The sequence below is a fragment of the Oryctolagus cuniculus genome, chromosome 17 (genome assembly GCF_964237555.1).
Source record: "Oryctolagus cuniculus chromosome 17, mOryCun1.1, whole genome shotgun sequence".
NCBI lineage: Eukaryota > Metazoa > Chordata > Mammalia > Lagomorpha > Leporidae > Oryctolagus > Oryctolagus cuniculus.
Window position 1 is genome coordinate 610,061 of NC_091448.1, and position 134,480 is coordinate 744,540.

At 62.0% G+C, this 134,480-nt stretch overlaps 7 protein-coding genes and 1 non-coding gene across 24 annotated transcripts; 4 read left to right on the forward strand and 4 right to left on the reverse strand.

Moving 5' to 3' along the window:
• Window positions 1-9,388: 9,388 nt before the first annotated feature.
• TRNAM-CAU (transfer RNA methionine (anticodon CAU)) lies at window positions 9,389-9,460 on the forward strand. Its single transcript has one exon. It is a non-coding gene; the product is annotated as a tRNA-Met (tRNA).
• Window positions 9,461-10,907: 1,447 nt separating this feature from the next.
• On the reverse strand, window positions 10,908-36,408 carry NARF (nuclear prelamin A recognition factor). Of its 4 annotated transcripts, XM_051838812.2 has the most exons (12): window positions 36,252-36,408; window positions 35,881-35,964; window positions 33,769-33,912; window positions 28,186-28,318; window positions 23,751-23,885; window positions 18,216-18,334; window positions 16,928-17,057; window positions 14,704-14,767; window positions 14,296-14,352; window positions 14,009-14,146; window positions 13,748-13,905; window positions 10,908-12,120 (listed from the first exon to the last, which is right to left on the reverse strand). In XM_051838812.2, exons 1-12 carry the CDS (start codon window positions 36,276-36,278, stop codon window positions 11,879-11,881), a joined length of 1,431 nt encoding a protein of 476 aa, XP_051694772.1. In that variant the 5' UTR covers window positions 36,279-36,408; the 3' UTR covers window positions 10,908-11,878. The 4 variants fall into 4 exon arrangements, with proteins under 4 accessions (XP_051694772.1, XP_069916186.1, XP_051694776.1 ...); XM_070060085.1 differs by lacking the exon at window positions 14,296-14,352 and having other exon boundaries at window positions 28,192-28,318; window positions 36,252-36,407; XM_051838816.2 differs by lacking the exon at window positions 14,296-14,352 and having other exon boundaries at window positions 36,252-36,407.
• A 5,260-nt stretch (window positions 36,409-41,668) lies between these two features.
• CYBC1 (cytochrome b-245 chaperone 1) lies at window positions 41,669-46,102 on the forward strand. The gene is made up of 7 exons (XM_051838820.2): window positions 41,669-41,823; window positions 42,096-42,182; window positions 42,687-42,728; window positions 42,926-42,999; window positions 43,375-43,471; window positions 44,236-44,380; window positions 44,755-46,102. Exons 2-7 carry the CDS (start codon window positions 42,098-42,100, stop codon window positions 44,873-44,875), a joined length of 564 nt encoding a protein of 187 aa, XP_051694780.1. The 5' UTR covers window positions 41,669-41,823; window positions 42,096-42,097; the 3' UTR covers window positions 44,876-46,102.
• HEXD (hexosaminidase D) lies at window positions 46,046-59,659 on the reverse strand. 5 transcript variants are annotated; one of them, XM_051838803.2, is made up of 14 exons: window positions 59,522-59,659; window positions 59,058-59,193; window positions 58,740-58,849; window positions 56,559-56,646; window positions 52,339-52,503; window positions 51,197-51,380; window positions 50,539-50,610; window positions 49,961-50,156; window positions 48,987-49,069; window positions 47,451-47,529; window positions 47,269-47,370; window positions 46,985-47,074; window positions 46,344-46,537; window positions 46,046-46,242 (listed from the first exon to the last, which is right to left on the reverse strand). In XM_051838803.2, the coding sequence occupies exons 2-14, from the start codon at window positions 59,139-59,141 to the stop codon at window positions 46,067-46,069; spliced, it is 1,623 nt and encodes a 540-aa protein (XP_051694763.1). In that variant the 5' UTR covers window positions 59,142-59,193; window positions 59,522-59,659; the 3' UTR covers window positions 46,046-46,066. The 5 variants fall into 5 exon arrangements, with proteins under 5 accessions (XP_051694763.1, XP_051694764.1, XP_069916183.1 ...); XM_051838804.2 differs by lacking the exon at window positions 59,522-59,659 and adding an exon at window positions 59,345-59,442; XM_070060082.1 differs by lacking the exon at window positions 50,539-50,610.
• OGFOD3 (2-oxoglutarate and iron dependent oxygenase domain containing 3) lies at window positions 59,585-93,028 on the forward strand. Of its 9 annotated transcripts, none has more exons than XR_011383306.1 (10): window positions 59,585-59,796; window positions 63,690-63,907; window positions 64,277-64,543; window positions 69,039-69,114; window positions 71,861-71,903; window positions 72,688-72,752; window positions 73,158-73,268; window positions 76,145-76,298; window positions 83,469-83,592; window positions 88,401-88,678. XR_011383306.1 is itself a non-coding variant. In XM_070060079.1 (10 exons), the coding sequence occupies exons 1-10, from the start codon at window positions 59,723-59,725 to the stop codon at window positions 92,947-92,949; spliced, it is 1,662 nt and encodes a 553-aa protein (XP_069916180.1). In that variant the 5' UTR covers window positions 59,585-59,722; the 3' UTR covers window positions 92,950-93,028. The 9 variants fall into 9 exon arrangements, 7 of the variants coding, with proteins under 7 accessions (XP_069916180.1, XP_051694756.1, XP_069916182.1 ...); XR_011383305.1 differs by having other exon boundaries at window positions 71,861-71,901; window positions 72,677-72,752; XM_070060079.1 differs by lacking the exon at window positions 88,401-88,678 and adding an exon at window positions 92,375-93,028 and having other exon boundaries at window positions 71,861-71,901; window positions 72,677-72,752; window positions 73,158-73,214.
• Window positions 93,029-98,514: 5,486 nt separating this feature from the next.
• UTS2R (urotensin 2 receptor) lies at window positions 98,515-101,191 on the reverse strand. The gene has a single exon (XM_051838865.2). It carries the CDS (start codon window positions 101,110-101,112, stop codon window positions 99,946-99,948), a length of 1,167 nt encoding a protein of 388 aa, XP_051694825.1. The 5' UTR covers window positions 101,113-101,191; the 3' UTR covers window positions 98,515-99,945.
• A 10,407-nt stretch (window positions 101,192-111,598) lies between these two features.
• LOC103347578 (testis-expressed protein 19.2) lies at window positions 111,599-115,547 on the reverse strand. Of its 2 annotated transcripts, none has more exons than XM_051838838.2 (2): window positions 115,461-115,547; window positions 111,599-114,011 (listed from the first exon to the last, which is right to left on the reverse strand). In XM_051838838.2, exon 2 carries the CDS (start codon window positions 113,995-113,997, stop codon window positions 112,933-112,935), a length of 1,065 nt encoding a protein of 354 aa, XP_051694798.1. In that variant the 5' UTR covers window positions 113,998-114,011; window positions 115,461-115,547; the 3' UTR covers window positions 111,599-112,932. The 2 variants fall into 2 exon arrangements, with proteins under 2 accessions (XP_051694798.1, XP_051694799.1); XM_051838839.2 differs by lacking the exon at window positions 115,461-115,547 and adding an exon at window positions 114,437-114,920.
• A 6,359-nt stretch (window positions 115,548-121,906) lies between these two features.
• On the forward strand, window positions 121,907-122,401 carry LOC127488668 (testis-expressed protein 19-like). Its single transcript, XM_051838864.2, has one exon. The coding sequence runs from the start codon at window positions 121,907-121,909 to the stop codon at window positions 122,399-122,401; it is 495 nt and encodes a 164-aa protein (XP_051694824.1).
• Window positions 122,402-134,480: the final 12,079 nt, after the last annotated feature.

The window sequence follows — 134,480 nt, forward strand, 5'->3', positions numbered from 1 at the left end:
GGTTCGAGTCCCAGCTTGGCGGGCTCCAGCTTCCTGGGAAGCAGCAGGTGAGGGCGCCGACACCTGGGTCCCTGCCACCCCAGCGAGAGACCCGCGTGGAGTCCTGGACTCCTGGCTTGGGCGCGCCCACCCTCAGCCATTGCCGATGGAAGTTCTCTGTCTCTTCCTCTGTGCCTCTCAAATAAGATACATTGAAAATCTGAAGACATCGGCTGGCGCCGCGGCTCACTAGGCTAATCCTCCCCTTGCGGCTCCGGCACCCCGGGTTCTAGTCCCGGTTGGGGCGCCGGATTCTGTCCCGGTTGCCCCTCTTCCAGGCCAGCCCTCTGCTGTGGCCAGGGAGTGCAGTGGAGGATGGCCCAGGTGCTTGGGCCCTGCACCCCATGGGAGCCATCAGATCAGCGCGGTGCGCTGGCTGCAGCGCTCCGGCCACGGTGGCCATTGGAGGGTGAACCAACGGCAAAGGAAGACCTTTCTCTCTGTCTCTCTCTCTCACTGTCCACTCTGCCTGTCAAAAAAAAAAATGTTTACAGTTACACCAAGATAAACCATCTCTTCCTCCGGTTCTCCCAGGGACACCTGGAGGAGCCTTCACAGCTATGTCCACGTCCACGCATGTTTCCGGGCTCCGTCCGCTGAGGTGGCCTGGAGAGTGACCCCAGCTGCACACAGGTGCCCACATCTGCATCCCCACCGGCTGTGGTGGAAGGCTCTGGCTGTGCCACATCTTGCCCACCTCCACGTGGCCGGTCTTTGGTGTCACAGCCACTCCAGCGGCACGGCCCTGTGGTGCTAATTTGCATTTCCCTAAAGACTGAGGATGCTGGACACGTTTCGGGGGCCAATCGGCCATGTTCAATGCCAGGGCTTCTTGTCCGGGTGCTTTTAGGGCTGAGGAGGCACGAGTGTGTGTCTGGGCTGGAGGGGGACTTAGCGGAGAGGGGAGGCCACTGCAGAGTGGGGACGAAGTAGACCCACGTCTCGGTGGCCAAGTCTGGCTGTGGCCACCAGCACCAGGGCTTTGAACCTCTTGCAGGAGGGGCGCGTACTTAAGTGCCCCTCAAAAACCAGCACATTAATCCCCACCTCTCTGTGGTCAGGGACCCTGACCCTCGCTTGGTGAAGGCCAGGAACCTCTGGAGCCAGAGGCCCCCCCGGGCTTGGTCTACCCTCCCTCCTGGGGGCCTGCTGGGCTCTGCAGTGCCTGGGCTGCCAGCACCCACCTGGCGGGAGTCGACCCACAGGCGTCCTGCCCTCTGGACACAGTGCGTGGGATGGGAGGGAGGGAACAAGCCGGAAAGTCTGGGGCACCCTCCCACGTGGGCTGTCCCACAGTGAGCAGACGACCTGTGCCCTTGAACCCCCGTGGGAACAGACCCTCGGAGCACCCACTCTGTTGCAGCAAACGCTCCCTTGTTCAGCAAACCCCCCAGAGCACCTGTGCTGTGGGGCCCACACCTGGGTGGGCGGGTCTTCCTGACATTTCAGACCCTGTCCTCAGAGCGTAGAAGAAATAATTCTTGTGGCCAGTGTAGTGGGTTAAGCTGCCACCTGTGCCACCAGCATCCCATATGGCTGCCGGTTCAAGTCTCAGCTGCTCCACTTCTGATCCAGCTCCCTGCTAATGCACTTGGGAAAGCAGTGGAAGATGGCCCAAGTCCCTGGGCCCCTGCACCTGCGTGGGAGACCTGGATGGAACTCCTGGCTCCTGGCTTCAGTCTGGTCCAGCCCTGGCTGTTGTGGCCATTTGGGGAGCGAAACAGCAGATGGAAGACCTCTCTCTCTCTCCCTCCCTCCCTCCTTCCCTTCCTCCCTCCCTCTCTGTCACTCTGCCTTTAAAATAAAATAAATAAATCTTAAAAAAAAAAAGGAAATAACTCAAACTGCCAACAACACAGCAGAGGGGCTGGCAAAGCACGTGCCATGCACAGAGCCTTCCCTCACCAGGGGTGAGTCCACATCCGGTGCACGGTGACGTCACCACACAACCTCAGAGCTGCTTTCTCCTCCCTCCCTCCTTCCCTCCCTGGCTTCCTTCCTTCCTCTCTCTCTCCCTAAAGATTTATTTATTTATTTGAACAGCAGAGCTACAGAGAGAGAGAGAGAGAGGTCTTCCACCTGTGGGTTCATTACACAGATGGCTACAATGGCCAGGGCTGGGCCAGACTGAAGCCAGGAGCCAAGAGCTTCTTCCCGGTCTCCCACGTGGGTGCAGAGACCCAAGCACTTGGGCCGTCTTCCGCTGCTTTCCCAGGCCACAGCAGAGAGCTGGATGAGAAGTGGAGCAGCCGGGACTTGTACCGGTGCCCACGGAGCTCCTTCACATGCTCGGGGTGTGCAGAACTCGGCACAGAGTATTGTGTCACCACGAAGCCGGAAACGCCACTGGACGACATCACGGGAAACGAGGAAGGCAGGGCTGCAGGAAGTGACAACACAGTGGAGACAGCCCGAGACTCAGAAGGCTCCCAAAGAGAGAAAAAAAAAAAAAAAAGGCAAAAAAAAAGCAGAAGGAAGATGAGGGTAGCAGAGGGGAAACCCGAGATGTGCCCAGCGGGCAGCCGCCCACCGATGACTGATGTAAACACGGCCAGCCCGCAGGAACTCCACCCAGCGCTGCTGAAAGATTAATTTTTAAAAAGATTTTAAGTTCTAGTCCCAGCTGCTCCTCCTCCAATCCAGCTCTCTGCTGTGGCCTGGGAGGGCAGTGGAGGATGGCCCAAGTCCTTGGACTCTGCACCCACGTGGGAGACTGGGAAGAAGCACCTGGCTCCTGGCTTCGGGTCAGCGCAGCTCCAGCTGTGTGGGCATTTGGGGAGTGAACCAACGGAAGGAAGACCTTTCTCTCTGTCTCTCCCTCTCACTGTCTGTAACTCTACCTCTACCTCTCAAATAAATAAATAAAATCTGAAAGAAAGAAAGAAAGAAAGAAAGAAAGAAAGAAAGAAAGAAAGAAAGAAAGAAAGAAAGAAAGAAAGAAAGAGCCGGCGCCGCGGCTCACTAGGCTAATCCTCCGCCTAGCGGCGCCGGCACACCGGGTTCTAGTCCCGGTCGGGGCGCCGGATTCTGTCCCGGTTGCCCCTCTTCCAGGCCAGCCCTCTGCTGTGGCCAGGGAGTGCAGTGGAGGATGGCCCAGGTGCTTGGGCCCTGCACCCCATGGGAGACCAGGAAAAGCACCTGGCTCCTGGCTCCTGCCATCGGATCAGCGCGGTGCGCCGGCCGCAGCGCGCAGGCCGCGGCGGCCATTGGAGGGTGAACCAACGGCAAAGGAAGACCTTTCTCTCTGTCTCTCTCTCTCTCACTGTCCACTCTGCCTGTCAAAAAAAAAAAAAAAAAAAAAAAAAGAAAAGAAAGAAAGACGGAGCCACAAAGATACACAGGGGGTGGAGGGGTCTTCCATGTGCTGGTTCCTCAAATGGCCGTAATGGCCAGGCCTTGGACAGGTCAAAGGCTGGAGCTTGGAACTCCATCCAGGTCTCCCACGTGGGTGACCAGAACCCGGGAACCCGAGTCATCGCTGCTGCCTCCCGGGCGCACTGGCAGAAGCCGGGTCAGAGGGGCAGCGGTCGGGCTGGATTGACCCCAGGCAGCCCGATGTGGGATGTGGTGCAGTGCACCGACCCCTGACCCAGTGAGCCGAATTTGTTCAAGACTGCAATCCTGAGCTACAGAAAATCAACCAAAACATACAACACACACGAGATGCTCTCAGAACATCTTGAAATAACAGCAAACCTGCTGTGACGTGGGCAGACTAAGCATCGCCTGAGTGGTTTTGCTCGTGTAGGTTTTCCAAGATGGATGCCGCTCATACCACACAGGCCTCCACATCAGTGAGCGAATCAGGAACCCTCAACGGTTCCGAAGGAGCTGGTGCGTGGCACAGTGGGCAAGCCGCCGCTGGGGACGCCGGCATCCTGTATCTGAGTGCCAGTGCTGCTCCGCTTCCAATCCAGCTCCCTGCTCGTGAGCCTGGGAAAGCAGTAGCAGATGGCCCAAGACCTTGGGCCCCTGCACCCGTGGGGGAGACCCGGAAGAAGCTCCCGGCTCCTGTCAGCCTGGCACAGCCCCAGCCATTGTGACCCCTTGGGGAGTGAACCAGCGGATGGAAGACCTCTCCCCGTCACTCTGCCTTTCAAGCAAATTCATAAGTCCTTGTTTAGAAAAAGTGAAAAGGATCCGCAGAACACGTGGAGACGGTGTCTACTGGGTCAGGAGAGGAAAGGACACCACCTCTCGCGGGAACAAACAGCTCAAGGTGTGAGGTCCAAGTGCAGAGAGGAAGGAGTTACAAACGCGACGGTTTCCGTTTCTGCCCGATGAGACAGGAAACGCTGAAACCCACCGCGTGGGGAGTGTGGCACCGCGCTGGGGGGCAGCCCCTGAACCCCACAGCTCACCGAGCGTGGCCAATGCGGATGGAAACTTTTGCCAGTAAGAACATAAAAACGACCGAAGCCTTTCTAAATAATCAATGGTAAAAGGCAAACTCGCATCAATCCCGCTAAAGAAAGAATTATCTTTCTTCTTAAAATTGTTTATTTGGGGGGCCAGCATTGTGGTTTAGAGGGTTATGCTGCTGCCTGCAGTGCTGGCATCCTGTATGGGCACCAGTTCGTGTCCCAGCTGCTCCACTTCTGATCCAGCTCCCTGCTAATGGCCTGGGAAAAGCAGCGGAGGACGGCCCAAGTGCTTGGAAGTAGCTCCTGGCTTCCACATGGCCCAGGCCTGGCTGTTGCGGCCATTTGAGAAGTGAACCAATGGATGGAAGATCTCTCCTCCCTCTCTCTCTCTGCTTTCCAAATAAATAAGGCTTTTAAAAATTATTTATTTGGGGCCGGCGCCGCGGCTCACTAGGCTAATCCTCCGCCTAGCGGCGCCGGCACACCGGGTTCTAGTCCCGGTCGGGGCGCCGGATTCTGTCCCGGTTGCCCCTCTTCCAGGCCAGCTCTCTGCTGTGGCCAGGGAGTGCAGTGGAGGATGGCCCAAGTGCTTGGGCCCTGCACCCCATGGGAGACCAGGAAAAGCACCTGGCTCCTGGCTCCTGCCATCGGATCAGCGCGGTGCGCCGGCCGCAGCGCGCCGGCCGCGGTGGCCATTGGAGGGTGAACCAACGGCAAAAGGAAGACCTTTCTCTCTGTCTCTCTCTCTCTCACTGTCCACTCTGCCTGTCAAAAAAAAATTATTTATTTGAAGTGCAGAGGGCAAACAGGGATCTCGGTTTTAACCGCTAGCTCATTCTGCAAATGGGCTGGGACCCTGCGCGGCTGAAGCCAGGAGCCTGGAACTCAGTCTGGGTGCGGGGACGCAGCTCGGTGAGGGGCTGCCTCCCAGGTGCGCATCAGCAGGAAGCTGGGCCCGGAGGAGGCGGAATGGAACCCAAGCCCCAGGCCAGTCGCCTGCCCCATCTCCCTACTGTCGCTATAAAAACAGCATTCCTGGGGCCAGCACTGTGGCAACGCGGGTTAAGTCACTGCTCTGGACGCCGGCACCCACACGAGTGCCGGTTTGAGGTCAGCTCCCCGGTTATGCACCCGGGAAAGCAGTGGGTGATGGTCCGAGTACTTGGGCCCCTGCTGCGGCCATTTGGCGAGTGAACCAGCACATGGAAGGACTGTCTCCCCCTTTCAGCCTGTCATTCCTTCTTACAAAGCCACACCCCTCAGGCCAAGTCCGCAGCCAGACTCGGCAGACACGTGAGGCTGTCGCTGGGCAGGTGCAGGTGTCAGCGCCCCACTTCCTATCCTTGCCCCCAAAGCAAGGGCTGCAAATCGCACCCGGGGGAAGGCCCCACTCCCCGGGCCGGCCGGCGGGCACCTGAGGGCTGGGGGCCAAACCCACCCCCGCCCGCCCCGACTCCGCTGCGGGGGCCACAAGTCCCGGCCACGCACGGGGACGACGGCTGGGCAGGGCCGGCGGGCACAGGCGGAGCGACAGGTGTGGACGTGCCACTCCCAGGCCCCGTGGCCTGCGCAGACGTGACCCTGCCCGCCCCAAGGGCCGGTGACCCCGCGCTGTCGCATCCCATGTGCACGCGTGAACCCCCGGTCCCCGTGACCGGTGCGGGCGCCGCGACCCCGCGCTCCGACGACCTCTCGGGTCGGGACTGAGCACTCGCGCCCAGAGGCTGCCGCCCTCGGGCTGAGAGGCCGGCGCAGCTCGGTCCCCCCGGCCCGGAACGCTCGGCGCGGACTCCCGGGGCAGCGCGGAGCGCGCAAGCGCAAAAGTGCGTGCCTCGCGAGGGGCGGGGCGGCGACGCGCGAGCACGTGACGGGCTGGCCACGTGACTGGCCGCCCCAGGTGACCCGCGCCGGTCTCGCTGCGGGACGTCGCAGGGTCCTGCTCCTCCGGAGCGCGAAGCCGACCCCCGGCTCGCCTGCCCCTCGCTCTCGCGCTCTCCCCCGGCGCTGGCGGCGACCCCGGCCACCGAGCGGCTCCCGCCCGCCAGGCGGACTCGCCTGGAAGCTGACAGGCGGCAGGGACGGCCCCGGTGCTCGCCACTGGGCAGTGTCGGTCGGAAGCGTGACCCCACGCCTCTCAGGGCCAGCTGCCCCGGAGCGTAAGGTACCGGAAGGGCAGCTTCCCGGCGTCCGTCAGGGACGGGGTCAGCGAGGTCGCCGCCCCCAGCCCGCGGTGCGGTTTCCGGTGGTCGCTGGGACTCGTCCGCAGGGTGTGAGCCCGGCAGGGTCTCCCTCCCTGTCCCCATGGCCGTCTTGGTCGGCGGCCACTCCACCGCGTCACCAGGGTGGCTGCAGAGGCTGCCCGGTCCGCCTGCCCCGCGCTGGGGGTCGGCTCTGAAGTTCTGGGCCTCTTGCAAGCCCTCGCATCCGGCTTCACTGAGCCGGGAGATGGCCACCTGTCCACCTGCAGCCGCGCCTGGACTGCCCGGACGCGGGGATGCCGGTCAGATCCTGGCGAAGGCTCGGGCTCCAGAGCAGTCCTGTGGCCTGGGAGCGGAAACTCGGCCTGCGGGTGGTCCCCTGGCCGTGCGGCCCCGTGCCCTGTTGTGGGTGTCGCAGCTGGAACCCGGGCTCCGGCAGGTGTGGTCCCGTACTGGGTCATAGCTGTTTCCGGTCGTGCTGCGAAATGTTCTGTTTGTCCCGCGCCCCTCCCCAGCTTCCTCTTACCTAAGACCACCTGGAAGTGCGAGGGCCAGTGAAGGGATGGGACATGCTGGCGCGAAGGTGGGAGGGAGGCCGGCCTGCCTCAGCTGTCAGGGTGGACGCCCCTCAGAGGACAGCCACAGCCCCGTGTGGTGGTCACGCCATCACCTTAAGCTCTCACAGAGCCCAGGACCTACTCCCGGCCTTTACCTGTTGTCTTTGGGATACTGACCCCCCACTCCCGCCGTTGGGCTTGTTTGGCAAAGTAACTCATGGGTGGCCAGTGCTGTGGCTTAGCAGGTAAAGCCGCCACCTGCGGTGCATCCCATGTGGGCGCCAGTTTGAATCCCGGCTGCTCCACTTCCAGTCCAGCTCTCTGCTAGGCCCTGGGAAAGCGGAGGAAGATGGCCCAAGTCCCACCCGTGTGGGAGACCTGGAAGAGGCTCCTGGCTCCTGCCATTGTGGTCACATGGGGAGTGAACTGACAGATGGGAGACTCTCTGCCTCTCAAGTAAATAAATAATTTAAAAAAGGTAATTCATGGGACTTGCAGTTTGGTGTAGTAGGCTAACCTTTGCCTGGCACGCTGCCTCCCACGTGGGCACCAGCTCAATTCCCGGATGCTCCACTGCCGATCCAGCTCCCTGCTAATGTGCCCGGGAGGGCAGTGGAGGACGGCCCAAGTGCTTGGGCCCCTGCAGCTGCATGAGACCAGGATGAAGCACCTGGCTCCTGGCTTCAGTGTGGTCCAGCCCTGGCTGCTGTGGCCATTTGGGGAGTGAACCAGTAGATGGAAGACCTCTCTCTCTCTTTCAAATAAAGCTTCCAAAAACAAATTTTTTTTCATTAGACTGCAGCCATTTCCTTTGAATACCCTGGCTGATACTAATAGCTTGATCCCTCCAATTTTTTTTTTTTTTTTTTGACAGGCAGAGTGGACAGTGAGAGAGAGAGAGACAGAGAGAAAGGTCTTCCTTTGCCGTTGGTTCACCCTCCAATGGCCGCCGCATCGCACCGATCCGATGGCAGGAGCCAGGTGCTTCTCCTCGTCTCCCATGCGGGTGCAGGGCCCAAGCACTTGGGCCATCCTCCACTGCACTCCCTGGCCACAGCAGAGAGCTGGCCTGGAAGAGGGGCAACCAGGACAGAATCCGGCGCCCCGACTGGGACTAGAACCCGGGGTGCCGGCACCGCAAGGCAGAGGATTAGCATATTGAGCCATGGCGCCAGCCCAATCCCTCCAAATTTTTCACTGGCTCAAGAGAACTGTATTTACTATTAAAGTCCCACTTTTACCATAAGTTTCACTGTGGATTCAAGGGGTTTGTCGCCCGAGGATTGATGTCCAGAATGTTCACGCCTCTTTGAAAACGCAGGCTTTTGGGAAGCAGATGGATGGCTTCAGTCCTCGGTTCCCCGCCACCCACTTGGGAGACCTACACTGAGATCTGCACTCCTGGCCTCGCCTGGCCCAGCCCGGCTGTTGCAGGCATTTGGGGAGTGAACCACTGGTGGGAAGCTCCCACTGCCTCTTTCAAACAAGATAAAAACTGAAGTGAGCACTGCAGTGCCGAGGGCCAGGCGTCCCATGTCGTGTCTGGGTTCAAGTCCTAGCTCTGCTTCCAATGCCAGCTTCCTGCTCGTGTGCACCCTGGCAGGCAGCAGGTGGTGGCAAGTACTTGGGCCCCACCACCCACATGGGACGCGCAGACCGAGTTCTGGGGTCTTGCCTTTGGCCTGCCCCAACCCTGCTTGCTGTGGGGATTTGGTGAATGGACCAGTGGATAGAAGATCTTTCTGCCTTTCAAATAAAAAAAACTTCTTTAAAGGTAAAGAAAATATAGGCTTTTATTTTCCTTCAAACCATGAACCTGAACAAGCAAGAATCTCTTGAGACTTCGGTTCTAGGCAGTTTGGAAAGAAGAAACTGCGCCCATGGCCACAGGGAGAAGTGCTGAGCAGAACTGGAGGGACAATCTGTGACCGTCCAGGTAACAGGAGACGGAGACATGCTCTTTGTTCCTCTCCAAACGTCAGTCACCACCAGCACCTCCAGCCATCACCCCGTCCAGGGGCACGGACACTCGGGGCTGCACAAGCTGTTTCATTGTTAACGGCAGAAAAGAACACAAATCCAGACTTCTCTGTGTGATGAGGGAAGGGCAGACTTCGTCTGCTGTGTGATTGGACACCTGCCTCGTCTCACCGGCCCTGGCTTGTCCTCTGGTCATCTGGGGACACTGTGACAGCAGTCAGAGGCAGAATCAGCCAAGGACCTGGCAGGCAGCAGAGTGGCGCAGCGGAAGCGTGCTGGGCCCATAACCCAGAGGTCGATGGATCGAAACCATCCTCTGCTATGTGCTCCCTTTTCCTTCCTGGCCCCAAGCTGCACACTGCTACTGCCAAGGCAGGGCGGGCGCTGGCTGCAGCCAGGACCACGGTGCAGCGGTCAGCACTCCGGACTCTGGGGGGCTTGTGCACCCCTTTCCCCCACTCTTCCCCTCCCACCACCTCTCCTCAAGGCGGGCCCTGGGGCTGTGGGTTCTATGGTGTAACAGTTAGCACTCTGGACTTTAAATCCAGCAATGTGAGTTCGAATCTCTGTAGAACCTACCCCACCCAGTAGCTATTTTATAGACCTGGGGGCCTCCAGTACCCCTCCAGGGTCCACCTGCATTGAGGCTGAGCCCTCACCTGCCACCCTCAGGCTGGGCGCCTGCAGCACCCCTCCCCCTTCCAGCCCAAGAATGCCTCAGGTGTACCCAGGACTGCAGCCCCCACCCCCCACATCAGAGGTCCACCTGTTGGTCCTGTTTCCCAAATGCCTGCATCAGCTGGGCTGGGCTGGGCTGAAGCCAGGAATCCCAGCCGGGTCTCCCACGTGGGCGCGGGGGCCCACACACTTGGGCCATCCGCTGCTGCTTTCCCAGGTGCCTCAGCAGGGAGCTGGACTCAGAGCGGCACCCAGGTGTGACGCGAGCATCCCAGCGGGGCTGCGCCCACAGTGCCTGGAGCTCAGCTGTCCCTCCCTCCACGCACTGCCTCCATCTCCCACATGGGCGACTGGCTGTTTTGCCGGCTGCCGCAGCTCGGTTATGCCATACACAGACCCAGCAACAGCATCGAGGTGCTCATCAGGCACCTGTCAGGCGGTTTCCCGGCTTCCGCTGGGGCCACCCCGCCAAACCGCACTCTCCAGCAGTCTGCAGGGGTGCGAGTCCCACCTGCCCGTGTCGGGCACAGACCACCCGCGCCTCCGTCCACAGAGGTGTTCAGCCCTGGCACCTGCTCTCCTTCACTCACAAAGTGGAGGCCAAGAGGCCAGGGGGCCAGCACTGTGGCGGAGGTTAAGCCGCCACTTATGCTGGCATCCCATACGGCACTGGTTCAGGTCCTGGCTGCCCCTCTTCCAATCCAGCTCCCTTGGAATGGCCTGAGAAAGCAGGAAGACGGCCCAAGTACTTGGGCCCCTGCACCCGCGCGGGAGACCTGGATGGAGCTCTGAGCTTCCTGCTTGGACCTGGACCAGCTATTTGGCGCAGTGACCAGAGCATGTAAGAGCTTGCCTTCTCTCGCTAATGCTGCCTTTCAAGTAAATAAATATTTTTTAAAAATTACTTTAACACACACACGGAGAATCAGCCACGGCAGGACCCTGACCTGCAGCAGGGGCTCGTGGCACGGTGGTCACTGGGAGGCAGCCCTCCCCATCTGACTGCTGGTGAGGCTGAGGGAGAGAGGACGCCCCCGACCGCACACCAGGGGAAGTGCAGGGTCTTGTGCGGGCTGGGGCAGCACCCACACTCACTCTTCCACTGTTTATTCCACCACCAGTTACTTCAGGCTATGTACATGGATTGAAAGCAAAAAAATATCCCATTTAACACAGCACGTCCAGTTGTCTACCTGGACGGCACACAGGCACACACGACATGGAACAGGATGAAGGCAAGCCAACGAGAAGCTTCACGACACACGGGGCTGGGGCCACCTCCCCTGTTCTTTCTGAAACCACGTGGGCCTCTTCAGGCGCCCTCCCAGGATGGCCCTTGTGCGGTGCTGCAGGTGCGCCGGCCCGCCCGCCGTTGGTGGACACGCGGGCGCCCAGCAGCAGGCCCTGGGCAGCTGAGGGGATGAGCTGGGTCCACTTGTGTGAGGTCCCGTCTGAGGCCGAGGACACTGGGAAGGATGAAGGGGTGCAGAGGGGCCCCACGGCCTGTGGGGCAGACTGTCCACCGGGGTGACGCTCCACCTGGGGGGCCTTCCCTGTCTCCAGTAGGGCTGAGCCCACATCAGCTGAGGGTGGCCACAGCAGGGTGGCGGCCACTGCTCTCTGGTGACGGTGACTGTGCAGAATTTAGGATGCCCCCCCCCGAGATGTAAATGGGTAAATGTAACAGCCACCCTGGGTAAGGCAGTGGGGACCAGGCACTGCCAGCCCCCACAGCCCCAGAGCCTTCTGCGTCCATTTCTACCTCAGTGACCTCTGGGGCCTGGGAATCAGAACTCTGGGGACCTCAGCTCTCCACAGGACACTTTTTGGATTTTTTTAAACCTAACAGTGTAGTCTGTTCTGTCAGTCTCCGGGACTCTCCCACCATCTTAGAATAAAAGGGCACTCAGTCGGGGACGCCTCTGCTCCTGTTGACACATCCCAACCCCACGCACAGTAAGATAGCACCACGTGACACGGGGCCACCGACACGGCGCGGCAGAGCCCGGGGGCCCGAGAGGCGGCCTCCTCCACGCTGAGACAGCCCAGCCTGCCGGGCTCTTCACCACTTGATGTCCAGGCTGTCCGTGCAGTGCTCCGGGCTCTGGAAGGTGGTGTGCAGCGCCTCCTGCACTTTGGGGGAGTCGCTGCCTTCCAGCCACTCCTGGTACAGCGCCTGCACATGCGCGCTGGTCTCCGGGGGGTGCACCGGGAGGGCCGAGTAGATGCCTTCCATCTGCCGCAGCAGGGCCTTGTCCGCCTGGCCGTCCTCAGTGCGGGCCTGGCCCCTGCCGTTTAAACACCCTGGAACACACAAGGGGAGCCCTCGGCAGCAGCGCTAAGGACGCTTTCGCTTTAGGGGAGACAGTGTGGGGCACGCGTGGCCTGAGCCTGCCTCCGACACCTGCGTCTCCAGCTTCCCTTGGACAGACCACACCAGGAGAGCGGGAACCGTGGGCGGGGAGCCGGGCGTCCCGCCAGCGGTGGGCCATCTGAGTGGCACCCAACACCGAGGCCTGAACAACCACACGCCTCCCTCCTCTCAAGCGTGCCGTAACTGACAGCAGAAAGTCACTTAGAAGAATTCGCAGACTCCCGCCATGGCTGAGCCCATGTCTAGCGGCCCCCCGTCCTCTGCAGCCTGGCCCCAGGGTCTGTCCACGGGGGCTTCCACGGCCCCATGTCGCTGAGAGACAGCGTCTGCTTCTCTGCCCGAGCCCACGCCCAGAGCAGACGGTCCTCTCCGCCCCTCGGGCCCTGCCCCTCCCCCTCCCCCTGCCTCACTGGGCGCTGGACGCACCTGGCGTTTCCACCGAGCCTCTGGCATCCCTCACGCAGAGAGATGTGAACACCCCGATTCCCTCCGAGCCAGGGGCTCCTTTGTCCGACCCCACCCCTGGTCACAAGACCCCTCCCCGTCTGGGCCCCCTTCTCACCCACAACCTGCGATGGTCCATGCTCCGTCCACGCAGCTCACACCACGCCCCTCCTGCACCCACCCCGCAGGGGGCCCCCCACCGACAACCAAGGACAGAACCCGGCCCAGCCTCAGTCCCCACATCTCAACACTGAGGTTCACGGTGTGTTCCCCACACCCGCAGCCACAGGGCAGTGGACTCTCCTGGTACCACATGTGGGCGAGGCCATTTCTAAGGCACGCCACGCAGGTGGGAGGGGACAGAGAGAACTGGCGGTGTCAAGGATATCACACCCAGCTCTGAGGGTGTCCACGCCCATCATGGGTTGGGGCTGAGAGCCCATGGGGGCCCATGCCTGACCTCGGGGACACGCCTGACCTCGGGGGCACACCTCACCTCGGGGACCCACGCCTCACCTCGGGGACACGCCTCACCTCGGGGACACGCCTGACCTCGGGGACACACGCCTCACCTCGGGGACACGCCTCACCTCGGGGACCCACGCCTGACCTCGGGGACCCACGCCTCACCTCGGGACACGCCTGACCTCGGGGACCCACGCCTGACCTCGGGGACACGCCTGACCTCGGGGACCCACGCCTGACCTTGGGGACACGCCTGACCTCGGGGGCCCATGCCTGACCACGGGGACACGCCTCACCTCGGGGACACGCCTGACCACGGGGACACGCCTGACCTCGGGGGGGGGGGCACGCCTCACCTCGGGGGCCCATGCCTCACCTCGGGACACGCCTCACCTCGGGGACACACCTCACCTCGGGGACACGCCTCACCTCGGGGACACACACGTCTCACCTCGGGGACACGCCTGACCTGGGGACACGCCTCACCTCGGGGGCCCATGCCTGACCACGGGGACACGCCTCACCTCGGGGACACGCCTGACCACGGGGACACGCCTCACCTCGGGGACACGCCTGACCTGGGGACACGCCTGACCTGGGGACACGCCTCACCTCGGGGACACGCCTCACCTCGGGGACACGCCTCACCTCGGGGACACGCCAGCACCTCCACGAAGTGGTAGGGGAGCCTGCCCCTCCTGAGCTTCAGGACCATGTTCTGGATGTTCCTGAAGCCGTAGGCGGCAGCGAAGCGCAGCAGAACCTCCCCGTTCTTCTCAAGGGTCACCTCCTGGAAGTCCCGGTTTCTGTCAGGTCAACAGAGCGGATGTGAGCGACCGAGCCTGTGCACGCAGACAGGCCTGACGCGGCTGCACTGGCCCCGGCCCCGGCCCCGCCCGCCCCGCACACCTCAGGGCGCGGTAGGTGACCTCCTCCACGTGCTCGTCGAACAGCTCCTTGGCCGCGTGCCTGAAGACGTGCGCCAGGTACCCGTCGGCGCCGGCTCCGTCACGGCGCCCCACTCTCTCCTCCCTGCAGTCCCCAAACCTCGGCAGGCACAGGAAACAAAGGGCTTTGCTACTGCTGCTAAAGGCGCCAGAGTTCACCAGACCACCCAGGGCGGGGCTCCCCGGCTGCCACTGCTGCCTGCCTGTGCCAGGCCAGCCTGAGGAGCCCCAGGCCCTGGGGAAGCTGACCTTCTGCAAACTCCAGTCTCGCCTTCCACCACCAAACACAGCACTGGGGCCCGAAGGCTGCAAGGGAACGCACAACACTGGCCTCACGGCAACTGCCACTCGCTGCAGGCACCCAGAAGCCCGGAGCTGCTCTCTCAGGGCCAAAGGGCTTGAGGGAGTCCCTGCTCTGTTCTCTGGGGCCAACGTGCCGTATTTGGGACAGGAGGGTGCAGACGTGACCCCCACAGGGTGGCTGCTGCACCACGGGAGCCCTGAGCCCCTTCATGGCCCTGCCTGCATCCGACTCCAAAGCTGACAGGGTGGCTGGGGCTGCAGTGTGGCCACACGCACACTTCACGTGGCCTTGTCACACAGAGTGGCGGCCCTGGGACAGGTGGGGGCCTCCTCCCACCTCGAGAAGCCACTTACAGAGTGTCCACAGCGGCATCTTTCACAGAGAGGTCGCTCTGCTCCATTATCTGAGCAATTTCACCTGCAGACAAACGAGAAGGGACCTCGTGGCTGCGAAATCTCCACACAGGCAGCAGGCGCCCACCTCAAGGACAGAGTAACGGTAACAGAATGAAGACACGACGGGGCCAGCGTCGTGGCAGCGGGTTAAGCCGCAGCCCGCGATGCCACCACCCACGTGGGCACCGGTTTGTGTTCCGGGTGCTCCACTTCCAATCTAGCTTCCGGTTAATGGCCTGGGAAAGCAGTGGAAGATGGCCAAAGTGTCTGCGCCCCTGCTACCCATGCGGGAGACCCAGATGAAGCTCCTGGCTCCTGGTTTGGCCTGGCCCAGCCCCCAGCTGTTGCAGCCATCTGGGGAGTGAACCAGCAGATGGAAGATCTCTCTGTAACTCTTTTAATTTTTTTTTTAATTTTTATTTGACAGAGGTAGACAGCGAGAGAGAGACAGAGAGAAAGGTCTTCCTTCCTTTGGTTCACCCCCCAAATGGCTGCCATGGCCGGTGCTGCACCGATCTGAAGCCAGGAGCCAGGTGCTTCCCCTGGTCTCCCATGGGGTGCAGGGCCCAAGCACTTGGGCATCCTCCACTGCCTTCCCGGGCCACAGCAGAGAGCTGGCCTGGAAGAGGGGCAGCCGGGACTAGAATTCAGCGCCCATATGGGATGCCAGTGCCGCAGGTGGAGGATTAACCAAGTGAGCCACGGCACTGACCCCTAAATAAATTAAAAAAGACATGGATAAAATGTAACAGTCTGATTTTTCTTTATGCCCTTGAACTGACGGATTTATGCAAACAGTGTCTCCAGCTCCGTGTTTTTGCTTCCCAGTGTAACTTCTGTGCCTAAACCCGCATGGACAGGATGACCACACACACCGGCTGCACTTGTATGGTCATGTCCACGGTGCAATGAGATCAACTGAAATCAGAAGCACTTTCTCTCATTTCACACAGGGGCTTTTAAAAATATCTACATGTATTTATTTGAAAAGTAGAGTAAGCGAGCGAGCGAGCGAGCGATCTTCCATCCTCTGGTTCTCTCCCTCAAGTGCCCACAATAGCCAGGGCTGGGCCAGGTCAAACCCGGGAGCCCAGAACTTAACCCTGGTCTCCCACGTGGCAGGAACCCACGTACTAGAGCCATCATCTGCTGCTCCCCCAGGGTGCACTCAGCAGGAAGCTGGATTGGAAGAGGAGCCAGGGTTCAGGCCCAGGCACCCTGACATGGCACATGGACGTCCCAGGCAGCAGCTTCACCACTGTACCACAACGCTTGCCCGACACAGGCATTCCCGGGAAGAAAAGCTGACAGACAAAGTGAGTCTTCTAAGACCACCACGGCACAGCCGGGTAAGCCGCCACTTGCAACATCAGCGTCTCACGCGTCCACTTCAGATCCAGCTTCATGCTAATGGGACTTGGGAGACCCGGGTGGAGCACCTGGCTCCTGGCTTCGGCCTGGCCCAGCCCCAGCTGTTGCAGTCGCTGGGGAGGGAACCAGTGTCTGTGGCCTCAGACACAGAACACAGGGCAGCTCTGCGAGGCTCCTACTGCCCTGCGAGCAGCCAGGGATGGACCCTCTGCCCTTCCTGCCCCTCCTGCCCCTCCTGCCCCTCTGCCCCTCCTGCCCCTCCTGCCCCTCCTGCCCCTCCTGCCCTGCAGGCTGGGGCCTTCCTGGGGGTGTCAGCCTGCTCCCAGGTCCTGCGGCTCCTGAGTGGACGCCTGCCCTCCATGTTTGTCTCTTGAAAGCCGAGCTCCCACTAGCCTAAACAAGACAGGGCCTGTTTTCAGAGTCCCTTTGAAGCAGAGCTGCCTGGGTTTCTACAAACTCTTGGCTTCCCAGGTGATCCCGGCACACAGAGCTGCCGCTGGCTCCGAGCATCCGACGGTGCCAGCAGCGCCGCGGGGCAGGTGCACCCTGCCCTCGAGCGCAGACTTGACTTGTGAGGAGGGGGCTGAGGGACACAGCCAAGCCGTGGCCCCAGCAGGCGCATGAGCTGCTCCACTGGGAGGAAGAGGCAGGGGACGCAGGACCCGACACGACCCTGCGCTTCTCTTTCAGGCAGAGCCCCAGGGCCCTTGGCTGTCAGCGCCCGTGAGGGCGGCCAGAGCTGCCGGACCCCGTGTGCCTGGCCAGCTGGGGACGCCCCCAGTGCCCAGGCACGGCCCTGCCCACCTCTCACCTGACGTGAGCACACAGTCAACACCGCGGGACCCGTGCAAGGCAGCAGGAAACCCTTCTCGAAGAGCCTCCAGCTTCTTGTCATAGCAAGGGGCCACGATCACGTGGAAAATCTTCTCTGGAGACAGGTTCTGGGGGAGAAGCACTCACGTTTAGGGCTGGTGGAGACAATGCAGCGGCTTCAGCACCCGGCCCAGAGTGCCACCCACGCTGTCTCAGCTGCTGCAGCTGTGGTGGGGCCCTGCCCTGCAGCCTGGGTTCCTACAGCCACATCTGGCTCCCACTGCCACCTCAACCACACCAGCACCGTGTCCACGAGCGTCCACTGCCTCACTCCACCGAGTTGGACTCAAAGGGTCTGCAAGCCAGCAGCCTAAGAGCCTCCCTGGGAGACAGGAGCTGAGCCTGCCCATGGCGGTGACACAGCAGGGGGCGTGGGCTCCCCAGGCCACCCCGCCTGGGGCCGGGCCACACAGCCTGGGCGCCAGCAGACACTGAGTGACCCTTTGGTCAGGTGAGAGGCTGCAGGCCAGGCCTCCAAGGCTCAGCTGTCCCTCACCAGCGCCTGCAGGACACTCAGAGCTTTACTGCAGCCGGGCAGGACAGGGCTGCAGTCCTGAGACGCCTCAGAAACAGCTGGACCCCACAGGTGGGGACAGGGCAAGGAGCAGGTAAAGATGTCCCTGACTCATTTTCCCCAACAGCACACAGCCCTGACATCAGTTAAAAATTCACCAGCTGTGGTGATCTGATGAGCAACAGGTCAAGAGAACATCCCATTGCTACAGTAACGGGGCCCGTGTGGCTGTCTCAGGATCTCAGGCCGCAAGACTGCTTCTCTAGACCCCATGGTGCCCGAACGTGGCTGTCCCCAGGAGGACAGAGGGGGCCCCAGCGGCTGGGGGCCTTGCATGGGTGCTGCAGAGACGGAGGGAGTCACGGAGGACTCGGGAGCTGCCAAGGGCCAGGGCGGGGGGCACGCAGTCCCATCACATGGAACCGCAGATCTCACAGAAGCAGCTAAGGGAGTCACGTGACAGGGGTCTCCCCGGAGAGGCCGTCCCAGAAGCCTTGGGCCTCATCCCAGACGTGTGCAGTTTCTCCTGAACCCAGCACCGGCGCAAGTGAGCACCAAGTGACACACGGGAGCTTACGGAGATGAAGCTGTTAACAAAGGGAGGGGCACGGGGTGGCGCCACAGGCCCGTGCTCACCTGGGGGCCGAGACCGCCTGACCACAGCCAGGGAACACGGTGGTGCCCACTCCATCCCTGAGTAGCCCCAGCTTACCTGCTGTCTGGCAAAGTAGTCCTTCACCAAGGAGCCCATGACCTGCTGGGGGGACTTGGCAGTGCAGAGGTGGGGCGTGACGGGGCGGCCCAGCACCCGCTCCGCGTATCGGACCCAACCTGGGGAGAGAGGAGGCCCACAGGAGAGTGAGTCCACCAGGTCCGCTCCTCGCTGCCCCCTCCCACCTTCCTGCTGCCCAGGGGAGGCTGGGACACCTCTGTTTCAGGTCTGGTCAGGAATCTGCAACGCCGTCTCCACCACACTCCAGGCTGTGGGTCCCAGGAACCCACACGGTGGGGGAGGTCCCGTCAGAACCCCAGCAGGAGCTCCAACAGGAGGAAGGCACAAGGCGCCAGCCCCCACAGAAGGGTACAAAGGCCTGAGCCTCAGACCCAGCACACGCGCCACCTGCTGACGCTCACGTGAACTACAAGGCATCTTCCAAAGCTCCTGGAAAACGCATCTTAGGAGAAAACCATGCAAGAGTTTCTTTTTTTTTTTTTTTTCTGACAGGCAGAGTAGACAGTGAGAGAGAGAGAGAGACAGAGAGAAAGGTCTTCCTTTGCCGTTGGTTCACCCTCCAATGGCCGCTGTGCCCGGCGCACCGCGCTGATCCAAAGGCGGGAGCCATGTGCTTCTCCTGGTCTCCCATGGGGTGCAGGGCCCAAGCACCTGGGCCATCCTCCACTGCACTCCCTGGCCACAGCAGAGAGCTGGCCTGGAAGAGGGGCAACCGGGACAGAATCCAGTGCCCCGACCGGGACTAGAACCTGGTGTGCTGGCGCCGCAAGCGCAAGGCGGAGGATTAGCCTAGTGAGCCGCAGCACCGGCCAAGAATTTCAAAAAAAACTTTCTTTTTGCAACAAACTTATCTTTTAATTCCATTTTTCCATGAGTTTCTGGAAGTACCTTCCTACAGACCCCAAATCATGAACCACCAGGGCAAGGCGGGTGTTGTGCTCACTGTCCCCAGCCCAGCTGAGCGTCTCCCATGCTGCTGCCACCGCCGCTCCCAGAGAGGTGGACACAGGTGGCGCGGTCAGCTGACCTCTGTACCTAACAGCTTCTCCCAGCACAGCTCCCGGCAGGAAGGGAGCACTCACTGGGCTGCAGGGCTCCTCAGAGCCCCCCACCAAGTCCAGGTCATTGTGCCAGCCACCAGACATGCAGCAGCGTCTCGTGTGGCTAGGATGAGTGGCAGCTGCTGCTCTGCCAAACCCAGCTCATCCTCCCTGGAGCCTGCCCCAAGGGCAAGGCAGGGGAGACCTGGCCACAGCTCCCCCATGGCTTCCTCACACACAACCCCCACCCCATCCCACCTGAAGCCGTCTGCGCTCAGGCTCCCTAACCAGACTGTGACACCTGCGTGTCTCACAGTTCCACGGAGCCACAGCTCTCTCCTGCCTCCCACTGGGTGCAGTGTGGTGGGCACGAATCAAGGATGTTCCAATAAAACCTTCAGGTGGGCAACACTAATCTTCAACCCTGGGCCCGTGGACACACACACACGTGCGCACAGAGCACCCTGGCACCCTGGCCAGGCAGAGGCCTGGGGATCAGTACGGGCGGCGAAGGTTGCCCAAAGGGTGCAGAGGGGCTCAGGCCCTCGTCAGACGCAACACTGCCGACTGAAATATCCAACCCTCAGGCCATGGGGACAGCTGTCCCAAGCCCCTATACATTTCATAGCTCTTGCCACACACACACACAATTGCTTCCACTGGGGGAAAAAAAAAATGGGGGCTGGCGCTGTGGCATAGCGGGTAAAGCCACAGCCTGCAGTGCTGGCATCTCATATGGGCACCAGTTCAAGCCCCGGCTGCTCCACTTCCGATTCAGCTCCCTACTGTGGCCTGGGAAAGCAGCAGATGGCCCAAGTCCCTGGGCCCCTGCACCCGTGTTGAAGACCCAGAAGAAGCTCCTGGCTTCAAGTTGGCACAGCTCTGGCCATTGCGGCCATCTAGGGAATGAACCAGTGGATAGAAGTCCTCTCTCTGCCTTTCACATGAATAAATAAATCTTAAAAAAAAAAAAAAAAAAAAAATTGCCTTAAAAAGCAAGAGCACCTGGCAGGCACAAGAGCTGTGTCCTGTGTGCCACCTGCTGGCCGCTCCGCCCCAGGACAGAAGGGCCATGAGCTTGGAGGATCGCGCCGCAGGCCGCGGGCAGGCACAGCGCAGCGGGGAGGCTCCAGGTAGGAAGACGAGGCCCCAGTCCTCGCATCTGAAGGACCTCGACGGCCAGAAAGCCCGGCGTGCCCCGGGGAATTCTGATCCAGGCCTCAACACCGAGCGCCAGCGCCACACACAGAATGCGGCGGCGGCAGCAGCGGCTGCGGCAGCACGGGCACGAGGAGAGCACTCACCCGCAACCAGGGGGTGGCGGCCCCGCGCCTGTCAGCGTCCCCAGCGAGGTGAGAAGACGAAGCGTGCAGGGGGCTGGCAGAGACCGCAACCACAGCTCTGCTCACTGGTGCTCTGGGCGGGGCAGGAGAGGACCCCTGGGTTCTCACGGACCTGAGCCAGAGTCCAGATGTCCAGCAGCTCAGTCACCCGCCCCTCCTCTGCTGGGTACTGGGCAGGGAAGCCTGGCAGGTGGCACCATGACTGCAGGAACGTGGAGCCCGGCTGAGACGGCTCTGCACTGTGTTCCAGGCCAGGCCTAGATGCCGCCCGAGGAAGCCGCTGTGGGCAGTGGTGGGGTCCCTGCGCCCCCAGGCCATGAGGACTCTGACCAACTGTGGCTGCCAGGGAAAATATTTTTAATTAATTTATTTGAGAGGCAAAGTCAGAGAGAGAAAGAGGGAGAGAGAAAGAGATCTTTAACCCGCTGGTTTGCTCCCCAAACAGCCGCTACGACCAGGGCTGGGCCAGGAGCTTCTTCCAGGTCTCCTGCGGGGTGCAGGGGCCCGAGGCTTGGGCCATCTTCCACTGTTTCCTCAGGTGCGTTTGCAGGGAGCGGGATTGGAAGTGGAGCACCTGGGACTCAAACTGCCACCCATATGGGATGCGGCGCTGCGGGCATCTTAAATCTGAAGGCCACTCAGGGACCCCGTACGTGACTACCCCACACCCAATTCCGGTCACCAAGTGAACTCAGCTCAGCAGGGTGCTGGCCCCTCTCCTTACATTGCCAACGTGAGTGTAAGGAAGGTCTGGTCTCCAGCCGGATCCCCCGAATCCTGCCCTGACCACCGGAGGCAGAATGCACCTGTGCAGCAGCTGCAGTTGTGACGAGGAGCCCCCAGAGGAAAGCACAGCATGACCAGGGGAGAACATTCTAGAAGCTCCAAACCTAGAGGGAAACCACCCTGCAGTGAACTGTCACACACAGCAGTCCGCAAGCCGAGACCTGCAGCGCTGCGGCACTGTTTCCACTGCACTCAGCCATATCCGCCCCACAGGGCCTCCCACAGACGATGCGTTTTGCTGGTCTGGTGTTGGGAGATACCGTCCACTTGGTGGCGGCACCGAGGACAGAAAGTCTGGAGACCACTCTCCCTAAAGCACACTCTCCTCTTGGCCATGGGGTTGAGCTGGGAACCACGCTGCCCATGGCACCACGCCAGACCCCAAGGACAGCCCTCAGAGGGAGGAGGGGCTGGCGGCAGGGTCGCCACACCCACGCCAGGACAAGCAGACAAACCCCTAGGTGTGTGATGACGGCAGCGCTGGGCCTGATGCGGCCCCTCGCCGAAGTCCAGAGTCCGGATGGTGCACGCTGGGACCTGGGGTAGAGACGTGAGTCACTGTTCTGCCCCAGAGCGCACTTGCCTACCCCCGCTCAAAGCTGAGCAGAGCGCAGCAGGCCTGGTCCTTGGTGAATGAGTCAGCCCACGTGGCTCTTGAACGAGGGGCAAATTTCCGTTTCCTGCTTCATAAACGGGTGGAAAGTATCACCAAGTTCTCAGTGACCCCACCATCGACATTCTGTTTTATTAACTCCCAGTCCTAACGCGCGAAGGCTGACATACGCCATGCTAGAAGAACGGCAAGCTGTGATGGGGGAGGGTGACAGAGGCCCAGGCTGCGAGCAGCTCAGCCAGGCGGCGGGGCTCTCAGGCCTCCCGAGTTCAGCTTCTGAATGGCAGGCGGCTGCCGGTGCAGATCCCTTCCTTCCTCCCTTATGGGTCACCTTCAAAACCTTCCAGAACGGAAAACTCCGAGACAGACCTCGCCAGGGCTTCAGTCACCGGCTCTTCACAGTGAAGAGGGCTCTGTGGGGCACTGCGGCCCAGAATAGGCAGCTGCTGGGATGCCCACATTCCACGTTAGAGCGCCGATTCAAGTCCCAGCTACTCTACTTCCTAGCTCCCTGCTAGGACACCTGGGAAGCAACAATGGGTCAAGGACCTGAGTCCCTGTCACCCCTGTGGGAGACCTGGACAGGGTTCCTGGCCAACCCTGGCTGGGGGAAGGAACCAGTGGATGGACGGTCTCACTCTGTCACTTTGCCTTTCAAATAAATAACTTTTTTTAAACAGCGCTTTACAAAGCGCTCCCTGGTAGAATCTGAGCATTAATGTGAAAATGTATTTTTATTTTTTAATACTTATTTAATTCGGAGTTACAGCAAGAGGGAAGGACAGAGACAGAGACAGAGATCTTCCACCTGCTGGTTCTCTCCCCACGTGGCTGGGGCTGAGTCAGGCCAAAGCCAGAAGCCAAGAGCTTCATGCATGTCTCCCACGTGGGTGCACAGGCCCCTGCACCTGGGCCGTCTTCTACTGCTTTTCCAGGCACGTGAGCAGGGAGCTGGATGGAACTGGAGCAGCTGGGACTTGAACTGGCGCCCACATGGAATTCCAGCATCACAGGCAGTGGCGTTACTTGCTACAATGCCAGCCCCAAAATGTATTTTTAAAATTATTTGAGAAGGAGAGAGCGAGCGAGCGGGCGAGCGAGCGAGCACGCAAGCGCGAGTGCACACACGGGTTCACTCCCCAAATGCCTGCAATGGCTGAGATGGGCCAGGCTGCGGCTGTGAGCCAGCAGCGATACCCAGGTCTCCCACAAGTGGGCGGCAAGAACCCAGTCACCTGAGCCGTCACCAGGGCCTCCCGCGGTCCACGTTAGAGGGAACTGAAGCCAGAACAGGAATCAAACCAGCACCCTGATGGGGGCATGGATGCATGCACCCCCGGGCTAAACAGCTGCCTGCAATGTGAGCAAGTTTTTATTCTATAATTTTAAGCAACAAAGGATACATGAGTGTTTGCCAAATTATTATCTGATTATGTGGCTATCTGAAATATATACTTTTAAGAGAAAGTAGGTTTTTCTTAATGAACAGTATATTTACCTTAGATATATGAGAAATACAAGTAAGTGAAAAAAAATCACCATTGGCCATCAGGTCCTCCCCACAACCCACCCTCAGTTCCTAATTAACAACGGCTGACAGCAAACCGTGCAGGGGGCTGCGCTCCACGGCCGGGCCTGCAGGTCGAGGGGGTGGGTGCCCCCACTTCCACCTGCCCCCAGACTCGGACTCTTGGGAAGCAGTGCGCCAGCCGACACACAGCGAGTGGCTCACCGGGACAGGCGGAGGTCAGCATGGGCAGCGCACACGCGTCCTGGCCGTGCTGCTGGTAGCGGCGCACAAACTCCCTCTGACTCTCCAGGATGCTGAAGTCCGCAGCTATCGTCGTATCAAACACGTAGTGCACCCCTGCGGGAAGACAAGCAGGCTCAGGGCTCACAGAGTCCCGCAGCTATCGTATCAAACACATAGTGCACCCCTCGGGAAGACAAGCAGGCTCAGGGCTCAGGGCCCCGCAGCTATCGTATCAAACACGTAGTGCGCCCCTGCAGGAAGACAAGCAGGCTCAGGGCTCAGGGTCCCGCAGCTATCGTCGTATCAAACACGTAGTGCGCCCCTGCAGGAAGACAAGCAGGCTCAGGGCTCACAGAGTCCCGCAGCTATCGTATCAAACACATAGTGCACCCCTCGGGAAGACAAGCAGGCTCAGGGCTCAGGGTCCCGCAGCTATCGTATCAAACACGTAGTGCGCCCCTGCAGGAAGACAAGCAGGCTCAGGGCTCACAGAGTCCCGCTGCTAGAAGCTAAGCACTTCCTCCCCCCTACTCATTTTTTCTTACGTTTAAAAGACAAATTTAAACAGCAAATTCATTGTGGTTCAGCGTGTTAAGATGCCACTTGCAATGCCAGCATCCCGTGAGTGCGCCAGTTCAGTCCTGACTGCCCCAGTTCCGATCCTTCTAACGCATCGGGGAAAGCAGCAGCAGATGGCCCAAGTACCTGGCCCTGGACCCACACGGAAGAACTTCGTGCAGTCCAGAATCTTGGCGTTGGCCTGGGCCAGCCCTGGCCATTGCAGCCGCTTAAGGAGTGAACCAACATCTGGAAGACCCCTCTCTCCGTGGCTCTTTCAAATGATACATAAATCTTGAAAGAAAAAAATCCATGGAAACTAGATTTAAATGTAAGTTTTGGTGCAAAGTATTTTAAACCCATGTTTGTAAGGGGCCTTCAAAAAGGAAAACATGTATTAAGAAAAATTCTGCTGGGGCCACTGCTGTGTGTAGCAGGTAAAGCCGCCGCCTGCAGTGCCAGCATCCCATATGGGCGCTGGTTCAGGTCCTGGCTGCTCCACTTCCGATCCAGCTCTCTGCTGTGGCCTGGGAAAGGAGCAGAAGATGGCCCAAGTGCTTGGGCCCCTGCACCCATGTGGGAGACCTGGAAGAAGCTCTTGGCTCCTGGTTTTGGCCTGGCCCTGCCCTGGTCATTGTGGCATTTGGGGAGTGAACCAGTGGATGGAAGATCCCTCTCTCCCTCTCTCTCAATCTGTAACCATACTTTTCAAAATAAATAAATAAATCTTTTTTTTTTAAAAGGCAGAGAGAGAGAGATCAATCAATCAATCTTCCATCCACTGGTTCACTCCCCAGATGGCAGCAACGGCCGGAGCTGTGCCGATCTAAAGCAGGAGTTTCTTCTGGGTCTCCCATGTGGGTGCAGGGCCCAAGTCCTTGTGCCATCTTCTACTGCTTTCTCAGGCCATAGAAAGAGCTTTTTTTTTTTTTTTTTTTTGGACAGGCAGAGTAGACAGTGAGAGAGAGAGAGAGACAGAGAGAAAGGTCTTCCTTTTGCCATTGGTTCACCCTCCAATGGCTGCCGCGCTGCAGCCGGCGCACCGCACTGATCTGAAGGCAGGAGCCAGGTGCTTCTCCTGGTCTCCCATGCGGGTGCAGGGCCCAAGCACTTGGGCCATCCTCCACTGCACTCCCTGGCCACAGCAGAGAGCTGGCCTGGAAGAGGAGCAACCCGGACAGAATCCGGCGCCCCGACCGGGACTAGAACCCGGTGTGCTGGCGCCGCAAGGCAGAGGATTAGCCTAGTGAGCCGCTGCGCCGGCCAAGAGCTGGGTTTTGAACTGGTGCCGATATGGGACGCGAGCACTGCAGGTGGCAGCTTTACCCACCACGCCATGGCACTGGCCCTATATTGTATTTTTTTTTTTTTCGACAGGCAGAGTGGACAGTGAGAGAGAGAGAGACAGAGAGAAAGGTCTTCCTTTGCCGTTGGTTCACCCTCCAATGGCCGCCATGGCCGGTGCACTGCGGCCGGCACACTGCACTGATCCGATGGCAGGAGCCAGGTACTTCTCCTGGTCTCCCATGGGGTGCAGGGCCCAAGCACTTGGGCCATCCTCCACTGCACTCCCTGGCCACAGCAGAGAGCTGGCCTGGAAGAGGGGCAACCGGGACAGAATCCAGCGCCCCGACCGGGACTAGAACCCGGTGTGCCGGCACTGCAAGGCGGAGGATTAGCCCAGTGAGCCGCGGCACCGGCCCTATATTGTATTCTTTAGGGAACATCTGGGTATTTTTATCTGCAATTGGTTGAATCCCTGGTTGCAGAAACCATGCATATAGAGGGCAGACAGTATAATACTCAATTATATGATTATTGATTATATAAACTTTTTTTTTTGACAGGCAGAGTTAGAAAGTGAGAGAGAGACAGAGAGAAAGGTCTTCCTTCCGTTGGTTCACCCCCCAAATGGCCGCTATGGCTGGCGCGCTGCGCCGATCTGAAGTCAGGAGCCAGGTGCTTCTTCCCAGTATCCCATGCAGGTGAAGGAGCCCAAGCACTTGGGCCATCCTCCACTGCCCTCCCTCCTGGGCCACAGCAGAGAGCTGGCCTGGAAGAGGAGCAACCAGGACAGAATCTGGCGCCCCAACTGGGACTAGAACTCAGGGTGCCACGCCACAGGTGGAGGATTAGCCAAGTGAGCCGTGGCACTGGTTGATTATATAAACTTTTAAATATAAATTTTAAAAAATCTCCCCAAATAGAGTCTTTGACCGTGAGACAATATGGATGCAACAACTCTCATCCCTGGTAAAACTAAGCTACCCTAGGCTTTAAAATTTATTTATTTTCCAGAGAGAGAGACCATCTATCTGATAGTTCTCTCCCTATGACTGTACCAGCCCCGCAGGAACAAAGCTGAGAGCTGGGAATTCAATCCAGGGCTCCTACTCGGGTGGCGGGAGCCCAGTGTCCTGAGCCATCACTCTGCTCCCAGGGTCTACGTTAACAGGAAGCTGGCGTCAAGTGCCAGTCAGGGCCGGGGACTGAACGCAGCTGTTCTATGTGGGATGCAGGTCTGCCACAGGACCCTGACCTCCAGGTCACAGCCTGCTCCCACCCTGGCTTTTTAAGGCCAAAAGCATGAACGGATGATTTAATGAACAGCGGCTCAGCTTTGGCTACAACACTTAGAGCACTGAAGAACAAGACCCCACCCGAGTGAGGCCCACAGGCTGCTTCTGAGGCTACAGACCCTCCACTACAGTCCATCCCATAAAACCAGGGGCACAGTAAAAACTCTTACTTGCGGATCACCCAGGTGTCCTGAATTCACATGTCAACTGCTAGGGCTCTAAAACACCAAGAGCAACAAGCCGGGCTGCTCGGCTTCGCAGGGCGCAGGCCAGTCCAGCCTGAAGACGCAGCTCACCCCAGTGCTGCCCTTGAGCGCCGAGTGTGCGCTGTGTGTGCATGTGCACGTGTGTGCGTGTGTGTATATATAAAAGTACTTTAGCTTCCCCACATACATCAGCAGGAAGCTGGCCACAAGCAGAGGAACCAGGACTCAAAACTGGCGGTCTGAGATGCAGGTGCCGCAAGAGGCACACAGCCCACTGCGCCCCCACACGGCCTCCACGGTGCTCCCCACAGAAGGAACACGGCCTGCTCCCTTCCTGCTCTGCTCTCCAGAGCCTCTTGGGAAACTGGACACCCACCACGGCAGACACCATTCTCCATCAGACAAACACTGTGAGCTGACGATGACTGGCAGATGTGCTGGGGGGGGGGGCTCCTACCTGTGCCTGTCCACACAACAGGCAGGCAGCCACTTCCTGCTGCCAAAGGGGTCAGCCCCCACTGTCACAAAGCACCCATGCGCCCATGGCAGGGAGTGAGCGACACCCGCCCGCCAAGGGTTTTAGGCTGGGTTTCGTGACCTACAGGACTGGGTCCATTTACAACCACCAGACTCTCCTGGAGGCTTCTTATCTAGCCTGCCCTTGAAAACTGAGCTGGAGATAAAAAGGGCCTTAGAAGCTCAAGTTATCAACACACAGAAGCTCAAGTAACCGACCCAGGGTGTATCAGAGATAACCCACCCAGGGTGTATCAGAGATAACCCACCCACCCAGGGTGTATCAGAGATGACCCACCCACCCAGGGTGTATCAGAGATGACCCACCCAGGGTGTATCAGAGATGACCCACCCACCCAGGGTGTATCAGAGGTAACCCACCCACCCAGGGTGTATCAGAGGTGACCCACCCACCCAGGGTGTATCAGAGATGACCCACCCACCCAGGGTGTATCAGAGGTGACCCACCCACCCAGGGTGTATCAGAGGTGACCCACCCACCCAGGGTGTATCAGAGATGACCCACCCACCCAGGGTGTATCAGAGGTAACTCACCCAGACCTTTGAGGAAGCCGCAGAGTCTCCTGGAGGCATCAGTTACACTGAGGCTGAACTTAGCAGCAAAGTAAGGCAAAGACTGCGGGCACACAGACACGACCAGCACTTTGTGCTCTGAGGTATCACATTTCTAGAAGAAACAGAGGAAAGTCACACATGTGCTCCTTGTACAGCGGGGAGCAGACCTCCTAATGCAAAGTTCACACAAGCGACATGATCACCGTCCTATGCAAATACTAATAAAACAAACACTGGCAAGCAGAATTAAGAAAAAGACAAAAACATCAGGATTCACACGACACATGGGCAGGTGTCACAGTGCCACAGCTTAAGCCACCATTTAGGACACTGGCACCAATGCCGGAACATCTGGAATCAGCAGATGATGGCCCAAGTTCTTGGGTCCCTGCCACCCACATGGGAGACCAGGACGGAGTTTGACTCCTGGTTTTGGTTTGATTTGCCTTTCAAATAAAATAAAAATAAAAAAAAGTCAGGGGCTCGTGCTACAGCGCAGCTGGTTGAACTGTGGCCTGCAGTGCTGGCATTCCATGTGGGCACTGGTTCGAGTCCTGGCTGTTCTACTTCCGCTCCAGCTCCTTGCTAATGTGCCTAAAAAGGAGAAGATGGCCCAAGGGCTTGGGCCCTGCACCCATGGGAGACCCAGAAGCAGCTCCTGCTCCTGGCTTCAGCCTGGCCCAGATCTGCCTGTTGGCAGCCATTTGGAGAATGAACCAGCAGGTGGGAGTTCTGTCTGTCCCTCTCTCTCTCTCTCTCCTCTTTCAAATAAATATAAAATGAATAATCCTTTAAAATTATAACTAGTTTATTTGACAGTTCTTCCATCCACTGGCTCATTTCCCTATATGCCTGCAACAGCCAGGGTTGAGCCAGAACAAAGCCAGGAGCCTGGAACTAATCCAGTCTCCCACTAGGTATCAGGGAGCCATCACCCACTGCCTCCTAGGGCGCTCACTAGCAGGAAGCTGGAATCAGAATCGGAGCTGGGACCGAAACCCGAGCCGACAGCCCAACGGGCGTCTTAACTGCTGTGCCAAATTCTGCCTCAGAAGTGGATAATCTGAAAGGAAAATGTAAATTACAACATTGGCCCATAAATCGCTGAAATGACCCAATAACACTAAACACAGACACAACGAAATGGTGTCTAGAGTCTTCTCCCAACAATCACTCAGCTAAGCGACTCAGTGACACGTTCCATCACGTTTCTAAGGAATACGCACTTCTCCTCTCATATAAACTGTTCTGAAACACACAAGCACCAGGGCCAGCTACCACCTGCAACATGGCATCCCACATCGAAACACCAGCTCAGGTCTCAGCTACGCTGCTTCCCATTCAGCTCCCGGTGAGGAGCCTGGGAAGGCAGCAGTGCTGGCCTTGGACACCACCCTCCCTCCAACGTGGGAGACCCCGATGGAGTTTCTGGCTCCTGGTTTTGGCCTAATGCAGCCCAGCTGTTTTTCTTTTAAGATTTATTTATTTGTTTGAAAGGCACAGTTACAGAGAGGCAGAGGCAGAGAGAGAGGTCTTGCCCCTGCTGGTTCACTCCCCAAACGACCATAACAGCCGGAGCTGGGCCTATCCGAAGCCAGGAGCTTCTTCTTGGTCTCCCACGTGGGTACAGGGGCCCAAGGACTTGGGCCGTCTTCCACTGCTTTTCCAGGCCACAGCAGAGAGCTGGATGGGAAGTGGAGCAGCCAGGACTTGAGCTTGCGCCCATATGGGATGCCAGCACTAAAGGAGGCGGCTTTACCTACACCACCAGGCCAGCCCCACCCCGCCCCGCCCCCCCACCGCTGCCCCGGCTATTTCAGCTAGCAGATGGAAGATCTCTCTCCCTCTCTCTCCCTTTCAAATAAATAAATACATACATACAGAATATGAATAAAATACATTAAATTAAGGTAATAAATAAAAACAGGTGAGCACAAAGTCCCAAGGCTATCAACACCCTGAAGGCAGAATCTGAAGCTGGAGGCTTGCCAGAAGAGATCCCCGGGAACCAGGAGCACGTGGACCACAAGTGCGCGGAGTGACGCCTCTCGGGCTGCCCAGGTGTGACCAGGGAGCAGCGAGAGCAAGGACGTCCGAAAAGACGAAACTTACTTGTAGCCAATAAGCTGAAAAGCCCTAAGACAGCCCAGTAAACGTGGGAACATTACCAAAGTCCAATAAAATGCCACACACAGGGAAGCATTTAGCCTGGTGGTAAGCTGCCCGTTGGGACACACACCCCCTTGTCAGAGGGCCTGGCTTCAAGTCCTGGCTCTGGCTTGATTCCAGAAGGTCCAATCAGATTCCACACTTCATCCCTACCCCAGACGTCAGCGAGAAACCAAAGGTGACTGCAGCCGGCGCTGCGGCTCACTAGGCTAATCCTCCGCCTTGCGGCGCCGGCACACCGGGTTCTAGTCCCGGTCGGGGCGCCGGATTCTGTCCGGGTTGCCCCTCCTCCAGGCCAGCTCTCTGCTGTGGCCCGGGAGTGCAGTGGAGGATGGCCCAAGTGCTTGGGCCCTGCACCCCATGGGAGACCAGGAGAAGCACCTGGCTCCTGCCATCAGATCAGCGTGGTGTGCCGGCCGTGGCGGCCATTGGAGGGTGAATCAACGGCAAAGGAAGACCTTTCTGTCTCTCTCTCACTGTCCACTCTGCCTGTCAAACACACACACACACACAGGTGACTGCAGCAGCGGCTCATGAGAAAGGAAAACAAAGCAGCACAAGAGCTGAGGTTCACGGGCGACTCCCCGCAGGTCTACCAAGGAACTGAGGGCACTGTGCCAGCAACCCCACCCACAGACAAGCAGGCCGAAGCTGCTGTGTGATACGGGACAGCAGGAAATACTGGCGGTCGGAGGCTGCCTGTCCCCTGCGGACCCCTTGAGAAGCCCACGTGACACCATCAGGGCCAGCCCTGGAGCACACCATCCTCGGGCGCACCCAGCATTCCCAGAAAGCCAATGGCGGAGCTGCCACTGTGGCACGGAGGGCAAAGCCAGTGCCTGCGATGCCGGCAGAACCCGAGAGCTGGTGCGAGTCCCAGCTAACGCACCTGGCAGGAGCAGTCAGCCCAGGTGTCTGGGTCCCTGCTACCCGTGTGGGAGACCTGGATGGAGTTCCAGGCTCCTGGCTTCAGCCTGGCCCAGCTCTGGCTGCTGCAGCTATTTCGGGAGGGAACCAGCAGATGGAAGACCTGTCTCTGCCTCTTGAGAACTCTGCCTTTTAAACACTTAGATACATCTTAGAAACAAACGAAAACGAGCAAGCCCAGAGCAGCTGGGTCTGCGGCTGACATCACAAACGCAACACCAGTGCACAGCCAGGAGTCCAGGGCTGTGCGAGCAGAGGCAGGCAGAGGCGCCCCAGGAAGCAGACTCCGCCTCCGCCCGACGCCTCCCTGGGCGCGTGCAGGGCGTGCAGGGCTCAGTCCTCAGTCTTCCTCAGGGAGCAGCCTGTGACCGTGAGCGCTCAGTGTGAGCGCAGGGCTCAGGAGGGAGAAGGGCTCCTCACGCCCGTCCCAAGCACGCCTCGAGCAGCGCGGCTCTCCTGCCTCCCGCCTTTCAGCTGTGGCTTACGCCAGCCTGATCCGGGTTCCTGCCGCGACAGCCGAGGTGCCGGTGGCCGGGGGCACGAGTCCCTGACAGGCCTTCCACTTAACAGTGAAGCCGGCCAGCACATCCACTACCGGTCAGGACAAGACAGCAGTGCCATCCGTCACCACCGTGAGACCTGGCCGATCGCGTCAGGAAAATGAAGATACGCAAGTCTCCTGAAAAGCCACATACAGGGCAGGCGTGGTGGGTGAGTGCCAGCAGGACACACACCCCGGCAGCAGTGTGCCTGCTTCCAGACCCGGCTCAGGCTTCCGACTCCAGCTTCCTGGAAGGCGGCCAGCCACGGATCCAGCAGTGGGACCCCTGCTCCCCAGACTGGGAAGCCTGGACTGAGTGCCAGCTTCCAGCTTCGGCCTGGCTGTCTCAGCTGCGAGAGCACTGGGAGTGAACCAGCAGATGAAAGCCCTCTCCGCCTCTCACGCGAAACACGGTGACCAGCCTGGCAAAACCCACGTGCAGCGTGTGCGGCCGAGGGCCTGAGGCTGGACACACAGAGGACGGCGGGAACCCGGGTCCTGAGGACGTCACGGAGTCCCACTGAGCCTGCAGCCGCTCACCTCCAGACTCCTCCACAGAGCGACTTCCGACTTGATAAATGCCACGGGGAGTTTTGTCACTAGCAGCTGAGTGTAATTCTGAAACGTCATACAGACAAACAGCACAGCAAAGAGAGCCGGTACTGTCCGGTTAAGTACCCACCAGCAGCACCAGCATCCCCTGTGGGCTCTGGTTCGAGTCCCGGCTGCTCTACTTCCGATCCAGTTCCCTGCTGATGACCTGGGAAAGCAGCAGAAGATGGCCAAGTCCTCGGGCCCCTGCAGAAGCAGCTCCTGGTTCCTGGCTTTGGATTGGCCCAGCTCCAGCCATTGCGGCCACTTGAGGAGTGAACCGGAGGATGAAAGACTTCTCTTTCTTTCTTTTTTTTTTTTTTTTTTTTGACAGGCAGAGTTAGACAGTGAGAGAGACAGAGAGAAAGGTTTTCCTTTTTGCCGTTGGTTCACCTCCCAAATGGTAGCTATGGCCGGCACACAGCGCCGATCCGAAGGCAGGTGCTTCCTCCTGGTCTCCCATACGGATGCAGATGCAGGGCCCAAGCACTTGGGCCATCCTCCACTGCCTTCCCCGGGCCACAGCAGAGAGCTGGACTGAAGAGGGACAACCGGGACAGAATCCGGCGCCGCAGGCAGAGGATTAGCCTAGTGAGCCGCAGCGCCGGCCACGTTCTCTTTCTTTCCCTCTCTTTGTAACTCTGCCTCAACTAAATAAATATTTTAAAAAATCGTCAATAAGCATATTAAAGATCTTCAGCCTCTATAATCAGAAAAATGCAAATTAGATAAAATTTTCTACTCAACACATTAGGAAAAGGTGTGAGTTTGCTGTCGCGTGTCAGGAGGACTGGACACAGCCATGTGTGAGCGCCACTGCTAGAAGGAGAAAGTGAAATACGCACTTTCGGGGCCAGCGTTGCGGCACAGCAGGTTAAGCCACAGCCTGTGACCAAGGCATCCCGCGAGCACAGGTTTGTCCCGGCTCGTGGCCTCACACGGACCAGCCCTGCTCCTCGTAGCCCTCTGGGGAGTGAACCAGAAGATGGAAGCTCTCTAACCCTGCCTTTCAAATAAATAAATGAGAAGACCACGACCTCCACCTCGGCAAACAGCTTCAGAGGCACTGACAGCCCATGACTGTGGGCACGACACCTGACCTCACCTGGCTGAGGCCTCCCCTTCAGCTAGGGGAGCCCGATGGGCGACAGCAGCCCCCCACCCACACCCCCACTGCCGAGTCAGGGAGGGAGTGTGACTGTGCGGGGACTGTGTCCGTGATGGAGAAGGGCGTAGGCTCAGGGACAGGGCGTAGCCACACAGGGACAGGGCTGGGACAAGCAAGTGATGTCCCCACCCCCCGCCGCAGCACCAGCGAGCCCTGGACACCGTACCTTGTTAAGGTTCAGGACCCGGAAGAAGTCCTTGGCATTCTGCTGGGAGAGCTGGACGCCCTCCTCTGCAGTCACACAGCTGTCACACGCCAGGCAGTCGCTCAAGAAAATCTTGGCATCAGCCAGCTTGTGGAACGCTCCCTTCTGGAAGAGAACATCGAGGTCTGGGAGGACGCCTCACCTCAGAACACGGCGCGAGGGAGGGCGGAGCACGAGCCCCCCCCCCCCCCCCCACACACGACAACAGCAGGCAGGAGGCAGCTTCCACCTCCGAGCAGCCTGAGGCCGTACAAGGACACAGGCCCCAGCCCGTGGTGACGCTGCCGGAGACCCTGCAGACAACCGCCAGGTGGAAGCCTGCCCCACGTCCTCGGGGAAGGCAGGGTCTGGGAGCAGCCCCGCCCGCCCGGCTTCTCCTCCCTGCAGTTCTGCTCAGCAGGGCCTGGGGCACAGCTCTGCTAGAACCTGAGCTGCCCCCACCCCGGCTCCCTGGGGTGCCTACAGTCCTGGCCTCTCCCTAGAGGCTCAGAGCTTGCACGGCTCCCTGCTGGCTCAGGGCCCCCACCTCGCTGAAGCTGAAGCCCGTCTGTCCACCCCTGGTCTCACCTGGACGCCGGCACCCTCTCCTTCCCTAGAATCTGCTAAGACGGAGCCGCATCTGCACTCTGCTCAGAGCCCTCCACAGCCGCCCCCCATGTAGAGGTTCAAGCTGGTGGGTGTGCTCCCCATCGCGCCCAGTCACAACGGCCCTGGCTGGGACTGCCACACTCTGGGACACACCCCCAGCCAGCTCTGGGCTCACTGAATGGCCCTGGCTGGGAGGTCCTGACACCTGCCAGCACCACCCTCATCCACCAACCGCCTTGCCCCCCGGGCTCCACGTGCTCAGCCCTCCTGGGTACAAACTTCGGTCTGAGAGTACACACCCCAGAACGTGCCGCATACAGACCGTGCTCGCTACTGGGCGGACGGACGTAGCCCACTGGAATCATTTCAACACATTATGAGAGCCTGAGCCACGGGTCCCGTTTGCTGTTGTTTTCCCCTTTAAACACGGACTGACAGGAGCCAGCTCGGGTGCCCTCTCCCCCACAGCCACTCTGAACGGAGCTCAGCCCACTGCCTCCTCCTGGAAATGACCCAATGGCCCCGAGACGCCTGCTCACTGGGGGTCTTGTTCCACTACCGGTGATTCAGGAGGTCTGTGTGGGGCCCAGAAGCCTGTACTTCTAAGGAGCTCCCGGAGCCTGGCGCGCGGTGCTGCACTAAGCCCGAGGCCCGGCCAGCTGCACCAACTCGCCATCCTCCCGCGTCTCCTGCTGCAGGGCCGGCTCTCCCGCACCTGTCACATTCCTCCCTTTCCCCTCCTGCCCTAAACGCACGCGCCGTTCCCTTCCACCACCTGGCCTATCGCCTCTGTCCAGAGCAACAGGGGCCTGTGCTGCCTCCAGCCCAAGCTCGGGGCCTGTGGAGCTAACGCCGCGCCCGGGTACAGCCTCTTAGCTCTGCCGCTCTGGCTGGCTCACGCAGGTCCCGTGCCCCGCCAAAGCTGCGCCCCAGCTGTTCCCCGGCTCCCTCCAACCTGCACTGACACACACCTGCGCTCCCCCGAGCCCGGGGGCCTTCGCGATCGCCCACTGCCCTCCACTGAGCGGGTCAGGGTGTGCGACACCCTCCGGGCTGGCTGCTACACCGGCTCGGAGCTCTCCCCGCCCTGCGCGCCCGCGCTGTCCGTGTGCCCACCACCGACCTGCCGAGACAACCACCTAGGCTGGGGGTGCCTTATCTCAGCCTCGCAGAACCCGGGAGGGGCGCGCCTCAACCCCCCGCATCACTGATAGCGAAGGGGCTGGAGCTCCGCGCAGGGGTGCGCCCAGAGGAAGGCCCGCCAGACGCAGGTCGCGGCAGAAGCGCTCAGCGCCGGCGCTCGCGGGGCCCTCCGTGGAAGGCGTGACGGCTGCGTCTCCGCGCGCCGCTGGGGCGGCACTTACACAGCACACGCAGCTCGGAGCGCGCATCAACTCCCGGCCAGGCAGCATCTCAAAGAGAAGCAACCGCGAACAGAGGCGACGGCGGCCGGGCCCCGGCCGGCCCCGGCCGGCGCACGCTCACCTCTCCGCCCGCCCGCGCCGGGCTCGCGCTCGCCTCGGCCGACACATCCTCCGCGTCCTCGGTCTTGCTCTTCTTGCTACATTCCTTAAAAAGGCAAGGGGGCGTCACTGACCGACGACTCTGCCGCTGCCCTCCCTCACGGCTCGGCCACCTGCCCGCAGGTGCGAGGGCGACCCCGCGGCGCTGCCCGCTCCGGACCGAGGAGCGCCGCCGCCTCGGCCGGCCGGGGCCGCCGCGAGGTTCGGTCTCGGTGTCCCGGGCTGAAGGCTCGGGACCGTTTTGCGGGACAGGGAAGGATGGACGGGCGCGCGAGAGCCTGCCGCCACCCGCACGCGGCCCGCCCCAGCCCCGGCCCCGCGGTCCGCGCCCACCTTGCGCGTGCAGTGCTCGCACTTCATCTGGAGCGCGCGGGCGGAGGCCGGCGCCTCGGCCTGAGGGGAGCAGCGCGGACGCAGACGCGGCGCCCGCCGCCCGCAGCCCTTTGTCGTCCTCGCTGCGGCGGGCCCCGCCCCGGCGGCTGCGCCCGGCCAATGAGAGCGCCGGGACAGGGCGAGCCGCACCCTGAGCCAGTAGGAGCGCGCGGAAGGCGCTTCGGCCCCGCCCCACACGGCTGGGTCTCGGCCAATGAGGATGCCGGAAAGAGGCGGGCCCGCCCCTGGAGCCAATGCGACGGGCGACGCCGCGGGGTCCCGGGCCGGTTCCCGCGAGGGTTTCCGCTTCGGGCGGGCCGGCGGGGGCTGCTTAGCCACGGGCGCGGGGGAGGGGCCGAGGGAGAGCCGCCTGCGGCGGGGGCGCGCGTCGTCCGCTCGGCCCCACACCCGCCTCTGGCCGCCGCCATGGCCGCCCTGCCGCGCGGCACGTAGGCCGGCCGGGCGGAAGTGCGCGTGCGCGGCGAGCGCCGCTGGCCCGCGTGGACGCAGCCGGGCGGCACGAGGGCGGCGTTTTCCGTTCGTGTCGTTGAGCGCGGGAGCGCCGCGCTCCGCCGGCCCGCCCCGGGGTCCCCGCCAGGGCCCGCTTCCGTCGGCCGCTGCGGTCCGAGAACCCTGACCGGGTGCCCGGTCAGTGTTTGGCCTGAGTCCCGCGGGTACTGGTCAGGGCCGCACTTTACAAAGCTCGAGGAGACTGTCGTCCCCCACGGAGCTGACTGGAACCGCGCAAAACCGGCGGCACGCGAGGGCGCTCGGGAGTCCTGGGACCCGGCCGGTGCACTCCGCGGACGCGCGTGGGGACGCGGAGGTCACTTTCCAAAATGCAGTCGGGGACTCGGACTTGGCACTTGGCAGGCTGCTGCCCGGTGTGAGCTCTGGGACGAGGCCGGCTCCCCCACCGCTCTGACCACCCGCTAGCGAAGACTGCAGGGCCACACGTGACCGCCACCCACGGGCAGCGCTGCCACGCGGTGACTCGCTGTTAGCGTCCCCGGAGTCCACATCTCCCCTAAACCCCGCGCCCGGGTCGGGTGCAGAGCGCGCGTGGAGCAGTCAGCGTGACAGGAAGCGCTCCCGCGTGTACAGCCCAGAGTCCCGATCCTGCGCCCCTCCTGAAGGCAAACCCTCCCCTCGGAGCGTCAGATCAGACACTTACGCCTCAAAACCCCAGTAGGATCTTTTCATGTTAGATCATTAAAAATGTTCTTATTTATAGTTTTCCATTTCTTAAAAAAGTTTATTTATTTGAAAGAGTTACAGAGAAATGTAGAGACAGAGAGAGGTCTTCTATCCACTGGTTCACTCCCCAAATGACCGCAACGGCTGGAGCTGTGCCGATCCCAAGCCAGGAGCCTCTTCCAGGTCTCCCACGTGGGTGCAGGGCCCCAAGGACTTGGGCATCTTCTGCTGCTTTCCCAGGCCACAGCAGGGAGCTGGACCAGAAGTGGAGCAGTCAGGACTCGAACCAGCACCCAAATGTGATGCCAGCGCTGCAGACTGAAGCTTTAACCCACGGTGCCAGAGCCGGCCCCGCGTTTTCCATTTATATACCATATTACAAATACATCAATCAACCTTGGGAAGTCTTAACCTTTCAGTCATTCAATCCATGTCAGCACTGCACAGAAAACATCTCCCTTCAGTTTTCAGGAATGAAAGAGTAGTTTTAGATTTGTATATTTATTGTTATTTTAAAGATGTATTTATTTGTTTGAGAATCAGAATTACAGAGATGGAAAGAGAGAGATCTTCCATCCACTGGTTTACTCCACAGATGGCCTCATGGCCAGGGCTAGGCCAGGCCAAAGCCAGGAGCAGCATCTCCCACAGGGGTGGCAGGGGCCCGACTCCTGGGGCCATCTTCTCTTCTTCTCCAGGTCATTAGCAGGGCGCTGGAGCAGAAGTGGAGCAGCCAGGACTAGAACTGTTGCCACAGGGATGCTGGCAATTACAGGTGGAGCCTTTATCTGCTATGCCACAATGCTGGCCTCTAGTGTTTTAAAAGCAGAATTGCAATGCTATCTGTTACAACACTTCGCAGTCAGTCTCGTCAATGCCCAATGTCCATATTTCTCAATTGTCTCATAAATTTCTAGCGAGTTTAAATCAGGATCTAAATAAGTACAATGTGTTCTATATCGAAGTTGATTTAGATGTTCCTTAAGTCTTTCTTTAAAAAAAAAAATCCTGAGGCCAATGTTGTGGCGCAACAGGTAAAGCTACCACCCATGACGCCGCATCCCGTGTGGGCACTGGTTGCTGTCCCAGCTGCTCCACCTCCCATCCAGCTCCCTGCTCACTGTCTTGGGAAAAGCAACGGAAGGTGGCCCATGTTTAGGCCCCGTCACCCTCGTGGGAGACCAGGATGAAGCTCCTGGCTCCCGCCTGGCCCAGCTCTGGCCTTTACAGGCATCTGGGGAGTGAAACAGCAGATGGAAGCGCACGCGCTCTCTCTCTGTAACTCTTTCAACATAAATACATATTTTTCTGAAAAATCCTTATTTTGAAATAAGGCTTGCTATCCGGGTGTAGAGCTCTAGCCTGAAGGTGTGACTTGGTTGAAGTCTGTGGGTTCCAGCCACATCCCCCTTCCCCTCTGCATCATCACAGGGAACCGGGCCTTCGTCTGCAGGCTTTCCCGAAATCACTGAGGTGTCCCTGTGCGAGCTTTCAGGGTATCCTTGTCCTCTGACTCTCCAGCAGATGCAGGCTGGATCTCACACCCAGGCTGTGGTGGTGTTTTGTTTTTATAAGACGACTTCATAGAAGGGGCTGTGTTCTTTCCGTGTCTGACTGTCCTTTTGTGGTGCGAATTGGCAGCCATTTATGAAACTGCCGAGACCCATCACTTCTTTAAGCAGATGTGTGAATTCCACCATTTCTTCCTGCTTAGTGGAAACAATTTTTTATTAAAAAAAAAAGATTGATTTATTTTAAAGGCAGAGGTAGAGAGATATCTTCCATCTGCTGGTTCACCCCCCAAATGGCGGGGCCTGGGTCAGGCCGACGTCAGGAGCCAGGAACTTCACTTGGGTCTTGCACGTGGGTGCAGGGGCCCAGGCACTTGGGCCGTCCTCTGCTGCTTTCCCAGATGCATTAGCAGGGAGCTGGGTCAGAAGTGGAGCAGCCGGGTCTTGAACCCGCGTCCACACGGGATGCCTGTGCTGCAGACAGAGGCTTTACCTGCCCAATGGAAACACTTCTACCTGAAAAATTCTCCTCACCACTGGTTACACTGCTATAACCTTATAAAAATAGGCAGGATAAATGTTGGATTCCTTCTCCTAATCAAACAGCCAAAAAGCCCTGATTGGTAGTCACTTCCAAAGTGAACAAAGTTTAAAATGTCACCGTGACCTGTGGGTTTCGGCTCGATTTCCAGCGGCACCGCTGCCTCGCCCATCCGAGGTCCTTCCACAGAGGTGAAGTGGTCTCCCTAAGTGGGAATCGACATTAAAACCCACAAAGCCGATACTGAAATTGTGTGCTGCTCCCGGCTTGTCTTTGTAGCACTTTTAAGCAGACAGTACTGGGAAACATACTTTTTTTTTTTTTTTTTTTTGACAGGCAGAGTGAACAGTGAGAGAGAGAGACAGAGAGAAAGGTCTTCCTTTGCCGCTGGTTCACCCTCCAATGGCCGCCGCGGCCGGTGCACTGCGCTGATCCAAAGGCAGGAGCCAGGTGCTTCTCCTGGTCTCCCATGGGGTGCAGGGTCCAAGCACTTGGGCCATCCTCCACTGCACTCCCGGGCCACAGCAGAGAGCTGGCCTGGAAGAGGAGCTACCGGGACAGAATCCGGCACCCCAACTGGGACTAGAACCCGGGGTGCCGGCGCCACAGGCAGAGGATTAGCCTAGTGAGCCGCGGCGCCGGCGCTGGGAAACATACTTTAAAAAAACAGTTCTTATTTATTTTCATCCACTTAAAAGGTAGAGCATGAGAGAGAAAAAGATATCTTCCACCTGCTGGCTTCCTCCCCAACAGCCAGGGCTGGGATAGGTTGATGCCAGGAGCCAGGAACTCCATCTAGGGTTCTCATGTGGGTGGTAGGGACCTGAGTCCTTGGGCCATCATTGGCTGTTCCCAGGACACATTAGCAGGAAGATGGACTGGAAGCAGAGGAGCCAGTGGAACTGGCACTCAGAAACATTCTTTTTTTTCTTTTCTTTCTTTTTCTTTTTTTTTTTTTTTTTTTTTTTGACAGGCAGAGTGGACAGTGAGAGAGAGAGACAGAGAGAAAGGTCTTCCTTTTGCCGTTGGTTCACCCTCCAATGGCCGCCTCGGCCGGCGCGCTGCAACCAGCGCACCGCGCTGATCCGATGGCAGGAGCCAGGTACTTCTCCTGGTCTCCCATGGGGTGCAGGGCCCAAGCACTTGGGCCATCCTCCACTGCACTCCCGGGCCACAGCAGAGAGCTGGCCTGGAAGAGGGGCAACCGGGACAGAATCTGGTGCCCCGACCGGGACTAGAACCCGGTGTGCTGGCGCCGCAGGCGGAGGATTAGCCTATTGAGCCGCGGCGCCGGCCCAGAAACATTCTTTAAATGTTTAAAATTTGAGGGGCGGGCACTGTGGTGTAGTTGGTAAAGCCACCACCTGCAGTGCTGGCATCCCATATGGGCGCTGGTTCGAGTCCCGGCTGCTCCACTTCCCATCCAGCTCTCTGCTGTGGCCTGGGAAAGTGTGTAAGATGGCCCAAGTCCTTGGGCCCTGCACCCGCGTGGGAGATCTGGAGGAAGCTCCTGGCTCCTGGTTTCGGATTGACCCAGCTCTGGCTGTTGAGGCCATTCGGGGAGTGAACCAGCAGATGAAAGACCTCTCTCTCTGTCACTCTCTTTCAAATAAATCAATCAAGTTTAGGGGCCGGCGCTGTGGCTTAGTGGTAGAGCCGCCACCTGCAGCGCCGGCATCCCATAGGGGCACCGGTTCAAGTACCGACTGCGCCGCTTCCGAAATGCAATTGCGGACTTGACCTGCCCAGTGCCGACGGCGTTATCTCCTGGCCGTTCGCTATCCCGTGTTCAGCAGCGCCAACCAGACCAGGTGCGGTAGTCGCTCCCTTCACACGCGCACAGCTCCCCGGAGGTTGGCCTTTACCCGCGCACACGGCCGCACCGGGAAGCACCGGCTGTGAGCGCGGTGCAGGTCCCCGGCGACGGCGGCAGGCAGCAGTCAGCACGTCCCGGCCGCAGACGCCGTGGCGGGCAGAGGTCCCCGAAGGGCGCTGCCCAAGCGAACTTCCCGCAAGCTTCCGCTGCGTGAGCCGGCGAGTGTGCGCCGCGCAACGGCGCGGCGTGCGCGCGGGCCGCGGGCCCCGCAGACCCTCCGTGCGCCCCCGCGCCCGGGCCCCGGAGGCCCCGCGAGCCCGGAAGTCCGCGCGCCCCGCCCTCGAGCCCGGAAGTCCGCGCCGCCCCGCCCCGCCCCGTCGCAGGTTCGCGCCCCTGGGTGGCGGCGGGTGCGGACGGGCGCGGCGCGCTTCCTCGGGCCGGCGAAGGCGCCCTGCAGCTTCCCGTCAGGTGGGCGCGCCGGGCAGGGCCTGGGGCTCACCTCCGGGGGGCGCGGCGTGTGCGGGGGCCGGGGTCAGACACCCGAGTTCACTGAGGCTCGTGAGGCGCGCCCTGCCGGCGTGGGCTGTGGTCTCGAGCTGTCCCGGCACTGACGCGCCAGGCTCGGGTCCGCGGGGCCCGCGCGGGGACGAAGGGTTCCGGCAGTTCCGGGTGGGGGGTGCACCGAGTGCGCCTGGGGCCGGGTTTGCTGGGCTGACCGGCGGGCGCTGCGTGTCCTGCAGCGATGTACATGCAGGTGGAGACGCGCTCCAGCTCCTGCCTCCACCTCAAGAGGGCCCCCGGCGTGCGCTCCTGGTCCCTGCTGGTCGGTAAGGCCGTGGGCAGCACGCGGGGCACAAAGCACTTCCTCCTTCCGCTGCCGGCGGCGCTCTGGCTCTCGGGTCCCCGCGCGGGGCCGGCAGGCGCCGCTGTCCGCCGCCCTTCACCGAGTCCCGGCGCCGGTGCTGTGATGCGCGGGTCGTGGGAGGGCTGCCCGCGCGCCCGCGTTTCCGGTTCCCTGGCTCAGTGCCCTGCGGGAGTCCACGTCTGCCCCTCGCGCCGGTGGCTGCCCGTGGGGAGCGTCCTGTGGCCCCTCCGGCACCGTGTTTCCGGCGCGCGCTCTGACCCCCTGCCTGGCTGGCTTTGCGCCCTGCTGTGGTTTTCGGGCCTTCGTTCCTCAGCGGGTGCTGCCAGGGTCACCCCCATCAGGACAGTCTCCTGAGACCGCTCTGGGGCCCGCACGGGTCGTGTCCAGTGAACACTGCACTCCAGGCTGCCCCGCCGTGGGAAGGGCCCGCGAGGACCCAGTCGGAAGCCTCTCGCTCTCTTCACAGGCATCTTGTCCATCGGCCTGGCTGCTGCCTACTACAGTGGAGGTACAGGACACCTCCCCAGTGTGCCCCGTTTGGGAAAGTGTGGGTCAGCAGGACAGGTGATGGCCAGGGCCCGCACGGGCACGGGCACTGTCAGGCCTCCCCTTCCCCCCGCCCTAACCTAGTGGGTCTGGGGTCAGGCTGTGCTGGGCAGGGTGCCTGCCGGCACTCACGGGGTGGCGTCCTGCGTCTGTTTCCAGATAGCCTGGGCTGGAAGCTCTTCTATGTCACGGGCTGCCTGTTGGTGGCCGTGCAGAACCTGGAGGACTGGGAGGTAAGGCCGTCAGGTGGGGCGTGGGGGGGGGGGCACGCTCGGCTCTGGGCCCTTCTGCAGCAGGAAGGTTCCGGGTGGCTTAGTGCTCCGTTCCCGTCCTGAAACACCTGTCCTAGCCGGTGGCTTCGGTGTAGCGGGACGTGGCCCCTGAACGTTGCCTGTCGGCGCTTGGGCCAGGGACTCCTCTAAGGGGGTCTTCCTTCTGAAGTACCCTGTGACTGGTTTTGCTCCTGGGGCTGCCGTGGCAGAGGGCGAGTGCCATCCTGTCCCCTCCCTGGCCTCAGTGTCCTTGCCGTGTGCTTGTTTGACCCCGGGAGGGCACCTGCCCCACCCAGGACGGGGAGTGGGGGATGTGCTCAGCACTCTGGTTTCCAGGAAGCCATCTTCAACAAGAACACCGGCAAGGTCATCTTGAAAACGTTCAGCCTCTACAGGAAGCTGCTGACTCTTCTCAGAGCAGGCCACGACCAAGGTCAGTGTGCAGAGGAAGGGAGCCCAGAATGGCTGCTCAGCGCCTGAGGCTGAGACGCATGCAGCCAGCCAGGGTCCCCCCACGTCCCCGGCCTGCAGGGCGGGGTCTAGGCAGATGCCCCAGGTCTGGAGAATCCTGGGTTCTGCAGAGGCGCAGCCTGCCGGGGCGGTGGAAGGGGCTAGGGTGCATCCTGGCTCTGGGTTCTCCCCCTCCCCCCACTGAGCTTCCTTTGTCTGGGTGGTGGGGTGGTTGTGGGGCCCGGGAGGCAGGGTTACAGCAGTGAGCAGGTGACTGGAGCCAGCCACACTCCTCTCTGCTCCAGGGGTCACACGGCTTTTCCTAGGCCGTGGCCCTGCTCGGCCTGTGGGGAGGGATGGGTGGCTAGAGGAAGCCCCGGCCTGGAACAACTTCTGAGCCTGGAACTGGTTCAGCTGGGAGTAGGCAGAAGGTGCCACAGCCACTATCCTGGACCCTGAGGAGCTGGTTTCCAGGGCATCACAGGGAATGGCCAGGAAGCCCCCGCTTAGTGATTGGTCATGGGGGCCTTAGCCTTGGGTGTGCACGTGAAGACAGGAAGGGCTGAGCTGGGCTGTGGGCTCACACGGGTGTTTTGGCTCCATGATGGGAGCCCTGGGTGTGGCCTCACCAGGAGATTCTCGGGCCCAGGCTTGGACAGGGAGAGGTAAATGCTTTTGCCACTGACAGGTGCCTCGTGGCACAGGTGGGGTCGGGGACGGTGTGGCCACTGACCCGTCCCTCCACAGTGGTGGTCCTCTTGAACGACATCCGGGACGTGAACGTGGAGGAGGAGAAGGTCCGATACTTTGGGAAGGGCTACACGGTGGTGCTGCGGTTTGCCACGGGCTTTTCCCACCCTCTCACCCAGAGTGCTATCATGGGCCACCGCAGGTAAGACCCGGCTCAGGGCGGCAGTGCCTCATGCAAGGCGTGGCTGATCTGGCTAGAGCCTCCCACCCTGTGCCTCGGCCCTGTCGGATGACCCTCATGACTGATGGCCCAGTGTTGTGGGGCAGGAGGGGCAGGAGGGGCAGGAGATGCTAGTGTGTACACAGGAGGGGGGCCTGAAGGGGAGGCACAGGCTTGTGACAGCCCTGCCATGGCCACCTTGGAGAATTGGGCTAGGGTCAGGTACAAGTGGGACCAGACAGGAGATGTGGGGTCTGATTAGAGCCTAGGGGCTGCTGGACACGGGTGGGTTGGGTTGGGACTGGTGTGGCCTCCTGCTGGCTGCCGCCGGCTGACCTGGTGCTGGCCTCGTCCAGTGACGTGGAAGCCATCGCTAAGCTCATCACCAGCTTCCTGGAGCTGCACCACCTGGAGAACCCCTCGGAGTTGTCTGAGAGCAGCGACAGCGAGGCCGATGGTCCTGGGAGCCAGAGCTGACAGCCCAGGCTGGCCCTGCGTCCGGTCGTGCCTCCAGCGGAGCGGCTACCGTGAGGCCTGCCCAGAGAGCTGCTTGTGCCTTCTGGCCCTGCTGCACGGACTGCGCAGAACCACAGGCTGCGCCTTTTCCGAGGGCAGGGCCAGGGGGCGCTGGTGGGGGTCTGTTAGGGGATGTAGGGTGGGGTGCTATGTCCAGGGAGGCCACAGGGCTGCAGGGCTCGAAGTCACTCCTCGGAGTCGGGCAGCAGCCCTGGCTGTGGCAGGTGGGCAAGAAGATGGCGGTGGCACAGCCGGTCTAGGTAGGCCCATCCATGGCCTCTGAAACAAACAGGACCTGGGCTTTCTCCAGCGTGATGACCACAGTGCTGGGCCAAGCTGCTCTGCGGACACCAAGTTCTCTTCCTGCTGGACACCCCCATGGCCAGGAGCTTCCCCAGGGCAGCCCTGGCTGCCAGGGAGGGGGCAGATCCCCGGGCACCCCCTGCCGGAGGCAGCCTCTCCCCAGGGGCCCGCTCTTCCTGCGCCCGGCCCAGACAGCTGCCTCCTTCTCACCAGCACAGCAGCTGGGCCATCAGGAGCATCCACGCCCTCCCCGCAGCCTGGGCAGAGGCGTGTGTTGAGAACAGGAAGTGACTCGTGCGGTGTCTTGCAGAGCTGCAAAGGGGTTCTTGCGCTGGAGGTGAGTTCCAGCCCCCCCTCTGGAGCCCTGGAAGGCTCGGCAAGGGGGGGAGCCCTAGGCTGCAGCCACCCCCAGGGACTGAGAGCCGCCGTTCTCCCAAGAAGCCCGGTCTCTCCAAGGCACAGTGTGCGCCAAGAGTGCCCGCCTGGCTGCAGGCCTGTGAGCTGGAGGCGCTCGGCCCCTGGCCATCCCCCTGAGCCTGCACACCTGGACTGGCCAGGCTGCAGTGACCCCCCCCCCCAGAGGCAGGGGCCCAAAGCCACTGGGGAGGGGAGAGGAGAGGAGAGTGAGGTCCTGACAGTGCTGCCCAGCAGCCCCTGGGAGGGCCATGGCCATCTAAACACGGAGTTGGCTTCTAAACGGGTGGGTCTGAAGTGGCTGTGGGCCTCGCGGGTGCCGTCAGGCCCCTTCCCCACAGGGGCCAGGCCAGTCCTGCGGAGGGAGGGACTGGACTGGAAGTCATAAACCAGGGTGCAGACAGGAAGCCTGTGTCCGACTGCAGCTTTCACTCTTTATTGCAGAATAAAGTTCTGTGTGCAGGTCACGGCCCCAGGTCCCTGCTGAGTGAGTGTGTCCTTTGCTGCCATCTGCTTCTCCTTCCCCAGAGACCCCTGCGCATCCTGGGGGTTACCCAGCCCCGCACAGCCCCCAGGTTCAGCAGGGAGTGGCTGCGAGGGGCCGGCTGCAGCTAGATGAGGGGACAGGGGTCACTTCAGCCTGGTACTGCCTGGGTCCACAGCACAGGGCCCTCCAGCCCCCACTCAGGCCCCTTCCCTCAGGGGTCCTGACCTTGGTTCCAGCAGGGGCCACCAACCAGGAACTGGGCCGTGGCCGCCTCACTGAGGTCCTGCAGCAGTGCCTGCAGCTGCCGCATGCTGGGATGCACGTTCTCCTCCAGCCACTCCTCCACGGCGTCCGGCTGGAAGGTGCGCTGCAGGGCTGCCTCCAGCTCCTGCACAAGGGCACTCCACCTGCCCAGGAGGCTAAGTACGGGAGGCCTTGAGTCCCGAGGACCCCAGGACTGCGCGTGGGCTACGCACGCCTCAGTGCTCAACAGCCGTGCTGTGCCTCGGTGACCCTCTGAAGCGGGGCTGCTGGCTCCCACCTCACCGGGCCTTGGGACAGATGCATGAGCAGATCTGTCATAGTTTCACCTCTGAAGCTGGGTGCACTGTCTAATTAGCTGGCATTTTCTTTCCTTGCGGTTGGTCCATGGACCTGCCAAGATCCTAGCTCACAGCCCTGAACCCAGAGGACAGGAAGGCTGCAGAGATGAGCCCCGAGACTGCCCTGGCACCCGGCAGCGTTCAGCCTGTGAGGCAGGAAGAGCCCCACTGTTCACTAACGTGGGAGTCCGCACCCACGGGCCCCTGGCGCCGTCCCGTCCCCAGCTGGTTCCCGTGGACAGTGGCGCGAGGCGGGATGGTTACCTGCGTGCCTCAGGCTGGATGTGCTGGATCATGACCGGGTGGATGAGCTTGTGCCTGCGATGGTAGGGGCTGAACCAGCCGGTCACGTACCTGGGGCAGAGCCACAGTCAGCTGTGGCAGCCGTGGGGGTTATGCTAACACCTGCAGACAAGCTGAAGAATCTGCTGAAGTTTTCAACTCTCCCTGTGTAGGAGGAGGCCATAAGGGGCCCATGTGCCTGTCTATCCGTCTGTCCACTCACCTGTGCACCTCCCATGCACCTGCCCGTCTGCTGGCCCACCCACCTGTTCCTCTCCAGCAGTGCATCCACGGAGCTGCGCAGGTGGAGGCTGACTTGGGTGACAAGGGCGAGGATGTTGCTGCCAGGGAAGGAGCCAGCCCCCTTGCTGCCAGAGAGCCACACTGAGGACGGTGGTCCCCACGGGGGATCCAGGGGCTGGGGAGTGGGGTGGGATGACCACATTACCTCGTAGAGTCCGTCATCTCCAGGCTTGAGAGCCCGAGAAGGTTCTCCACCTTGGTTTTAACATCTTCGGTAAACCCTCCTGAAACCAACACAGGTGGAGATGGTCGGAGGGGCCTTATCCCTGTGCTGGCCAGTGTCCAGACCTCCGGGCCCGTAGAGCTATGGTGGCCGGCACAGAGTGGAGAGGCGTGAGCCCAAGACCTCTCCAGAGAAGTCCTTCTCATTAAATGTGAGAAATATGGAGCAGACAGAGTTCCTTTGCTAGTTCACTCCTCAAATGCCCACAATGGCTGGGGCCTAAGCTAGGAGTTGGGAACTCAATCCAGATCTACGTGTGTGGCAGGAACCCAGTGACTTGAGCCACTGCCTGATGCCTCCCAGAGTATTAGCAGGAAGCTGGAGACAGGAGCAGGAGCCAGGGCTCGAACCCAGGCGCTCTGATAGAAGACAAATGCATCTTGACTGCTACACTGAGCTCTGTCCCCATTAATTTTAAAAAGAGAAAACAGTGGGGGGCCCAGCGCTGTGGCATGGGAGGTAAAGCCGCCACCAGCAGTGCCAGCATCCCATATGGGCACAGGTTCAAGTCCCGGCTGCTCCACTTCCAATCCAGCTCTCTGCTATGGCCTGGGAAAGCAGTAGGAAATGGCCCATATCTTTGGGCCCCTGCACCCACATGAGAAACCTGGAAGAAGCTCCTGACTCCTGGCCTCAGATTGGCCCAGCTCTGGCCATTGTGGCCAACTGGGGAGTGAACCAGTGGATGGAAGACCTCTCTCTCTGTAATTCTGCTTTTCAAATAAAGAAAGAAAGGAAAGAGAGACGAGAACGGCACTGCTGGCAACCCACCAGACGAGCCGCTGGCCCTGCCTGTGGGGCAGGACTGACCTGCAGTTGTCCACCACTCGTGCAGCTTCCCACTGTGGCTTACTTGGCAGAGCAATGTTCTAGAGCGCCTGAAACCAGTGAGGCCTACAGCTACCAATGTGATCAGTGTGCGGGAGACTCGGGGCAACAGGCTGGTGCGGGCTGGCAGGAGCCTGGGTGTGGGACTTGCCTCCTCTTGACCAGCTGACACTAACCCTCCTCCTCCTGTTGGGTTCTCAACGGCTCAGAGTTGACAGTTCAAAGTCATCCACAGGGATGGACTCTGGTGTAGCAGTTAGGACAGCTGGTCACTGCTTGCATTCCACCCCCGATTATCTGGGATCAGTTCCAGCTTCTTGCCCTCGTGGACCCGGGAGGCAGTGGTGATGACTCAAGCATTGGGTCCCTGCTGCCCGCATGGGAGATCCGGAGTCGGTTCCTGCCTCCCACCTGCTTTAGGCTTGAGCTTGAGGACCCTCAGCGGGGTTGGGGTGGCTGTCGGGGTGAAGGGGAAGGAGGGAGCGGCCTGGGCTGACGATGGTGGACAAGGGCTATCTGTCACACTGCCAGGCTGACCACAGACCAGCAGGCAGAAGTCCAGGGACACAGGACAATCAGCTTTCTAGCTGTCTGGTCTCCCTGGGAGGAACCAGTGGGGCTGAGACCTACCATGCAGGAGCAACTGCAGACAGGCGGCCAGGGACGGGATTCCCACAGGAAGCAGCTCACACAGCACTGAGAAGTGGTCGTACCTAAGGCCACGAGAGGCGCACTCAGCTCCCCAGCCTTGGCCTCAGCTCCCCAGGTTGTGCTCTGGTCCCTACCCCCCCGCCCAGGCTGTGCTCCAGTCCCTACCCCCCCCCCCCAGGCTGTGCTCTGCTCCCTACCGCCCCCAGGCTGTGCTCTGGTCCCTACCTCCCCCCTCCCCCAGGCTGTGCTCTGGTCCCTACCCCCCCCAGGCTATACTCCGGTCCCTACCCCCCCCAGGCTGTGCTCCGGTCCCGACCCCCACCCCTCAGACTGTGCTCCGGTCCCTACCCCCCCCCCCCAGGCTGTGCTCCGGTCCCTCCACCACTACCACCACCCCCACCCCCCGTGCACAGGCTTCATCTGAATCCCCAGGAGGAGGATGTCAGGTCACGGCGTGTGTCCTGAGCGAGGGCTGACGGGCACTTGGTGCTGGGCATGGCACCTCCCCCAACCCAAGCCCTGGTTTCCTCAGTGGTCATGGGATGTGACATGTGCCCACCGGGGTGGCAGGCACTGCCTGGGGTGAACCCCAGCAATGCCCCAGCCACTGCCCTGAGCGCTGTCCTGAGCAGAGTTGAATGCAGACTGAGGTGGACCAGTGCCACATGGCATGATGGGACTGTGGGAACCATCTAGAAGCTTCTGCAGAGCCAGCTGCTGCCTCCAGCTGTATGGAACAGAATGTGAGGCACAGGTGCCGGGTCAGGAGCACCTGGGTGGCAAGAGGGGCCGGGGACTGAGCTTGTGACCCTGGACTCCGGCCGGCTTCCCCTCAGCAGAGCGGGGGTGAAGGCTTGACCCCCGTGGCTGAGGCCTGAGCTGCTCCCCCTTAGCTGACCTCGGGGGTGCTGGGAGCCACCTGGACCCCCAGGACGGGAGGCCTGAGAGCTCACCTCTGCCAGCCGGTCAGGACGATGCCCCGCAGAGCGTCCGTGGGCGCGCTGCCTGCCACCTGCAGCCACTGTGTGTGGTTGTGGAGGTGGTACTCGATAGGCGGCAGGGCCCGGCTGGCCCCCGTGGCCCCCTTGAAGGCACTTGCCGCCCAGAGGCGTGGGAAGCGGCACTCCCGGAACTTCTCCATGAGGAGGACTGGGGAGAGAGCAGGTGGTGGGCGATCTCGGAGGCCGCACGGCTGACACCATCCCTGTGTCACCCACTCGTCCAGACCCACAGGGAGCAGCCAAACCGCTGAGCCAGACCTAGTCACCAGCTCACCAGGCAAACTCCGCAGAGAACCAGGAAGGGGAAAACTTTTTGTGAAGGGCCAAGATGACCTCATGGCCGTCCCAGGCTGGGCAGGGCACTTCCCGGGTGGAGTCTGGTGGAGCAGGGATAGTGCCCAGGCAGGGGCCGTGCCTGACCTTTCTCATCAAGGCCCATCAGCCACACTAAGGCCAGGCAGTCGGGGTACAGCGGCACGTGGGCCGGCACGTGGGCCGGCACAGGCGCATCCCGGCGACTCGGTACTGACCCTTGCTGTGCACGTCCAGGTCGGCCCCGTAGTCCCAGAGCACTGGCTCCACCAGCCGCGGCAGCCCTGATGCTGGAGACAGAGCAAGGCCATGTGGGGGGACCTGTCCCCACGCCTTGTCCCGCCCCTGGGGCTCATTCTTTCTAAATGGGAGCGTAAATCATTTCTCCTGGCCACAGGTCATACGCGGCCTCAGCACTTGCTTCACTCTGGAAAGTTCCCTGACCAGACGGAACTGCAGGTGGTGACTCTGGGAGCTGGGGGGCCCCTCCCAGGAGGGGCCTCTGCCTCTCTGCTCAGCAGGGCCGCCAGCCCCAGGGCCACTTGGCACACACTGCTAACTGGCGTCAACTTTCATCTGTCTTAACTCGGCAGTGGCTGTCACAAGGATAGGATGCAGGAGCCACTCAGAAGCCCAGGTGGCAGCAGCTTGGCTGGCCCTGGCTCTGCTCTGGGTACAGCAGGGACGTGTTTAGCTCTAGCCCCTGGCACTCCCCTGCAAGATGCCCCAGTGACTGTCACAAATCCCTTACACCTGGTCTTTCCAGGGCAGAACCCTGACGAGGTGGTCAGGGCTCATCCTGCGTGCAGGGCCCTTCTCGGGGGCCTGCCGAGGGAGGTCCCACCCTCACCCCCAGCCCAGCCCCGCACGTCTGACCTGTGAGCTGGTCCTGCGGGATGTCCCGAAGCATGTCATCCCACACCAGGGGCGTCGTGCCGGGGTGCCGGGCCCGCACGTGGCTGGCCACAGCCCTCATGTGGGACAGGCACAGCGCTGCCTTATTGTTGTGCTCCTGCTGCAGCCAGCGCCTCGAGGCCTCGCCTTCGCCCAGGTAATACACCTGGAGGAAGAGGTGGCACGGGTTTGCCGGGTGGCCGCGTGTGGAGAGGGGGAGCTCAGGGCCTTGCTGGCCGACAGTGACCCTGCCTTCTTCCAAGAGGAGGTCCTACGCTGCTTACAGCTCTCACGTCACAGCTGCCACGAGCAGGAGCAGGTCGTGTTCACCAGCAGACAGAGGGTAGCACAAGGTGCCCTGTCTACACGGTGGTCAGTGAGGTGTCCCGTCTACACTGTGGACAGCGCTGACACACTGGTGCCCGTGAGCACTGAGACTGATGTGGGTGCAAGAAGCCTGCTCACAAGGCCATGGCGTGTGACTATGTATGGGACGCGTCCAGAACATGTGACTCCACGCGGGCAGAAAGTGCACTGGCGTTGCCAGAGGGGTTTCCCACGGGTGAAGTGAGGGTTGTGGACTCGATGGTGCACACCCTCAACGCCTCAGGAAGGTGCTGAGGCAGTCACTCTCCCACAGCGGCGGTGGTCGCTGCATTTCATCACAAACACGCGGGCACAGATTTCCTTTAAGAAGGCGGGGACCCTCGGGGGCTGAAACACTTGCCTCCAGCACAGAGCTCACTGACCCGTCCTGGGCTCAGCTCTCCCAGGGTGAAGGGTGGGGCTGCGAGGGCACGTCGCCAGCACTCCCGTGACCCACCTTCCCAGCAAGTCCTTCCGGGCCCTTCTCTCACACCCCAAAACTGCTTTTCTTTAGTAGGAACAGAACAACGCCCTCCACCTCCAATGCAGAGCCTGTGGCATGAACCTGCCCCTGCTGGGGGGAGGGAGCGTGGCCATTTGGGGGCCCAGCCTGCCCAGTGAGTGCAGTCCCACCTGGCCCCAGGCACTGAGCCATCCACCCCCGCAAAGTATGTGCTAGAACAGCCCCCGTGAGTCCTGTCAACTCGCCGGGAACACGGCTTGGGAGGAGGTGAGAGGGTGTGGGAGGAAGCACCCACCTCATCGCATCCGATGTGCAGCCACCGGGCATCTGGGTGCAGCGCCAGCACCTGGTCGATCATGGCTCCCACCAGAGCCAGGGACTCTGGCTCATGGGGGTTCAGGGTGTTGGGGAAGGGCGGTACTTCTCGGAGGTGAGCGAACGTTGCGTGCTTCAGCACAAACTGTGGAGACAGGGGTGGGTAGGGTGCTGACGGGAGGGGGAGGGGGACACAGGGAGGCTGGCGCCTACCCCCTCTACCCTGTACCCTACAGTCCTGGGCAAGAGCCCTCAGCTCTGATCAAGCCCTGAGCTGTCTCTGTTCAGCCGGTCCAGATGGCCCCTGAAGGGACAGAATTTTCCAGAACCTGTTCCTACCTGGCTTCAGTGGCCTTTCTCCAGCTTCCAACTCTAACCGTGGAAAGAAGGCTCCGCCTGCTGACGGCAAGAGCTGGGCACGCCGCCTCTGGCCTCTGGGGTGCAAAGGCGGCGGCAGGGTTCCTCCCCAGAGCAAGCGGAAGCACAGGGTGACTTTGTGAGGGCGGCCCTTTCAGTGGGCGGGCCCCCAGCTCGCTGAGGCCCGGAGCCTGGCACACACCCACCCCTTGGGGCTACATCCTGAAAGCAGCAACTTGGAGGAAAACCCTGCCTTCTGCTGGCCGAGGCAGACCCCTGGGAGGCAGAGCCATGGAGGACGGTCCAGGCTCTCACAGAGACCTGAGGAGGCCGGGGGGAACTGCCAAACCAGCTCCAAACAAGGGTTCAGGCCTGTGGGATCAGGGTGCCGACAGGACCTCTACCCAAGCCCTTGTGACCTCCAGCTGTGAAGACAGAGGGGTGAGAGTGGGAGGCCACACAGCTGGGGAGGCGGGGGCACCTGTAGAAGGGCTCAGAGGCCAGGTGGCTGGGGAGGGGGGGTCCTCCAGGTGAATCTAGGGGACCCTCCCCAGCACCTCCATAGGGGAGAAAATAAACCTCAGACCTGCTATTACACATTCCCTAAAATGCCCAGTCTTCAACCAAAAACTACAAGACATGCAGACCAACTGGAAAGCAGAAGCCAGACCCAGGGATAGCCCGTCAACAGAGGCTGACTCTGAGCGCGCCCATGTGTGCCAATCAAATCTCTCTGAATGTGCGCAAGAATTAAGGAAAGAGCCCACGGGACAGGCTCTGCAAAAGACCTGAAATGTCAGAAGGCAGTCCAGGACTGTGACAACGAAGAAACAGAAGTCTGTCAAGAGAGGAAGCAGACGGGCAGGGCCTCGGAGAGCTGCGGACCCTGCACAAGTCAACACGCGTGCAGCGGGAGCCCCAGAGGAGGAGGAAGACGATGGGACGACTGAAGAAGCGGCCGGAACGCCACAGAGGCAGATCTAAGTTCAACAGACCCCAACCAGATCAGTGTGAAGAAATCTACATGGAGATGGAGGAAATAAGGCCGCGACCAGACCCAGGAAGGAATGCGGCCCCCGCACGCACCTTGAAAAGTTGCTGCTTGCAATTAGCTGGCGAGGCAGCGCCCGCGGAGCGGAGAGGCCCTGAGCTCTGCCTTCCGTAACTCTAACGATAAATCTGTCCTGTAAGTCTGCCCCGGTTTCTCTTTCATAAACATACTGGGCCCACCGACCATTCAAAGTGTGGTCTCGAGTCACGAAGACCAGTTCCCCTTAAGTTGTCCTAAGTCACACAGGCTGCAATTTAGACCCACCAGTGCTGCAGCGGTTAAGGCATGATGCTGACGAACCTACACATAGTGTAAGAAACCCGTGTTTGATGCTCAGGCTCGGGAAATGATTCCCACTGAACCTGCTGGTGTCAATAAGCCGTTTTCCATCCTCCACCTCTCTGGTGCCTGTTTGAAGGAATGCGGTTTTCCCACCAGGTTTCTGTTACAGAGACACAGCACCATCCGAACACTAACGGCAAGTGCCACAGCAGGTCTTGCAAACCAAGGAAAGCAAAGGAGACTGTGTGGGCAATCAAAATGCAGTCAACAGCTGACGACCATGTTCATGAAGCGGAAACACAGGAAAGAGATAAATTTCCCCCAAACTGATTTATGGAGTTAATGCAACTCCAAAGAAAATCCCAGCAAGGACCAAATCTAAAACATATACTTGTGTGAAGAGGCAAAGCCACTAGACCTCTCTGTCCATGCCCCTCTCTCTCCGCCTCTCAAATGGAAAAGGGAAGTAAGTAAATTAAAAAAACAGAATAGCGAAACAACTCTGAAATTGGAGAAATCACCTTTTTTTTTTTTTTTTTTTTTTTTTTTGTGACAGGCAGAGTGGACAGTGAGAGAGAGACAGAGAGAAAGGTCTTCCTTTTGCCATGGGTTCACCCTCCAATGCAGGTGCAGGGCCCAAGCACTTGGGCCATCCTCCACTGCACTCCCTGGCCATAGCAGAGAGCTGGCCTGGAAGAGGGGCAACCGGGACAGAATCTGGTGCCCCGACCGGGACTAGAACCCGGTGTGCCGGCGGAGGATTAGTCTATTGAGCCGCGGCGCCGGCCATATCACCTGATTTTAACTCACAAGAAGCAGTAAATGGCATCAGCAACAGACATGCAGATCCGTGAAGCAGAGTATCCTGGGAACGAACGCTCACAATGCGGCCAAGCGGCTGCTGATGAAGCAGAGGCAGCGTGGCAGCAGGGCCGAGGGGCATCGGCCCTGTCAGGAGGGTCTCACAGCCAGCCCGGAGCTGGTGTAGACAAGGGTGGTGCGGGCAGGCTGGAGGGAACAGGGACCATGACACGAAGAGCAGGCGTGGGACTGATCTGGGTTGCCCAACCTGAGACTTGGAGGGGTCCTCGGTGGAGACACAGCAGGCTGGGGACAGGGCCTGGGAGTCACTGAGGTGTGGACAGGAAGGGGAGTTAGGAGCAGAAATGGCAGAAGGCAGAGGAAGAGCGGGAGGTGGGGAGGGGCCCAGCTGGAGCAGCTCCAGGCGCCCAGGATGCGCCCAGGATGCGGGACAGTGAGGAGGGGAAGCAGAAGGCCGGGATCCCAGGAGGGGCGTCCACTGAGGGCCCAAGGAAGAGAGGACTGGGACCCAGGACGGAATCCGAGATGTCGGGGACACTGGTGGCCTCAACAGACGTTCTGCGATTGCAGAGCCAAGAACGCACACCGAACTCAGAACCCAGGAGAGCGCAGGGAGCATGCACCCAGCGCGCGCAGGCCAGACCGGGAGAGCTCCAGAGCCACGGGAGAGGCCTGTCCACGTGGAAACCAGGAGGTTCCTGCGCGGTGTGAGCCACGGCAGGAAGGGAGGGGCGGGCAACAAATCCCACCTGTGTCCCTAGGACAGAGTCAGTGCTGTAGCTTCATGTGTTTCCCATGTGTTTGACACAGACATGAAAAACACGTTTGGGAAATTATTCTCAATCTTGACTGAGACAAAGACATAAACTGAAAATTAAAAGCAGGTTTTCTTAATAGTTATTGAAGGGAATTAAATTACCTTCAACAAATACAATGTAAAAAGCAAACGCGGGGCTGGGGGGCTCCATCTCCTCCCTGCTCACTAATTCAGGACTCTCTTACATAATGGTTGCAGATTTATCTGTTTCCCCAAGTAGACTATGAACAACTTGACAGTGTCAACCATTTCTAACTCATCTTTTGAACCTCTAGCATCTTTTAAAAATTTTTTATTTGAAAGAAAGAGAGAGGGAGGGAGAGGGGGAGGGGGAGAGAGAGAGGGGGAGAGGGAGAGAATTCTACCCACTGGTTAATTCCCCAAATACCCAGAACTGGGAGCGGGCCAGTTTGAGGCCCGGAGCCAGGAACTCCACCCTGGCACCCCCACGGGTGGCAGGGACCCGAGTGTTTAAACCAGCATCTGAGGCCTACCAGGTGCATGAGCAGGCAGCTGGGTCAGCAGCCGAGGCCAGGCTTGAGCCCAGGCAAGTGAACGGAAGATTGATCCCTCTCTTTCAAATAAAATTTTCAAATAAACAACTCTTTGTAAAAAAAGTTCATGGAAAATGTTCATGGAAAATGCAAGAAAAAACTAAGCATGGATTTCACAACTTTTTTACTAAAATAAACTTTTTAATTAAAAAAAAATGCCACCTGGCCCCATGGAAGTCACTCACCCCTTCTGTCCCTCTCCCTCTGTTCCGCCCTGGCCTGGCATCATCTGGCCTCTGGCCTCTTGGTGCAGGGCTGAGCTGGAGGCCCCTGGACCCTATGCCTAGCACCAGGTGACTTCTACTTGGGCCACTCACCTCCATGTGTCCAAATGTCTGGACCAAGGGGATGACCTCCAGCTCGCTCAGTCTGGCCAGATGCAAGATCTCTTTGACTTCAGAGGGGCTGGGGAGACAAAAGCCACCCAGAAGCTCACGCCTGAGGTCAGCACAGCCACTCTCACACCCCCACCCCCACCCCCACCAGGCCCTGGAGGGTCCTCTGGGAAAACACGAGGCTGCCACCTCCTCGGAGCCCACAGGTCCCGGGAGGGCATTACATCCCCTAGTAAGTCTGCTTTTCCCAGCTGCTCCTACCCAGACACTACAGGGTGATGTCACCCACCCAGAGTAGGGACTGGCAGCCCGGCCCAGGGCAAATTCGCCTGCCACCCGTGCATCCCTTGGTCCCCTCAGGCCAGCACTCCACTGTCTGGAGGTCACGTCCCACTGTCCCGTGCCTACCTTTCCCTTTCTCACAAGCTCCATTGTGAGCGGTCATCTACAAATTTATCTCAGAAATAAAGCTACTGAACAAACAAGAGTATGTGCGGGACAGTGGTTCATTCATACGAACTGCTCATTCAGGGATCTGATGAACAATAGGTCCCATTATGATAAGGCTACGGAGCGCTTGGGGCCAGAAAGTATCACCGTGCTGGCCAGTGTGCTGAAACCAGAAATCTTAGAGGTTTGCCTGCTGGAGTCTTACGTGAGAATAGCCCAAAATAAAGATATTTCTCTTTTACACAAAAAGCGAGCAAGCACGCGCCGACTTCCAGCTCGGGCCCTCTCCGCCTCCGTCCGCCCCTGTTCCAGCTCGGGCCCTCTCCTCCTCGGGTCCGCCCCTGTTCCAGCTCAGGTCTACCCCTGTTCCAGCTCGGGCCCTCTCCGCCTCCGGTCTGCCCCTGTTCCAGCTCAGGCCCTCTCCGCCTCCGGTCTGCCCCTGTTCCAGCTCGGGCCCTCTCCTCCTCCGGTCCGCCCCTGTTCTCGGGCCCTCTCCGCCTCCGTCTACCCCTGTTCCAGCTCGGGCCCTCTCCGCCTCCGTCTACCCCTGTTCCAGCTCGGGCCCTCTCCTCCTCGGGGCTCGGGTCTGCCCCTGTTCCAGCTCGGGCCCTCTCCGCCTCCGTCTACCCCTGTTCCAGCTCGGGCCCTCTCCGCCTCCGTCTACCCCTGTTCCAGCTCGGGCCCTCTCCTCCTCGGGGCTCGGGTCTGCCCCTGTTCCAGCTCGGGCCCTCTCCGCCTCCGTCTACCCCTGTTCCAGCTCGGGCCCTCTCCGCCTCCGTCTACCCCTGTTCCAGCTCGGGCCCTCTCCTCCTCCGGTCCGCCCCTGTTCCAGCTCGGGCCCTCTCCGCCTCCGTCTGCCCTGTTCCAGCTCGGGCCCTCTCCGCCTCCAGTCTGCCCCTGCCCAGGGGCACAAACGTGGAGCCCGAGTGCGCCCGTACCCTCCCACGGCAGCAGCAGGAGCCTTGCCTGCTCTCTTCGCACACACAGCGCATTGTCAGTTTTTGGTTTGTTTTTTTTTTTTTTTTTTTTTTTGACAGGCAGAGTGGACAGTGAGAGAGAGAGACAGAGAGAAAAGTCTTCCTTTGCCATTGGTTCACCCTCCAATGGGCGCTGCGGCGCACCGCGCTGATCCGATGGCAGGAGCCAGGAGCCAGGTGCTTCTCCTGGTCTCCCATGGGGTGCAGGGCCCAAGCACCTGGGCCATCCTCCACTGCACTCCCTGGCCACAGCAGAGAGCTGGCCTGGAAGAGGGGCAACCGGGACAGAATCCGGCGCCCCGACCGGGACTAGAACCCGGTGTACCGGCACCGCTAGGCGGAGGATTAGCCTAGTGAGCCGCGGCGCCGGCCCGCATTGTCACTTTTTGAAAACGTTGCTGATCTGGCACTGCATGGTAACTTCCGCTCCCCCTGTTGCCACGCGAGGCCTAACACCTCTCCCAGCCTCACCGGGCCTCCCTGTTTCCTCTCGGGTCGTTCGTTCCCGGCCGTCTCCCTGCCTGCTCCGCTCCCGGACTGCGGCCCAAGGAGCAGCCTGCCTCCCTGCAGAGGGGAGCGGCGCCCTTCCTGCCTGATGCTGCCGTCTCGTTCAGATGTTTCCAGATTTCTTCAGGGACACGCTACATTCCACACGTTTTGGTTTTATATTTAATTCTTCTTGTAAGAAAAGTACCCAGCACGGCCAGGCTGCGCCCGCCCGCCCGCGGGGCCCTACCTGTAGGCGTGCGTGGCCCTCAGCAGCCTCAGGCGGCCCTCGTAGGGAAACGTGTCCTCATATTCCACGAGGAGGCCGTTCGCGCCGAGCTCGCGGAACAGAGGGAAAACCTGCGGCAGGCGTGGGAAAGCGGCTGGGCCAGGGCCGCGGTGGCCGGCAAAAGCCCCGCCCGGCGCCCGGCGCAGCCCGCGGCCCGCGTCCTCCGCCCCTGCCCCGAGGGGTGCGCGAGCGGCGCCGCTGCCCCCACCCCGCTCCGCCCGGAGCCCAGGGTTCGCGCGCGGGTGCGGACAGACGCGGGCCCCGCGCGAGGGGCCTCACCTCCGCGAGGTACGAGACCTTGGGCGGGGCTCCCTTGAGGTCCAGATGGACCAGCCTCCTCTCGAACGGCGCGGCCCCCGACATCCAGGACTGCGGGCGGGCTCCGGCCACCCACGCCCTCCGTCAGGACCCTGGGCTGGGGGAGACCCCGGGTGAGCGCGCCCCGCCGCGGCCGCCTGAGGGCCCGGCCTCGGACACCCGCCTCAGGGCCCGCCGCGCCGGCCGAGCGCCCGGCTGCTGGAAAACGTCTTAGCAACCAAACCCACGTCCCAGGGGACATTACTAACGGGGCGCCCCGCGGCTGCGGACGCGGACGGCCCGCCTGAGCGCAGCCCGGCCCGCGCTCGCCAGTCCCGCCGGCGCTCGCCACTCCCGCCCGCCCTCGCCACTCCCGCCCGCCCTCGCCACTCCCGCCCGCGGCCGCGCGCAGGTGAGGCCGGGCGCGCAGTGGGCAGCGCGCGCACCTGGGGGCGCGCCTCGGCCGCCGGCCGCCGAGGGAGGAGGCCCCGCCCCGCTCGACCGCTCGGCCGCCGACTGCTCGCGCCTGGCCGCCAGCCCCGGGGCCGACGGCCGAACGCGACGCGCCAGCGTCCCCGCGCCGCCTCGCGCTTCCTGTCACCGAGCGCGTCCCCGGGCTCGGCGGCTCCCGCGTGCGGCCCGAGCCGATGGCCCCACAGCGGAGGGGAGCGCCCAGGGCGCCCGACGGCAGCACGGCAGCCGAGCGCCGGCGCCCGAGCAGGTAGCGGCGAGCGCGGAGCCGGCGGGCGGGCGGGGCCTGCGGCGGGCGGGCGGGGCCTTTGTCGTGGCGGGCGGGGCCTGCGGCGGGCGGGCGGGGCGTGATGGGCGTGGTCTGCAGGTCGCTTCTGCCCCCGCCCGGGCTGGAGGAGGGTCTCTCCGGGTCCGCCTGCGGCCGGGCCGGGCCGGGCCGGGCGCTGCGGTGGCTCTGGTCTCTGCGGCTGGACTGCGTGGCGGCGCGGGGCCCTCACCTGCCCATCCGCCTTGCTGTTCCTGGCCGCGGCGAGGCCCTCCGTCTGGCCCCAGGACCCCCGGTCTTGTCCCTTCGGCCTCCCTTAGGGCGCTGGGGGGCGCGGAGCAGGGGCAGCGCCTGCGTGAGCGAATGGACGGGGCCGGGGGTGGCTCTGGCCTGGGCGCAAGTCCGCTGGCACAGTGCACCGGGGAGTCGGAGGGCGCGGCGGGCGCAAAACCGCTCCCTGGGGGACGCAAGCAAGCCCCCAGCCCCACCCCGCGGCCTCCGCCGGCTCTGGTCCAGTTGCGGGGAGGCTGGGGTGCGGGGCCTGAAGCCGCAGCCGGTCGGCCGCCCGCACCGCGTCTCAGCTGCCACCTCCCCGTGCCCCGCTGTCCCTCCCTGCTTTGGGGCCTGGGAGCCCGGGAGCCGCCTGGTTGATGGGCATCGGCTGAGCGGCCTCTGCGGAGTTTGAGGCTGGAAGTCGGCCACGGCCCCACACCTGGGCCCTCCTCGTCGGCTTCCCGCCCTGGCCCCCGTCCCTGCCTAAGTTCCACCTGCCTGCGGCTCCCAGGGCTCTGATACCGCCGCCAGGCCACACTGCCCTGCCGGGTGCAGGGCCCCTTGCCCAGGACTCCCACCGGCCTTTGACACCTGATGTCAGCCCCTCCTGGAGCCTCAGCCCTCAGTCCCCGCCCTCCCTCCCGGGTCTCTCCGTGGTGGTTTGGCCAGGCTGGCCGCCACCAGGCTTCCTGGCCCGGGGGCCACACCTGGGGGTGATGTGAGTGTGCTGACGCGAGGGCTGCTGCTAGCGTGGACGTTTGACGTGGGGAACTGCGGGAGCTCCCGACAAGTGTGGACAGAGCAGGGATGGGGAGGGGGCTTCTGTCTCATGAGCCTGCTGTGCAGCGGCTGGCAGGTCAGGGCCCACACACCCAGCAACCCGAGCTGGCAGCGCTCCGCGGGCCGCCTGCCCTAGGATCTGGAGGGCTCAGGGGGGACAGCCCACATCTAGGGGGAGGGACAGCCTGCATCTAGGGGCTCAGTGGGGGGCAGCCTGCACCTAGGGGCTCGGGGGGGACAGCCCGTGTCTAGGGGCTCAGTGGGGGGGCAGCCCACATCTAGGGGCTCAGGGGGGACAGCCCGCGTCTAGGGCCTCAGGGGGGACAGCCCGCGTCTAGGGCCTCAGGGGGGACAGCCCGTGTCTAGGGGCTCAGGGGGGACAGCCTGTGTCTAGGGGCTCAGGGGGGACAGCCTGTACCTAGAGGCTCGGGGGGACAGCCCGTGTCTAGGGGCTCAGTGGGAGACAGCCTGCACCTAGGGGCTCAGTGGGGGGGGACAGTCTGCGTCTAGGGGCTCAGGGGGGACAGCCCACGTCTAGGGGCTCAGGGGGGACAGCCCGTGTCTAGGGGCTCAGGGGGGACAGCCCGCGTCTAGGGGCTCAGTGGGGGACAGCCCGTGTCTAGGGGCTCGGGGGGGCAGCCTGCACCTAGGGGCTCAGGGGGGACAGCCCACATCTAGGGGCTCGGGGGGGACAGTCCGTGTCTAAGGGCTCAGTGGGGGACAGTCCGCGTCTAGGGGCTCAGTGGGGGACAGCCCGCGTCTAGGGGCTCGGGGGGGACAGTCCGTGTCTAGGGGCTCGGGGGGGGGGACAGTCCGTGTCTAGGGGCTCGGGGGGGGACAGCCCGCGTCTAGGGGCTCGGGGGGGGGACAGCCCGTGTCTAGGAGCTCAGTGGGGGGACAGTCCGCGTCTAGGGGCTCGGGGGGGACAGTCCGCGTCTAGGGGCTCGGGGGGGACAGCCCGTGTCTAGGAGCTCAGTGGGGGGGGGACAGTCCGCGTCTAGGGGCTCAGGGGGGACAGCCCGTGTCTAGGGGCTCAGTGGGGGACAGCCCATGTCTAGGGGCTCAGTGGGGGGGACAGCCCACATCTAGGGGCTCAGGGGGGACAGCCCGTGTCTAGGGGCTCAGGGGGGGACAGCCCGTGTCTAGGAGCTCAGTGGGGGACAGCCCGTGTTTAAGGGCTCAGTGGGGGACAGTCCACGTCTAGGAGCTCAGGGGGGACAGCCCGCATCTAGGGGTTCGGGGAGGGGGGACAGCCCACATCTAGGGGCTCAGGGGGGACAGCCCATGTCTAGGGGCTCAGTGGGGGACAGCCCGCGTCTAGGGACTCGGGGAGGGGGGACAGCCCGTGTCTAGGGGCTCAGTGGGGGACAGCCCGTGTCTAAGGGCTCAGTGGGGGACAGCCCGCGTCTAGGGGCTCAGGGGGGACAGTCCGCGTCTAGGGACTCGGGGAGGGGGGACAGCCCGTGTCTAGGGGCTCAGTGGGGGACAGCCCGTGTTTAAGGGCTCAGTGGGGGACAGTCCACGTCTAGGAGCTCAGGGGGGACAGCCCGCGTCTAGGGGCTCAGGGGGGACAGCCCATGTCTAGGGGCTCAGTGGGGGGACAGCCCGTGTCTAGGGGCTCAGTGGGGGGACAGCCCGTGTCTAGGGGCTCGGGGGGGACAGTCCGCGTCTAGGGGTTCGGGGAGGGGGGACAGCCCGCGTCTAGGGGCTCAGTGGGGGGACAGCCTGCGTCTAGGGGCTCGGGGGGGACAGCCCGCGTCTAGGGGCTCGGGGGACAGCCGTGTCTAGGGGCTCGGGGGGGACAGTCCGCGTCTAGGGGCTCGGGGGGGACAGTCCGCGTCTAGGGGCTCGGGGAGGGGGACAGCCGTGTCTAGGGTTTAGAGCTCACTCGTGGTCTGGTGTGTGTCACGGGTGCGTGATCTTTCAGCACACAGAGCGGCAGTGTGGATCCCGTGCTGTCTGCTCGTTGGGGCTTTCCTGACCTTGCTGTTGCCAAGGTCCGTGTTGAATCCATCAGTTAAGATACGTCTGGAAGGGCTGGCGTTGCGGCGCTGGCATCCCGTGAGGGCACCAGTTTGAGTCCAGCTGCTCCACCTCCAAGCCAGCTCCCTGCTGGTGCTCCCTGGAAGGCAGACGAAGACGGCCCAAGTCCTTGAGCCCCTGCACCCACCTGGAGACCTGGAAGAAGCCCCTGGCTCCTGGCTTTGGCCTGGCCCAGCCCTGGCTCTTGTGACCATTTGGGAAGTGAACTAGCATATGGAAGATCTCTCTTCCTCTGTGAAATTCTGCCAAATAAATAAATCCTTTTTTAAACAACGTCGTCTGGAGGACGCTAGGCTCAGGCTACGTGACCCTTAAATCTGGTGGTTTGTTCCTGAGAGGAGTTCTGTCCCTTTTTGTCCCGGCCGCTCTCGGATTCTCCTGGATAAGGTCTCAGATACCTCGTCTGACCTGCAGCCGCGGTCTGACTGAGCGTGGGTAACCCACAGAGCCTTTCTAAGCACCCCCCAAAGCAGAGCTCCTAAAGAACGTGTCACACAAGAACATTTGTCTGTCCCTCCCTCCATCCTAGTTCAGTCGACAATCTGAAACGCTTCCGTTGTAACTTTGCTGAAATACTGTGTAGGAGCTTTGGCCAGCCCTGCCTGTCGGGCTGGGTCCCAGGCTGCCCCCTGAGAGGGGGTGCCCGGGGCGGGCGGCACTTCTGGTCCCTCACCGCCTGCTTCCCTGGCACAGGCGGCCACTTCCGTGTTGACAGAGGCCCAGCCTGGGCTGCCCACCGTTGAGCGTGCGTGTGAGTGACAGCAGTTGTTTCCTGTTCTCAGCACCAAGAAGGACCGGGCCCTGCGGGAGGTGCCAGGGGCGTGCCTGAGGACTGCAGGCCTGGGGGCCGGCCTCGCGCTGGCCGCACTCCTGCTCTGGAGCAGTCTGGGGACCGACGACGGTGTCACCGAGGTCCTGGCTCGCCGCGGAGAGCTTGTGGCAGGAAGGTTCGTCGAGGTGCCCTGCTCCGAGGACTACGACGGGCACCGGAGGTTTGAAGGTACGGAGCCCAGGAAGACAGGCAGCCTGCGTCTGAAGTGCACCTCGCCTCTTGGGAGGACCGTGGTGCGGGCGGCAGAGGTGGCTGCCCCCCACCCCCAGGGAGGGCCCGCCATCTGCTGGGACGTAGCAGGTTCAGAATGAGGAAGGTGGGGGTGAGGAAGCTGAAACCAGGAGAGTTGACTGTGGAGCCTTCAGGGTCCCAGCTCCTGCAGCTGGTTCCCCGGGAGCAGGTGGCACTCTGGCCTGGCGGAGGCGGGAGTGGGGTGGAGCCACGGGGCGGGGGGGCGGGCCAGGGGCAGCGTTCAGCACCCTGGAGAGCACACCGCCCAGTAGGGCTGACCCCAGCCTGAGCTGCTGTGTTTTCCAGAATGTTCTGTGCTACTGGATGTGTTCTCAGTTTCACAAAGCCAACCTAGCACCGACGGCTGGGTTTTCAGAGGCGGAATTCGGCTTTTCATCGGCGGCAATGCTTCGGGCCCGAACCAAGGGAAGACTGCCAGTGCTTCCACAGAGGAGCTCCCGGGAGGAGCTGCTCTGGACAGAATCCCGAGGGAGGATGAGCCCACGTCTGTTGCATGGGCTCTGTGTCCTCATAGACTTTTCCCTGGACCTCCGGCTTTCAAGACAGTTTTTGGTAGTTGGCATTGAAGAGAAGTGTCTCCCTGCCCATTTAATAATTTAGCACCATGTAGAGTGGCTGAAGGCGCAGGTGCTTGGCCCAGCTGTTCAGTCAGTCCAGCAGTTAGAGTGACTGCGCCCCACATGGGATTGCCTGGCTCTGAGCCCTGGCCCCGGCTCCTGACTCCAACTTCCTGCCAGTGTAGACCCGGGACGCAGCAGATGATGGCCCCTGCCACCCATGTGGGAGACCTGGATTGTGTTCCCAACTCGGGCTTTGTTCTGGCCCAGTCCTGGCCCTTGTGGGCAGCATAGAGGAGCATTTTGTCTGTCTCTTAATTTTAAAAGAGGGAATGAGGAAGAGGGAATGGAAATTAAGTTTTTTTTTTTTTAAATGTTCATCATTAAAAAAATTCATTTTAGAGGCAGACAGATAGAGTGAGCTCCCATCTGCTGGGTCGTGCTCCAAATGCCCTCGACGGCTAAGACTGGGCCAGGCCGAGGCTGAGAACCGGGGTCTCAGTCCCAGTCTCTGACGTGGGTGGCAGGGACCCAAGTACTCGTGCCATCACCTGCTGCCAGGGTGTGCATCAGCAGAAGCTGGAGTTGGGTTCAGAGCCAGGACGTGAACCCGGCACTCGGTGTCGGCTGTGGTGTCACACGTGGGCCAGGTGCCTGCCTGGGAGTGAATGTTTGATGGGAAGATGGGAAATTCTGCAGGTGGCGATGGTGGCACAGCCGTGTGCCTGTGTCCAGTGCAAGCTGGGTGTGATCTGATTTATAAGAGAGAGGTGACGGGAAGGCACCCCTTTAACTTTAAACCTGATTCCATTTCCTCCTGTGGCCCCTCGGGACCCTGTGTCTGGCACTTGGGCTGGCTATGAAATGTCGCCTGTGACTGCCCATTCCGGCCCTAGGCACGTGTGTTACTGCGTGTTTGTGGCGTGTACACACACCTGTGCTGCTGACGCTTCCTCACAGTGAGACACACGTGGTCACTGCTGGGCAGCGCTGCGCTGTCCTCTGCTGCCTGCGTGGGTTACCTCCTCTCCCCATGGTTCTGTTTCTCGCTCTCTTTTTTTTAAAAAGATTTATTTATTTATTTGAAAGGCAGAAGGAGGCAGAGAGATCCTCCATTCCTCGATGGCCTCAGTGGCCGGGACTGGGCTGGCTGAAACCAGAAGCTTCCAGGTCTCCACATGAGTGCAGGGCCCGAGCACTGGGGCCGTCCTCCACTGCTTTCCCAGGTGCACTAGCACGGAGCTGCATCAGAAGTGGAGCAGCCAGGACTCGAACCAGCGCCCATAGGGGATGCCAGTGCTGCAGGCAGAGGCCTAATCTGTTGTGCCACAGCACCAGCCCCTCTGCTTCTCTTTTAACAAATTTATTTTGGGGCTAGTGCTGTGCTCACCGGGTTAAGCCACCGCCTGCATCGCTGGCATCCATGTGCACACTGGATTGGGTCGCAGCCGCTCCACTTCCCATCCAGCTCCCTGCTAATGCACCTGGGAAAGCAGCAGAGGATGCGCCAAGTGCCTGAGCCCCTGCGCCCATGTGGGAGACCCGGAAGAAGCTCCTGCTCCTGGCTTTGGCTTGGCCCAGCCCTGGTTATTGTGGCCATTTGGGGAGTGAACCAATGGATGGAAGGTCTCTCTTTCTGTCTCTCCTCTCTCTGTAACTCTGCCTTTCAAATAAATCTTAAAAATTTTTGTTTTCATTTTATTTGAAAGGCAGAGAGAGGCAGAGATCTTCCATCGACTGGTTCACTCCCCAAATGCCCACAACAGCCATGGCTGTGACAGGCCAAAGCCAGGAGCCTGGAACTCTAAACAAGGCTCTCACGCGGGTGGCAGGGACCCAAGCAAGTACTTGGGCCATCGCCTGCTGCCTCCCAGGGTGTGCATTAGCCGGAAGCTGGATTGGGCGCTGAGGCCTTCTGAGAAGGGTTGCACACGTTCCAAGCAGCGTCTTAGCCACTGCACCAGAACCCGCCCGTGGGTCCTGTTTTCTTGCTTTCTTGCAACTCTGCTTCAGTTTGCCACCACAGGTTGTGAATCTCACCCACCAGGCCCTGGATATTATTTTTATAAGATTTTTATTTATTTATTTGAGAGGTAGAGTTACAGACAGTGAGAGGGAGAAACAGAGAGAGGTCTTCCTTCCATTGGTTTACTCCCCAGATGGCTGCAATGGCCGGAGCTGTGCTGATCCGAGGCCAGGAGCCCGGTGTTTCTTCCCAGTCTCCCATGCAGGTGCAGGGCCCAAGCACTCAGGCCATCCTCCACTGCCTTCCCAGGCCACAGCAGAGAGTGGATTGGAAGAGGAGCAGCTGGGACTAGAACCAGCGCCCATAAGGGATGCTGGCACCACAGGCGGAGGATTAACCCACTGCACCACGGCGCTGCCCCCCCCCCCGGATATTCCTGTGTCTTGTACACACTTCTGAGCCCTGCCTTGGGTGGCTGGTGCCACCTGGGGGTAGGTGGGCCTTTTGGATCTTGCCTGAAGCTTTGCTGTGAAGAACCAGAGCAGCGTTTGGCTGTAAGTCCCCTGTCCCAGGCGAGATCCTGTCCTGTCCTGCGTCTGTCAGTGTCCCCTGATCCCTGCCTCATGCTTGTGTCAGCCCCTCGTCACAGGGGCCCACTGTCCTCTATTAGCCCACCAGTTATTTGGAAGCATTTTGTTTACTTACTTATTTAATTTACTTAGAAAGACAGCATGACCAAGAGGGGAGACACAGAGAGAAATCTTCCATCCACTGTTGCCCTCCCCACACTTAACTCAGTTTAACCTAAGCCAGGCTGAGCCAGGAGCCGGGCACTCCAGCTGGGTCCCCCACGTGGGTGCAGGAGCCAAGCACTTGGGCCTCTTCCGCTGCCTCCTAGGGTGCATGGTACAGGGAGCTGGATCGGAAGGGTGGAGTAGCCAGGATTTGAGCCAACATTCCGATATGGGACGTGTGTGTTCCCAACTGTGGGTTAACCCACTGTGCCGTGCCTTCTCCTGGGAGCATGTTTTTAAAATGCCAACATTCGGGGCCAGTGCCGTGGCATAGTAGATTAAGCCTCTGCCTGTGGTACTGGCATCCCATATGGGCACTGGTTCGAGTCTTGGCTGCTCCACTTCTGTTCCAACTCTCTGCTATGGCCTGGGAAAGCAGTAGAAGATGGCCCAAGTGCTTGGGCCCCTGCACCCATGTGGGAGACCCAGAAGAAGCTCCTGGCTCCTGGCTTCGGATCAGCCCAGCTCCTGGCGTTGCAGCCATTTGGGGAGTGAACCAGTGGATGGAAGACCTCTCTCTGTGTCTCTTCCTCTCTCTGTACATAATTCTGCCTCTCAGATAAATAAATAAAATATTTTTTAAAAATGCCAGCATTAGGCCGCCGCCGTGGCTCACTAGGCTAATCTTCCGCCTTGCGGCGCCGGCACCCCGGGTTCTAGTCCCGGTTGGGGCACCGGATTCTGTCCCGGTTGCTCCTCTTCCAGTCCAGCTCTCTGCTGTGGCCCAGGAGTGCAGTGGAGGATGACCCAAGTGCTTGGGCCCTGCACCCGCATGGGAGACCAGGAGAACCACCTGGCTCCTGGCTTCGGATCAGCACAGTGTGCCAGCTGCAGCAGCCATTGGAGGGTGAACCAACGGTAAAGGAAGACCTTTCTCTCTTCTCTCTCTCTCACTGTCCACTCTGCCTGTCCCCCCCCCCCAAAAAAAAAAAAAAGGGCTGGGAAGACAATTACCTTTGTCATAGCCTCCCTAAAAAAAAAAATGCCAGTGTTCATGGAGTCTTGGTTTTATGTTTGGAAAAATTTGTTTCCAACCCAATGCATTGTAGTTAGGAGAAAACTGCGGTACAGATCCTCTGACATTGGCCCTGGCTTTCTTCCTGCTGAGAGGGTGATGGGTTTATGTGCCCATTCCATGTGTGCCTGGGAAGTGCCTGTGAGTCCTGTGTGCTTCGTCCAGCCCACACCATGTGCACACGGAGCTGCGTGGCTTGACCTGTCCCGAGTGTCCAGTGCCACAGACGGACACCGCAGCCAAGTGTGGTGCCCTGTGACCCCTGGCCCCAGGCCCCAGCACTCAGCACCGAGCGTTGCCTTGTCCAGTGTGGGGCTGCTGGAGGCTCGGGGCGCCCAGTGAGCTCCAGCTCCGGGGGTGTCCTGTCCAGTGTGGCGCCCAGTGAGCCCCGGCTCCGGGGGTGTCCTGTCCAGTGTGGCGCCCAGTGAGCCCCGGCTCCGGGGGTGTCCTGTCCAGTGTGGCGCCCAGTGAGCCCCGGCTCCGGGGGTGTCCTGTCCAGTGTGGCGCCCAGTGAGCTCCGGCTCCGGGGGTGAGCACTGGGTACACTGTTGCTTTTTCTGAGATTCACAAGGAGCCAGGTGTTTGCTAAGCTGCCCCCTCGCCTATGGAAGGGCCTGGCCTGCCCATTCCACCAAATCCCTTGCCCTCAGCAGGTGGGGGCGTCCCAGAGGCGTCGCTGGGACTCAGGGTTTCACTCTGGTTGTCGTCCCTCCAGGCTGCACCCCCAGGAAGTGTGGCAGAGGCGTCAGCGACGTTGTCATCACCAGGGAGGAGGCGCAGCGGATCCGCAGGTGCCTATGTCTTGGCTTTGTTCCCGCGTGTCTGTGGGTCAGGTTTTTACTTTTTTTTTTTCTATTTACTTATGTATTTGAAAGCCAGAGTTACAGACAGAGATAGAGAGATCTTCCGTCCGCTGTTTCACTCTCAACGTAGCTGCAACAGCCAGGACTCCGCCAGGCCGAGGCCAGGAGCCAGGGATTCCATCCGGGTTTCCTGTGTGGGCGCAGGGGCCCAAACGCTGGTTCCTTTCCTGCTGCTTTTCCCAGGCTGTTCACAGAGAATGGGATGGGATGCGGAGCAGTGCCACTGGGGTGCCTGCCGGTGTTGCTACTAGGCCACAGTGCCAGCCCTGAGGGTCGGGAGAGCCCGTGAAGTGGGAAGTGGACAGGTGAGGAGGCAGGAAACCACACTGAGATGACTTTGGGGCCAGCGCTATGGTGCAGTGGGTTAACGCCCTGGCCTGAAGCGCTGGCGCCAGTTCGAGACCCGGCTGCTCCACTTCCAATCCAGCTCTCTGCTACAGCCTGGGAAAGCAGTGGAGGATGACCCAAGTCCTTGGGCCCCTGCACACACGTGGGAGACCAAGAAGAAGCTCCTGTTTACTGGCTTCGAATCAGCACAGCTCTGGCTGTTGCGTCCATTTGGGGAGTGAACCAGTGGATGGAAGACCTCTCTCTCTCTCTGCCACTCCTCTCTCTGTGTAACTCTGACTTTCAAATAAATAAATAAATCTTTAAAAAATGACTTAGAAGAGCATTACAATGCCACGTGTGTTCCCTGTGGGACAGCCCCGCCCCTGTCCTCAGTGTCACAGCCCCGTCAGTCCTCAGTGTCACAGCCCGTGTCCTCAGTGTCATGGCCCCGTGTCAGTCCTCAATGTCACACCCGTGTCCTCAGTGTCACAGCCCGTGTCCTCAGTGTCACAGCCTGTGTCAGTCCTCAGTGTCACAGCCCTGTGTCAGTCCTCAGTGTCACAGCCCCGTGTCAGTCCTCAGTGTCACGCCCCGTGTCCTCAGTGTCACGCCCCGTGTCCTCAGTGTCACGGCCCCGTGTCCGTCCTGTATTTTCTGTCGTGCGTGCGTCCCATGTCTGTGTCAGTTCCTGCCGAGCCCTCCCACGTCCGCCCTCGTGTTTCCATCCTGTCCATCCCTGGGAGCCTTCGAGGGCAGAGGTCTTGTTCTGTGGAAGAGGCCGTAACTCTCCCTGGTGCTGCTAGAATGTTCTGGGCCTGGTCTCCTTCCAGGGAAGATGCTGCCACAGCCTTTGAGGGCGCCCCAAACGCCTGCCTGTGGAGACCCACGTGCACTGCCCTGGGCAGACGGTCACGTGTGCATGGCCCTGGGGTGGACGGTCACTGATCCAGAGTGGGGTTGGGTTCGGCCTGTAGCCGACCCTGCCATGGCCCCTGGACAGCACAGACACCTCCTCAAAAGCAGGTGGTGCTGGACTTGTTTGTTTGAAAGGCAGAGAAACAGGGAGAAAAGAGGGAGAGCGACCGATCTTCCATCCAGTGCCTCACTCCCCAAATCACCGCAGTGGCCAGGGCTCGGCAGCTGAATGCAGGCGGCAGGAGCCCCATCCAGGTCTCCCGCATGGGTGCAGGAGCACAGGCACTCTGGCCACCTTCCACTGCTTTTCCAGGAGCACGAGCGGGGAGCTGGGTTGGCGTGGGGCAGCCGGGACCCAGCTGGTGCTCGTGGGGGACGCCGGTGTTGCGGGCGGGGGGCTTCCGTGCTGCCCCTCCCGTTATTTCTGGCATTTCTCTGAGGGAATCGGTGTCTAGGCCAGGGTCTGCAGGCCCTGGGAGGTCCTGGCCCTGCAGGAGTCTGGGTCCTTTCTGGCCCCGGGCAACTCGCAGGTCGTCATCCTCCTACCCTGAGCTGTGACTGTCAAAGGGGACCCCTTGCCCAGGGACCCCAGGAGTGTGTCCACAAGTACCCCCCCCAACACGGCCACAGGACTGCGGGACGTTAGACAAAATTTAGCTCCCAGTCCCCAAGCCTAGCCGTGTGTCAAAGGGGACAGTGACGTGGTTGTCTCACTTAGCCGAGTCCAGCCCTGTGCTCAAGCGCTTGTCTACACCACAGCACCAAACCAGCAGGGCCGTGCCACAGGGCCGTGCCACAGGGCTGTGCCAGCAGGGCCGTGCCACAGGGCTGTACCCCAGGGCTGTACCACAGGGCTGTACCCCAGGGCTGTACCAGCAGGGCTGTGCCACAGGGCTCTACCACAGGGCTGTGCCACAGGGCTCTACCACAGGGCTGTACCCCAGGGCTGTACCACGGGGCTGTACCACGGGGCTGTGCCACAGGGCTGTACCAGCAGGGCTGTGCCACAGGGCTCTACCACAGGGCTGTACCACAGGGCCGTGCCACAGGGCTGTGCCAGCAGGGCTCTACCAGCAGGGCCGTGCCACAGGGCTGTACCCCAGGGCTGTGCCACAGGGCTGTGCCACAGGGCTGTACCACAGGGCTGTGCCACAGGGGTGTGCCACAGGGGTGTGCCACAGGGCTCTACCACAGGGCTGTGCCACAGGGCTGTACCACAGGGCTGTGCCACAGGGCTGTACCACAGGGCTGTACCACAGGGCTGTGCGGGCGGGGCTCTACCAGCAGGGCTGTACCACAGGGCTGTGCGGGCGGGGCTGTACCAGCAGGGCTGTGCCAGTGGGGCTCTACCAGCAGGGCTGTGCCACAGGGCTGTGCGGGCGACACTCTGCCCAGATCACTGCGGGTAATTCTGTTGCTTCCCCCACAGCATAGCCGAGAAGGGGCTGTCCCTGGGAGGATCCCACGGAGGGGTGAGTTGTCTGTGGCTCCTGCCCCGTTTCCTCTGCCCTTCAACTGTGCTGTCACTCAGAGAGGAAGGGGACAGCATGGGACGTGCAGCGTCCCCCGTGTGCCCATCCAGGGGCGTGGGCCAGCCCCGTGTCCACATGTCTCCCAGCACCAGCCACAGGAGCCCTAACCTAACCTAACCTAACCCACCGGTGCTGAGCGGGCACAAGGCGCCATTGTTGGGAAGATCGTGCCCTGGGCGTGCGTCACGGCCTGGCCCTGGTCACACTGGAGTTTGAGAAGCTGTGGGCAGGCAGGCGGCTGTGGGGTGGGGGTCGGGTGGGGGCCGAGGTCTAGGGTACAGAGCAGTGGCGGCCTGGACCCCCAAGTCCTCAGGCTGATGCTCGCCTGTCTGATCCCGTGACCTGAATTCCAGACAACCTGGACTCGCGTCTGGCAGGAACAGATCAGTGTTTGCCCGGAGAAGGGGCGTGGGGGGAGGGAGGTAGGGGGGGGCTCCCCAAGGGCAGGCAGATGCAGCGAGGTGCTGGTGGCTTCCGGGTGTGCACCCGTGTGCGTCAGTTCACCTGGGCAGAGCCCCGGGCACGGAGGGAGGGAGCGGACGAGACGCACCGCCATCCGGCCGCAGGTGTCCGTCTGTGGGCCGTCCCGAGCCGCAGAGCGGAGTGGTCTTTCTGCTTCAGGAATCAGAAGACGGGGTCTGGCCAGGGAGCGGTGAGCACACAGCACCCGTGCTGCGCCCGCGCCCGCCGCCCAGCCTCACGGCTCTCCTCCCGGGCTTTCCAGGCGTCCATCCTGGACCTGCACTCCGGGGCCCTGTCGGTCGGGAAGCACTTTGTGAACCTGTACAGGTGAGAGCCCCTGTCAGGCGCTGAGAGCAGGCTGGGCTGGGAGACCGCTCTCCCCGGCCTGACCGCGGGCAGGTGCTGTCCACAGAGCTCTAGGGGAGGCTGCTGTCCGGTCCCGGGACCTGCTCAGGCTGGGGGTCGGGGAGGAGGAGGGAGAGCAGACGCTGGCTCCTTAGAACTGCGGCCCAGGGCCGTGTGAGCGGGGGTCTGACGGGGTCCTGCAGGTTCAGCGTCGTCCTGTCCCGAGCCTCTGACCCCATTCCCGCTAGCACGCGGAACTCTCTTGGAATGAGGGCAGGTGGGTTTCCAGGGCCTGGCTGGTTAGCGTGGGGAGAGACTGCATTGAGAGGAGATAGGGAAAAGCCTGGTAAGATATTGCATTTGTTAACACTGTTCGCGTTTTCACAGATACTTTGGGGATAAAATACAAAATATCTTCTCAGATGAAGACTTCCAGTTGTACCGGTGAGAAGGGGCGAGCTGGGATCTGCGGTGGTGGAACTGAAGGAGAGGTCCGAGGTGTGAGGGAGTGACACCCAGGACGGGGGGTGGAGGGGGTCCCTCAGGTCCTGTAACAGCCCCCGGCCTGCAGGGGGCGCCGGTGCAGTCACCCAGCCCTCATGCCCAGTGGCCGCGCCATCGCCTGGGGCATTGCTCCTTCATTAGCGTTTTACTTTGGGATAATCGGGGTGTGTCCAGAGTGACAGAAACGACGCAGGGAGATCTTGAGTGCCCTCCGCCCAGGGGCCCCACTGGCAGCAACGTGGCCGATTTGATGCCACTCCTGGGGGGCGTTGCTGAGAGCTCTGTCCTGTCACGTCTCCAGCTGAGCGAGTCCCCGTGACTGCCGTGGATCCAGCACACGCCTGTGGACGTGGACGTGTGCATTGTGTTGTATATGCGTGTGGGGACGCACGTGTGCACACATATGCCAGTGTGTGCTTGTGCATGCAGTGTGTGGTGTAGCCATGTGTGTAAGTGTGCATTATGCATGTGTGCAGGTGGAATCAGGCCTGTGGCGTATAAGTTTGTATGATGTGTGCAAGTGGGGATGTGTGTACATGTGTAGGTAAATGCCATTGAGACGTGCAGGTAGGGACACGTATAGGTACATGTGTGTGCAGGTGGGGATGTGTGGGTCTGTGTATGCAGGTAGGTGTGTGCAAGTGCCCGCGTGTGCAGCTGGAACATGTGTAGGTCTGTGTGTGCAGTGGGGACACATATAGGTACCTGTGTGTGCAGCTGGGACACGTGCAGGTGCCCATGTGTGCACTGGGACACATGCAGGTGCCCATGTGTGCAGCTGGGACACGTGCAGGTGTCTGTGTGTGCAGTGGGGACATGTGTAGGTCTGTGTGTGCAGCTGGGACACATGCAGGTGCCCATGTGTGCAGTGGGGACATGTGCAGGTACCCGTGTGTGCAGCCAGGACATGTACAGGTGTCTGTGTGTGCACTGGGACATGTGCAGGTGCCCATGTGTGCAGCCAGGACATATGCAGGTACCCGTGTGTGCACTGGGACGTGTGTAGGTCTGTGTGTGCAGCCGGAACATGTGCAGGTACCCGTGTGTGCACTGGGACATATGCAGGTACCCATGTGTGCACTGGGACATATGCAGGTACCCGTGTGTGCACTGGGACATGTGTAGGTCTGTGTGTGCAGCCGGGACATGTGCAGGTGCCTGTGTGTGGGTAGGTGCGTGTATGTACGTGTGAGTAGTTAGGTAGATATGCAGATAGGTGTCGTGTGCTACAGGAAGACACAGGCCAACCCTTCCAGCACCACTCCCCTAGTTCTCCCCCCCACAAAGAGCTGGCCCTCTAGAGTCCAGTGTGAGGGCTCTGCTCAGACCTTAGAGTGTTCGTGCTGGCCAGCAGCTGCCATCAGGAAGGGCCCCGGTCCACTGTGGATGCTGATCTGATGACCAAGGCTTGGACGGCAGGGGTCACAAAGCTGCGTGTGTGAGGAGGAGCCTGCCCCCGGCCCGTGAGGGAGGGGCTGCCAGCCTCCTGGGACACCACCTCGTCCTCGGCTGCCTGGCTGCCGTGGACCCAGCCCCTGGCCCCTCACAGGGTCCTCCTCCAGGCCTCTGGTGCAGCATGGGCTGTGGGTACTGCGGCCAATCCTGCGAGGACTTGGTCCTCAGGCTCCAGAGGTTGCCATGTGTGTGTGCCGTCCTGTCCCACGTGTCCAGGATGTCATGTGCGTGTGCCGTCCTGTCCCACGTGTCCAGGGATGTCATGTGCGTGTGCCGTCCTGTCCCACGTGTCCAGGGATGTCATGTGCGTGTGCCGTCCTGTCCCACGTGTCCAGGATGTCATGTGCGTGTGCCGTCCTGTCCCACGTGTCCAGGGATGTCATGTGCATGTGCCGTCCTGTCCCACGTGTCCAGGGATGTCATGTGCGTGTGCCGTCCTGTCCCACATGTCCAGGGTTGTCCTGTGCTTGTGCCGTCCTTTCCCACGTGTCCATCGATGTCATGTGCGTGTGCCGTCCTGTCCCACATGTCCAGGGATGTCATGTGTGTGCCGTCCTGTCCCACGTGTCCAGGGATGTCATGTGCGTGTGCCGTCCTGTCCCACGTGTCCAGGGATGTCATGTGCGTGTGCTGTCCTGTCCCACGTGTCCAGGGTTGTCATGTGCGTGTGCCGTCCTGTCCCACGTGTCCAGGGTTGTCATGTGCTTGTGCCGTCCTTTCCCACGTGTCCATGGATGTCATGTGTGTATGACGTCCTGTCCCACGTGTCCAGAGATGCCATGTTGTTTAACATTCTGTCATCTGGTCAAAGATGCCATGTGTGTAGGACATTCTGTCACATGTTCAGAGACGCCATGTATGATAACCTGTCACATATGTTTGGGGCTGTCGTGTATAGGACATTCTGTCACGTGTTCAGGGATGCCATGTGTGATATCCTGTTACATGTGTTTGGGACTTCATGTGTGTAGGACATTCTGTCACGTGTTCAAGGATGCTGTGTGTGTGATGTCCTATCCCATGTGTCTAGGAATGTCATGTGTGTTTGACATTCTGTCACATGTTCAGGGATGGCGTATGGGTGTGACATTCTGTCATGTGCTCAGGGATGCCATGTGCATGTGACGTCCTGTCCCACATGTTCAGGGATGGCGTATGGGTGTGACATTCTGTCACGTATTCAGGGATGCTGTGTGTGATATGCTGTCATGTGTTTGGGACTGTCGTGTGTGTATGACATGCTGTCGTGTGTCCAGGCATGCCGTGTGTGTATGACATGCTGTCACGTGTCCAGAGATGCCGCGTGGCCCATCCCACTGCCCTCCCTGGGTCTGTGTGGCGGTCCTGGGCCCTGCGGAGAGCTACCTGCTGTCCCCCGTGGCCGAGCCGCTCTGTGACGGCTGTGTCCTCTGCAGGGCCGTGCGGCAGAAGGTGCAGCTCGCCATCGCCGAGGCCTTCGGCATCAGCGCGTCCTCGCTGTACCTCACGAAGCCCACGTTCTTCTCCCGCATCAACAGCACGGAAGCGCAGACGGCGCACGACGAGTACTGGCACACGCACGTGGACAAGGTGAGCCGCCCGGGGCGTCCTGGTCTCCCGCGGGCCTGTTGCCACGGCGCGTGTTTCGGCATCTGCCCCCGAGGCTCCAGGCGCTCCCCAGACGTGGCTGCAGTGGCCGGAGAGCGCGGGGAGGCGGCCCTCAAGGAGCAGGCAGCTGTGCTGGTCCTGACCTCTGTCCTGGCTCGTGCTCGGCCTCCACGGTGGACGGGGCTGGCAGGGGCACTGCAGCCTCTGCCACGGCCCCTCCTTGCCCGGGTCCCTGGGAGGGCGCCCCCCACCTCCTCACCCGGGTCCCTGGGAGGCCGCCCCCACCTCCTCACCCGGGTCCCTGGGAGGCCGCCCCCACCTCCTCACCCCGGGTCCCTGGGAGGCCGCCCCCACCTCCTCGCCCGGGTCCCTGGGAGGCCGCCCCCACCTCCTCGCCCGGGTCCCTGGGAGGCCGCCCCCACCCTCCTCACCCGGATGCCCTGGGAGGCCACCCCCCCGACCTCCTCGCCCGGGTCCCCTGGGAGGCCGCCCCCACCTCCTCACCCCGGGTCCCTGGGAGGCCGCCCCCCACCTCCTCGCCCGGGTCCCTGGGAGGCCGCCCCCACCTCCTCACCCGGGTCCCTGGGAGGCCGCCCCCACCTCCTCACCCGGGTCCCTGGGAGGCCGCCCCCACCCTCCTCACCCGGATGCCCTGGGAGGCCACCCCCCCGACCTCCTCGCCCGGGTCCCCTGGGAGGCCGCCCCCACCTCCTCACCCCGGGTCCCTGGGAGGCCGCCCCCCACCTCCTCGCCCGGGTCCCTGGGAGGCCGCCCCCACCTCCTCACCCGGGTCCCTGGGAGGCCGCCCCCACCTCCTCACCCGGGTCCCTGGGAGGCCGCCCCCACCTCCTCACCCGGGTCCCTGGGAGGCCGCCCCCACCTCCTCACCCGGGTCCCTGGGAGGCCGCCCCCACCTCCTCGTCGTGGCTTGGGCTCCGTGCAGGAGTCTCACTGGGCTGTTCCCGGCCACAGCCCTATGCTGCAGCTCCCTCCCACGTCCACAGACGTTCTGCAGTGACAGCCGTGGCCACTGTCTCAGGTGGACGCCCAGGCACCCCCAGACACGAGACGCTCCGTCGGAGCAGCCTTGGGAGGCGCTGGCTCAGACGCAGAAGTGCCACCGGGGTCTTTCAGTCCCAGGCCCCCGGCCCCGATGGCCCTGTCCAAGGGTGCCCGCCGCCCTCCCTGCAGGCCTCCCACTCTGTGTTTGCTGATCCGACCCGCACCTGTGTCTAGAACGTGCCATCCACTAGCACTCTGTGGCACAGGACTGTCCCTCGTCTGTGCTGGCCAGCACGGTAGCCATGCGTGGCCACTGAGCTCCTGGACGTGGTCGGTGTGCTAAATGACTCGGTCTCGTCGCCTTAGAAGAAAGCCGTCCATGGCAGGTGGCTCTGTGTGACCTGATCAGAAAAAGGGTCCAATCTTTTTTTTTTTTTTAAAAGAGTTATTTATCTACTTATTTGAAAGGCATAGTGACAGACAGAGACGGAGTTCACTCCCCAAGTGGCTGCCACAGCCAGGTCTGGCCCAGGCCAAAGTCTGGGGCCTGGGCCTCCATCCTGGTCTCCCCCTCTGGGTGGCAGGGAGCCAGGCACTGGGGCCATCATCCGCCTTCCCAGCCCAGTAGCAGGGAACCAGATGGGAAGCGGGGCAGCCAGGGAACCCACGCTCTGTCACGGGACGCCAGCTCCACTTGCGGGGCCGCAGTGCTGGCGCCGGCTGAGACTTCTGATGGAGGACAAGCTGGGGGCTGTGACCTTGGGGGTGCACGTGACCCGAGTGGGGCAGACGGCACCGTCCACAGGAGAGAGCGGGGACTCCTGGAGGGTGAAGGCAGGGCCGCCCTCTGAGGCCCGGGGACCTGGTCCGGGGAGGGCAGTGCTGGGCGCAGCCTGGTTCAGTGGCAGCGCCAGGCACGGGGACAAACGCTCAGGCAGAGTGAGCCGGGAGCCAGGAGGCGCGGAGCCGGGCCTGCAGCTCCCGCGGGCCTTGCCGACCTGGCGCGGTTGCTCCTGGGGCTCTTCCGGCACCCGGCACCTGCCCGGCTTCCCTGCTCAGGGAGCTCCAGGTTCTCACGCGGCTTCTCTCGCGGGCCCGGGGTTGTGATGTCTCCGTGCTCCCCGTGCCCCTGCTGCCCAGGATGCTGTGCTCGCTGGGATCTCGCTTCCCGCTGAGGCTGCTTGCGGCCCAGCGCCCAGCGCGGTGTGCAGGACCGGTGCCGCTCTGGTGTTCGCTGAGCCGCTGCTGAGGAGGCCCCCGTGGGCCTGGCCGTGGGGCGGGGGCAGCCCAGATCCGTGTGGAGTCCCGTGCCCACAGCTGGCATGGCAAGTGGCGCGGTACCGAGATGCCTCATTGGCCCGGGCTTGCTCCCTCCCCTGCACACCCGCCTCCTGACCAGAGATGAGCATGGTGTCATGGTGACGGGAGGGGGACGGACGGGCGTTGGGACTTTCTTGAACCTTGATCAGCTGTGCTCAGGTGAGTTCAGCTCGAGTGCGTGGGCCACATTCCCATGGTGCACTGGGGTTGACGGAATCACCGCGGCACCGGCACCCCGGGTTCTAGTCAGATTCTGTCCCGGTTGCCCCTCTTCCAGGCCAGCTCTCTGCTGTGGCCCAGGAGGGCAGTGGAGGATGGCCCAAGTGCTTGGGCCCTGCACCCGCATGGGAGACCACGAGAAGCACCTGGCTCCTGGCTTCGGATTAGCGCGGTTCCCTGGCCAAGGCGGCCATTAAGGGGTGAACCAACAGAAAAGGAAGACCTTTCTCTCTGTCTCTCTCTCACTGTCTGCTCTGCCTGTAAAAAAAAAAAAAAAAAAAAAAAAAGTAGCTCAGGCCTGCGGGTCAAGGGTTGCGTGATGGGGTGGTGACAGAACGTTTTTCAGATGAGTCCAAAATTGCCCGTCAGCCCAGAGGTGCTGTCTGTCTCCTCTGTCCATCCGGGATGCCTCATTGGAGGACACCTTCGCATTAACACTTCTTTAGTGGTCTCAGCAGGACTCTGTTTTTATGCAAATATTTATTTGTTTATTTGAAAGGCAGAGTGGCAGAGGGGGAGAGGGAGAGGGAGAGATCTTCCATCTACTGATTCACTTCCCAGATGGCAGCAGCGGCCGGGCTGTGCCAGGCTGAAGCCGAGAGCCAGGAGCCCTGTCAGGCTCTCCCACGTGGGTGCAGGGCCGAGGCGCTGGGCCGTCCTCCGTGCCTTCCCAGGCCACAGCAGAGCTGACGGGAAACGGAGCAGCCGGCTCTGGAATCAGCAGCCGCGTGGGATCTGGCATCGGTGCAGCTGAGCTCCCTGGGCCGCCCCGCTGGCCCCGGGCCGTGAGGTTTTCAAATATGTTTTTCTGCCTCAGTCTGCATTCTCCTGGGACCCGTGTGACACAGCTAGTGGCTTTGATGTTACCCAAGGCCCCCCAGGCTCTGCTCACTGAATAGTCAGACTCCCAGCGTGGTGTCTGTCCCTGCAGCTAAGTGGGCGTTCGAATAGCCGGTCTGTGATAAACCAGCCCAGTATGGGAGCTTCCAGGGCGGAACGCCCAAACCTCGCTCCAGCTCACTTCATGGAGAGCTGGGGGGACGAGGCAGCTCGGCCCTGAGCCTTCTGGGGGAGCTGCTGGCGGGTCACGCACGGGGTGGGGGTCCCCTCATGCACACCAGGTCACCCTCACACCCAAGCAAGCATTCAGCTGCCTGTCAGCCCAGTGCAAAACAGGGACCCGAAAGTTCGCTCTCCGTCTCCTCCCTGCCCTCTCCACCTCCCTCTCTTTTTCTTTCCCTCTTTTTCTACTCTTGGGGCTAGCACTGTGGCGTAGTGAGTTAAGCCACCACGGGCAGCGCGTATGGGCACTGGTTCGAAGCTCCTGGCTCCTGGCTTTGGATCAGCTCAGCTCTGCCCATTTGGGAAGTGAACCAGTGGATAGAAGACCTCGTTCTCTCTCTGTCTCTGTAACTCTGCCTTTCAAATAGATAAATCTTAAAAAATAGTTCTCCAATAATAAAAATAAATAAATAAAATCCTTTATAAAAAGTATTCATTTTCAGTGAACACTTTCTGACATTTTCATAGAGAGGCAGAGAGACAGAGGTTTCCCATCTGCTGGTTCACTCCCTGGTGTCCATGACAGCCAGAGTGCGCCAGGCTGGGGCCAGGAGCCAGGAACTCCCTCCTGGTCTCCCTTGTGGGTGTCGGGGACCCAGCTGCCTGCGCCAGCACTGCCGTCTCCCAGGGTGCTGGAGGCAGAACCAGAGCCAGGACTCTGATATGGGAGCCGAGCGTCCCTTGAGTATCTTTAAGATGTTATTGGCCGGGCCGGCGCCGCAGCTCACTAGGCTAATCCTCCGCCTTGCGGCGCCGGCACACCGGGTTCTAGTCCCGGTCGGGGCGCCGGATTCTGTCCCGGTTGCCCCTCTTCCAGGCCAGCCCTCTGCTGTGGCCAGGGAGTGCAGTGGAGGATGGCCCAGGTGCTTGGGCCCTGCACCCCATGGGAGACCAGGAAAAGCACCTGGCTCCTGGCTCCTGCCATCGGATAAGCGCGGTGCGCCGGCCGCGGCGGCCATTGAGGGTGAACCAACGGCAAAGGAAGACCTTTCTCTCTGTCTCTCTCTCTCACTGTCCACTCTGCCTGTCCAAAAAAAAAAAAAAGATGTTATTGGCCGGCGCCGCGGCTCACTAGGCTAATCCTCCGCCTTGCGGCGCCGGCACACTGGGTTCTAGTCCCGGTCGAGGCGCCGGATTCTGTCCCGGTTGCCCCTCTTCCAGGCCAGCTCACTGCTATGGCCCGGGAGTGCAGTGGAGGATGGCCCAAGTGCTTGGTCCCTGCACCCCATGGGAGACCAGGAGAAGCACCTGGTTCCTGCCATCGGATCAGCGCAGTGCGCTGGCTGCAGCGCGCCGGCCGCGGCGGCCATTGGAGGGTGAACCAACGGCAAAAGGAAGACCTTTCTCTCTGTCTGTCTCTCTCTCTCACTGTCCACTCTGCCTGTCAAAAAAAAAATTAAGATGTTATTTATGTGAGAGGCAGGGTTACAGAGAGAGAGAGAGGGAGAGAGAGAGAGGTCTTCATCCACTGGTTCATTCCCCAAATGACCACAACAACTGGAGCTGAGCCGACCCGAAGCCAGGAGCCAGGAGCTTCTTCCGGGTCTCCCACGCCGGTGCAGGGGTCCAAGGGCTTGGGCCATCTTCCACTGCTTTCCCAGGCCACAGCAGAGAGCTGGATCAGAAGTGGAGCAGCCAGGACTCAAACCAGAGCCCATATGGGATGCCAGCACTGCAGGTGGCAGCTTTACCCGCTACACCACAGTGCCGGCCCCAGGCCCTCATGGTACCTCATGGTACGAACCATAGTGCCAAATGCCTGGCCCTCGGCTCTCTTGCCGTGTGCCTTACTCTGGGCCTCCACAGCAGAGCGTGGGCAGCGGTTCCTGTGTGGGAGGCTTTCTGGAAGCCCCTGTGATCAGGAGCCCGGCCCCCTGGGGCTGAGCTGGGGCCTCAGAGTGCAGCCGCCCCCGGCCTTCCTGCCGCCCGCCGTGTGCGGTGGAGTAGAGCAGCGCCGGTGCTGGGTGAGTGCCGGGCTGTGGGGAGCAATCCGGACTGGACTAAGTTACTGGAATTAAGACTTATTCTATGCATCTGCTCTCCCACAATATGGCGCTGGGAGAGAAGAAAACAGCTTCTACACAGCTGCCTCCAGTTCAACCAATAAACTGTAGGACTTGCTCCTGATTGGAGAGCAGCGTGCTCGGCGTGTGGGCAGCCGAGTTGGGATTGGTGGAAGAGGACTATAAAGGAGGAGAGAGACAACATGCACCAGGAACATCTAAGGGGAACACCTGTGCAGCCCCCGAGAGAGCCGGCCGGCGGAGTGCCGCTCCCCTGCGGAAGTGGGGAATGTGGCCAGGGGGAACCGCCCTTCCACGGAGGTGGAAGGGACAGTAGCCAACCCGGGAAGAACCAGCAGCAAACCCGGGGAGGGCCGAGCAGACGAAAGAACAGCGCAGGGTCCTGTGTCGTTCCTCCACGAAGAGGGGGAGCGACACCGGGCCCTGGCGTGGGCAGTGCACTTGAGTCCCCCAGCTCAGCTGCGCTGGGGCCCCAGGTCCGGCTCCCAGTCGGCTCCGTCGGCTCCATCACCGTGTGGCTCTCACCCTGCTCAAGACTGGGCACTCGCTGGCTTTGGTGGGGCCCCTCCCCCAGTGCTGGCGACCGCGGAGCCAGGCAGCGAAGCAGCCCCTGCCCCCAGCGTGCGGCCTGATGTGCTGGGGTGGGGAGCAGGGGTGGGAGAAGGTTCTAGAGGTGGTGGTGACGGCAGCTCCACCGCGCGTCCACGGGAAGTGGTGAAAGAGCCATGAATGGACAGCAGATATTTTTGCACCAAAATTTGGTTTTTTAATCCCATCCTGTCAGGAGGTCCTGTGCACTGACAGGCGGTTAGGGTGGTAGACTTTCTGTCGTTCACATTTTACCTCAATTAAAAACAATGCCTGGGCAGTGGCCTGTGCCGCCAGCATCCCAAATGGACGCCGCCTTGAGTCCCGGCGGCTCTGCTCTGATCCAGCTCCCTGCTGTGGCCTGGGAAAGCAGAAGATGGCCCAAGACTCTGGGTCCCTGCACCCGCATGGGAGACCAGAGGAAGCTCCTGGCTCCTGACTTTGGCCTGGCCCTGTAAGTGAAAATGAATAGATATTTTTAAAAAAAAAGTTTATTGGTGAGGCACACACACACACAGATCTTGCACCTGCTGGTTCACTCCCCAAATGCCCCAACAGCCAGGCTGGCCCAGGCTGAAGCCGGGTGACCAGAACTCCATCTGGGTCTCCCATGTGGGTGGCAGGGGCACAGGTATGTGAACCGTCGCCTGTTGGGAGCTGAGCCAGGGGTGAGGGAGCCGGGACATGAGCCAGACACACCTGGGATGGGGCGTGCGGGCAGTGGCTCGACACCTGTGCCAAACACCTGCTCACCCAGGCAGCTGGGCGGGGAGTGCCGGGGGAGAGGCGTGAGCCCAGGGCTCCACTGTCTCCCCGAGCTGTGAAGGATCCGGGGCCCCCTCTGGACGCAGGTGCACGTCTGTTTATTAGCCGAGGGGCCGCCCTCACAAGCGCACGGTCGGGTGGGGTCTGACCGCTGCTCCCGGCTCTGCCGCAGGTGACCTACGGCTCCTTCGACTACACCTCACTGCTGTACCTCTCCGACTACCTGGAGGACTTCGGTGGAGGGCGCTTCGTGTTCGTGGAGGAAGGGGCCAACAAGACGGTGGAGCCACGAGCAGGTGGGACGCGCACACGCTGTGGGGCGGGGGGTGGAGACCCACTGTGTGCCAGACCTGGTGGAGACCCACTGTGTGCCAGACCTGGTGGAGGCCCACTGTGTGCCAGACCTGGTGGAGGCCCGCTGTGTGCCAGACCTGGTGGAGACCCACTGTGTGCCAGACCTGGTGGAGGCCCACTGTGTGCCAGACCTGGTGGAGACCCACTGTGTGCCAGACCTGGTGGAGGCCCACTGTGTGCCAGACCTGGTGGAGACTTGTGTCCGGCCCAGGCCAAGTGTCTGCCTGGGTCCACTGCTGGCCGCCGTGTCCCGTTCTGCTGAGCTCCTCACGGGTGGCGGCTGAGCCGTGATGGTCTTCAGCCTGCCCCGGGCCCCTGGACGTCACCTTGACGTCCAGGGGCCCCTCCGTCCCTCCTTGTGGTGCTGCAGCTCTGAGCCCTTCTCCGAGGAGCCTGGAAGCTCAGGGTTAGATGAGGCTCCCTGCCCATCGTCGGTGTCGCAGGCAGCAGCGTCCTGAGAGGCCTGCCTGCCACGCAGCCCTGCGGTGCCCAGGGCTCGGGCTCGGGCCTCCCTGAAGTACAGCCCCAGCCCAGCCCAGCCCAGCTAAGCCTCACAGACAGAAACTGGACTCTTGGCCGTGGCCCGAGCACCGTTGGGACCACGCCTCACCTGCCACCCTGCTCCTCCAGCCCTGTGTCCCCCCGCCAGGTCCAGCCTGGCCAATGGGGCTGTCCATGTCAGCTGGTCCACAACACCTGCTGGCCATGGCGTCCTCCGAGCTGTCCGTATCAGGCAGGGACTTGGCTTTTAAATCAAAAGGCATGGAAGGATTTGGAACAGCTGAGCGCGTCCCCACCCTGAGGCTGGCACTGGAAGGGGTGGAGGCAGGAGGCCGAGGTGTGGAGAGCTGGGGACACCGCTGCCTCTGTGGAGCAGAGGCCCTCGGGCAGAGAGACTGCTGCCAGGCAGGGCGTCCGGAGGGCTGGGAGCCACCTCCCAGGAGCGGGGTAGGTGTGGTCAGCCCAGGCCCGCCGCGTTAGCCACTGTCCTTGTCCTGTGGCCAGGTTTTCCTCTCGGTTAGCCCCCCAAGGGGCTTGTGGGCAGCCTGGTGGGTGTCCAGTTCCTCGGCACCTGCTGGTGTCTGTCGAGTTCCAGCGCCCGAGGGGGTCAGTCACCTGTTGCCCCAGGACACAACCGGGGCATCCTTCCTCGGGTTCCCGTGGGTCAGGAGTCGGCGTGGCCTAGCTGAGCCCTCTCAGGGGCTCCCAGGCTCGCGCACGTGGTCGGCAGGACCCTGCACCCGTGGGTCAGGAGTCGGCGTGGCCTAGCTGAGCCCCCTCTCAGGGGCTCCCAGGCTCGCGCACGTGGTCGGCAGGACCCTGCACCCGTGGGTCAGGAGTCGGCGTGGCCTAGCTGAGCCCTGTCAGGGGCTCCCAGGCTCGCGCACGTGGTCGGCAGGACCCTGCACCCGTGGGTCAGGAGTCGGCGTGGCCTAGCTGAGCCCCCTCTCAGGGGCTCCCAGGCTCGCGCACGTGGTCGGCAGGACCCTGCACCCGTGGGTCAGGAGTCGGCGTGGCCTAGCTGAGCCCCCTCTCAGGGGCTCCCAGGCTCACGCACATGGTCGGCAGGACCCTGCACCCGTGGGTCAGGAGTCGGCGTGGCCTAGCTGAGCCCTGTCAGGGGCTCCCAGGCTCGCGCACGTGGTCGGCAGGACCCTGCACCCGTGGGTCAGGAGTCGGCGTGGCCTAGCTGAGCCCCCTCTCAGGGGCTCCCAGGCTCGCGCACGTGGTCGGCAGGACCCTGCACCCGTGGGTCAGGAGTCGGCGTGGCCTAGCTGAGCCCCCTCTCAGGGGCTCCCAGGCTCACGCACATGGTCGGCAGGACCCTGCACCCGTGGGTCAGGAGTCGGCGTGGCCTAGCTGAGCCCTGTCAGGGGCTCCCAGGCTCGCGCACGTGGTCGGCAGGACCCTGCACCCGTGGGTCAGGAGTCGGCGTGGCCTAGCTGAGCCCTGTCAGGGGCTCCCAGGCTCGCGCACGTGGTCAGCAGGACCCTGCACCCGTGGGTCAGGAGTCGGCGTGGCCTAGCTGAGCCCTGTCAGGGGCTCCCAGGCTCACGCACATGGTCGGCAGGACCCTGCACCCGTGGGTCAGGAGTCGGCGTGGCCTAGCTGAGCCCTGTCAGGGGCTCCCAGGCTCACGCACATGGTCGGCAGGACCCTGCACCCGTGGGTCAGGAGTCGGCGTGGCCTAGCTGAGCCCTGTCAGGGGCTCCCAGGCTCGCGCACATGGTCGGCAGGACCCTGCACCCGTGGGCTGTTTGCTGGGGGCCTCCTAGGCCGTCCCAAGGGTCTCTCTGCACCTCCCGGCCAGCAGCGGCTCCTCAGAGCAGGAGAGTGAGGGAGACGGAAGCCGTGGGCTCTGTGCCCTGATCCCAGAAGTGGTCCCCACACCTGTGGTCCACTGTGTGCCTCGGGGGAGCCGCTAGGCCCAGGCCACACCTGGGGGCCCAGGACTGCGGGGCTCTCGGGGCTGCCGCGTGTGGGGCAGGGGCCTTGCAGTTGGATTTCTGACGCCGGGGTGCCTCTGCCACCTCAGCAGCCGCGTCTGGGGCCTCTCCCGTCTCCTGTGAGTCTTCCTCCTGTGGATTAAAGGCCCTCGTGGGCGTGGGTTTTTCAGATGCTGCCTCCTGATATCTGGATTTTGCCTTTTAATTTTCTTTTTTTTTTTTTAAGATTTATTTTTTTGTTTGAAAGGCAGAGTTACAGAGAGGCAGAGGCAGAGAGAGAGAGGGAGAGAGAGGTCTTCCATCTGCTGGTTCACTCCTCTCAAAATGGCCGCAATGGCCAGAGCTGGGCCGACCCAAAGCCAGGAGCCAGGAGCTTCTTCCTGGTCTCCCACATGGGTGCAGGGGCCCAGGGACTTGGGCCATCTTCCCAGGCCACAGCAGAGAGCTGGATTGAAGTGGAGCAGCCGGGACTCAAACCGACGTCCCTATGGGATGCTGGCACTGCAGGCGGCAGCTTTATCTGCTGTGCCACAGCGCCGGCCCCATCTTTTTAATTTGCTTAATTGCACGATTGTTTGAAATTATTTATTTATGTATTTCTTTGGGAGGCAGACAGAAAGGAAAAGCGATCCCATCCGCTGGTTCGCTCCCTGAGTGCCTGCAGCAGCTGGGGCTGGGTCAGGCAGAAGCCAGCAGGCGGGAGCTCCGTCCAGGTGTCCACACGCGGGGCTGGAGCCCAGCTTCCTGATGTCTCCTGCTGCCTCGCAGGGTGCGCCCGAGCAGGGAGCTGGATTGGGAACAGTCGGGACTCGAACCCGGGAACTCCAGTGTGGGATGTGGGCCTCAGCTGTTAGGCCAGTGCCTACCCCAGTGGTCGCATCTGACGAGAGAGAAGCAAAACACTGAAAACCCTCCGGAAGCTCTGCTTACTGTTGTCATCTTAGGCTTGGTGCTTTGGGTCCTGCCTGAGGAGTCCCTCCCCACCCCGAGGTCGGAGAGATTTTCTCCTGCATTTACGTCTAGAGACTGTGGTTTAGCTTTTACCCCTCGGTCCACTCTGGGGGGTGTGGTGTGAGGTCAGGGCCCTGACCGCCTGTCCCCTGTGCTCTCAGCCTGCAGTGGGGCGCATCCCCAGGCCGTGCCGGTGTGTGTCTCTGCATGGGTACACGCTAGCCAACACCTTTACTGCAGCTCTGGCAAAAGTCCTAAAAATAGGTGGCATCAGTGTTGCTTGTTTTTTTTTTTTTTTGTTTTTTTTTTTTTTTTTTTAAGATTTATTTATTTGAAAGGCAGAGAGAGAGAGAGAGGACTTCCATCCGCTGGTTCACTCCCCAAATGGCTACAACGGCCAGAGCTGGGCTGATCCGAAGCCAGGAGCCAGGAGCTTCCTCCAGGTCTCCCACGTGGTGCAGGGGCCCAAGGACTTGGGCCATCTTCTGCTGCTTTCCCAGGCCACAGCAGAGAGCTGGATCGGAAGTGGAGCAGCTAGGACTCGAACCTGTGCCCATATGGGATGCTGGCACCACAGGCCGAGGCTTAGCCCACTACGCCACGGCGCCGGCCGCTGCTTGTTCCTCCTGTCATTTGGTTGGGCAGCTTTCTCTCCTGCCTTCACACGTCTTTCCCAATCAGCTTGGTAGCGTCTGCGGAAAGCCTGCCCGGGCGCGTCTGGGGCTCGTGTTGTGTCTGGAATGCGTGAAGTGCCACGATGCGGCCTGAGCCCTTGCCGCGTCCCGGGGTCACTGCGCTGCCCTGGGCCCACCTTCTGTGTTTTTCTCTTCTGCGTGCCGTGCGGAAGCAGAAGCGGTCAGCGTCGGGGGCTGAGGTCCTGGGTGCCGGGGCGAGCTTCCAGCGTCCAGGGTTTGGCAGGCAGGAACCCAAGGGCACCGTGCCCGTGCCTGCCGCGAGGCGGCTCTGAGCTCCCGAGCCTCCGCTCGCTGGCTGCAGGCAGCGCAGGACAGCCCCGGGCTGCGTTCCCTCCTTTCAGACAGGAAGGCCATGACGTTGTGCGGGTCCCCCCCCCCCCCCCCCCGCTGCGTTCCCTCCTTTCAGACAGGAAGGCTCCCGCCCCCCACCTGACGTGGGTGGAGCTCTCCCGGGGCCTCGGAAGGGGCCACTTCCCATCTCCTCCCCTGGATGGGAGCTGGGCGTCAGGGGCTGCGTGCTGTCCTGTCTGTGGGGGCTCTGGGGGCCCTGCGGCCCCGCTCCGTGCGGGGAGGGCTGTTGCTCCCACCGCTCCCCTGCTGCAGCTCCAGTTCCCGCCCCAGCTTGCGTCACCTCTCCCTCCCTGGCTCCCCCCCCAGGCCGGGTCTCCTTCTTCACGTCCGGGTCTGAGAACCTGCACCGCGTGGAGAAGGTCCGCTGGGGCACCCGCTACGCCGTCACCATCGCCTTCACCTGCAACCCCGACCACAGCATCGCCGACCCCGCCTTCACGTAGCCGGGCCAGGCTGGGCGCCAGGAGGGCGCCTGGGGAAGCCGTGCCCTCCGGTGCGCCAGTCCCACCGCACACGGTGCCTTAGCCAGGGTCCGACTTGCTGATGACTTGGTCTTCATCTGTGAATAAATTAAGGGAGCCAGCCTGTTGCCTCCCAGGGGTCTGTGCCTGCCTCGGCCTCTGGTACCGCACGCGCTCCTCTCTCCTGCACTGTGGGCAGGTAGAGGCCTCCGCGGCTGGGCCCGGCCTGTGTCGGGGTGTGCAGGATCCGCACGCTGCACCACCTTGGGGCGAGGGGGCCTGGGGCTTCCAGGCGGGGCCGGAGTTCCAGCGTCCCGGCAGCTCTGAGCGCACACCCAAGGCTGCCCACCGAGACGACCTGGGCACCAGTCGGCCATGCTGCCCAGCCCTGCGCCTCCACCAGCCGACTGGGTTCTCGCCCAGAACTGCTGTTCCCGGCTCCCGTGGGCTCCCTGCCTGCCGAGGCTCGGCTGGCTCCCCTGCTCGTCCTGGTCTCTCCCCTGCCTTGCACACGGGAGTAGTGGTCCGAGGACAGAAGGGACCAGCTGGGGGAGCCGGGCAGGGCGGCCTGTGGGGGGGGGGGGGGGGGCTCGTCCACCCAGCCTGGCTCCCGGCCCGGGCAGCGGCGCTGGGGTTTGGAGTTGGAGCTCTGTACGTGGCTGCGAGAGCCAGGTTCTCGTGCTGGCCCTCCCGTCCTCCTCCGCCCAGCCAGCAGGGACAAGTGGCCTGCGGACACAGACCTGCCGCAGGTGCCTAGGACCCGAGGAGGCCACTGCCCGGGAAGTGAGGGAGGTTCTCCCCTGGCAGAAGGAGTGAAGACAGAACAGAAGACAGGCTCGGGGGACCTGGCCGGTAGCAAGTCCAGTCACCCCGGACCCCGAGCGCTTACCGAGGAGTGTTGGGCCAGGAAGAGCCCGCAGGGCGGGGGTCAGCGTCATGGTCGTGCGTGCCGTGCTGGCAGAGGACGGTGCTGACGTGGTCGCCATCCCAATACACGTCTGAGCAGAAGCTCGTGCGAGGGCCGGACCGGTCCGCTTCCGGCGTTCATCCGAGGTCGGGGCCACTGCCTCAGGTGCAGCCCAAGGACAGGTCGCCCTGCTGGCTGGCGCCTGTTCGGCCCACAGGCCAGCACCCCTGGCCGTCTGTGGCCCCTCACGTTTCTGGGGCACAGTGGTTACAGCGCCGCTTGGGACGCCCACGCCCCGATCGGAGTTCCAGCTCTGCTCCACGCGTGCTCCCTGGGAGGCGCAGGCCCTTGGGCCCCTGCCACCCATGTGGAGCTCCTGGACCCTGGCTTCAGCCTGGCCTGGCCCTGGCTATGGCCCTTGTGGCCACCTGGGACGGAACCAGCAGGTGGCAGACCCCTGTCTCTCCGTCTCCGTCCCTCTGCCTTCCAGATGAGCAAGTAAGTTCTTTTGAAACCCCCAGGAAGCCTGGAGGCCCCTGAGGCAGGAGCGGCCTGGAGCTGGTTGTGGGCTCCCCTTGCTCTGTGCACCCTCGCGGGGCTGTGGGGGCTCCAGGGGAAAACTGTTTGGAAGACGCAGTTTGTTGCTGGAAGTTTCCATGGGGGGATTGCTGTGGTGTGGGCAGAGCAGCTGGGCCCTCAGCCTGGGCTACACTCAGGGCCCACACACTGCCCTGAGGCTCAGCTCGGCTCCAGACCCTGATAGAGGTGGGGGACTGGGGCCACCTCCACTCCTGAGAGGCAGCACTGGGGTCATGGTCATCCCCATCCCATGGCTCCCAGGCCCGGCCCTGCCCTGCACCTGCTGTCCTGGGAGGGGAGGACGAGTGCCACCCCGGTCCCCACACTGCCGCCCTCCCCAAGGCCTGCCTGACCCTGGCTCTCCCAAGGCAGAGACGCCCCCTTTACCTGCTTGAGGGCTGCAGGGGGAGGGGCCCCAGCACAGGTGGGGGCCACACAGCGGGCCCCATCCCCTGTCTCCCAAGGCCAATCCCAGGCTGGGCTGGGGGCCGACCTTGTAAGCTGCTCCCACCTGACCTGTCAGAGCAGAGCCCAGACCCCTCACCAGCACCTCCCTGAAACCGTGCCCACCCCACGTGGGTCCAGCTGGAGGAGGGTGCTGGCCTCTGGCTGCCTGTGCCCAGCCTGGCATGCAGGGGGCAGAGCCCGCGGCCATGGGCAGAGGCTGAGGGCACAAAGGGAGGGAGCCTGCCCCCCAGGCCTGAGACAGCCCCGTCCTGGTCTTCAGCCCCCAGAGGAGTTGAGGTTGGGGCAGCTGGCTCTGCCCAGGAGTACAGAGTGGACACCCAGTCCTGGGATAAGACGGACCCTGGGTCTCAGCAGTGCCACGGGCACACCTCTGGCCACCAAAGGCTCAGAGGCCTGGCACGGTCAAGGCTGCCTGGACAGCCGGCCGCCTCGCCCAGCGCCCTACAAAAGTGTCCCCTGGAGCCCAGTCCCTTAGCTGTGAAGGGAGCAGGGGCAAAGGCTGTGGGCTCAGCCGAGGGGCCACCCAGAGAGGCTCCCCAGCCAATCCCCAGGGCCTAGGGGCCAAAGGGCAGGGTGGAAAGGGGGTGGGGGCTCCCCAGGAGGTGACCCTCTGAGCTGCCTCCAGGTGCTGAGTTGCGCCCCAGGCCAGCAGAGCTGGGGGTGGCTCTGCGGGTGGAGCCCATGTGGGGGCAGAGCCGAGACGGGCTGGAGTTCTAGGGACTGACTGCAAGGCTGCCTCCTCCCACCTCCCCTGGCACCCGGCCTCGGCGTCCACAGCCCTAGGAGGGAGAAGCAGCCTGGGGCCAGCTCCGGCCCCTGCACCTGTCCCAGGCAACCTGGAGGCCATCACTCCTCTGGGGCCTGGGTGTGTCCTGGGAGAACTGGCCTCCCCTGACCCCAGCATGGAGCTGGCCTCCCTACAGGCCTGGGAGAGGCCCAAGTCTGGAGTGCGTGACCGCTGGCCGCTGGCTGCTGGCAGCCCGGCCTCCTGCCCTGCCGTCATCCGTCTGGAATTCACAAAGGCCAAGCTGCCTGGGCTGGGGGGGGGCACACACGGCCCCGCGCTCTGGGGACTCAGCTCTGCAGCTGTGGCCGACCGCGCCAGCTCAGCTCTCAAACCGCGAGCGCCGTCACCTCCGCCACCTCAGCCCTGCTTGGTGGGGCAGTGTCCGGAGCTCCCAGGCCAGGTCAGCAGGGTGTCCGCTGCCCCCAGGGGCGTTCCTGTAAAGACGGGCACGACCACCCGCCGGGGGCACAGCAGCCCGGGGACAGGCGCTGGCAGCCCTGGTGCATCCTTGGCACCTCCGGGCAGGTACAGCCGGGCAGCCACAGTCTGGACCCTGCAGGGCCCTGGACTGGGCCAGCTCACTCTCCTGGGGGCTTGGAGGGGCCTGGAAAAGTCCTCTGGCCCCCGAGGCCAGCCTGGGAGAGGTGGCGTCCACGCCCACTGCCCCAGGAGACAGCCCTGCTGGCGGGCCGGGGCGTGAGGGTGCCTGGACGTCAGGCCTCACGCTGGTCAGCGCCGCCGGGCACCCGCTCTCCATGCATGTTCACAGCCAGGGCTGTGCCCTCTGCAGGCCTGACCGGGGCCCCGGCCGCCCCCTGCCTCCCCCAGGGGTGTGGGGTGGGCGTGGGGGGCCCAGGGCCTGGTGCCCGCCCCTCCCCTGCGGCAGGCCCCATCCTGGGCTGCCCCGCGCCCCGCCCCCAGCTCCACCTGAGCCCACACAGAACCTTGACCCCAGCTCACTTAGGCTCTTACGGGAGGCACCTGCAGCACCGTGCATGCCAGGTGGACGTTGACAGCGCTGGCACGGTTTCTGCCAAAAAGAAACACCTGCCAGCAGCTCCTCTCCACGGTTCACCAGGAGACTCAAACCAGAACTCCATGGCAGCCGGACCAAGCCCCCAGGGCGGCCACAGCCGAGGGGCAGCAGACCTGTGTGCCCCCAGCGCACGCCCCAGAGCAGCCGGAGTGGCCCACGGAGGCCGACACAGCGTGGGCACATGTGAAACCCAGACACAAACGACTGCAGGCCACTGGGTCCCATCCATGACTGCGACGGACAGGACACGGCCACCGGGGCAGCGGAGCTGTCAGGACAGAGCCTGGGCCGCAGGTCCCTGGGGCATCTCCAGGTCCCCATCCTGTGGACGATTCCAGCTAGAACCAGCTGGAACCCAGGGGTCGGCCGGAAACCGCCGGGACCTTGCCTTGCTTGCAGCCCCCGGGCAGAGAGGACTTTGGCCAAGGTCCTCTGCTGGGGCTCGGACAGGTCCGGTCAGTGAGCAGAGGTCCCGCCTCCCCGTTTGCCCACCCCTGCCCTGGTCACAGGCGGCCAGGCTGCCCACTGGGGGACTCACGCAGCAAAGGGGCCCAGGCCCCTGTGGGAGGCGTGGTAGGGGGAGGTGGGCACCTGGGAAGCGAGGGCTCAGGCCCTGAGACACCTGAATGAGTTCGCATTCTGAAGCCCTGCGTGGGTGTTGGAGAAATTTGAGAAAGACCCAAAAGAACAAAGTTGTGGGTTTTTTTGTTTTTTGTTTGTTTGTTTGACAGGCAGAGTGGACAGTGAGAGAGAGAGACAGAGAGAAAGGTCTTCCTTTGCCGTTGGTTTACCCCCCAATGGCCACCACGGCTGGCGCACTGCAGACAACACACCACGCTGATCCGAAGGCAGGAGCCAGGTGCTTCTCCTGGTCTCCCATGAGGTGCAGGGCCCAAGCACCTGGGCCATCCTCCACTGCACTCCCTGGCCACAGCAGAGAGCTGGCCTGGAAGAGGGGCAACCGGGACAGAATCCGGCGCCCCAACCAGGACTAGAACCTGGTGTGCCGGCGCCGCAAGGCAGAGGATTAGCCTAGTGAGCCGCGGTGCCGGCTAAGAACAAAGTTATAAGAAAATTCCCTAAACTTTTTCCATCAAGAGCTAACACCCTTGACCACTGAAAACCTCTAGACCCAACTTTAGTTCCCATGTGGACAGCGCACACACACTGCACACACGTGCATACCTGTGCACACGCACACACACACCCCCCTGTTCTATTACGTAGTGTGTATTGTATGCATTACGCAGCAGGTGCGCGTGTGCTATGTATTATTTGTTATGTATGTAGTGTGTATCGGCAGTATTTGTCATGCATTAGTGCACACCATGTATGTGGTATGCACACGTGTTAGGCAGGAAGTTAGAAGCTGCCCTGTGTGTGTGAGAGGGGCCTGAGGAGCAGAGAAGTTTCTCTGGAGAGGAACGCAAAGCCTCAGCAGCAGCCTAGTAGTCCACACTGCAAAGTCCTGCCCAGACCTGACAGCGTGCAGTTGGGCTCAGCCCTCCCCCCAGGGGAAGCTCCCTAGGAGAACCCTCTCTCCTCAGCACCACATGGGTTACCTGGCCTGGTAACACAGAGCAGGAAAACAAAACCACATCCTTCCTCCAAGGCAGGCACCCTAGGGGAAGCTCCCAGTCTGCTAGCACTGAGTAGAAAACCTGGGGGAGAATTTTTCCTGATTTATAATCAGCAAACCCTTTGTCCTGGGGGAGGGGGAGGGGAAGAGGAGGGGGGGGGAGGAATGGCGGAAGAACTGGACCCTTTCCCTGAAAGCCCAGGCTGAGTGTGAGGCGGGCACTCGCGTTCTGAGAGCCCTCCCCCCTTAACCCCTGCACCTGCTGCGCACTGCTGTCTCCTGCCTGAATTCTTTCTTGCAGGAGACGAGGGCCCCTCCCCCCGCTCCTCTCCGCTGACATCTGTGGCGGCCTGATGTTTGTTAGGCATCGCTTGCTGTGTATTTTATGCCGTGTGTGCTGTGCAGTCTCTCACTCTGTCCCCCTGCAGATGCACCCCACTAGCCACCCTCCCACTGGCCTCTCTGGAAACACACCCATCCACGCCACGCACGTGTGCGGAGAGCCCAGGGGGCTGGCCTGGGTCTCGAGGTCAACACCTGCCTCCCACGTCGAGCACCGGGCTGGACTCCGCCGCAGCCCCCGGCTGGTGCACACACGCAGGAGGCAGCAGCGGTGGCTCTTGCCGCCTGCTTGGGAGACCTGGGCCGAGGTCCTTGCTCGCGGCTCCGCCCGGCCCGGCGCTCCTGTCTGTCAGGTCAGCAAAAGCAGAGCAGTGCTGAAGGGAGCGCCCTTGCACACGAGTCTTCCCCCAGCTCTGGTTTTTCAACACAGGATAAAGTCCCGGAAACGGCGTCGCCTGAGCAAGGTGCGCCCAGGCTGGCATGGCTCTTTTTTCCCTCTGATTAATGAGTTTTCAAAGGTCAGAGAAGGGAGGGGAGATCGCCCATCTGTTGGTTCGTTCCCCAAATGGCCACAGCAGCCAGGGCTGGGCCAGGCTGAAGCCAGGAGCCAGGAGCTCCACCCACGTCTCCCACGCGGGTGCAGGCGCCCAAGCACTTGGGCCGTCCGCTGCTGCTTTCCCAGGTGCATTAGCAGGGAGCTGGATGGGAAGAGGAGCAGCTGGGACTTGAACTGGCGCCCGTGTGGGATGCCGGCCCTGCAGGCTTGACCTGCTCTGCCACACACTGGCCCCACCCCTCCCCCACCTGCCCTTATTTTAGAAATACAAGTGTATTCACCCACAATTTTTCTTCATTCTGTTGACTTTATATCTCGTGTATACATACAAATTTCATACAGGTTTCACTTTGACTTAGGGACTCAGCCACAGTCCCCAGTGCTGGTCCTTGGCCTTGGCCACCCCTGGGCACCCTGGGAGGCCCTGGTCCCTCTGCTTTTCTGGCTGTCGGATGGCTTTTAGAGCAACCACGGGGTTTCCTCCCAGTTCTCTCCACACCCCGCGGTCAGTGCTGAGCAGCTGCCTCCCAACACCCTGCCCAGCCGGTCCTGGCAGGACTGCCCACGGCTGCCACCCCAGGACTGCCCACGGCTGCCACCCCAGGACTGCCCAAGGCTGCCACCCCAGGACTGCCCATGGACACCACCCCAGGACTGCCCACGGCTGCCACCCCAGGACTGCCCACAGACGCCACCCCAGGACTGCCCACGGACACCACCCCAGGACTGCCCACGGACGCCACCCCAGGACTGCCCCCAGCTGCCACCCCAGGACTGTCCATGGACGCCACCCCAGGACTGCCCACGGCTGCCACCCCAGGACTGCCCACGGACGCCACCCCAGGACTGCCCCCAGCTGCCACCCCAGGACTGTCCATGGACGCCACCCCAGGACTGCCCACTGGCAGCTCCAGAGTAGGAGGCCGAGGGTGAACACTGTCCCCAGGTGGGAGCATTGGAGCCACCCAGGCGCCACGTGGAGCAGGTCAGAAGGCACTCAGAAATGGAGTGTTGCGGGCCCGGCACCGTGGTGCGCTAGGTTAATCCTCCACCTGCAGGACCAGCATCCCATGTGGGCCGCAGTTCTAATCCCAGCTGCTCCTCCTCTGATCCAGCTCCCTGCTGGTGTGCATGGGAAAGCAGTGGAGGATGGCTCAAGTCCTTGGGCCCCTGCACCCGCGTGGGAGACCCAGAAGAAGCTCCTGGCTCCTGGCTTCAGGTCAGCTCAGCTCCGGCCACTGCAGCCATCTGGGGAGTGAACCAGCAGATGGAAGACCGACCGACCGACCTCTCTCTCTGGCTCTACCTCTCTCTGCAACTCTTTCTAATTAATTAATTAATTAAAAATCTGCTTCCCAGGACATGCAGGACAGTGCTCAGTGCCGTGGGTGGGGAGCAGCCAGGCTCGGGGCTGCCCGGGAGTGGCCAGGGTACCAGCCTTGGCCTCCATCCTTGTGGCTCTGTGGCTTAGCCAAGGACGCCCGGTGGCACGGTCAGCACCAGGGTCATATCTTGCTTCCCACAGCCCCTCCCGAGGCCCTGGTGGCACCTGGGGTCTCCCTCGGGCCCTGCCCACCGCTGTCCACGCTTCCTCTCTCTCCCTGGCTCGGCAGGCGGTCCCAGCAGTCTGGGGAGCTACTCCCAGATGCCCCAGGGTCAGCATCCGATCCTGGAGTCCTGGGAAACCCCCAGGCCCAGCAAATCAGGGTCTTCGTTCCCCCCGGGCCCCTGGACCAGCAGCCCTGCCCGCTGCCCTGGCTCTGTGAGGCCCAGGGCTGGAGTGGGCTCTGCCCTGGGTGCTCCCAGGCCTGGGGCCCCACCAGGCAGCAGCACCCACGGCTCTGTGGGCACCTGCAGGCCACCTGCAGGCGCACCCTCAGCTCATGCTGCCTGGGCTCCGGCTCAGACTCCAGACGCACGGCCGGAGGCGGGACCAGAACCCCGGCGAGCGGGAGCGTCCACTGTAACCCTAGGCGTTTGGACACAGGCCGGTGACACGGGGGTGGGCTTTGGGCCCTGACTCTGCCGATGGCCCCCCCGCCCTCCCCTCCGCGAGCGCACGCAGTCCCGTCGCCGGGTCAGTCTCTGTGTCTCCGGGGCGCAGCGAGCCCTCCCTGTCCGTCTCAGTTCCTCCTGCGGCCGTGGAGGCGGCGTCTGCCTCGGCGAGGGTTCCCTGCCCACAACTCGGCAGCCCCGGGCGGGGGAGGGGCCGAGCGCCACCCCCGTGACCCCCGAGGAGCCAGGGAAGCCTTGAGGAGCAGCCCATCCCCAGAGGAAGGGGTGTGTGGGCACGCACATGCATGTGGTGTGATGTGCATGTGTGCACGTATGTGGTGTGTGGAGTGTGCACGTGGCATGTGGTGTACATGTGTGATGTGTACATGGTGTGATGCGTACGTGGCGTGTGGTATGTGTACATGTATGTGTGGTGCAATACATGTGAGTCTGATGGAATACAGCTTGTGTGCTGGCACACGTACATGTTTGGTGTGGTGCATGTGTGACTTGGTATGATGTATGTGTGTGGTATGATGTATGTGTGTGGTGTGATGTATGTGTGTGGTGTGATGTATGTATGTGGTAGTGTGTAGTATGTGTGTGGTGGTGTGTAGTATGTGTGGCATGCTGTGTAAGTACACGTGCACATGTTTCATGATACATGTAATGTATTTGATAGAAACACCCGTGTTCTTGGTGACACATGTGCAAACTTGGTCCCATGCCACGTGTGGCATTGTGTGTGTATATGAGGTAAGCTTGCACTGTGCATGTGAGTACTTGTGCATGGTTAGCATGACACGCGTGCATATCTGGTGTGATATGACACACGTGTGCACATGTGTGCTGCCACACCCTCTTGTCCTGAGCCTTGAAGCCCCGCAGCCCGGAGTGGCCCTGAGCGGCGACTGCAGGCACGGAGCTGCCCGCTGGGCCCCAGGCTCGCCCAGGACAGCTGCTCCTTGTTATAAAAACGGGGACACGTGTTGGGGGCAGGAGGGAGGTGACAGCCGGCTGCTCCTGCAGGCGTCCCCACAAACAGCGCAGCAGCTGTCCCCTGGGACCCGCCCGAGACAGGAGACGGACGCCACCCAGGTTCAGAGCAACTTTACCCAGCGTGGGGAGACGCCACTGGACGACAGGGCTGCCCAGCACAGAGGCAGGGGCACACGCTCGGCACAGGCAAGCCAGCCTCGGCCCACGCCGCCTCCAGTTTCTCAGACGCGTCCAGGGCAGGCACCGCCAGGCCTGCGGCCACCCGGCTGCGGGCAGAGTTCCGGGTGACACGAGCCGGGCGGGGCGCTCTCTGGGCCCGTGGCGCCAGGCCAGGCTGATCCAGGCCTCACAGAGCAGGTGCCGTGTAGGCGGGGTCACCTCTGCCCACCTGGGAACGGGGGTGGGGCTCACCCAATCAGAGGGTGGCTGAGTGAGCCACAACCTGGAAAAGAAGAGGATCTGCCCCAGGCTGCCGCACAGGCCCCACCTGCAGCCCCCACCTGCCACCTCCCCCCAGTCCCCCGCCTGCAGCCCCCACCTGCCATCTCCCCCCAGTCCCCCGCCTGCAGCCCTCACCTGCCCCCACAACCTGAGGTCCCCACCTGCCACCTCCCATCCGCCCCCCACCCGCCTGCAGCCCCCACCTGTCACCTCCCACCTCCCCCCCCCAGCTCCCACCACCCCCAGCCTGAGGCCACCCATGTCCTTGGAAGACTTTTTTTTTTTTTTGACAGGCAGAGTGGACAGTGAGAGAGAGAGAGAGAAAGGTCTTCCTTCCGTTGATTCACCCCTCTGTGGCTGCCTTGGCCGGCACCGCGCTGATCCGAAGCCAGGAGCCAGGTGCTTCTCCTGGTCTCCCATGGGGTGCAGGGCCCAAGCACTTGGGCCATCCTCCACTGCACTCCCTGGCCACAGCAGAGAGCTGGCCTGGAAGAGGGGCAACCGGGACAGAATCCGATGTGCCAGTGCCACAGGCGGAGGATTAGCCTAGTGAGTCGTGGCGCCAGCCCCTTGGAAGACTTTTTAGGGCTTCCACACACCCCACTTCCCCACAGCTCCCAGGAGGCCCTCACTCCGGCTCCGCTCTGTGCCTGAGCCACTCCCTCCTTCCTGCCATTCTGCCCGATGGCCGTGCGGCATGTGGCCTGCCCTCAGTCCCCCAAGGACCTGGCTGATGGGGCCAGGCACAGACCCCTCCGCTGACCATGGCTCTGGGAATGTGGCCACACTCGCATCCTGTGGGCTCGTCCCCTGGGTCCACCGCTGCCCCTGGACACCACCAGTGACTGGCTCTGAGTGGGGTTGAGGGCGGGGCTGGGGCTGCAGGGCCGACTCCTGGACCTGACCCTTGGGTCACATTCTGACTCAGGCCATGGGGTCATGGGGGGTGGGGCCGGGAACGGGAGTCACTCTGGCTGGAGCTGCTGCCACTGACCTGGCTGGGGAGGTGACAGCCACAGAGAGGGGGCCGTGGCTATCTGGCCGGTCCCTGTCAGCCCCACAGGCTCAGGTGCTCCGGGAGGCACCGCACTGGGGCCGGCGCAGGTGCGTGTGGACGCACACTGGCTCAGTGTCCCCCAAGCCCCTGACCTGCAGCCCAGGGCTGCCCCCAGTGGGCCTCAGTGCCGGCGGGGACGCCCCAGCTGCACCCACAGAGCCCGGGCCCGGCTCCGGCTCTCACATCCCTGGTTTCACCCTGGCCGCTCCCCAGGGACGGCAGCATCAGGCTCTGGCTCTGGCTGGGGAGGGGGAAGGCTGTGCCCCAGAGCCAGGGCAGGGTCCCTTCAGCTCAGGCTGGGGCCACGCCCGCCCCAGCCCCCCCAGCCCCCCCTCCAGCAGACTCAGCGCTGCCTTGTGCACATCTCCACCTCACCCAGGGGTCGCCTGCACTTCTGTGGCCCTGGGCAGACCCTGCCTTCCGGCTGCAGGGCACCGTCCCGCTGCCGAGTGCACCTCCTGCCCGACCCTCCCCGAAGTCCTGCCAGCGCCCCACGCCAGGCTCACGGGGGAGGTGCCGATGGGTCAGCAGACGCCAGAGGAGAGGAGCCGGGAGCCAGCGGGGCGTCCGGGTGGTGGAGCCGGGAGCAGCGGTCCCGGGAAGGCAGCCTGGGTTCCGCCCTCAGCCCCGGGCGCACACAGGACTCAGGCACAGGCCCCTCCGGGGGCCGCGGGCGCCAGCACGACGGTCTCGGTGGGCTGCGGGCTGCTGGACATCAGGGAGCGGCCGGAGTCGCGCTGGAAGCGGACCGGGCCCTGCAGGACGCTGGCGGCCGCCGCGGGCCCTCGGGCGCTGCCGCCGGGCGCCGGGGAGCGCTGGCGGCCGCGCAGGTACTCCCGGTAGTTCTTGGTGAGCAGCGTGTAGAGGAAGGGGTTGACGCAGCTGTTGGCGTAGGTGAGGCAGGTGGTCAGGTAGTTGACGATGCGGGCCGTGCGCGGCGCCAGGGGCAGGGCCTGGCGGTACTGCGCCAGCAGCTGCCACAGCCAGAAGGGCAGGAAGCAGGCCCAGAAGAGCAGCACGATGCCCAGGATGAGGCAGAGCACCCGGGGCCGGGGCAGCCGGCGCGTCTGCTGGAAGCAGGCCTGCTGGGACCGCCAGTAGGCCCGGGCCAGGCGGACGTACAGCAGCCCGATGACCAGGCCGGGAGCCAGGATGCTGGTGCCGAACAGCAGCGTCAGGTAGGCGCGGTGGGCGCGCGGGCTCCAGGAGGGCAGGCAGAGGCGCTTGGGGCCCCGGCGGGCCAGGCGGATGGCGAGCGCCATGGGCAGCGTGAGCAGCAGCGCCAGCAGCCAGGTGGCCAGCACCAGCAGCTTGCGGTAGCCCTTGGAGCGCTGCACCGTGTCCAGCGGCCGCAGCACCGCGGCGTAGCGCTCGCTGCTCATGACGGTCAGCGTGAAGATGCTGGCGTGCATGGTCAGAAAGTCCAGGCTGAAGAGCACGCGGCAGCCCACGTCGCCGAAGCGCCAGTCCTTGGTGACGTAGGTGGCCACGACGAAGGGGATGCCGAGCAGGTAGAGCAGGTCGGCCAGCGCCAGGTTCACCACGTAGATGTGCATGGAGGCCGAGGCGCGCAGGAAGCGGCACATGACCACCAGCGTGTACACGTTGCCCGCCACGCCCACCACGCCCATGGCCGAGAGCACCGCCCCGATGGCCCCCGTGGCCACCAGGTCCTGCAGGGAACTGTGCTCCGCCGGACTGGCCCACGAGCTGTTGAGGGACAAGTTGGGGCCACCGGGCGGCTCGGGCACGGCGCTGCCCGTCACAGCCAGCGTGGGGAAGGCACTCGTGGGCCCCGGGCTCAGCGCCATGGCTGCCCCTCACACGGGGCTCAGGGCTGGCGGGGCATCTGTGGGTGCCCGGCTCGACCTGTGGGAGAAGAGGTTCACGGGGGATGAAGATGGGCACCGCCCTGCCCAGCCGGGAGGCCGCTGCGCCGGGCACGGCTCCCAGGCCCACGACCCCCTCCCCCGAGCACGCCCGGCCAGGCTCAAGCCCAGAGGCCTCAGGGGTGGCCTGGGCATCTCTGAGAATCAGGGCACTGAGGGCAGCCCCTGGGGTGCAGCCGGGAGTGCTGGCCCAGGGCGCCGCCCAGGCCCGCGTCCTCTGGGAGCGGGAAGGGAGGGCTGCGTGCCCTGCAGTGCCTTCTGCCCTGGATGCTCTCTACGCTTCTCCACATCACAAATGTGAGAGCTGCTGATTTCTAACATGTATTTACTTCATCTCATTGGAAAGGCAGGGAGCGAGGGAGAGAGGCTGCCACCTGCTGGTTCCCGCCCCAAACACCTGCAGCCGCAGGGGCTGGGCAAGGCTGAAGTCAGGCGCTGAGAACCCCACCCGGCTCCCTCCGAGGGTGTCAGGGACCCAAGCGCTTCAGCCATCATCTGCTGCCTCCCAGCCGCTGGCAGGGGGCTGCATCAGAGGCGGGAGCTGGACCGGGCACTCCGCTACGGATGGCCAACTCCTGCACCGCCACATCCGCCCAGGGGAAGGGGTGCTTGGCCTGTGGTCGAGATGCAGGCTGGGACACAGCTCCCGCGTCAGAGCGGGCCCAGTCTCGGCTGGGACACGGGCTCCCGCGTTAGAGCGGGCCAGTCTCGGCTGGGACACAGGAGTCCCGTGTCAGAGTGGGCCGGTCTCGGCTGGGACACGGGCTCCCGCGTTAGAGCGGGCCCGGTCTCGGCTGGGACACGGCTCCCGCGTCAGAGCGGGGCCTGGGTTAGAGTCCCAGCTGAGTTCCCTAACCCAGCTTCCCACTAACGTGCACCCTGGGATGCCTCCAGCACTGGGTTAACGGGTTGAGCTGCCGTTTGGGACGCCGGCATCCCACATGGGTGCAGGTTTGAGTCCCAGCTGCTCCACTTCCCATCCAGCTCCCTGCTGCGGCCTGGGAAGGCAGAGGAAGATGACGTGAGTGCTTGGGCCCCTCACCCGTGTGGGAGACCTGGATGGTGCTCCTGGCTTAGGCTTGGCCCAGCCCTGGCTGTTGGGGGCATTTGGGGAGTTGAACAGGTGGATGGAGGATCTTTCTCTGCCTTTCAAATAATAAATTAATAATACAAAGAACTACAAATCAAGAAAGAAAAGACGAACAACTCACAGGGAAACAAAGACAAAAATGCCCGGACAGGGAGTCCTGAGATGAGGTCTCTGGTTGAGCAAAATGCAAGGGGAGTCATCACACCCCGGCGGCGCCCGGCCCCCAGGCCCACAGCCTCTCCCGCTGGGGGGCCTGGGAAGGCACTGGCAGCGCAGCTGAGCACCCGCCCACCCGGGAGCCCCACCCGGGCTGAGCCCCTGAGGCGGCTGCAGGTGTCACAGGAGACCGGAGCGCCCCTGTGGCTTCATTGCCCCGGGAGCTGGAAGCAGCCGGTGTCCCTCGGCAGCATGAAGGGGCTCACTGCGGCGGACACCACGCTGCGATTCCATTTGTCCCAGGCCGAGGTCAGGGGAGGCCACCCAGGGCAGCCGCCGCAGGAGGTCAGAGCCCTGCTCCCTCGGGGGCCTGGGTTTGGGTGGTAGCCACCGGGTCAAGGGCACTGAGCATCCCCGAGGCCCAGGCCGGGACCCACGCTTGCTGTGGGCAGTGACCGTCACCAGGAAGAGGGGCTAACACGTGACCCATCCAGCCTGGCACAGCCTCCCTGACAAGCACAGGGGACAGTCCCCAGGCCCTCACCCCCTCATAGGGCGCGGCCTCTGGTCCTGCGAGGGGCCTGGGGTGCCTTCTCCCCCCTGCCCCACGGCTCCCAGGTCCATGGGTGCCCCAGAACCCCTGACCACACGGCCCTCTCCATGCGGTGCCAAGGTTCTGGCAGGGGCGCAGCTGAACCCGCGGTCCCTCGGCTCCTCGATTGGGAGGCACCCGAGTCTCAGCCGCGGGGCCCGGTGCTACCCCGCAGATCCCCGCAGTGTGCCCGGCGGCGTGCGGGCTCCTCGGGTCCTCCCTCATTCCCCTCGCCGAGAGCCCCCCAGCCCCGCGGGGGCGCCCAGCCGGCTGGCCCCGGGAGCGTCAGGAGGGCTCGGCCCGCACCCTGCCCGGCGCGCCCCGGACCCAGACCCACCTGCAGCGGCCCCGCCGCGCCCTGCGCGCCCCTCTGTCACGGAGCCACCGCCCCGGCCCGCGCGCTGCCCCTCAGACGGCGGGGGCTGCCAGGGCGCAGGGCCGAGGGGCGGCCGCCAGTCCCGCGCCGCCACCTGCCCGGCCGCCAGCTGAGAATGCGCCGCGGCCCCGCGCCAGGCCGGGTATTTAGGACGGGAGAGCTCCGGGGGCGGCGCCAGGGGCGGGGTGGGGGGGCTGGGGAGATGGCGGCCCAGGGACGCCCCTGGCCCCGGGGAGAGGCGCCCCACAGCCAACAGCTGCCCCCCCCCCCCGCCGCCAAGCCCTTCCAGCGGGAGGCGCTGTCCAGAGCCCCAGCGCCGGTGCCGTGGGGGCCACCCGGAGAGGGCGGGGGTCAGGAGGCCTGCGGGTGACACCCCACCCCATCCCTAAGGAGGCACACAGAGGCCTTGGGCAGGGGGAGGAAGCCTGTGGCTGACTGGACCCTTTACCTGGCTCCTAACCTCTGACCTTCAACCCCTGTGGTCTGAGGGGTTGGGGTTGTGCCCGGCAGGCACTCAGTTCTCCCCACCGGTTCTCCCCGGGGGCTTTGCCTGGGGGGGGGGACATCATCGCTCTCAGCTCCGTCTCAGACATCCGAGAGCAGGTGGCCTGAAGCCCACTCACTGCAGTGCCAGCTCTGGCTGGAGGGGGACCAGCCCATCTCAGTCTGCCGGAGGAGGGCAGCGGGCAGCTGTGGGCGCGCGGCGAGCCTGCGCCACCTCGGAGCACTGGCCGATTCCCACCTTCAGCTCCCGGCGCCAGCTCCCCGCTGCTGAGCACCTGGCGACCGACGGGCCAGGCGCCTGCCGCCACCCGCAGACCTGGACTGACCCCCCATGCCTGGGGAGTGAACCAGGAGATGTGAGATCTCTCTCTTTCTCTGCCTCTCAAATAATAAATAACTTCAAAATTTTAAAGATTATGAGATGTGGGGGCGGGTGTTGTGGCATAGCAGGTAAAGCCGCCGCAGGGTGAGCTCCGACGGGCGTGGGGGGCGGGGCCTACCTCAAGTCCAGGTAACACAGAGTGAATCAGCCGAGGCCCCCAGGGCCTGGTCATGTCAGGGGAGAGGGGTGGGCGATGCCCCCAGAGTCCTCCCAGCATCCAGGAGGCCTCGGGAGAGAGGCCAGGCCCCCAGACCGGTGGGAGCTCCCACTTCCTCCGTGCAGCTCTGGGGTGGAGACCCCAGCCTCACCCACTCTGCCCACTGCTCAGCCCCAGGTCTCTTGCCCCCAGTGCCCACACCTGTGGCAGGAGAGGCTTCCCCCATCCGGTGGATTTGGGGGCCCCAGGGCCACCCTGGCTGCTGCTGAGACTGGCCCCAGGAGCAGGTGCTTGTTGGAATCTAGTTTGCCCTGGCTGGGTGGGGAGGGCAGCCCCCGGTCCCCTCCCTGGTGGCCTCATCTGGCATCCTGAGCACACCCAGCCAGCGGCCAAGGGTTCGAGTCCCTGTCTGTCCTGGGCTCTGCTTTGAGTCCCTGTGTCACCTGCTCTCTGTCGCCCAGCCTCCAAGTCCCCCTAAGTCCCCAGGGAGGCTCTGCCCCCGCCTGCCCTCAGCCTGCGGGCGCTGTCTGCCTGCAGACCCGCCCAGCCCAGCCCGGGAGCACCAGCCCCACTTTCCGCAGAGGAGCCCGGGCCTTGTGTTTGGAGGGATGATCTTTCTGAAGGCACGCACTTCCGTTTTATTCTGAATTCTGAGGAAAATGCGGTCCTGCGGCAGAAACGGACGTCAGGGTCTCCATTCAGTGCCCACCAAGTCCACCAGGACGCTGTGTTCGGCTCCCCACCCCTGCAGGTGCCCAGAGCAGAGCTGCTTCCCCGGCCCCGGCCGGTCCAAGGTGGGTTCTGCCTACTGAGTGACAGGTTTCTTAGGGCAAGACTGAGGGCAGGGCCCCCAGGCAGGGACGCAATGCGCTGACCAGTCCAGGAAGCCCCGTGAGCAGCGGAGGCCGTGCAGTGCAGAAACGGCCGGGCCTGGAGGCCCACTCGGGCTGGGGCCCCCGTCCATGGCTGAAGGAGGTCCCAGGGGAGCCCCTGCCGGCCGCCCCCTCTCCTGGAGAGCCCGCAGCGTCGGGTCCTTATTCTCCCAGGAGCAGCAGCCTGGACACGCCTGCTAACGTTCTCCCTGGCTTCTGGTCTCAGGCACATGGATTTTCCCAGTCCTGCTCCCAGACGCGGCTGTCAATCAAGTCAGGTGAAACTGCTCAGGTGTGCAGTGATCCTCGGAGACCTCCCACACCTGAGCGACCCCACGTGCTCGAAGCCAGACAGGAGTGCGTGTGCCTGGGAACGCCCAGGCTCAGGACAGCCACAGTGAGGGAGGGCGAGCCGTGTCCAGGGCCACAGAAATGTCCCCCAGAACCCACGAGAGGCCGGCGCCGCGGCTCACTAGGCTAATCCTCCGCCTTGCGGCGCCGGCACACTGGGTTCTAGTCCCGGTCGGGGCACCTGATTCTGTCCCGGTTGCCCCTCTTCCAGGCCAGCTCTCTGCTGTGGCCCGGGAGTGCAGTGGAGGATGGCCCAAGTGCTTGGGCCCTGCACCCCATGGGAGACCAGGATAAGCACCTGGCTCCTGCCTTCGGATCAGCACGGTGCGCAGGCCACAGCGCGCCAGCCGTGGCGACCATTGGAGGGTGAACCAACGGCAAAGGAAGACCTTTCTCTCTGTCTCTCTCTCTCTCTCACTGTCCACTCTGCTGTCAAAAAAAAAAAAAAAAAAAAACCCACGAGAAACGTTCTAGGGGTCCCAACACTGCAGCCTTCCAGCTGTGGCCCTGGTTCTGGATCCACAAAACCTTGTATCCCGAGTGAGGGGGCTGGACAGGGAGCCTGGAGGGCCCTTCTGGGGGCTGCAAAGGTGGGAGTCGATGCCAGAGTAGGCACAGAGACGGGGGCTCCAGACCCCTCTCCTCACCACACCAGGAGGGGGTCAAACCCTGACCTGTGCCAGTGTAACAGACTGGGGGCCCTCCTATGACACCAAAGCAGTGGCCTCTGCAGATCTCCTGGGGGCTTTCCTTACCATCACCACCACCATCATCATCATCACCATCATCATCACCACCATCATCATCACCACCATCATCACCACCGTCATCATCACCATCATCATCACCACCACCATCATCATCACCATCATCATCACCACCATCACCATCATCATCACCATCATTGTCATCACCACCATCATCATCATCACCACTGTCATCACCACCATCATCACCACCACCATCATCACCATCATTGTCATCACCACCATCATCATCATCACCACCATCATCACCACCATCATCATCATCACCACCATCATCACCACCATCATCATCACCACCATCATCACCACCATCATCACCACCATCATTGTCATCACCATCATCATCATCATCACCACTGTCATCACCACCATCATCATCACCACCACCATCATCACCATCATTGTCATCACCACCACCATCATCATCACCATCATCATCACCACCATCATCATCATCACCACCATCACCACCATCATCATCATCATCACCATCATCACCACCATCATCAGCACCATCACCACCATCATTGTCACCACCACCACCATCAGCATCACCACCATCATCATTCATCATCACCATCATCATCAGCACCACCACCACCATCATCACCACCATCATTATCATCACCACCATCACCATCATCACCACCATCACCACCACCACCATCATCACCACCATCATCATCATCACCACCATCACCACCACCATCACCATCATCAGCACCACCATCATCAGCACCACCATCATCACCACCATCATCATCACCACCATCATTATCATCACCACCATCATCACCATCATCACCACCACCATCACCATCATCATCATCACCACCATCATCACCATCATCAGCACCACCATCATCACCACCATCATCACCACCATCATCATCATCACCACCACCGTCATCACCGTCATCACCACCATCACCGTCATCACCACCATCATCATCATCACCACCATCACCACCATCACCATCATCACCACCATCAGCGCCATCAAAACCCTCCTCACCTTCATCATTGAAAATTGTTTACAACATATTAGAAAAAGAGACAGAGGCCTCCCACTTGCTGGTTCAGTCCACTCCCAAATGCCCACACCAGCGGGGACAGGGCCAGACCAGAGCCTCCCCAAAAGAGCGCTGCCTCCGAGGCAGTGTTGTTTGTAGAGACGCTGCCCTCCCTTCAGTGCCGCCCCTCCAGGCAGGCAGTTGAGCTGCTGGGCAGAAGCCACTGGGCTGTGGCCACATCCTGGCGTCCTGGAACCTGGTCTTGAGAAATTATTCCACAGAGGGCAAAGGGGAGGCTCAACTTTGGTGGGGGGAGGGGAAGAGGAAGACCCCTCCAGAAAGGGCCAGCAGGGGCAGCCGTGGAGGGCCTGGGGTGGGGGAGTTGGGAATCTGTGCCCAGGGCCCTACACAGCACACAGAACATTGAAAACGTTGTGGCGTAGCAGGTAAAGCCACCGCCTGCAGTGCCGGCATCCCATAGGGGCGCCGGTTCAAGTCCCGGCCACTCTACTTCCGATCCAGCTCTCTGCTATGGCCTGGGAGGGCCGTAGAAGATGGCCCAGGTTCTTGGGCCCCTGCACCCGCGTGGGAGACCAGGAAGAGGCTCCTGGATGCTGGCTTCGGATGGGTGCAGCTCCAGCTGTTGTGGCCATTTGGGGAGTGAACCAGCAGATGGAAAAGACTTCCTCTCTCTCTCTCTCTCTCTCTCTCTCTCTCTCTCTCTCTCTCTCTCTGTAATCGTACCTCTCAAGTAAATAAAATAAAAGGAAAGGAAATAAAGTGTTTGGCACCGGGTTCCAGCCCCCTCGTCCCAGCAACATGCAAGAACCTCAGGCCTATTCTGCCTGAGATCAGCAATACGGCCGAGCTGGTGCCTGCTGGTGGCTGCCGGGCTGATAGGCACGAGGACGCTGTGTCAGTTATGAACCCAGACATGCAGCGCCAGCATCCCGTATGGGCGCCGGTTTGAGTCCCGGCAGGGAGCAGCACACGCGTGGCAGCCCCTCCAGGTGTTGGAAGACCCCCCGCCCAGCCTGCAGCAGCCACTCTGCCTCCTGACCCCAGCCCGGGGTGGGCACCCACTCCCAGGACCTCCTCCTTTCCCAAGGTGCTGTCTGCCCGGGTCCCATCTACCTTGAGCTGCGTGGACTTGAGCACAGCCCACAGGGCCACGTCCACGCAGTTCCATAAAGCCCTTGGCCTGGCATGAGAAGATGCAGGTGCACAGGTGGGCTGAGGACCGGAGCGCAGACACATACGCTCTCCCCTCCTGGGTGTGCGGTCCTGAGGCTGTGCACGTGGTACACTGGCCCCTGCAGCTGCCCTGGCCAGCCCTTCAGGCTCCCTGGTGGCCTCCCACAGACACTGGCAACCCAGAGAACAAGGCAGGTGAATTTTCTCCAAGTCCCTGGGCCTAAACCCTGGAGCTGTTTAGTTCTGTTCTGTTTTTATTATTATTATTATTATTATTTTTGAAGCAGAGAGAGAGAGAGAGAGTCTTCCACCCACTGGCTCACTCACCAGTTGGCCTGGCCACAATGGTCAGAGCTGTGCCAATCCAAAGTCAGGACCTTCTTCCTGGTCTCCCACATGGGTGCAGAGGCCCAAGGACTTGGGCCACCTTCTACTGCTTTCCCAGGCCACAGCAGAGAGCTGGATCGGAAGTGGAGCAGTCGGGACTCTAACTGGCGCCCATATGGGATGCTGGCACTGCAGGCGGTGGCTTTACCCACCATGCCACAGTGCCGGTCCCTTATTTTATTTTTATTTTGGAGCAGGAAGAGAGAGAGAGAGAATGCCCCCATCTGCCACTCCTGGGCCGGCAGAAGCTGGGAGCCAGAACCAGGAACTGGGGATGTCATCCTGGTCTCCCATGAGTGGCTAGAACCAGCCGCCTGAGCTCTCCCTGCGCCTCCGAGGGTCTGAGTCGGCGGGAAGCTGGAGCAGGGATGGAGCCCAGGAATGTGGTGCAGCTGTCCTACGTGCCAGGCCCAACGCCGCCCTGTGGAGTTGGTTTGGATGGGTTCAGGGACACGGCAGGACGGTGCTTCCCCCACACCTGTCCTCCCCTCGCCCCCTGTGGTTCATCCCCTCAGGTCCATGGGGAGGTGGTCGGCGTGAAGACCCCCAGCCCTCCTCCTGGGGGTCGGGGCCTGGAATCCGCGTTTCCACCAAGTGCCCAGGCCTTCACTGATGCGCGAGAATCGGGCTGCCTTGGGGCGCTGTGAACCACTGCTGCGTCCACGCCTTTCTCCGCTTAACAGAGCCAGGGACTCCCGTGATTTTGTAACAGGGTGTAATGGGGTGCAGGAGACTGAGCAGTGAGCCCCATCAGTCATAGCCGTTAGGGGGCATGGTCTTCATTACCCCTAATGAACCTCGGGGGTCTCAGCATCTCCAGCAAAACAGTGTTGTGCCATTCCTGGGGGGCGGGCAGGACGAGCGGTGAGCTCCACCGTGTTAGCCGTCAGTTCTCCTGCATGTTTATCAGAAACTGCACCGACGTTTGAGATGTAAGGAGACGCCTGGGGGCCGGCACGTGGCGCAGGTCAAGCCACCTGCGGCGCCAGCGTCCCATATGAGCGCCAGCCGGAGTCCAGGCTGCTCCGTTTCCCAGGCAGCTCCCTATTAATGTGCCTGGAAAAGCAGCAGAAGATGGCCCCTGCCAGCCACGTGGGAGACCCCGATGGAGTTCCCGGCTCCCGGCTTCAGTCTGGCCCAGCCCCGGCCGTTGCAGGCATTTGGAGAGAACCAGCGGATGGAAGATTCTCTCTCTCTGCCTTTGAAATAAAAAAATTATATAAAAAAAAAAACCATGCTGATGCTGCACCCGTAGCCAGCTTTGGCATTTGCTGACTCCTGAGCCCTGACCTCCACCCCCTCCTGAACCCCAGAGCCATGAGCTGCCCTTGGACGGCAGTTCTCCAGCTCTGTCTGCTACCTCCTCGTCCATCGACAGACAGCTTTCTCCTCCCTTTACCAGCCTTGTCCTTGTGATTTCAATTTGGCACCACTAACAGGGACTGGGCTTTCAGGAGCCATTTAAGATCTGGGAACTCACTTCTGGGAGAGACACGAAGGACAAACTGCGCTCTCGGCCAACTCAGCAAGAACGCCCAGGGTGTGGACCCTCCACTGAAAGGGACAGGGCCAAACGTGGGACCACCCAGCAGCTATGCCAGCTGGAGACCAGACACAAACGTGTAGGGACCTCCAGAGCTGCCATCTGAAAGCCTCTCCCTTGCCCATGCGCCTCGGTGGCCCAGCCCGGAGCAGCCTTGCGGAAGCTGAGCACACGGGCTGGCGTGTGCTCCCAGGTGAGCAGGAGCTCCCCTCACACATGGCTCTGAAGCAGGATGGAAGCTAGACTCACGTGGGGTCAGCACTGTGGCATAACGGGTTGGGCTACTGTTCGCAGGGCCAGCATCCCATATGGGTGCCTGCTCAAGTCCCAGCTGCTCCACTTCCAACCCAGCTCCTGCTAGTGCTCCTGGAAAAGCAGAGGAAGATGGCCCATGTGCCTGGGCCCCTGCACCCATGTGGGAGACGCAGAGGAAGCTCCTTGAGCAGCCCCAGCCGTGGCAGCTCTTTGACTTTTTGATTTGGCAGCACATTGCAGCAGATGTAAGATCTCCCTCTCTCCCTCCCTCCCTGTATCTCTGCCTTTCAAATAAATAAATAAATCTTTAAAGAAAAAAAGAGTTATAGCAAGTGAGGGAGACAGAGAGAGAGAGATCTTCTATCACTGGTTCACTCCCCAGATGGCCACAACAGCCAGGGCTGGGCCAGGCTGAAGCCAGGAGCGTCATCCAGGTCTCCCACGTGGGTGCAGGGGCCCAAGCACTGCGCCACTTTCTGTTGCTTTCCCAGGCCACAGCAGGGGGGTGCATGGGAAGGGGAGCAGCTGGGACTGGAACTGGCACCCATATGGGATGCCGGTGCCACAGGTGGAGGCTTAACCCGCTACACCACAGCACCAGCCCAGATTTTACTTGTAATTCTGAGGTGTGTGCAAGTATTTATTCACATGAAAGTCTGCTTGATGACACATCAATATTCAAAATGCAGCCTTTTCTTATCGTGTGTCTGGCTGAGAAACACCTGTGACTCACTCCCATCACGAGCCAGAGGAGACTCTTCACCTGTCCTGTGTCCCCCTCCCCCCGCCCCCTCCTACAGCTCCTGGGATTTCAAGCCCGCAATGGTGGCTCAGCTCAGATTCAGGCCGGTCCATAAGGACTCGCTGGGGTAGGCACTGTGGCTGAGATTAAGCCGCTCCTTGAGATGCCTTCATCCCATACTGGAGTGCCTGGTTCGAGTCCCAGCTACTCTGCTTCCAATCCAGCTTCCTGCCAGTGCCTCCTAGGAGGCAGCACATGTTGTCCAAGAGCTCGGGTTCCTGCTCCCGGGAGACCAGGCTCCAGGCTCCTGGCTTCAGCCTGGCTCAGCCCAGGCCCTTCCAAACATTTGGGGGAGTGGACCTGTGCATGGAAGGTCTCTCTCGCACTCACTCACTCTCACTCTTACAAAGAGAGAAAAACATAATAATAAACAATAAAGGAAAAGGACTTCCTGAGGAATAGTCATTCCTCATAGGCACTGGCTGCGAAGGTCTTATATCTTTATTTAATTAAAAACAATAAACAGGGGCTGGCACTGTGGTGTAGCTGGTAAAGCCGTTGCTTGCAGTGCCAGCATCCCATATGGGCACCAGCTCAAGTGCCGGCTGCTCCACTTCCAATCCAGCTCCCTGCCATGGCCTGGGAAAGCAGTGGAAGATGGCCCAAGTCCTCGGGCCCCTGCACCCCTGTGGGAGACCCGGAAGAAGCTCCTGGCTCCTGGTTTCAGATCGGTGCAGCTCCAGCCATTGCGGCCATCTGGGGAATGAACCAGCGGATGGAAGACCTCTCTCTCTCTCTCTCTCTCTGCCTCTCTGTAACTCTAGTTTTCAAATAAATAAATAAATCTTTAAAAAAAACATGCAAACAAAGCAACAGGAATTAAATGGCCAAATTGTGGCCATTATTTGAAACCAAGTCTCTTCCACAATAAACCAGACTCCAGTGGATCAACAGGGTCTTCTGGGACCCCAGAGACTGCCTCAGAAAAGTCACGGAAACGTTCGGGTTCCAGGGAGCGTGTCAGAAATGCGATGTCACGTCCACGGCCAGGACCGGCAAGCTACCAATGCCCCCTGTCAGGAGCAGCAGAGTAAGGGTTTGCAGTCACATCTGGATCAGTATCGCATCTCAAACTACGTGACGCTCACTGATAAGAATCTGTCTACAAGCAAAAACACTCATGGCGCGTTCCGTGAGGCCACGGCAGGGCCCATTCCCTAGCACCTAAGGCTGCTCAACACTTACTCTACAGGCAAAGGCACCTATCCTTGGCCCACCGCTCCCCTGGCTGTCATGGAGGACAACTGCTGGCCCTTTCCCTTTGCATGTGCTGAGGCAGCCTGAGTGAGGGTGCCTCACTTCTAGGGCTTGGGGCTGAAAGGTATGAAACAGGGCACCTCCCCCAGGGCTGCGGCGCCCATGTCAGGCATACTCTCCCCAGAACCCCGGGGAACACTGCTCCAGGTTCCAATGGCACAGGGATCCTGAAGCAGGGTGGTGGAGAATACGAAACTTGGGAGGGTGTTCTGCCTCTCCACCTCCCTTCCGGCCCAGGGAGCGTAAGAGACAATGGTGAGGCCCCTCATGAGCAGAGCCTTGTGTGCAGGGACCAGCTCGGCATTACTTCCTGCTGAGGTTTCTAGAATGCTCAGCTTCCACTGGTGCAGCTCCTGCTCCCCGGGGGCATCCTGGAGTCTCACCACCCACACCTCATCAGGCTCCAGCAGGAGCTTCCAGCGCAGGCCCGGGGCCCTCAGGACCCAGCCCGCTGTCATCTTCCGCAGGTAGACAGCATCATAGCGGCCCACCAGGGAGACGACCTGCAGGTCCAGCAACCAGGCCTCAAGCCTGGCAGAGTCCATGGGCCAGATGGTGCCCAGCTCCAACAACATGGGCTCCCCTGGGGGCAAGTCCACGTTGAGAACACCTTGCCATGGGGGAGGGAGGCTGGGCCAGTGTGAGCAGGAGGGAATGTCCTCGAATCTCCAGGGAAGGACCTGGGTCCAGTCAGAGTCCTCAGGACCCAGGCACAGGGACACTGCGTCCTGGGGATCCAGCTCGGTGGGGACAAAGTGGTGGTTCAGGCTCACCGCCTCCGAGGCTGCCGGGGCGGATGCCAGGGCCTCGGCCGCCCAGCCCGCGGAGCTCCCCTGCCCAGGCTGCCCTTGGCCCTGCCCCCCGCTCGGCCCCGCCCCCGGCGCCCCTTCCTGCTCAGGCTCTGCCTCGGTGAGATCCATGGGCTCCGCGTCCCAGGCGTCCTCGTCCCAGTCTTCCAGCTCCAGCGCGTCTTTCAGGTCCAGGAAGGCAGCCTTGAAGCAGGCAAAGCAGGTCCGCAGCTGGTCCCCATGCTGAAGCTCATACAGCCAGGATGCGTAGAGGTGGGACAGGCCCTCTCCAGCGTAGCGCGTGCTGACCGGGGGGCACATGGCCACGCTGCCTCCTGCGGGGGTGACGGCAGGGCAGGATTTGCACGGGGATCTCAGGTGGTCTGGCCCGAGGTACTGGGTGCCAGTGAGATGCAGGGAGATAAGGAAGTGGGGGGAAGGGGGAAGGGGGGAGGACAAGGATGAGGAAGAGGAGGAGAAGGAAGAGGAGGGGGACAAGGAGGAGGAAGAGGAGGAGGAGGAGGGGAAGAGGAGGAGGAGAGGGAGGAGGATGAAGAAGAGGAGGAGGAGGACAAGGAGGAGAAAGAGGAGGATGAGGAGGAGGGGGAGGGGAAGAGGAGGGGCGATGAGAAGCAGGAGGAGGGGGAGGAGGGCGAGGAGGAGGAGGGCAAGGAGGAGGTGGGGGGGGAGGGGGAGGAGGGAGTTTCCTTCTGGGGCTGGTTGGTGTGGGGCGCAGGGACAGGCCCGGCTCAGCGGGGACCTGTGGAGGTTGGGAGCTCGAGTTTCCAGAAGCTTCTCCAGGCTGAGGAGCTGCAGGCCAAGGAAGTGCGGCTGGCGCCCCTGGGCAGGGTGGGAGGCCGCGGGGCCCAGGCCTCAGCTGCCGGCCCCCCACCGGCCCATCAGGCCCCAACCCCCAGTCCTGGGACCCCAGCAGCCTGGCGGTCTCTCCGGACAGAACCGGACACAACCTGACAGAACCTGACGGAACCTGGCAGCTTTGACAAAACCCAAGAGAATCTAACAGAACTGAGAGACCTGACAGAATCTTAGGAAATCTGACGGAAGCTGACGGAACCCGACAGAAGCTGACGGAACCCGACGGAAGCTGACGGAAGCTGACGGAACCCGACGGAACCTGACGGAAGCTGACGGAAGCTGACAGAACCCGACGGAACCTGACGGAAGCTGACGGAAGCTGACGGAACCTGACGGAACCCGACGGAACCTGACAGAATCTTAGGCAATCTGACGGAAGCTGACGGAGCCTGACGGAACCCGACGAAACCTGACGGAACCTGACGGAACCCGACGGAACCTGACGGAAGCTGACGGAACCCGACGGAGCCTGACGGAACCCGACGAAACCTGACGGAACCTGACGGAACCCGACGGAACCTGACGGAAGCTGACGGAACCCGACGGAACCTGACAGAATCTTAGGAAATCTGACGGAAGCTGACGGAACCCGACGGAACCTGACAGAATCTTAGGAAATCTGACGGAACCTGACGGAACCTGACGAAACCTGACGGAACCCGACGGAACCTGACGAAACCTGACGGAACCTGACGGAAGCCGACAGAATCTGACGGAACCTGACGAAACCCTTCGGAAGCCGACGGAAGCCGACGGAGCCCTCTAAGGAAACCTCGTCCCAGGCCCTCCCCCACCCAAGACGACCCACGACCCCACCGTGGCCCAGGGGTCACTCTAGACCCGGGGCCCAGCACCAGGACCAGAGCCGGAAGCCCCTCCTCAGGAGACCCTCCTCAGGAGACCCTCACCTGGCCGCTGCTTCCGCTCCTGCGGGCGCCCTGGGGAGAGGAGGAGCCGCCGCCCCGGGTATATAAAGGGCCGCCTCCCATGATGCTCTGGGCGTATCTGCATATCTCCCATGAGCCTCCGCCCCCAGGACAGGAGCGCGGTTTGCTCCTCCGGCCTGGAGGTGTGCGGGCTCCCCGCCCCCCTGCGCCCCCCTGCGCCCACCGGCACCCCCCTGCGCCCACCGGCACCCCCCTGCGCCCCCCTGCGCCCACCTGCGCCCCCTGCGCCCACCTGCGCCCACCGGCACCCCCCTGCGCCCACCTGCGCCCCCCTGCGCCCACCTGCGCCCACCTGCGCCCCCCTGCGCCCACCTGCGCCCCCTGCGCCCACCTGCGCCCACCGGCACCCCCCTGCGCCCCCCTGCGCCCACCTGCGCCCCCTGCGCCCACCTGCGCCCACCGGCACCCCCCTGCGCCCACCTGCGCCCCCTGCGCCCACCTGCGCCCACCGGCACCCCCCTGCGCCCACCTGCGCCCCCCTGCGCCCACCTGCGCCCACCGGCACCCACCTGCGCCCCCTGCGCCCACCTGCGCCCCCTGCGCCCACCTGCGCCCCCCTGCGCGGAGTGGCCTGCGCCCACCTGCGCCCCTTCCCTGGCCCCGCAGGCCTCCCGGTCCTCGTTCGCTTTGCCTAAGTCTGCTGGGTCGATCCTCGCAGGCCCGATGGGTCGATCCTTCCTTGATCGATCTCTCTTCCTGTATCGATCTCTCTTCCTGTATCGCTCTCTCTTCCTGTATCGATCCTTCGTTGTGTCGATCTCTCTTCCTGTATCGCTCTCTCTTCCTGTATCAATCCTTCCTCGTATTGATCTCTCTTCCTGTATCGGTCTCTCTTCCTGTATCGATCTCTTCCTTGATCGATCTCTCTTCCTGTATCGATCTCTCTTCCTGTATCGATCTCTTCCTTGATCGATCTCTCTTCCTGTATCGATCTCTCCTGTATCGATCTCTCTTCCTGTATCGATCCTTCCTGTATCGCTCTCTCTTCCTGTATCGATCCTTCCTGTATCGATCTCTCTTCCTGTATCGATCTCTCATCCTGTATCGATCTCTTCCTGTATTGATCCTGCCTTGTATCGATCCTTCCTAGTATCGCTCTCTCTTCCTGTATCGATCTCTTCCTGTATCGCTCTCTCTTCCTGTATCGATCTCTCCTGTATCGATCTCTCTTCCTTGGTCGATCTCTCTTCCTGTATCGCTCTCTTCCTGTATCGATCTCTTCCTTGATCGATCTCTCTTCCTGTATCGATCTCTCTTCCTGTATCGATCCTTCCTGTGGACAGTCCAGCTTTGTGTACATCTTCGGCACCGAGCGCAGGCTTGGTTTGACCACGCTCTGGTTCTTCACTTCCTTGTTTGTTTCTTTTGCTTTGCAATTTTAAATTTCCTCTCATGTTGATTTTGTTAACAATGAAAGAATACACATGGCCTTTGGAGTAACTGTCCAAATTGCTTGGGTCATCCCGCCCTTCCTTCCACACCCACGTCCGCTGTGTCCAGCTGCGTCTCCCACCTGTGTCTGAGGTCTGCCCCAGCTTACAAATCTGCACCTGGCCTCCCGTCAGTGGCTGGCCTGGACTGGACACTCGGCTAAAAGACACCAGCGATTCCTGGACAAATTGAGAGGTGCACCATGCTTCTGGGGGGCAAGGATTGGGAGGTGCACCCCGCTTCCCTGGGGGAGGGGTTGGAGGGTGCACCCCACTTCCTGGGGGAGGGATTGGGAGTGCACCCCACTTCTCTGGGGGAAGGGTTGGGAGGTGCACCCCGCTTCCCTGGGGGATGGATTGGGAGGTGTACCCCACTTCTCTGGGGGAGGGATTGGGAGTGCACCCCGCTTCCCTGGGGGAGGGGTTGGAGGGTGCACCCCGCTTCCCTGGGGGAGGGGTTGGAGGGTGCACCCCACTTCCTGGGGGAGGGATTGGGAGTGCACCCCACTTCTCTGGGGGAAGGGTTGGGAGGTGCACCCCACTTCTCTGGGGAGGGGTTGGAGGGTGCACCCCGCTTCCCTGGGGGAGGGGTTGGAGGGTGCACCCCGCTTCCCTGGGGGAGGGGTTGGAGGGTGCACCCCACTTCCTGGGGGAGGGATTGGGAGTGCACCCCACTTCTCTGGGGGAAGGGTTGGGAGGTGTACCCCACTTCTCTGGGGAGGGGTTGGGAGGTGTACCCCACTTCTCTGGGGGAGGGTTTGGGAGGTGCACCCCACTTCTCTGGGGAGGGGTTGGAGGGTGCACCCCGCTTCCCTGGGGGAGGGGTTGGAGGGTGCACCCCGCTTCCCTGGGGGAGGGGTTGGAGGGTGCACCCCACTTCCTGGGGGAGGGATTGGGAGTGCACCCCACTTCTCTGGGGGAAGGGTTGGGAGGTGTACCCCACTTCTCTGGGGAGGGGTTGGGAGGTGTACCCCACTTCTCTGGGGGAGAGTTTGGGAGGTGCACCCCACTTCTCTGGGGAGGAGTTGGGAGGCATACCTCACTTCTCTGGGGGAAGTATTGGGAGGTGTACCCCACTTCTCTGGGGAGGGGTTGGGAGGTGCACCCCACTTCTCTGGGGGATGGATTGAGAGGTGTACCCCACTTCTCTGGGGAGGGTTGGAGGTGCACCCCACTTCTCTGGGGATACTCGCTGTCATTCCCTGGTCGATTTGGGGCTCACTGCAGCTCACAGTCCCCGCGGCTTTCCTGGTGGGACAGGACAGCCAAGTGTAGGAACCAAAGCCAAGAAGCCGCTGGTGTGAGAAGCGCCCTCCGGCCGGCCGGTGCAGGCTCCTGGTGGCTCTGTTCAAGTTGATGGCTGAGGCACTTGCTCTTTGTTCTCGGGGCCATGGCACCCCTGCCCTGCAAGGAGACCCAGGACAAACGTCCCTGGACGGAGCCTGGGGAGGCTGAGGGTGGACGGCGCGGTGCTGCGGCTCGATGGAGACTTGGACCGGGGTAGGAGGCGTGGTTGTCAGAGACTCAGGACCCCAGTGTTCCCAGCTGCCAGGGCCACAGTGAGGGTAGCACACAGGTCAAGGTCATGACCTGGAGTTCGGTGGTCCCAGAGCCAGCACCAGACTGCCCGCAACCCCAGACCCCATCCCCACGGGGTCAGGAGGGAGCCCGAAAAGACTGAGCGAGGCCACAGCGAGTGGATGGGCTGGGACAAACTGAGAAGCCGTTAGGCGGGCCAAGATGGTGGCCTGGCCAAGTCCGGAGCCTCCAGCCGCTGGAGTACCAGGCACACACTTGGGCTGGGACCAAGCGAGGAAAGGGGAGAAGTCTCCACGTGGCACCCACGATGCTTTGCACAGCTCTGAGAACATTCCGGAGATGTCTGTGGAGTGGAGCGGCTTCAAGAGGACACATTCCTGCGTCTCTGTTGGCTGCTGACCTCCGTCCGCAGGGTGGCCGCTGTGACATCACTGACCCTCTGTGTGTCCCGGGTGGGCCCGGAGCTCCCCCACGGGAGCCCGTCCCAGGTGCAGGATTCCCGGCCGACCCAGGAGGCTGCCAGCCTGAGTGGTCGCGCCCGGAGGCACTCCCGGTAACGCACCCACACGGGTTTTGTTCTGGCGGGGACCCAGTTGGAGTCAGACGCTCATAAAGAGAGAAAGTGTGTTTAGACCATCAGGTGACTCAGCAAGCAGAACCGTCTGCAAAGCTGCCGTGAAAATCGAGACCAGGAGAGGGTTCCGGAGAGCGGGCACAGGGCTCGTGTTCGGCGCGCGCCCCAGCGCCGCAGGTGAACCCCTCGCAGGCTCAGGGACAAGCTGCCTGCACCCTTTCAGCGCAAGCCTGCAGAGACGCTTCCCCGAGGGGGAGGGGAGGCTCTGCCCCACGGAGAGCAGCCGCCGTTGGGGGCCAGGAGGTGGCACGGCTGTGGCGCCGGGAGCAGGTGTGTTCCTGCTCCTGGATTTCCTCTGTGGTGGAGTCTGAGTTTTGGCCAACTCGCTGCAGGAAGACAGAGGGGTGGAGACAGGACGGACGACGACCCCGCCTGGCAGGTGCCTTAGACCCCGCGTGAGCCCGCGACAGAAGTGCCGCTGCGGGTGGGGGACGGCCAGCGCCGCCATGGCCCGCAGGGGCTCCAGATCCAATCCGTCCGTTCCTCTCCTCTCCCCTGCCCCCGCACCTTCATGCAAGTCCTTCTTCTACTTGGACCCCAGCGTCCCCTGGTTCCGTTGTGTGTCCACTGTGGACATCACGAGACGTGGCCTATTATTACTCTTAGATCCTGCGATTCACCTCACTCCAGTGAGGCCACGAAACTGCCAGCCCCAGATCTGACATGACAGGTGGGTGTGGACCCAGCACGGAGGAGCCACGTGTTCCCCACCCATGTCCAAGTCCTGCACAGTGACGCTGGACCCTTCCCATGGCACCACCATCCACAAGTCATTCACCAGGTGCCCAGTCACCTTCCCATCATCATCCACCCACCCAGTCACCCACCACCCACCCACCACCACCCAGTCACCAAGTCACCCACCCACCACCACCCAGTCACCAAGTCACCCAGCACCCACCCACCACCACCCAGTCACCAAGTCACCCACCCACCACCCACCCAGTCACCTACCCACCACCCACCATCCACCAAGTCACCCAGCACCCACCATCCACCCAGTCACCAAGTCACCCACCCTGCCCCCCACCCAGTCGCCCGCATACCCAGCCTCCCCTCCCCCCACCCACCGCCTGCTCCCCCGGGACAGTAGGCTACCGCTTCTCAGGGAACTATTTCCAGATGTGTCCCCACATTCAGTGGCAGAGGAGTTAGGCGAAGAGAGACTTCCACGGGCCTGTTTGGGACAGCTCATGTCTCCGTGGCGGGGCGGGAGACCGTGGGGGGGGCACGGCTGTTCAGGGCCCCCGCCCACCTGGAGCAAAAGCGCCCTCTGATGAGCGTGTTTCCGGGCCGTGACAGCCTGGCTGCGCCCAGCTTCCTGGACTCTCCTTGGACCAGGGCCTCCTAAGGGGAGACCGGCCAAGTGAAGCTGGGCACGGGGAGGCCCAAGACCCTGGTGTCCGTGAGCCCCTGCCCGGCTGGGAGAGAATATCCATGTGTCGCTTTAGGCTGCCCGGGTTTGTGGATTTGTTACCCGACCTCAGGAAGGCTCTATCCTTGTTGCCACTCTGCATGCTCCCATGTTCGGTGGCAACATTTCAGTCTCTCTGGGTGATACATTGTAGCAGCTAGTGGTTCAGGTTGGAATTTCTCTGCTGACAAATGATGTGTGTCTACGTGTGCAGCCTCTTTCCCGAGGTCTGTGCGACTCTGTTGTGAAAATCGTGGACAGCAGTTAGGCTGCTGCCTGCAATGCTGGCAGCTCCCATGGGAGTGCCTGACTCATGGCCCAGCGCCCTGCTGACGCCCCTGGGAAGGCAGCAGACGCTCGCTGGGTGCAGAAGGAAGGAAGGAAGCTGGCTCAGCCGCGGTGCAGGCTGACGGGGCGGCCACCTTGTCCTGTGCCAACCCCGTCCCCGTCCTTGCTCTGAGGCTCGGCTGTCTACAACGCTGGCATTGCCTATGAGCTCCAGCTCAAGACCCGGCCGCTCCACTTCCTGTCCAGCTCCCTGCTAATGCTCCTGGGAAAGCAGCAAAGATGGCCCAGGTGCTTGGGTCCTGCCACCCGTGTGGGAGACCCGGATGGAGCTCCAGGCTCCAGGCTTCAGCCAGCCCAGCCCCGGCCATTGTGGCCATTTGGGGAGTAAACCAGCAGGTGGAAGTTCTTACTCTTTCAAATGCATAAAGCTTTTTTATTCTTAAAGAGAAGTAAAGTTCTTTTTTTTTTAATTTTTATTATTATTATTTTTTGACAGGTAGAGTGGACAGTGAGAGAGAGAGACAGGTCTTCCTTTGCCATTGGTTCACCCTCCAATGGCCGCCGCAGCCAGCGTGCTGTGGCCAGTGCACTGCACTGATCCGATGGCAGGAGCCAGGTGCTTCTGGTCTCCCATGGGGTGCAGGGCCCAAGCACTTGGGCCATCCTCCACTGCACTCCCTGGCCACAGCAGAGAGCTGGCCTGGAAGAGGGGCAACCGGGACAGAATCTGGCGCCCCGACCAGGACTAGAACCCGGTGTGCCGGCACCGCAAGGCGGAGGATTAGCCTAGTGAGCCGCGGCGCCGGCCAAGAGAAGTAAAGTTCTATGGTCTGTTTGCCATCCGGTTTACAGAATTTTTGTTGTAACAGCCCCCATGGACTAAACAGGAGTGGGGAATGTCCAGCCCACAGGCCGTATAAAGCCTGCAAAATCATTTTGGCCTGGCCCTGCCAAGGGAACCTCAGGTGGGATTGGAAATCCAATAGACCTATAGCAGACTAATGTTGAAGTTGATAACTTCGGGTGGTCTGTGAGTGATGTCATCAATACTCAACTGGCACTCGGCAGCAAAAAGGTCCCCAGCCCTGGACTCAGACGTTAGATGCCATTAAGGAACTGCAAGTTGAAGCAACAAGGAGGCCAGCTGCGGACCTGCTTTGCCTGCTTCAAGGCTGCCTTCCTGGACCTGAAAGACGCGCTGGAGCTGGAAGACTGGGACGAGGACGCCTGGGACGCGGAGCCCATGGATCTCACCGAGGCAGAGCCTGAGCAGGAAGGGGCGCCAGGGGCGGGGCCGAGCGGGGGGCAGGGCCAAGGGCAGCCTGGGCAGGGGAGCTCCGCGGGCTGGGCGGCCGAGGCCCTGGCATCCGCCCCGGCAGCCTCGGAGGCGGTGAGCCTGAACCACCACTTTGTCCCCACCGAGCTGGATCCCCAGGACGCAGTGTCCCTGTGCCTGGGTCCTGAGGACTCTGACTGGACCCAGGTCCTTCCCTGGAGATTCGAGGACATTCCCTCCTGCTCACACTGGCCCAGTCTCCCTCCCCCATGGCAAGGTGTTCTCAATGTGGACTTGTCCTCTGGGGACTCCCAGGCTTGAGGCCTGGTTACTGGACCTGTAGTTTTGTCCCTGGTGGGTACCATGATGCCACCTACCTCTGAAAGATGACAGAGACTGGGTCCTGAGGGTGCTGGGAGCTTGCTGGGGACGGATGAGGCTGGGTGGTGAGACTCCAAGATGTTCCCTGGTGCAGGACCCCGGCTGTAGAAACCTGCTCCTTGAGGTGGGATGAAGAACTGGGCCCCCAGACTTGGCCTCCCAGGGAGGGGATCACCACTGTCCTTTTTTGTCCCTGTTCTGAAAGCTAGGCCAAGGAGGGGACCTCAGCCTGACACAGGGCCCCCTCCCGCCCTGGGTAGACCCCCAGCGCTGCTTCCTGCTGGACAGCAGGCCCAGGGCGCTTGGGGAGAGCCCAGCTGTGATGCAGCCTCCGCCCTGGGCCCCAGAACTGAGGCATCATTGCCCCCCAGCCTTCATTGTGTCGGCTGTCCCAGCAACAGACCAGGAAGGCCCGCGAGGCCCTTCCCACAACAGCCAGGACGGCAGGGCACAAAGGCTGGGTGCGACCCGGCCTGAGGAGGAAGAGAAGGATCAGCGCTGCGGGCGCCAAGGGAAGCACCAGTCGAGCTCACCACCTACAGATGAGCTCGTGCCAGCTGCCCGTCCTGGCGGCAGCCGTGCGATGCTGCGCTGGGTCCCAGCAGGCGCCGGGTGCAGCACAGCGAGCCCGGGCAGAAGGAGGTCCCTTGTGCGGCACTGCCCAGAGCACACGGACCTCCAGGCCACCCCGTCAGTCCCCGGGGCACGACGCATCCTGTCTTCAGCACTGGGGCCCTGGTCTGCAGCGGGAAGAGACTGGTTCCAGTGGTGGCCATGCGTGCCGCGTGTGTGAGTCCACTTGTTTTGTCCATTTTTTAAATTCAAGGCATAGGAGTTTTTCATCCAGCTCTTGTCCAGAGCTTTTTCTCAGGGTTCGTTGGCCGACCTCGACCCCTTCCTCTCTGGCCAGGTCACCGCTCACAGGCCACCGGGGGGGACCAAGAGATCCCCAGCTTCTGGGTTAGTGCCGAGCCTCGGCCTCTCCTTTCTTCGTTCCTGGAAAGGGTGGAGGATGGAGCCAGAGAAATGAGTTCCTGGAAGAGAGCGATGGCGGACAGTGTCTGTCCTCCTCCCCCACCCCACTCGGGAAGCCGTGAAATTGCAATCGAAGTCCCAGACTTCGTTTCTGGAACTGGCAAGGCAATACGTGTGCGGGCGTTCTGATGTCACAGCGCCAGGGCCCGGGGCCTCCGGCACTGATGTCGTCAGTTCTGCAGGCCACGTTTCACATCCTCACGCTGAGGCTCTGGGGACTGGCACCAACCGTCTCCCGAGCACCTGCTTGGCACCCTGCGCTGTCCTGGCATCGGCCGGATCAGCTCCCGAAACACAGGCGCACAGCCAAGCGACGGGAGACAAAGAAGGTAGGGAATGAGGGAAGCAGACCTGCCGGGGGACCGCGGCCAGCGTCCCCTCACTCCCAGCCCGCCCCAGCGCCTCTCCCTACCCAGCCCACCTGCGGAGTCCCATGACCTGTGGGCAGCTCCCGTCCTCCAGGGGAGCTGCCATGTGACAGCACACGTGTGTGCCAAGGCGGTGTGATGGTCAGGACGCCTCTGTCACGGCTCTTGCTGAGCTGGGGGCTGTCCCTTGAACCAATGCGCATCGTCAGACGTTTAGAAAACAGACGAGCGAAGGAGGAAAAGGAAACTCGCTGCTCATACCTCCTCCAAGGGGAGTGTGGCCAGCGTCCAACACGCACTGTGTTATTGCCTGTGGATATTTGCAACATTTTGTTCTAGAAAAGAACTTTTAAAGGCCTCTTGTTCTAAAAAAATTTCTCAAAGTACATTCTCTGTGTCACTCTCACATAGGGAAGGAACCAGCAGGGGCCAGCTCACTCAGCCCTCCTGGGTGGCAGGACCAGAGCAGCCAGGGTCCCCTCTGGGGTGCGTGGACCCTGTAGAGGCCCTGAGCGGGAAAGGAGCAAGCAGACGCCAGGAACTGTGGAGCCCTCCCCAGGTAGGGCAGGGGGACAACCATGCTTAGCCTGGGTCTGGAGTCCAGACGCCGGTCCTTGCCGTGAGGCCACCCAAAGGTGGGCTAGTCTTAAGGGATGGTGCTCCCCCCACGGGTGGGTCTCTCACTGCCTACAGCAAGGCCTGGGGCTGCCCTGTGAAGCTGGGAAAGGTCTTGGATTAGGCTCCGAACAACCTCGTGGGGAGGCAGAAGAGGGAGGTGGCCAGGAGGAACCGCCAGGCTCAGCCTCCTGGCGTCTGGCTCAGAGGGGGCTCTGCCTACAGAAGTGAGACCCTCCACCACTCCCACTGCTGGCTGTCCCTGGGGACTCCTGGAAGTCCGGGCACGACTGGAACATCTCCCAGCGTCCTAGGGCTCCTGGCCTTCGCACAGGTAGAGGCAGTGAGGCCCTCACACTCACATACCCTGGGACCCTCCCCCTCCCCTTCCTCCCAGCCCCCAGGGGTCCAGGTGTGGGGGGTGAAAGCCAGTTCTCCCAGGCCCCTGCGTGTCCCTGTCCGTAGCCTGCAGTAGCAGGTGCTGCCTGTGACGGGGCTGAGGCCCCAGGCTGGGCCCCACCCGGAAAGCACAGGTGTGGGCAGGGCGCTGGCACCTTCCTCAGATGAACAGAAGGCAGGCGCCATAAACCTGGCCTCGCGGCTTTTGCTTTTACTCCCACTCCCTACAGACGGCAGGACATTAAGCAATGCTAAGAAAAAAGGATACAGGGGACTGCGCTGTGGTGTAGTAGGTTAAGCCACTGCCTGCAGCACTGGCATCCCATGAGGGCGCCAGTTCAAGTCCCAGCTGCTCCACTTCTGATCCAGCTCCCTGCTAATGCCCCGGGAAAGCAGCAGATGGCCCAAGTGTGTGGGCGCCTGCACCCACGTGGGAGACCCGCAGGAAGCTCCTGGCTTCGGATCAGCCCAGCTCTGTCCATTGCAGCCATCTGGGGAATGAACCAGCAGATGGCCCACGTCTCTCCCCCTCTCTGGAACTGCCTTTTGGATAAGTGAATAAATCTTTAAAAATTAATAAAAAAGAAATAAAGGATTAAAGATTCCGGCAAATCGGAGCTGTGCTGGGTCAGCCTCGCCCTCGGCCACTGGCCGCCTGCCCCCGAGGAGCTGGGCTCGTGGCCACCTGTCATCCGAGAGAGGGCCGCGGGTGATGAATAACACAGTTTTTGGCTAAAACAGCTTTAAGTATTTATTTCAGCTTAACCTGTTCATTGTGAAGCAAGAGCAGATCCGTGGCCATCAGAGGGTGCGAGCAGGGAGGCTCGGAAGCTGGGGCACACCGAGGCCACACACCCCCATTCTGCTCCCGGGGTGGGGGGCTCCACGCATCCTGGGACTTCCTGTGAGGACGGCCCACACCCAGAAAAACCTGCAAATGCATGCAAATGCCCCAGGCACCAGACGCACCCCTGCCCCACGGCCCCATCCCCGCAATGGGCCCCGTTTGGGGGCAACATGAAGCATTGTTGGGGGCCCCTGCCAGGCACACAGGGGCCCCGATCTGGCCTAGCGCCTCCCCACCCCCCCCCCCCTTCAGACTCAGGTACCAGTCGCGGAGGGAGGGGCAGTTGCCAGAGCGAGTCCATTTTTTCCTCCGCTAAGCATAGAAACAAAAAGCCGGGAAGCCACTTGCAAACAAGCAGCTACTCCTATTTGACTGGCAAATGACGGCAAAAGCGTCTGGTCCGGAAGGGGCCAGGCGAGAGGCCCAGCAAGACACCGGCTTTGAGGCACACAGTGTCCAGGGTTTTTAAGGCATCCTATGGGGGTGCCCTTTGGACGGGGATTTCCCGTACGGTAGGTTGATCGGTTTGGGGCTCACGGAGACAGCAGGGGTCTCTTGGAGACCGCCCGACTCTCCCCAGTGGCTCAGCCCCCTCCTCTGCTGGCTCTGGGTGGGGGATCGCACCCACCCCGCAGGTGACATGTAAAGCCGCAAGGTCCAGGCAGCACAAGGAGCTATAGTGCGGGAGAGGCCAGCCAGTCTGGAGACCGGCTTTCCAGCCACAGTGGGCAGCCAGCTTGTGAAGGACATTCTGCCTATGTCCGAGCAGCCGCTGGACGGCCTCACCAGGCAGGGCCCCCTCTCAGCGGCTGGGGCGGGGGCTGCCCTGCTGGGGCTTCTATAAAGAACCAAGGCTGGGAAACTCGGGACCAAACCATACCCACGAACCTGCTGCTGGCAGAAGGAAGGAAGAAGCTGGGTGTCCAGCTGCAGCTGACCCGGCCCGGCCCTGGACTTACTGTTTGCGCAGGACACCCCCTGGTGGTCATCTCGGGCTGTGCGGACGCTCAGGTTCCAGTCCCCAGAGCTCTGCTTGGACCAGGCCTGGCTCCTGGGAAGAATCAGGAGCTGTACCTCCCAGCCCCGCCCCCCCACTGCTCAGCCTCTGTTCTCTGGCCTGGGAGCCCGACATCTCTCCTGCAGGGTGGGGCCGGGACAGGTCTGAGCCACCCCAGCAAGCTCCCCCCATGAAGCAGCCTGCCCCTACCCTGCTGTGAGACCTCCCTCCCCTCCCCCTCCCCTGCCTGCAGGCCAGCAGCTGGCACAGTGGACCCCAGCTGGGAGAGACCCCTCCCCAGCCTCCACCACGCAGCTGGCACAGAGGACCCCAGCTGGGAGAGACCCCTCCCCAGCCTCCACCACGCAGCTGGCAACCTGCTCTACCTCCCCCTTCTCCTCTGGAAATCCTCCAGCTACTGTGCACAGTGGGAAAAACACATTTTATTTTATTTATTTGAGAGGTGAAGAGGTCTTCCACCCGCTGGTTCACTCCCCAAATGGCCACAATGGCCGGAGCTGGGATGATCCAAAACCAGGAGCCAGGAGCTTCTTCCAGGTCTCCCACGTGGGTACAGCAGCTCAAGTACTTGGGCCATCTTCTACTGCTTTCACAGGACATAAGCAGAGAGCTGGATTGAAAGTGGAGCAGCCAGGACACAAACCAGTGCCCAAATGGGATGCTGGCGCCGCAGGCAGAAGCTTAGCCCACTGCACCACCGCGCCAGCCCGGAAAAGCACTTTGAGGTGGAAGAGGTCTGCTTCCCCAGACGCTGGTTTCCAGAATGAACCCAGAGTCGAGCAGCCCGGTCTCCCCTCACCGGCCTCCTAGGGCTAGGCCGGCTCCTACTCAGCCCTCAGCAAATGTCCCCCAGGCACGCAGGGCTGGAGCTGGGGGGAGTCCAGGGTGTTAGAACAGAAGTTAAAGAAGGAAAGATGGGGGACATGACATGTGGGTGCTGCAGGGAAAACCCTGCGGGGGCGAGCAGCCACCCTGCGCCCCAGGGACCCTGCGCCTGGTCCACAGCTCCTGGGCCTGTGGGGCCAGCCCAGCCGTCCCCGCACGCCCTCCCACACAGGCAGCCGTGTGATTCCTCTCCCCTTCCCAGGAAAAGTGTCCTTGGACGGCGCTGTGTGGGGCAGCTCTGGGGGAGGGGGAGGGGCTTACGGAGGCCCAGCCACGGCAGGGGGAGTGAGGGCTTCAGCAGGAAGGGCTGGGAGATTTCCCAGGCCCCACGGAGCCAGAGGGCAGAGGGGAAACCACAGCCCGGGGAGGGGCAGGAGGGACCCCAGGCAGCAGCCTCAGGGCCACAGCCCCACCACAGGGCCCCCTGAGCCTCAAGTCCCGTCAGCGCCCACGCCTTGTGAGCACAGGTGCCCTCGGCTAAGATCTCCAGGAAGAGGCGCACAAAAGGGGGTGGTCCTCAAGCCCCGCCCAGACTGGCCTCATTTGAATATTCGATTAGGGTGCCACACCCTGCCCTGTGAAGGGCTGCTCTCCACCGAGGGTGGGGCGAGTGTGGCCACTGCACTGACTCTTGCTCCCTGTGCGCCCTTCGTGCGTGGAGACAGCAATCTGGAACGGGCCTGGCCCCAGACCACGCTGCCCGCAACACCCACACCTGCACCTGAGGAGGGGCAGCAGGTGCCTCCTGGGGGTCCGCAGGGTGGAGGAGAGCAGCCCGGCAGCGGCCACCTGACTAACAGGGCCCAGGGCCGGCGGGGCAGCCGAGGGGTCAAGGCTCTGCCTGAAACTGCGTCCCACATCGGAGTGCCTGGCTTGCAGGAGTCCAGCTCCCTGCTAACGCCCGGGAGGCAGCAGGGGACAGACACGTGCACACGTTTGCAGGAAGCTCCAGGGGCAGGCGCTGTGACACGGTGGGCTAAGCTGCTGCTTACGGGGCCGGTGCTGTGGCGTAGTGGGCTGAGCCTCCATCTGGTGCCGGTTCGAGTCCCGCTGCTCCTCTTCCAATCCAGCTCTCTGCTATGGCCTGGGAAAGCAGTGGAAGATGGCCCAGCTGCTTGGCTTGGACTGGACTTCCTGCTGCGTGGAGACCACCCCCCCACAGTGGTTGTGCTGCCCCAGCTCCACGCTGGTCCTGGGTGAGGTCTCCAAGCCGTGTACTGCAGACCCTCGGCGGGGCCGCAGCCAGGACCCCAGCGGCACCTCCACTCCTGGTTCCCGGGGAGGCGTTCCGCTCACAGGCCCCTCCCCGGGAACATGCCCAGACTCACACAATGCACACGTGTGTGCACCCTCACAGACACGCAGTCACATGTGTGTGCACTCACTCACCTCCTGGCTCTAGCGTTTGGTTGCTGTGCGCTTTGTCACTCACTCAGACGCACGCCGTGAGTGCCCATACTCGGCCACACTTGCTGCCGTGCCTTCACCAACACTCAGAAACGGGAAGGAGCTGCCCCGCCCCTGCAGCCCCCAGGGCATAGCTGCCCCCTCCCCACGCTCCCTGCGCCTGGCCCAGGGCAGCAGCCTCTGGAGCTGACGACCCCTCCATCACTCCGCAGCGCAGTGGGAGCCACCGTGCATCCTGCGGCTGTGAGAGGCGTGTCCAGCTGCAGGGTGGGATACCCACAGGGCAGTGAGGCCCAGGGGCGGGACACAGCCCCCCCAGCACTCAGAGGTGAGAGGCAGTGCTCCCAGCCAGCCTGGCAGGTCGTCTGGGCTGTCAGCCTCCCTGGCCGGCCCCATGGAAGGAAAGGCTCCGCTGGACAGAGGGCTCAGGGCTCCTGGTCTTCGGCGTGCAGGGACACATCCCAGCAGGCTACAGCAGCAAGGGGGCTCTGGCCACTGTGGACACGGGAGTCACCGAGCCCAGGACCAGCAGGTGGCAGCTGCCCAGGCGGCTTCTTGTCTGGTTTCCTGGGGCGAATCCTCCCCAGGGCAGGCATCTATCCAGAAGAGCTAGAGGTAGAAGTCCCTGGGGGTACGAGGGCAGCGGCCCCCACGGTGTGGGTCCCCCCCCATCCCAGCCAGAAGAGGCCCAGGGCTGTCTCCACTGCCATCCCCTGGGGACTGGGGACCACCCACAGCTGACTCTGCCTGGTAGGCGGCAGACAAGGCTGTGCTCAATCAGACCCTGCCTTGTGGGGCCCGAGGGGCAAAGGTGGTGTCCCTAAAATGGGCGGGCGCCCACCAGAGGTCACCAGAGGTCGCCATGACCCTGTAGAAGCCTGCGGATCAGGCCAGGGAGAGGCCCTGGGGAGCCCAGAGCGGGGACGGGGCCAGAGGGACCCACAGGGCACCTGGGGAGACCACTCAGCCATGCCTGGGCCTGCAGGACAGACCCTGCACCCACAGCAGCCCCCGGCAGCTCCAGCAAGAGCCCGGAGGACCCCACATCACCACTCCCCAGCAGTGAGCAGGCTGAGGGGAGAGGCCAGAACGGAAAGGCCTCGGAGGCACAGGGTGAAGGGCACCGGGTCTGGGGTGCTGCCCCCCAGGGACATGCAGTGAGGGCAGCAGGAGGCCCGGGCCTGGGCGCTGACCGCTGAGCACGGCTGGGGAGGCCCTGGAGCCCTGGTGCGTCCCGGCAGAATTGTCCGAGTTAGGGGAAGTGTTTTGTAAAACCGTGGCAGGAAGGGCAGAGCAGCTCCTATCTAAGGTGGAAACCCCTGTTCCCGGAACTTCCACACCTTTCTAGAACCTTCCGTCTGGGGGCTCCTGGGAGAGGAGGCTGGCGATTGCCAGAGGGCAAACGAGCAGAAGCGGGAGAGTGAACCAGCAAGGCCTACGGCCTGTGCCGCGCCGAAACCTCCGCCACCTCCTGCAGGCTCCTGCCCCTTCCCCTCCACTGCCAAGCCCCTGGCTCGGGAGCTGTTGGGCAGGAAGCTAGAAATCCCCCATGCGGGGAAGCTGGGGGGCGGAGCTAAGGACAGCGAGGCTCGGATGCAGCCCGGGATTTTACACTGGCGTCCTGTCCACATCCCATAATCAACAGGTGGTCCTGGGCCCCAAGGAAAGCTCCCCCAGGAGACCCCTCCCTGCCCAGCACCACTGGGGCTGCCCTGCTGGTCTGTGCCCATCCCCGCCCCGCCCGACTCTGCCACCTCTTCTCTCGGGTCTGCTCTGCACCCAGGGCCCGCCCTCCCCGCCCGGCGCTCGGGACTGGGACGATGATGACGCCCGAGCCCGGCAGGTGGGAGGTTCTGCCCGGAGCAGCAGCTGTGGGCGGAGGCCTGGGCTTCCCTCCGCCCCTCGGGGTTCCCACACCTGTGCCACCTCTGGGAGGAAGTGTGGGGCAGTCCCCACGGCCGCCAGCTCACCGTGTGCTCACCTGGGACGGGCACCTGGCCGTCCAGGTGCCCAGGGCGGTGGTGACTCAGTGCCCGGTCACCGCAGCGCAGCAGGGGCCTGACGCCAGGCGCCAGACACACCCTGCAGGCCCGGCCCTGACTTCCTGACCAGCCACAGGTGGGACGCTGGGGGTGCCAGCCACAGCCCCGGGTGGGGGTCCGGGGTCCACGCCGACCTCCCACAGCTGCCATTGTTGGGGGTGTGAACTCCTGGCCCTCACTCACACCTGGGGGACGCCGAGGACACAGGGCGGGGCGGGGATCTCATTCCTGACGGGCAGAGGTAGTGGGGCTGGAGGGGTCGCACGTGGAGCAGGACAGGCGGCCTGAGGCAGGGCGCTGGGGCAGAGAGGAGCTGCCCTCAGACTCCAGGAGGCCACAGGACCGGCTCCCCGCCTGGGACCGGGTGACAGGCGAGGGCCCCCTTGGGGGCTGGCTGAGGTCAGGCCGTGGGTGACTGCGGTGGCGACGGCTTAGGTCCTTGCACCTGCAAGCTCCGAGTGCCTGTTTGTGAGCCCGCCAGAGCCAGCCCCCAGCCCATGGGTGGAGGGGCAGGGAGCTGGGGTTCGGAGGTCGAAGCTGACCGGGAGGAGGGCAGGACAGGGCCCTCGTGCAGTCGACCACCTGCAGCCCTGGCCTCCACGGAGCTCTGGCAACACAAGGCCAGGGCCAAACCTGTGGCAGCAGCCTAGCACTTCCTGTCTGTGCCCTTTCCCTTCGCTCTCTCCTCTAATCTGCTGCTTAGGACACGGGGGTGATGGCTGGAGCTCCAGCTACTGCTTTAGATAAAAGAGGACAGGACCACATCCCAGGTTCGGGCATGCCTGAGCTGGCAGCCAGGCAGACACAGGAGTGCCTGTCCTGCCCTCCTCCCGGTCAGTTCTCTGGGGACTGAATTAGGGCCACAGGAGGGACCGTCCCCCGGACTTGCTGTCAGGAAGGCAGCCGTGCAGCTGTGCTGCCCCCATGCTGACCCAGCGCAGGGGAGTGCTTGGTGTACAGACCGAGTGGACAGAGCAGCCAGCAGGGGCCCAGGACAGGCAGGGACAGCACTGCCACGGAAGGGGATCAGCTTCCATGCACCACACAAGTGCACACACATACACATATGCATGCACCAGGCACCCCCATATACGTGTTCGTGTGTATACACATGCGTGCAGACACATGCTTGTGCACATTCACACACACACATGTACACTGCAGGCACACAGCACACAAGCACGCACATATGTGTGCATACAAGGCACGCCCACACAAGCATTTCTATGTACACAGATGCATGCAGACACATGCACACACGTGCACACGTGTACACAGTCATGTACTCACACATGCATACACCCATGCATGCATTACACACAAGCACACTCACACATGCAAACCCACGTGCACACAAAAGCACACATGTGCATGCACACGCACCCACCTCCACACGTGGACATTCACACCCATGGACACACCCATGCAGCAGCACACACGTACAGGCATTTGCCCATGTGTACACACACATCACACGAGCACACCTCAGTCCTGGGTCTCCCTCCACACTGGCTGCCCTCTCCCAGACCACGGCCCTTCCTCTTCCTCCAGACCCGGTCCGGAAGCTGCCAGAGCCGCAAACCACAGCCCCAGGCTCAGAAAAGGAGAAGAGAGGACGGCGCAGGCCAGAGCCCGCTCCCACGGGCTCCGGGGAGGCTCCTGCACGGGTGCCTCTTCCCCCAACCAGGCGAGGGCGTGTCCCTGGTGCTCTCACCCAGCCTGGCTGCCTCCAGCCGGCCTCCGGCCTCCAGGGTGCCCACTGGGAGTTGCCAGGTGGTCTCTGGCCACCTGTACCTGAGGGTGGCCTCCAGCAGGCACAGATGGGACTGGAGAAGAGGGAGAGAGAGTCAGAGGGAGCCTGGCCAAGACCAGGGGCCCCATCGACCCCTACCCACTCACCCATGCGGCCGTGTCCAGCCCAGGCCAGCGCCAGCAGCTCAGGGGACTCCAGGGCCTACAAGCAGCACCTGCCAGGTGCCCCTCCCCCTCCCAGGCACAGCCTGCTGGGGGCTCCCCCCACCCATGTGATCCTCGCGCTTGCCCAGGGGACCCCAGCATGACCCAGGTGGTCACCACCTGCCCAGCACAAGGGTGCTCTTCCCTCTTGGGGCCATGAGTGACCAGAGCAGCAAGTCCCCTCCGCCTGGTGGACCTGGCGCTGGGGTCAAGGGGCTGTTCATTCCCGCCTCGTGCCCAGGCTCAAAGCCAGTGGCCCCAGGTGGAGGATGGGACTGAGGGAGGACGCCAGGGCCCTGGCTTCCAAGCCGAGAAACTGAAGCTGGGGCCTCCCCTTGCTCGGCTCACGCCGTGGGGAAGCTGTGCGTGAACCAGGAGTCCCTGTGCACAGGTGCAGCCGCGGGGAGGCCGGGAAGCACCGGCACTAAGAGTTGCCCACAGAGCCTGGGCCCAGCTTTCCAGCCCCAAAGCAGCTGCTGACAAAGAGGAGGCGGGCTGGTGTTGGGCCCTGCTGTCCCCGAAGCCCACAATGTGGGGCCTCTTGGGGTGGGGCCTCTGGGAGGCCCTGCCCTCATCCCCTGAAGGAGAAACCGTGCCCCTCACCGGACCCAGGGGCCGCCCCGGTGTTGGAGTGCCAGCCCCCAGAACTCCTCCAGTTTGTGCTGCACAAGGGCACGAAGGCCAGTGGAGGCCCCAGGTCAGCACCAGACGGCTTGACGCACTGGGCCTGGCACAGCCCGTGCGCCCCAAGGGCACAGACAGGCGTCTGTAGAGCAGGAGGGCCGGCCTAACACCTGCCCGCACTCCTGCCGTCCCCACTGCCCCAAGCCTTGTCAAAGCCCAGACAGCAGGGGTGCCGCGGGCAAGTCTGGGCACCACCGGACAAGTGAGGGAGCCAGCTGTGGGGGGCACGAGAGCTACGGGGGGGGGGGGGCAGCCTGGGAGGGGGCCATGGGGTGGGGCAGCCAGGCTGGGGAGGGAGCATGGAGGGGTGGCCTGGCTGTGGGGAGCACGAGAGCTAGGGGGGGCAGCCTGGGAGGGGGCCATGGGGTGGGGCAGCCAGGCTGGGGAGGGAGCATGGAGGGGTGGCCTGGCTGTGGGGAGCACGAGAGCTACGGGGGGCAGCCTGGGAGGGGGGCGTGAGAGCTACGGGAGGGGGGTGGCCTGGCTGGGGGGGATGCGGGGCGTGGAGACAGGCTGGCTCTGGGGGGGTTGTGAGAGCTACAGGGGCAGCCCATGGGGCTACAAGGGGAGGAGCCAGTCAGAGCTGGGACAGGCGAGAAGGCCTGAGCTGCCTGACGGGAGGTTCACAGCCACCTCCGGCTACCTCATTCAGCACGGGCATCTCCACACTCTCCCCAGCCCCCTCTCTCCCTCCAGAAGTTCTATTTTTTCAGATTTATTTAGTTATCTGAAAGGCAGAGTTAGAGACAGAGGTCTTCCAGCC

What these genes read in the sequence shown, in the direction of transcription:
- OGFOD3 (XM_070060079.1), top strand. Translation starts at nt 59,723, where the DNA reads ATGGCCCCACAGCGGAGGGGAGCGCCCAGGGCGCCCGACGGCAGCACG. An exon ending in GAAGACTTCCAGTTGTACCG is followed by an intron (nt 73,215 to 76,144) that starts GTGAGAAGGGGC and finishes TGTCCTCTGCAG; the next exon opens with GGCCGTGCGGCAGAAGGTGC. An exon ending in GACGGTGGAGCCACGAGCAG is followed by an intron (nt 83,593 to 92,374) that starts GTGGGACGCGCA and finishes ACGGTTCACCAG; the next exon opens with GAGACTCAAACCAGAACTCC.
- CYBC1 (XM_051838820.2), top strand. Translation starts at nt 42,098, where the DNA reads ATGTACATGCAGGTGGAGACGCGCTCCAGCTCCTGCCTCCACCTCAAG. An exon ending in TGCTGCCTACTACAGTGGAG is followed by an intron (nt 42,729 to 42,925) that starts GTACAGGACACC and finishes GTCTGTTTCCAG; the next exon opens with ATAGCCTGGGCTGGAAGCTC. An exon ending in GCTATCATGGGCCACCGCAG is followed by an intron (nt 44,381 to 44,754) that starts GTAAGACCCGGC and finishes GGCCTCGTCCAG; the next exon opens with TGACGTGGAAGCCATCGCTA.
- HEXD (XM_051838803.2), bottom strand. Translation starts at nt 59,141, where the DNA reads ATGTCGGGGGCCGCGCCGTTCGAGAGGAGGCTGGTCCATCTGGACCTC. An exon ending in TCTGCAGTTGCTCCTGCATG is followed by an intron (nt 47,530 to 48,986) that starts GTAGGTCTCAGC and finishes TGTTGGTTTCAG; the next exon opens with GAGGGTTTACCGAAGATGTT. An exon ending in ATCCAGCCTGAGGCACGCAG is followed by an intron (nt 46,538 to 46,984) that starts GTAACCATCCCG and finishes TCCCGTACTTAG; the next exon opens with CCTCCTGGGCAGGTGGAGTG.
- NARF (XM_051838812.2), bottom strand. Translation starts at nt 36,278, where the DNA reads ATGAAGTGCGAGCACTGCACGCGCAAG. An exon ending in GGGTCCTGAACCTTAACAAG is followed by an intron (nt 28,319 to 33,768) that starts GTACGGTGTCCA and finishes TGTTTCTTCTAG; the next exon opens with AAATGTGATACCTCAGAGCA. An exon ending in GCTGACCTCCGCCTGTCCCG is followed by an intron (nt 18,335 to 23,750) that starts GTGAGCCACTCG and finishes CTCTCTCCCCAG; the next exon opens with GTTGGGTCCGATACGCGGAG.
- UTS2R (XM_051838865.2), bottom strand. Translation starts at nt 101,112, where the DNA reads ATGGCGCTGAGCCCGGGGCCCACGAGTGCCTTCCCCACGCTGGCTGTG.
- LOC103347578 (XM_051838838.2), bottom strand. Translation starts at nt 113,997, where the DNA reads ATGTGCCCCCCGGTCAGCACGCGCTACGCTGGAGAGGGCCTGTCCCAC.
- LOC127488668 (XM_051838864.2), top strand. Translation starts at nt 121,907, where the DNA reads ATGCCATTAAGGAACTGCAAGTTGAAGCAACAAGGAGGCCAGCTGCGG.